The sequence below is a fragment of the Aulonocara stuartgranti genome (genome assembly GCF_965226115.1).
Source record: "Aulonocara stuartgranti genome assembly, chromosome: 23".
NCBI lineage: Eukaryota > Metazoa > Chordata > Actinopteri > Cichliformes > Cichlidae > Aulonocara > Aulonocara stuartgranti.
Window position 1 is genome coordinate 25,118,744 of NC_138958.1, and position 144,179 is coordinate 25,262,922.

The 144,179-nt window shown below is 40.8% G+C and overlaps 4 protein-coding genes across 5 annotated transcripts; 3 read left to right on the forward strand and 1 right to left on the reverse strand.

Annotated features, from left to right (window-relative positions):
* The first annotated feature begins 24,713 nt into the window (after positions 1-24,713).
* LOC309701056 (fibronectin type III domain-containing protein 4-like) lies at positions 24,714-82,917 on the forward strand. Its single transcript, XM_082525032.1, has 7 exons — positions 24,714-25,581; positions 57,488-57,603; positions 64,616-64,717; positions 75,017-75,119; positions 78,976-79,065; positions 79,274-79,440; positions 82,254-82,917. The coding sequence occupies exons 1-7, from the start codon at positions 25,497-25,499 to the stop codon at positions 82,293-82,295; spliced, it is 705 nt and encodes a 234-aa protein (XP_082381158.1). The 5' UTR covers positions 24,714-25,496; the 3' UTR covers positions 82,296-82,917.
* LOC309701057 (uncharacterized protein) lies at positions 66,226-67,594 on the forward strand. Its single transcript, XM_082525033.1, has 2 exons — positions 66,226-66,332; positions 66,830-67,594. The coding sequence occupies exon 2, from the start codon at positions 67,044-67,046 to the stop codon at positions 67,560-67,562; it is 519 nt and encodes a 172-aa protein (XP_082381159.1). The 5' UTR covers positions 66,226-66,332; positions 66,830-67,043; the 3' UTR covers positions 67,563-67,594.
* Positions 82,918-98,529: 15,612 nt separating the features above from the next.
* gpd2 (glycerol-3-phosphate dehydrogenase 2 (mitochondrial)) lies at positions 98,530-134,521 on the reverse strand. Of its 2 annotated transcripts, XM_082525021.1 has the most exons (17): positions 134,380-134,521; positions 128,902-129,008; positions 123,597-123,768; positions 122,752-122,876; positions 122,505-122,602; positions 121,943-122,106; positions 117,859-118,023; positions 115,476-115,620; positions 114,692-114,885; positions 114,179-114,313; positions 113,923-114,098; positions 109,650-109,781; positions 109,410-109,568; positions 105,315-105,427; positions 103,277-103,355; positions 103,090-103,188; positions 98,530-100,062 (listed from the first exon to the last, which is right to left on the reverse strand). In XM_082525021.1, exons 2-17 carry the CDS (start codon positions 129,001-129,003, stop codon positions 99,937-99,939), a joined length of 2,184 nt encoding a protein of 727 aa, XP_082381147.1. In that variant the 5' UTR covers positions 129,004-129,008; positions 134,380-134,521; the 3' UTR covers positions 98,530-99,936. The 2 variants fall into 2 exon arrangements, with proteins under 2 accessions (XP_082381147.1, XP_082381148.1); XM_082525022.1 differs by lacking the exons at positions 128,902-129,008; positions 134,380-134,521 and adding an exon at positions 126,627-128,883.
* Positions 134,522-134,716: 195 nt separating this feature from the next.
* LOC309701051 (nuclear receptor subfamily 4 group A member 2-like) lies at positions 134,717-141,588 on the forward strand. The gene is made up of 8 exons (XM_082525023.1): positions 134,717-135,221; positions 135,305-135,350; positions 135,501-136,324; positions 137,448-137,577; positions 137,679-137,836; positions 137,944-138,143; positions 138,258-138,436; positions 140,758-141,588. The coding sequence occupies exons 3-8, from the start codon at positions 135,506-135,508 to the stop codon at positions 141,015-141,017; spliced, it is 1,746 nt and encodes a 581-aa protein (XP_082381149.1). The 5' UTR covers positions 134,717-135,221; positions 135,305-135,350; positions 135,501-135,505; the 3' UTR covers positions 141,018-141,588.
* Positions 141,589-144,179: the final 2,591 nt, after the last annotated feature.

Below are 144,179 nucleotides of genomic sequence, written 5' to 3' on the forward strand. Positions count from 1 at the left end.
ATTACACAGCTGACACATCCATAGATGACCAGAATTTATTTTTTAATAAAGCTTTGGTGTAGCACGAGGAAGTATTCATGCCCCCCTGTAATTTTAGATTTTCACCTGTCTGTTATATTATATATTATTATTATTCTAATACTAGATTCTAGTGAGTTTTCAGATAAGTGTTCAAGGACACAATGTTGGTTTTACCATTAGCTAGATACAGATCTCAGTTTTTCTGCATCCCACATCAGATAATCTATATTAAGGTTAGCCTTTACCTTCTTTTTGAACTTTATGTAGGTTCTGTATCTACATTTATATCTTTTCTTGTTTCAGCTGAAGGCTGTTGTATATTGATGTTTTTATTGGACTTATTTCGAAATCAAACTGAGGTAAATTCCTCTGAGGCTTTAAATGTGATCCAGAGCTTTTTAAAAAAAATACACTCAGCTTCTAATCAAAACTTTTTTACTTAAATCATTCTAGATCCAGGTTAGACTCCCTGTTGCCTTCAAACCTGTCTTGATTCTTCATGGCATAGATTCATCAATGCCACGAAGATATAGATTCATCTATGGTCTGTATTAACATGACAGCATTACACAGTTCCTGCAGATTTGTCAGTTACAGATCAAAAACCACCACATCCCAGCCCTGTTAGATTTAGATCTGGTGATTGTGGAAGCCATGTGAGTACAGTGAACTCATTGTCATGTTCAAGAAACCAGTCTGATATGATCTGAGCTTTGTGACACCCTGCTGGAAGCAGCCATTAGAAGATGGTACACTGTGGTCGTAAAAGGGTGGTCAGCAACGACACTCAGGTAGGCTGTGGTACTTAAATGATGCTCAGTTGGTACTAAGGGACCAAAAGTGTGCATAGACCCATGCTGACCTACTATTTGAGCGTCACAGCAGAAATTAAGACTCATTAAACCAGGCAAAGTTTTCTTCTGCCTATTCTTCTCTAACCTCTGACATCATCATTTTCTCCCAGAGAACTGTTACTCACTGGATATATTTTGTTTTGCAGACTGTTTTGTGTAAACTCTACAGATGGCTGTGTGGGAAAATGCCAGAAGATCATCACTTTCTAAAATATTCAGACTAAATGCCATGCCACGTTCAGAGTCACTTTAATGACTTTTCTTCCCCATTGTGATGCTCATTTTGAACTTCAACTGGTTGTTAATACAGATATCTAATCAGACAGTCATATGGCAGCAACTCGTTGAACATGTATCTATAATGAGGTGGCTGGTGAGTGTAATTTTTAATTTGATGTTGTTGCTTTCATGAGCCCCTTTCCAATAACTCAAATACATAAACATCAAAGCATTTTCCCCCCTGAAGTGTTAAGTTTGTCCTGCTATTGTTACCATGTGAGATTTGATACTTCTTTTTTAACCGGTGCACTTAGTGTTGGCTTTTTGTATTTCAAGCTTCTGTTGTCAGTGCTGTTAGTGCTGCTTATCAGATTCAACAGATAAACTCCATGATGAGAAGACGCAGTAATGCAGAGAAACCAGACAGGTATCTCCAAAAGAATTTCTCAATGCTGTCTGGCTGCTTGAATCTGTAAAATGTATCACTGGTCTCCTATATTGGCTCTCTGATATGAATTGAATCATTTTAGATTGCAGCCTAATGGAAGTTCTAATAAAATCGACCAACAAGCCAAACTAGGGACCAGGTCACACTACAAAAATCACAAGGCACAGTATTTACAGTTGCAAACCCAAAAGTGAAATCAACACATAACCATCACAAATATAATTAAGACACAATATTCATTTGAACATGTGAAAATCTTAGCAGGAATTGGTAATAAGCCAGTGTTGGCCAACTTTAGACTTCTCTAATCACCCTTATTGGGTGGATTGTCAGTTGGACCATCAGCACTGTAATCCATGAAACAGATTAAGATGTTGACTCAGAATCACAAATGTCAAGCTCCTCTCAATCAATCCACCCATCCACCCATCCATCCATCCACATATCTGTCCTTTGGCTACACATTTCAGGGTTCCTTTCAGTCACACCAAAATCAAATTACTCTGATGGTTAATCAAACATTTAATTCTGATGAAGGTGGTGTATTAATGCTGGGGATCTTTTTTTCCTCTTATAAATAGTGATTAAAGTAAATATTTGTTACAGGAACAGTTGATACACCCTCTCCGCTCTTTCTTGAAATATTTTAAATCTGGCTGAGGACATAAAAACCTCTAATAATTTCCTATTTTATTGGTATTAAAACATTATTTTTCTAAGCCTGTAGTGGGAAAAAAAAGAAGTAGATATACGGTTTGGTGATAAAGATGAAGCTTTGCTTAAACATAAATGATGACAAAAATGAAGAGCAACATATAAGCCCTTTTGAACCAATTTCCTTTTTATAACGTGCTCCTATCCTCTTTTATGTTGAGAATTTATCCCCGATAGCTCAAACCGGAGCACTCCTATGTCTTGGGAACAATAAAGCACTCATAAGTGTTCAGCATGCTCTAAAAGCCTTCGCCCTCAACTCTAAAGCTCCACGCTCCTAATGGAAAATACTGTCTGACCCTTTCTGTTCATGTGGTCAATGCGGCCCATAATGGGTACACATTGCCTCCTGGCAAAAACCGATGATGAATAGACTTTTGTTTGGTGAGGAGCTTTGAGTGTGTGCGACTCCTCTAGCCTCCAATGCTGTGGTCGTACTTTACTAGTGTTCAAAAACAACACAAATGCGAGATATGTTGGGCATTTATCTGTAAGGAAGTTTAGTTTATTTGATGGCACACAGGAGGAAAAAGAAAACATATTACACATTGATGACCAGAGTCAGGAGGGAGGCTTTGTTTCCCATCTCATTGTCCTCTGAAGGGGGATGCAATGAAATATTAACCTTGATCTCCTGGAGCGATTTTAACAATGAACACAAGTTTGTATGGAAAACAGGTCTCATAAGTTTCCGAAGTTGCACATTTCTCAACACTTGAACGTGGCCTTATCTTGACTCCAAAGCTGCAGATTACTTCAAATCTCTTATCAAAGTATATCCTCTTTAGAAAAACCAAAACGCCCTTAGGAAATGCAGATGTTGTCTACCTTGAAAGAAGAAGAGAAAAGCATGAATAAAAATAGACTTCAACATCTTAGGGGCTCGTTTCTTTCTGCTTCACAGTTGTCAGGGTCTAACTCGCTTAGAAGATAAACATTAGGATAAATTCTTGCCTCTTTTTTGAAAGAGGCAAGAATTTTTAAACTGACTGTTTAAAAAATGAAACATGAAACATCAGAACAAACATGACAGTTTGGAGGTTTTATATGAAAGAGAGTACTGTCGCCTCAGTTTTTAAGGACTTTAAAAGAAGTTGCTGTAGTTTTTCTTTGGCCTTTAAATGCTACAGAATTTATTATCAACACTGAATTAAATTTCTGGAAGAAGAAATAGTCTTTTATTTATAAAACACTTTATGTAAAAATCAAGTCGGTGCAACGGAGCTTTACATACATTGACTGACCACTTCATTAAATACACCAGTATCTAATTGGTCAATCACATGGCAGCAGCTCTGTGCATTTTGGTATGTAGCCAAACCTAAGTTCAAAGTGAGCATCAGAAGGAGGCAAAAAAGTGATTTAAGAGACTTTCAGGAAATGTCAATCTTCTGGTATTTTCCCACACAACCATCTACAGAGTGTACAGTGAAGGATCTGGAAAAGAGAAAATATCAAGTTCTCCAGGAGAAAATTCTTTTTTTTTTTTATCTCAGAGGTCACAGAGTTCAGAGTTCTTCAACAGTAACTCAAATAACCACTTGTTACACCCAAGGTGTGCAGAAGAGCATCTCTGAACACACAAGATATTTAGACTTGAAGAGGAAGCAGAAGACCACATGCCACTCCTGTGAGCAACAAACTTAGGATGTTTTCACTCCTATAGTTTGTGTATTCTGGTCAAGATCAGTTGATTAGTTTGTAAACTTGTAGCATTTTTGCGTAGTTTGGTCTGTTTTTACACAGAGAAAAACCCAAGTGAACTCCAAGCAGACCAAAATGCATCCCTACAAACCATGTGACAATATTCACTCTTCTCAGTGACCAGATGTGTTTGAGGTGGGGGCAACAGCAGTAAGTACAGTAAGATGGTGTTGTATTCTGGGCTATCGGAAAACACTGATAATTTACGTTCATTTCGCAGCTAGTTGCTAGCCTATGCAGACCATTGCACCATCCTGTATTGAGAATACAAAGCATACGTGGCTATGGGAAATCTTTTAGCTCAAACTTCTAACATACACCTGGTAGCTGGTTCAGAGTGGTGTTGGGCCACATTCACATCGTAAACGAGTCACTCTGAAGTTTGTTGGGACCGGTGTTGGTCAAGTTACTTGAAAAAAGTAATCAGTAACTAATTACTGATTACTTCCACAAAAAAGTAATCCCGTTACTTTACTGATTACTTATTTTCAAAAGTAATTAATTACTTAGTTACTTAATTACTTTTTAAAAACACGATTTACAACCTGAATAGGTGATAAAGCGATAGATCTTTCAGCCCAATTCTACTTTTTCTGCATAATCCATCATACAAAATGTAATCAAATGGAAAAGTCTCTTTTTAAAACTTGTTTTATTAGTTTTGATCTTTTAACTTTATGCATCAAGCAAAAATTAAATTATATGCAACATTCTCTGACTGGAAGAAATTTGTTAAATATTTAAACCTATTTTCTGCACATTCCAGCACATAATTTTTTTTGTGTGTGTTTACACTCAGTCTTTCAAATAGATGCAAGTAAAACACAGCAGAAAATAAATAACATCAAAGACTAGCGGTCCTTTTGCTTTATTTTCACCTGTAAAGCAGGAGTAGGGTAGGCGGAGGTTTACCCTGGTGCAGGTGTGCCGCGGCGGTCAGCGGAAGAATCCGCGAGTTTCTCTGTGAATTTCCCATTACATCGTTGCGCACTCGGTGCTTGCTTGGAAGTTTAGGGGTTTTTTTTCACTGTAAAAAGAAGTTTTCTTCCCACGCACAACGGACACTAATGTTTTTGTCACTTTTTATGGAATCAAACTCAAAGTAAGGTCAGTACTTCCACGCTTTAAACGCTGCACACTCATACTCTCTCCTGCATTCGATATATGATCCATTGTTGATCTGCACACAGCTGTTGTCACAAACGTCGCACTTGCTTACGTCACTGTCATGAGACATTCTCGCAAAAAAAATCACGGTTTTAGTAACGCAGTAACGCAGCGTTCCTACGGGAAAGTAACGGTAATCTAATTACCGTTTTTACAATAGTAATCCCTTACTTTACTCGTTACTTGAAAAAGTAATCGGATTACAGTAACGCGTAACAAGTAACGCGTTACTGCCCATCTCTGGTTGGGACCATACAGAAAGCACCTCACCCAAAGGGGTCTCGGTGCAGTTATTTTGGTGCGCACGCAAGTGCGATTACTGTGTTCACGCCTGCACAAAAAAAACGCACCAATGGTAAAAAAAAAAACAAGAGCTCAATTTAATAAGACCATGCTAGATTAGGATTAGGCTAAAATTCACACAAGCTCACCAAAATTGGTCAGTTGAAGATTAGAAAAACATTGCCTGCTCTGATTTGGTGTGACCATCTTTATTCTTCAGCACAGTCTGAACTCTCTTAGGCAGCCTTCTTTTCATTTCTTTAAGTCGTCTTCAGGAATAGTTCTCCAGGCTTCTTGAAGGACATTCAAAGCTCTTCTTTGGATGTTTCTGCCTTTTGTTCTGTTCTCTGTCAAGATGATCGCACACTGCTTCAATAATGTTGAGGTCCAGACTCTGGGGAGGCAATTCGTTTAGATGTCGTTTTTATGTTTTGGCCTTACTGGGGATTTACACTTCAGCATGAAATTGGTGACGTTGTTATATTGTAACCGCAAACTACTCAGAAACTCTACGTCATAACTTGACACGCACCTCCTGAGAAATGTAACCACACGTCGGGTCGATGCAGTGCTGTCAATTCATCTTGAGTATTTTTAGGTACTTTTCCACTACAGCTGTTAAATTTAGCAGTAAGAGTAATAGCATCAACTCACGAACATCAGCAATTGCTTGGAGGGAGACATCTGGGAAGTGACCTGAGGGAAATGCACAAATAAGTGGAAAAACTTCAGGGACAAATATGTTTGCCTTTGAAAAACACTGTCCCCAATAAATAGTTGTGAACCAGGAGGGGAAAAAGTCACAGTACTTTATTTGTCTCAATCGGCTGGTACCGCATATAAAACTCTGGGGCATGTCCACATGGTAATTGCTGATAATGACATCTGCCACATACATAGGTTAGAAGTCTAAATCAGACCTTATATACTTTATTTCCATGTATGTTTGCACAGGTTTGCTTAAATTGTTGCACCTTTTTCCCATTTGCCTAGCAAAACATGAAGAAATGAAGGGTGGCCCCATGATACTGGATATAACATTTCCCTCCTTTTTTTAAAAAATTTACATCAACAACATTTTGCATCAGTATATCTGCTGACTCCGTGAAATGGCGAAACAAAAGTCCTCACGCTCATTCCAAGAAAAACAAAAGGGCACAGTTTTTCTTGATGAACACTATTTTATATTTTGCTGTGTGAACAGGTTAAAATGAGCAGCAGGCCTTATTGCTGTAGCTTTTCCTGAGACTTAAAGGAAGAAAAACATCCTTTTTTTCTCAAGCATAAGATTATACATGAAATTCCTGCTTTAATTTATCATCTGTTATAACATTTATACCTTCTCGGAAATGCTAGTATCATAACATTAAACACATTTTTGCAGAGCATCAGACTTCATCAAATACCTCAAAGTCGCTGTTTTAAGCTGCAAACCAGCCTTGATGGTGTTCAACTGATATTTGTCATTTCTTGAGGGCCGATTCATGAATCGTTTGCCTGTGCTGATAAAATTGTAGTATCTTATTAAAATCTTGCCCCGCTCAGCTTTAAAACCACCACGGCAGTTGTGTTGATTTTTGTGCTCCTTGCTTACATTTTCAGCGTGTGTCTCTCTGCTCTCCGCAGACACGCAGAGGCGTTGGAAGTGGCACAGTCTCTCTCTGAGGGTGTCTGCTCCAATCCGAGGATTACCTCGGTGGTAATACAGGACAGAACATTAGTATTGAGTCACGGCAAACACTCTATGACTGAAATCTATTTTAATCATCACAACTCATCGACACGTAGGCTCCTCCGGAACAGTCCCGATAGGATTTTAGACTCATGCCATTCGATGAGATCTGACGCGTTAAGATGCGGGGTATGTGCAGATGTGAAATCAGATGAGGATGATGATGTTGCAAGGGGCAACCATGTGCTGAACTGCAGTGATATGAGCCAGGGGATTATGGGTGTGGTAACTGCAGTGCAGGCAGTACAAGAATGCACATCTGGAGATGATTTAAAGCGAAGAGAACTCATGTTGGATAAATCAATGGACAGAAGGATCTATAGGTGGACGAACAGAGGATGCATGAGCAAATGGACGGATGACTGGTGCATTGCAGAGGCAGAGCAAACCATTTTTCTTAGCCCGTCCAAAGAGCACAGTGATAGAAATTGGACCTGACCATGCCAGAGGCTGGAGATGAGACACAACCACACACACACACACGAAGGAACATCACTGAACCTCAGAAGGACAGTTTTTGACGCTAGCAAAGTTAGAGGGCCCGTAATGCACAAACACTCCAGACAACCTCGGGGGCCTCAAGTACAGTCGACTGAAGCAGCCAGAGTGGCACGGATTAAAAAAAAAACAAAAAACTCTCCTTTAATCTGCTAGTTATTTTCTTGATTATCTGCTCTGTACTTCCCAAATAAAGTCTTCGGATTTATTGCCTTTTTTCTCCATCAAATCATTCTGTTTGTTATAAATGAACACCAGGAAAAGCAGCAAATCTTCACATTAGCAGAGCAGTTTTTCAAAGGAATGATTGAAGCAAGTAATGTTTGATGAGCAAATGATCTCAATTTACTTTTTACAAACAACTCTGTAAATCTTAAGCCCCACTGAAAGACTTTGTGTGTTTGTATGTAGATGTGTGTTTGCAGAGATTATCTAGCCGTTCATTTTCTCCCACTTAAACAGTGCCAGCAAGAATGCAAGCTGTTATCAAGGCTAAAGGAGGCCATGCAAAATATTAGGTTTTTTAGATTATTATGTATTGTATAATGGATTTTTTTTTTTTAAATTACGGTGGAACTGTAACGAAAACCACTGATTTAACCTTAGGATGCTGGATGCTGGCGTGATGTAAGATTTGGCACTGCTCCATGACTCCAGATTATTGATAAGTGTTTTCTCAGTGGGTCTTTCTAATTAAATGTGGACGTTTCTGACATACAGCAATTGTTTTCCTTTTTTGGCTGCAGTCCCTGCCGGGAAAATGTTTTCAGGATAAGAGATTAAGTGCTGATGCATCTTGTCTCCGTTCTTGTTGCTAAGCACTAGCCGAGCAGCAGCTGTAGCTCACATGCTAATCAAACCTGGCAGCTGAGAGCACTTTTGCATTTGCATTTTATGCAGATTGGGTTTGTAGGTGTTACTGTAGACCTGCCAATCGAATACTGCACACATACAGTTATTTCACCTTCATAGTGTCTCTTACCCACAGACACACACACACGCACTCACAGACAGACACACAAACACACACACACACAGTCTGGCTGCCTTCTAGCTGAAGCTGCCATTGCAACAGAACCAGTTGCTTTGACAAAGGACACAAGTTCCCCTGGGTGTCAGTAGGACTGAAGCCTTGATGCCCTGAATATACTGGAAGTGTCACTGTTAGCGTGTGGGTGCACGTCTGAGTGTCTCCATACTGTATGCAAAGGGCCTGTGTGTGTGTGTGTGTGTGTGTGTGTGTGTGTGTGTGTGTGTGTGTGTGTGTGTGTGTACTCTTCTGCATTTACCAGAGCCAGCAGAAGGTGTACTGGGAAATACCTCAAACATGTGCACAGTTTATATGAAGTATTAAATGTTTATGGGAAGTGTTTCTCAGGGATCACAAATCCATGCAAGCACATTTAGATCAGAGCACCTGGCAGATTTGAGGATTTTGATCAAAATCTATACAACCAAAGCAGCAGAAGGAAATCCTGATTTGAGGTATTAAACATAGATTAGACCAGATTAGGGGATGTTTGATAGTCGGACAGATATGAACAGTTTAGTGTCAGGCAAGATGAAGATGACTCACTTGGGTGAATTAGTTTGGCTTAATGAAGCTGGAGTGGCGCTGAAACTCTACTTCCAGTATGAAGGTCACGATAATAATGGGCTTAAACTCTTTGCACATTTTTTTGAGTTGAATGGAGCAAAAGCCTGCGAGCCAGCTCAGGCAGCTACATCACATCATACATGCTTCTCTCCTCATACAAAACACACCCTCCCATTTTGAAGTCTGTTTAAAGTGCAAAATGTCTCATTCATCTCTCCCTCTGGGATGTCATCACTGCTGCTTTGCATTGGTACCTGCTGTTTCGACCCCCAACATAAACCTGTAGTGAGTTTGGTCCACAATGCCACCATTGTTTGCTTCTGTACACCACCACAGTGGATTGTTTGAAGTGTAGACTTTTAGCCTTAATTTAAGGGGTTTGAGAAAACTATTGCATTAACTCAAACTTAAGGAGAAGGGACAGAATCGACTCAGCAAAGACTAGAGCTTTGGAACGGATAAAGACCTCCATCGTTGCCATTCATACTAAACCAAGTAAATGAGTAACAGATAAACAATTACATGAAAGAATAGTCATTAAAAATATAGCTCTTTTTAAACAAAGGGTCGACAGTTTTAAAAAAGGCATTTTCTGTGAATTAACAAAATCTTTTATAATTACAATAATTTACTACAGTGGCATTTCCTTATCATGAATAAAAACTGAAATGTTCTGTTGATGTTGCACTTCTCAGGGATTAAATGCGTAGTTAAAAAACTTTACACTGCCAGAAAAAGGAGTTTCACTGGTCCACCTGTATGTAGCCCACAATGTAAAAAGAGTTTGACATCCTTGCATTTACTCTTTAGGAATTACAGCCATAGTTATACACAGTCCACCGTAGTTACCCCAAAGTTGAGAGCCAGTTGAGATCATTAGCCTAATTATTCCATGACAAACTTGCATTTGGTAGCTGTTCTGTATTCTCAATATGAGGTCCAGAGAGATGCTGATGCAAGTGAGGGAGGCCATCATTAGGCTGAAAATCTGAAAGTAAAAGACAACAAAAACTTTATGTGTTCCCAAAGCAACAGGCTGGTTCCTTTTTAAAAAGGAGTGCGCTAGCACACCAAAAGGACTAAAAGACCATAGAAAAAAACTAAAGCAGATGATGACAGAATTATTTACACAGTTAATAAATACAACTTCACAACAGCTAACCAAGTCAAGAACACTGTGGAGCAGGCAGGGGTATCATTGTCGAGGCTTACAATAAACAGACGCCTTCTTGAATGGAAACACAGTGGAGTGCAAACCACTGGTTGCACTCAAGAACAAGAAGATCAGTTTAGATTTTGAAAGCCTGCATAGTTATAATCATTAATAAAGTAATAAATTATTTGGACATATTAAAAAATAAGATGAACTTGTAGCAGAATGATGGGAAGAAAACGTTTGGAGAAGAAGAGAAACGACTCAAGGTATGAAGAATATCATTTTTCCCAGTTTGATCCTAGGTGAAGAGACAAATCTCTTCAGGGTTGCATCAGAAACAGCATCTGGTATATAAAAATCTGCCAGATCAACCGTGCAGAGCTACCCACTGTGGCGACTGACCATGTTGTTTCTTTGAGAAAAAGGAAGGAAGGAAGGAAGGAATTTTTTTCTACATCTACACCATCTACAACAGGCAATCAACAAAAGTGCACAGTTAACCGATATTAAAGCTCAGCACAAGGGGGTGACATTAATGTTTGCATGAGGTAGCTGTAGCTGAGATCGGGCCAAATGAGCTGTCTGGTACTCATGCCTGTATGAAATTATAACTGGCTCCTCTATGTGTGGATAAAATGCTGCTATGGAGATAAAAGCCTCATTTATTTATATTTCTGACAACATAAAGTTCTGGGCAGTGTCTACCTCAGGTTTCCAGCCCCTCCATTGATTTCTTTTACTCTTGCAGATCATGTTGAAGCAGCGTAGTGAATCGAGCAGGACGGACACGCAGACAATTGCTGCCCACTAAAACTGACATTCCTCATGGCTGCAGCACCATATGCGGAGCTGCTCATTTAGTCCACGCATGACTGGCTTTCATCATTAGCAAAGGATAGAGGAAAAATAAATAAATTAGGCCTTGTAATTTCAAGCGTTTCTGTTCGCCCTCCAGTAAAGATCCAGCAGTTTTTTTTCCTCGAGTGGGCGGTTTCTGATTTGTGCTGGCTGCATAAATGTGTAAAATAGAGGAAAAAATAAGATAAGAAGGCAAATCAAGAAGCCAAAATCAAGTGAGGGCAATCTTTAAATAAGAGCATTAATTTCTCTATTAAACCCCAGCAGGGAGGCTTTGTGATGCATAATTCTTGATGTTGTTTCTAATGTGTTATTATTATTTTTATTCACATCTCTGAGGGTTTCTTTTAGGTGGCCCGGACCGCTGAGCTGTGAAGAATGGGAATGAACCCTTCAGCACAGTGCATATCTGACAGAGGGGTATCTTTAATAAGTCATTGTCATGAACTAGTTTTGCATTTAATATGTTAAAAACATACAAACAAGCGTTTACACACCATGTTTACCTTGTATTTTATGCTGAACTTTTAGCATTTGTGTGATATTTTTAAGCAAATATTGGATAGATTTTAATCCTGAATCCTCTAGATGGCATTGCCTTGGCTTCCAGTAGCACTGTGAGAAATCTTTGAGTCATCTCTGACCAGGATATGTCCTTGTGCATAAAACAAAGAGAGAGGACTGTGTTATTTCATCTGCGCAATATCGCTAAAATTAGGAACATCCTGTCTCGGAGTTATGCTAAAAAACTAGTTCATGCATTTATTACTTGTAGGCTGGATTACTGCTATTTATTATTATCAGGCTGTTTTCAAAAACACCGCAGCAATAGTATTAACTGGGACTAGAATGATACATTCACTGGACACTTCATTAGGTACACATGTTCAACTACTCATTAATGTAAACATCTACTCAGTGAGTCACATGGTAGGGACTGTGCATTTAGGTGTCAATACATCGTCAAGATGACCTGCTGAACTTGAAACTGTGCATCAGAATGGAGAAGAAAGATCATTTAAGGGACTTTAAATGTGGCATGGTTGTTTGTCTGAGTATTTCAGAAACTCCGGGGTTTACAGAGAATGATTCAAAAAACAGAAAAATTCAATGACCGGCAGTTTTCTGTTGATATCAGAGAAGAATGGTGAGACTGCTTTGAGCTGATAGGAAGGCAACAGCCACTCAGACAATAACTTGTGACAACCAAGGTATGCAGAAGAGCATCTCAACAGTAGCAGAAGACCACACTGAGCACTACTCTTGTCAGCTAAGAACAGGAAGCTAAAGCCACAGTTCACCCAACTTCATAAAAACTGGATTAATATAAGGTTGAAAAAATTTTGCCTGGTCAACATTCAGATGGTAGGGTCACCATTTAGCATAAACAGCTTGAAAGTAATCAAATCTATATCAAACTGTATGACGCTATTGTCTCAAAATCTCTGCAGAATATTTTCAGAACCTTGTTGAATCTATACCATGAAGAACTAAGGCAGTTCTGAAGGGCTTCAAACCAGTAGTAGCAAGTTGTACCTAATAAAGTGACCAGCGAGTGTATTTCTTTCATAATAGCTTCATTAAATCCCTTTAAATTGGAAGCCGTTTCCATAGAAGATGGGCTTCCATAGAAGGATTTCAAATAAAATGTTGGATTTTAGATTCAGGAGACAGACACTTTCTCTTCCCCTCAGATTAGGCTTAAAATGTCCTTTTTGATAAAGTATAAGGGCTGAACCATCCCCTTATTATTGCTTTATAGCCATCAGAATGTGCCTTCTCTCTCCCATGGTTTGTTTCTTGTCCTGCCTACCTATGCTCTCTTTTTCTTCTTTCTCTTTTCCCTCACCCTCTTCTGCCAGACATTTCTTTCTGTTAAAAGGGAGTTCTTGCTCCCCACTGTCACCAAGTGCTTGCTCATAGTGGTCATTTAATTATTGGACTTATCTCTCTAACACTGTAGTGTCTTGAGATGAATGTTATTGTGAACCGGATCTATATAAATTAAACTGAATTAAATGAAATAATGAAAAAAATACCTAAAAAGTAACATTAATGCTACCAGTCAAATTCATTTTTAAGCAAATTAATTAAACCAATTAAAAATACAAGTGCATGTTGATAAGAAAACAGTCTGCGAGTCTGCGCATTTTTTTTTAATATAATTATGCGTGCAATGTTGAAACAATGCTAATATTTCACTCTTAAATATAATAGTTGACAGCTATTGTGGATTAAATTGAAAATCCTCAAATCAGTTCAGATTCTTGACAAAATATCTGTAAAACTAAAGACCTTTCCTTCAGCCTCAGCTCACTTTCCCGTTGAATGATTTTGCTTTTTTTTTCAGTATTCTTCGGTCTTCGGCTCTTCTTTCTATTTCCTGCTTGTAAAGTCTCGACAAATCCTCTGGCTAATCCTATTGTGCGATGAGGCTTGGCCTTCATGAACCAGCCTCTCTTCACTGGATTTTTGTGCTGTGCTGAAGGAAAACATGATTTCAAGTTGGTTGACTCATAATCTTGGCACTGCCAAAGGACACATGATTAAGTGCAGGCTGCTAGCGCCCCTTGGTGGACAGAATGGGTACACTGAAACGCTGCAGGAGTAAACAGGAGCGTGCCACTGCTGTGCACCTTCATCTGGATTTAAAGCTCCCCCAAAATCTGCCATTAATGACCCATGGACATTAAAGTCAAAGGAGGGATGTACTCTCATTGCTATTATTCAGATTTAATTATCCCAGCACAAACACACAAAACCTGCCAACGTGATTGAGAGCTGCATGGAAATGTATTCAGGAAGCAAAATAATTAAATTCTTTGGTGCATCTTTAATTTTTAGGCCTGACTGAAAAGAAGCTTCAACAAAATTAGGTCAAATTTAAATATTCAAAGCCAAAAATCGGCTTAAAATGTGTCAAATAAGTTTACCCTGCATTGTGTAACAGTCAAACCAGAGGCATCTTTAATCCTTTTACTCTGCATACTCACTTAAGGGCTCTTTCCTTCTGCTTTTTTTCCCACGCAGCTGAAACATACATTTGCATTTTGCCATAAATAAGGAAGTAAAACTTAATTTTTGCTAGCGAGTCCTACCAGGAGCAGAGATGGAAAAGCAGAGCTCATCATTACGTCTTTAATAAAGCAGCTGTGTTTTTAATAGACTGTGATGATCACGGTTGTTACAGAACCTTTGTCACATCAGCCAACTCCAAAACATCCAAACCCATCATCTTTTATTCAATACAGAGTGGAGGAAGCAGGCCATCTACCAATCAGAAGGCTGCTGTTTTGATCCCCGGGTTCCTCCAGTCTGGATGTCAGAGTGTCTTCGGGTGAGATACTGAACCCCCAAACTGCCCCTGATGCATCCATCGGAGCGTGAATGTGTGTGACAGAAAGAGTGAATGTGGCTTATGGTAAAAAGTAGGGGTGCAACGATACACAAAATTCACGGTTCGGTTCGATACTTTGGTGTCACGGTTCGATATTTTTTCGATACAAAAAAATGTTCATGCCTTTTTAATTTGTCATTTATTAAAATTATAAATATATATTTTAACTCAAAAGTACAGTTTTTAAATTTAACCCTAACCCTTGTGCGTGTTTTTTATTTTGACAGCGAATGCACACCTGCGGACCACTTATGTGCAGCCCTGGTTATTTAGCTCATCATTTTGCAGCCACAGAAATTCTTTTGTCCATGAAACCATAAAGCTGCACTTTCTTTTTGCCTTATAGTCTGATTTGTCATAACTTCTCCGTTTTGTGGTAAGCTTTTCTTTGGCTGTCACTTCTTCACCCTGACCTGTCTTATTTGGCTCAGCAGAACTGAAATAAATCCTGCTGCTTTTACACACGCACTCACATAAGCTCAGCGATTCTCTGCGTGATCAACCTCTCACATGTTTAAGCTTGCTGCGGGAGATTTCACTTGTCATGTTTGCATAGTAAGCTAACGATTAATAAGACGATGTCAGAGGAATTGGTGCACAAATTATCATCACTCACAGATCAGTGCTGTCGCTCTCTATACACAGTTCGCACGATTGCAAAGTGAAAGCAAAAAAACAAGCGCAAATTCAAACGCGACTTCAATATGTCACATATTGACAGTGGCTCACCGATGCCAATGACATAATTACCCAGCTACATTTCTGAAAGAATGCAAAAGCATTGACATATATTTTTCCTACAATAGCCCGACGGGCAGGGAAGAGATAGATTTTGGTAGCCCGACTGAAAAAAATCGCTAGCTCCGGGACGTCGGGCTAGCGATATTGCAAGCCCTGTATCTTATTGAGGAATCACTCATCTTTGGAAAAGAGAGTTTATTACAGAGAAATGGCTCTTTCCAAAATAAAAGCTATACTATCCGCTTCTTGTGGGCTATATTCTCAGCAGCATAAGGAGAATCATGTGCTAACAGCTGTCTAAATGACTCGGCTAAAGTTAGTAGCATGCTTGCTTTTTTTTGTCTGCTTCCACTTGTCTTTGCACTAGGATGATGTCGGCGTAAATGTGCAGTCATATTCGTTGTGTTCCCACTAGTGCTTTCAGGTTAATCTCGTTGAAATGACCTTAACGCCACAACACGGCAAATCTCCGTTAACGAGCTACCGCCGATCGCCCCGTGCATGGGGCTAGATGGCCAACATGTTAACGAGCTAACTGCGCTAACACACTAGCTCCCACCAATGTAATTGAGCATTGCATGGCACATCCAACATACTGTTTTACTTTAGTCCATGACTCGCTTACCTTCAGGGTCATACGTCACATGAAAACCAAAATAATTCCAAACGCCAGATCTGAATGAGGTTCAATTTGCCTGTTGCAAGGAGAGCTTAACTTCTGTCTCGCTAGCTTGCCCTGCGCTCTTCCTTCTGACTATGCTGTCTGTGTTGAGCGCTCAGTGGATCTGCGCTCGACAGTGCAGCCTAGGCGGAGTAGTCGAACACAGATTCACTGAGCGCTCAACACAGACAGCATCGTCAGAAGGAAAATTGATAAAATAAATTACAAATGTTGTATTGTTCGATACATATGCGTACCGAACCGAAAGCACTGTATCGAACGGTTCAATATCGATACGAATATCGTTGCACCCCTAGTAAAAAGGTTTGTAGATGTGTCACTTTTAAAGTAGTTTGTGCAAAAACCCTCAAAGTTGAAGCTTCTGCAGCAGCAGATTTGGGTTCTCTGCATTTTTTAGTCATGGCTCTCTCCAGAACATCACAACACAGCAATTTGAAGTGGGAAATTACAATAAAATCAGAGCCTGTAACGTTTAAAACGTGCATATGGAGTATTTCACAGAACTTTCCATTATCCCCACTGCAGCAGAGAGCCAGTTCCAGTAAAACTACGAGAAGCTGTAGTAGAAGCAAACAGACAAATTCTCAGTAGGAAACATCGTCATCATTAAAAACGTCACACAAGCATATAAAGTCGCCAGCCACTTTATTGCATGCGAATCTGATTCATTATGGAAGAATTACACCCACTGGTCACTTTATTAAGTATACCCTGGTAATACTGGGCTAGGCCCCTTCAGGACTGACTCAATCATTCGCGGCACAGATTCAGCAAGGTAATGGAAACATTCCTCAGAGATTTTGATATTTTAGCATCATGTATTTTGATGCAGATGTGCCGTAAGCACATCCCAAGGCAGGATGGATCCATGCATTCATGTTGTTTACACCAAATTGTGACACTACCATCTGAATGTAGCAGAAGAAATCAAAACTCATCAGATCAGACAATGTTTTTCCAAACTTCTGTTGTCCAAGGTTGGTGAGCCTACACCTCAGTTTGGTGTTCTTAGCTCACAGGAGTGGCACCTGGTGTGGTCTTCTGCTGTTCTTGAAATGCTCTTCTGACAAGATACTGAGGCCTTCCTGACACTTTAAAGCAGTTTTGTATTCTCCTCTGACCTCTTACATCAAAAAGACATCTTCTCCCAGAGAGAGACAAAAGTGCCAGAAAATCCCAGCTGATCTGGGAATTTCTGAAATATTCAGACCAACAACCATACCACATTCAAAGTTACTTAAATCACCTTTCTTAATCATTCTGATGCTCAGGTCATCTTAATCTATGTACCTAAATACCCCGAGTTGTCTACATGGTTGATTGATTAGATATATACACCAGCTGAACAGGTGCTCCTAAGTGTCCAGTTGGAGTTATGAACAACTGAATAACTGGTACTATGTGCTTCTTTTGTGGGGTGAAATAATCCTTTGTAAAGACATTTTATCTGTGGCTCTTTTTGCTGATTGACCTCAGATATTTTCCTCTTATGTGCTCGTCTTTGTTGCTTCTGTGGGCTCTCTCTCTCTCCCTCCCTCTCTGTCTTCTCTCACCTCTTTAGATCAAAAATCTCTCCAGCAGATGATTCAGTGTTTGCAGGGGGATCCCAGGGCGTTCCCATACCAGATGGGATATTTAAACCCTGCAGCATGCTTTTGATCTTCCCCACTTTTGTCTTCCTCCCAGTGGCTCAAAATAACCACCACAGGGAGGCGTCCTGGAGGCGTTGTAAGCAGATGTCTGAATCACCTCACCTGGCTCCTGTCAACAAAGCAAAACACTGTTTGTGTGTCAGGATAATTAGTTTAAGTTACTTTAAGACATAAAACATCTATGACTAAACTTTCACTCAATCCTCGAAAACTCCCCAAAAATTAAAGTAAAGAGATTTGTAACCCCACGTCCACACAACATACCAGCTCATTAAGACATGAGGCAAAGCACATATCTGCAATATGACAAAATTGGGAGGTACACTCAAAAAATTATCACCATCTTTTCATGTCTGGCATTACTCTGCACAGCTGGAAGTTTATTTTGCCTAAATTCCAGGCAAAACAGGGTGGTTTACTTTCATATTAACTCTTTAAACATTAGATGTTTCTTATCGATGTCTCACCGCTGAGAAAGTGACATTAATGCTACCGAATGCTTCTCCATGTGGGTCGTGCAGAAAGAGGTGAAACGGAGGCAAGACAGCACTAAACAACATATGAACGGCCTCTTGCAAGTGAGCAAGCGCACGTCTTTGCTACGTAACGACTACTTCCACCTACCCATCGCCTTGCTATCTGGCTATGCTCACTGTTTGCTGTATGACAAAAGGGGCACCATGCGTCATGCTCTCTCAACTTTGGTGCCATAAACCCTTAGCCTATCGTTTATGGCACTTCGAGATTTATATTCAGCAGATGCCACCTGGTTAGTTTATCTGTGATATATTCATCGACCTTCTGAGTTTTAGCTTTGCTGTCTAAGTCATGTTCATGGTCATAGTCCTTGTTTCACTTTGTCACTGTGCTCCCTGTTAAGCTTCAGTCTCAGTGTTAGGCATTCCTCTGGTATGTACTTCCTGTTTTACTTTGATAGTCTTTTGGTCCGTGTGCTTTGTATTTAGTTTTCATCCCCAGTCTAATTATGGCTGATTAACTTCATCTGTTTTCCTCAGTTGTGTCTTGTCCTTTGCTCTCTGTTGGTCTTTCCTCCCATGTTTCCAGTTTGAGTTTGTCGGGTTCTGTTACTGGCTGCCTTTGGACTTTCTGCTCTCCCAAATAAAGCTTTGTTTTTGTTCAGTTCTGTTTATGAGTCTGCATCTGGGTCTAAATCTACACTCTTCATGACAACATCAAACTCAACACTACACTTACTTGTTGTCCCCACTGACGTGCCAACTTTGAAGCAGTTTGGATGAACTGCTGGAGACTGACTAAGAAGACACGAGCAGCAAGACTTCTTGAATTATTAGTAGGAAGAAGGGTTTATCTGCAGCTGAGTACATGAATTTCACTTTTCAAACAGGATGTGGCTCATTCCCAATACTGGTGAGCAGTCTGATTCTCATGCTGTTTCCCTGTATAATACACGTGTACTCTCCTTAGTTCACCCTTTCTGAGGTTTTTAAGACATTTGGCTCTGTTTGATCCCAGAAAAGCATGCGCTGCCTTTGATCTCGAATCAATAAATCATGTTGAAAATGTCAACCTGTGTAGTTTTGCAGTGAAGTTTCGCTCGCAGTGCTAAAAATCGAAATCTTCAGCTCAAGATAAATGACGAATGAAGGCTGTCAGAACAGACAGCTGCTGCCCTACAGCGTCTAAACAAGGACTTTATTAAAGAGGTATTTCACTGCTGGGTCCACAAGTATTTAGACCGTGACACAGGTTTCACGTCTTTGCCTCGGTTATTTTCCACAGTGGATTTGAACTGAAGCAATCAAGGTGTGGTCAAACAATCTAACAGCTTTAATATGCACACGTTTTCACACAGAGTGATGTAATTATGAATAAGAGCTTTGTTTGCATGTAAGTCTTTTCAAATTCTTGCTGACATTGTTTATATGTAAGTTCGAACTGTTTTTTTTTTTTGTTTTTTTTATTGAGTTCCAAATTTCCAGCTGTTTCCAGAGGTTTGCTTCGGATGAAGCTTTTTTCCCAAATCTGTTCAATATGATTCTAGTCTTTGGTGCATTTTGCAAGTACCTGTCCCAGCAATCGACTCCAAAGCATACTTCACCACAGTGTGAGAACACTTTATGCCTACGATTGTCTCAAAGACCATCCAGCATCATGGAGTGCCTTAATACAAGTTTTTCCTTACCATTTATAGCATTTTTATCACTCTGACCTTCAGATCAATCTATCTTTCATATCCCTTAAAGGAGAGGTCAGAGGTCATATCGGATGTGGTATTTTAAACCTTTACATGGTACTTTTTATATTTTGACAACAGAGACCACACTTATAACTTAGAAACTATGATTCTTACAAGGCTTTTTGTCGATTTTCCATCAACAAATCATTAAGCTGACCTCGAAGACCTTTGTGGATATAAGCCAAAGTTTTTGAGCTCTCATATTTACAGGCAGAATGACCAATGACTTGGTGGAGGTAATAAAGACAAAGCACCAAATTTTGAACCTTCCTGATGTGCTCTGGGAGCCTGAAGCTCATAAATATTCAGTCTATGAAGGCAAAGCTTCAGTAAATACACTAAAGTTAATGTATACAAAAGAAAATTAAAATATCAGCTGAAAATATCGATTGCTTCACTTCGAGTCCAATATGAGTCTGAACAAAGTCAAGACCATGAAAATATATCGAGCTTTATTCTGACACCATCCAACATCTGGGAAGAACCATTATTGTGATATAAAGGCTTTGGAGAGGGCTGAAAGGCATGCACTCAGTTTACTGAGTAGGTTTTACAGCTTCATAGCTGCCATAACTCAAGCTTCAACGTAGGAAGTCCATATATGTCCATATACTCAGCCCTACCTCCCATAGTTAGCTTATTTAAAGGCAGCTTTTTTTCTAGTTACAGTTTTAGGATAACATTGTTATAATGAGATGGCTTTATAGTGTATTTCTATAATCATGCAACACGGAATTACAGTATTTCTATGTAGTTACGTCATTTTTTTCAGTAAATCTTTTAAAGAAAAAACTATTGTGAATTGTACATAATGTATCTCAAGAGACTTATAATTGAAATAAAGCTCTTAATAACAAACCCCAAGTAGTGGTTAAAATATTAAAGGACAATTCTGTGGCCTGTGAAAAACCAGCATATCAATGAGAAACTATATTTGCCTCACTACAGTCGGTACTGTGAGACATAATAGTGCAGTTTCATGGGTTTTGTCTTCCTCTGTGCAAGCTTTAATATGTATTCATGTGTTGAAAAGTATTTCAAGTCATTAAATCCATACCACATTTTAGAAAATCACTAAATGGTTTGTGCTATTTTTGTTTAGTATTGCTTTATAAAAGGGTTAGGGCTGTTTGCATAGCGTGTGATTCAAACATTGTGCAGCACACTTGCACGTGTACTTTTATTTTTTCTCATATTTGTTTGTCGAAACTGCTTCTAAAGTCATGAAAATGCTGAAAACCTGGTGCAAGTTATTATTACTCCATCACATTAGTGGCTGTAAGGCAGCTGGCAATAATCAACTCATCATCACTGTTCACTCTATGCTGCATGCGCACGCAATCGCGCACTGCTGACACGGTCTCCGAGCACAGAAAATCTGTGCTACGCACAAAGAATTCCAACCTGAATTCAAATTAAAATATATACGTAACAATTCATTCTGTGCCATTTTGCAGTGTGAGTCAGTGAGTGACCGGTGACTGGCGGCTCCAGCCAAGGATTCACATTTGTATATACGCAGCTAATCAACATCATTGACAGGTTATGACACCGGTGTTTTAGGTAGCAAAGCGGAAGACACACTAATGACAACGCGTACAACCACTGGAAATGTGAGTAGGGAAGACGGAAAATTTAAGGTAAAGTTTAGGGTCTCAGTCAGATTTGTGCACATAGTGTCATTTATTTACAATTTTAATTTGTGGATACTGATCAATAAATACTGTCACTAGTTTATGAGTAGTAGAAATACAAATAATTGTGTCATTATCAGAGATGGGAATAACGGCCGTTACTTTTTTCAGTAACTAGTAATCTGAATAATTACCATTTCAATCATTACAACGCTGTTACTAACAAGAAAATGCGGTGTGGACTCTTTACTATGTTTCAACGCACAGACGCTTGAACCTATCTTCAGCTTACTGGGAGCTAGGAGGGGGAGACAATCGCACATGTGCTACTGATTAGCTGAGGAAGAATAAAGTAGTCATGGTAAACCAATCACATGACCAAATTAAGATGACATAGCAAAAAGATGTTATGTCAACCCAAGACAACCCCGATTTCCATTTTTGTCTTAAAGTGTGGACTTCAAACTATATACCAGTTTTTAAATTGTGTTGATGGGCCATGTAAAACCACAGTTGTGATTAAAATAAATATATGTGATGTTTATTCCTGAACACTATCGTTGTTTATATTTACTGCGGCAAGAAACTGTAAAAACTGCGTTTTCTAAGGAAAGCGCTCGAAAGCGTGTGAGCAAAGCCAAAAACCAAAAAAACCTCCGACCTTTCCTATTGGTGGAAAAATGTACCATGTTGACAAATCAACAAATGATATGGCAACATGGCATTTGGTTGTTTAGGAACAAGGGGACGTTGTAGGAGTGACTGCGGCAGGAGATGTGAGAGATTTGTGACGTTAAGCGTGTTTGGAGTCGAAAGGTAGTGTGTTGCGTTGTGTAATTAGTGTGTAGTGTAGTCGATAGTTTTGTGTGTGTAAATAATTTGTGTGGCATCTTATTTGATACAGACTGTAGCAAATTGGTACAGTTCAGGTTAGTTTTACTTCCAATAGTGTTAACATACTACACAGGTCATGAACAAGATTTTTTAAATTTTTCATTGTAAGTGGGATAAAGCAGTTAATTAAAAGGATTCTAAAAGAAATGTAAATACTGTAATTAGATTCTTTAATAAACCATGTAACTTAGATAAATGAGTGCAAACGTCTGCTGTTGCTCACAGTGGTCCAAGGGACCGCTCAGGGAGTTTGTGTGTTTGCTCAGACACATGAAAAATTAGAGGGAACATTGCTCATCATATAAAGAAAAATAACATTATACAACAATATTTGTTGTGTTTTATGTAAAAAAGAAGACAAACAGGCAGAGCTCACAAATTCATTTCCTGTAGAATAGTAAGAGGTTTGGTATCAGTGAGTTTCTTATACCAAAGTGCTTCTAGAAGTAAGTCTTGGCAGTAATACTTGGTAGTACAGCGTCTGTATTGGCTAATCACTTGTCATTTATGAGTCATCAGCCAGTGAGCGAGTAAAACACTCAGCTGGAGCTTCACAACTGGACTTCACTAACCAGAAGTGTTGGTCAAGTTACTTGAAAAAGTAATTAATTGCTAATTACTTCTCCAAAAACATAATCCAGTTTCTTTACTGATTACTTCTTTTCAAAAGTAATTAATTACTTTATTACTTAGTTGCTTGGGTGCTTTTTAAAAACATGATACACAACCTGAATAGGTAATAAACCATTTGAGCTGATAGGAATGCAACAGTAACTCAAATAACCACCTGTTACAATCAAGGTGTGCAGAAAAGCATCTCAACAGTAGCAGCAGACCACAGCAGATGCCACTCCTGTCAGCTAAGAACAGAAAATTGGGGCTACAATTCACACAGGCTGACCAAAGTTGGGCAACAGAAGACTATAACGACATCACCTGTTCTAATACCATCCAGATGATATGGTTAGAATTTGGCATGAACAACATGAAAACATGGATCCATCTTGCCTTGTGATGTGCAGCTGACAAATCTGCATTAAACTGTGTGATGCTACAATCTCAAAACCCCCAGGAATGTTTTCAGCACCTTGTTGAATCTATACCACAAAGAATTAAGGTGGTTCTGAAGACAAAAGAAGGTCTAACTCAGTACTAGCAAGGTGTACCTAATCAAGTGGCCAGTGAGTGTATAGCTAACCCTTTAAGACCTACCATAGAACCAAGTTCGCCAGAGCTTATATTATATTTTTACATGCTGTAGTGCCATTTTTGGGAGCATTTCAAGTTGATATACATCAATACAACCATTATAGCCCAAAATTAACTATTTCCAGCAGTGCAATTTGAGTCCTCAGCATCCCAGAAACGATAAAGAAAGTCATAAAGTCAAACATAACTTTTAAAAACACCAGTATAGGCTCGTAAGGCCCTGAAGGTAAAAAAAACTGCATTTCTGCAAAATGACATCACTTCCGGTTTCGGGCAGGTCATGGCAGACATGCGATAGTTCACGCTGATGGACGTAGGAAGTGTTATGAACAGCTGATCGGATCGGCAAAGCATGTTTCTGGAATATTATGTTTTTGTTGCTGTAAGTGCTTTTTATGCCATTTTTGCAAAGCTATATGTGGAAGGAAACCGTGACATAGATCAAGCTGATGGCATAAGATGTAAGTACAACTCCTCCATTTCATAAGCAAAAAAAATTACATGGTTGCAGTTCTACCCGGATTTAAAAATAGTTACGCAAAACAGAGCGTGCCTGCTCTGACTGGCTTTAAAGGGTTAAGAGAAAAAAATAGTCCTACAAATGATATTTCTTTTCTTATTTTTTTTTATATTTTTTTTTAAATAAGTTAACAACTATTTGAAAATTCTGACAGTCCTCAGTGGTTATGTCCATCTTTTACATACAGGCTATGGCTAAAAGGTAACAAAACGGCAGCTATAGCTCAAATAGAAAACCAGTGAGTATGAGTCACAGACCACTGGGAGGCTGTGACTGGAATTGAGCGTTAAACAGCACCCAGTTTAAAACCAGTCAGAGGCAGATGGCCTCGTGGCTGTACTTGTTGATCTCTGAAGGAATGAATTCAGATCAGTGCTGCGAGGCTTATTACATAAGCAACAGTTGGCACTTCAGAGCGCTCGTCTCTGGCAGCTTGCAGGTTATTCCGCGAACAGAAACGCACCTCTTTGTCCTCTCCCTCCCTCCCACCCACCTTCCCTCTCTCGCTCTCCTCTCCCCCCTCATCCTCATCATCCTCCATGCTCTGTGTAGTGACAGGATTTGTGTCGGTGCAGATCGGCTGTGTTTGCGGCTGACGTGAGGAGTTCCCGGCTGAAGCTCCTGCGCACACACACACGCACACACATATATTTTCTGATCCTCAGAGGTTCCCCGCAATCTGCCAGATTTTAAACCAGCCTGCTGTTCTCCGGATGAGACGGGACCACCTTTTGGGCTCCTGCGTCCTCCTGTGAGAGACATCGGGAGCCTCGGCATCAGCCCCTCCGTCCTCTTATGTATCCACACGAACCCCGAATGAGCGCAGTTTCTCCTCATAAATGACCGAGCTCCGACCTTCCACCTGCTGCGACGAAATCTCCGACATTTAACCAGAAACCGCAAGACACGGAGACTACCTGTTAGCTTCTCCCACCCCCTCCACCTTCTTCTGCTCCTCCGGGCTCCGCTCTGCGCTTTTCCGTGCCCTCGGTGAGAGAGCAGAGGCTGGGATTTAGGCTGCACACCTACTGACCTACTTCGCGCAAGTTGGGAGTCCGACCCGTGCGGTCTGGCAAAACTGTGCCCTCCACAGCAGCAGCACCAGCAGCAGCAGAAGATGACGGGTGATGTGGAAACAGTGGTGACCCCGTGGCGAGACCTTCAGTAAATAAGCAGCAGGGGGAGGTGGGGTAAAGGAGGTGAGAAGGTGAGGAAGAGAAGAAAGCGTGCAGAAGGAGCCAGAGGTGCTGGTGGTGGTGGTGGTGTGTGCGTATTTGTGCGTGGAGACAGGAGGAGGTTATGACCGTGTCTCTTCACCTGGATCTCGGGCTGATGCTGCTGCTCCTGTTGGCCTGCTGGCAGACCCCGGGGATGGTCGGAGGAAGTGAGTGTCCCGTTTTCCTTCTCTGTGTGTCATATTTAATCTAAATATAAGAAACTTTAGGAAGCAGTGACAGGATTGGCACAAACAGCTGGCATAACTCACATAATTATGACATTTTTACGGCATGATGGGACACAGGTGTTTGAACACATGTCTACCACGCTGTTTCTCTCCATTTAAGCTCATTTGAAGCAGCTTTGTCTTTTTTAATCAAGCTGCGTTCAAAACTCCATTGGAAAAACATCGAATTTTTAAAAAGCCCAATGTCCTTGTTATATCTGAGCAAGGACAAGAGCCTCGTTTTGCTTTGGCTCTAGAAATACCTCCGTCTGACTGATAAGAAGTAAGAAGTGGAATGGTGATTTAAATGCAGTGTTAAAAAAACAAAAAACCCTACATACATATATATATATATATGTGTGTGTGTGTGTGTGTGTGTGTGTGTGTGTGTGTGTGTGTGTGTGTGTGTGTGTGTGTGTAGCTCTGCCAGGACGGCCTCATTATTTTCATTCTTTTGTATGATCTGAAAGCAATCATGAAAAGGCGATACTGTTCACGTGGTGTTCTGCACAGAAAATGGACAGCTGAAAGCCCACACATCATCATTTTTAAGCTGCAAAAGTTTGCAAAGATGCCAAACACAAATAACAACCATCAGTGTAAATACCATGTGGGACAAAAGAGGGAAAACCTGGATGTTAGCCTGTAAAAACTGGCGTTATATGCAGTAATAATAAGCTGTTGGCCCTGAAAGATGATCGATATTTCGTTATCATCTACAGCTTTAAGTACGTGACAGCGGCGCGACTCTACATTGACACACTGCTTTGTGTGTCCACCTGTGTGATTTGAGGTGAGTGGAGCGTATGCTGCGCTCTGTTTACGCCTCATATTTCAACTAGACTAACAGCTGTTGTAAAAGTGTCCCAACCTTAATTGAATGCTTATCGGGGGATTAGAATTTCAAAGCAATCTCTCTCTCTCTCACTCCTCCTTTGCTCTGTTTAATTAGCTGTTGCAGGAATGCACCTAAATCACCCAGACCACTGGTCACATCCCCCCTCCTCTGCACCTTCCCATGAGGTTTAATCCAAAGTAGCCTTTGGCAAATAGCACCGAATTAACATGCTTCTTTTTGGATGAATACCAAAGAGCAGCTAATCTGCGCTTACAAGGTTCTGTATCGATTTATCCAATGAGCTGCTATGTCTTTATATCCCCCCACACGGCCTTTACCTGCTCAGCTCACGTCACAGACGTCATGTCTTTATGGGAGCTCATCAACCACGCTTCGTTTTCCTGCTCTCTGCCACCCATTAATTTTAAATGCAGATTTCCAGTCATGACAAACAGCTGCGGGAGGAAGCCTTTTTTTCCCTCCTTCACCATAAATCACAGACAGCAGCACTTCAGGAAGCGACCGGCGTCTTATTTTAAAAAGATTGATTCATGACTTTGAAGCAGCAGGTGATATTACACCTGGTTATAGCTTTGTGTAAAAATATTTGTTCTATGTTTTATGAGATTGAAAATTGTGCTTTTTCAACAAAAGGCTTTGGCTAGCACAACAATCTGTGTTCAGTGTGAGTTACATTCTTAACAATGCATTACCCGCACACGGGGGATTATAATAAATGAGTTGCTTTATCCTTTATGATTATGTATGTTCTTGTTTTATAAGTATCTTCCTTTGCATGCCTTATATACCCACAAAGTCCATAAAAAGAGGTGGATGTTAGCTTATCCCAGACTCTGAGCAGGATTATAAGCAATGTTAACTAGCTGAAGAGTCTTCAGTCAAATAAAAAAGATTTTAACACTGAAACAAATGGAATTTGTTCACTGGGCGTTAAACTAGGGACCAACCTGAATCAGAAAATTAAAATTCCAACATGTGCAAATCTAAAATCTTTGCTCAACAGGCATGATCAGTCATTTTTGATCCAATTTATGTCTTTGTTTGAAAGTAAAAATGAAAAAATGCATCCCGGGGATTAGCTCTGCCAGGACGGCCTCATATTAGCTACTTGCTGATATATGAGTATTAGCCGATAGTAAAAATCTAAAAAGCAAATGATGTTGAATAGTTTCACAAAACGCATGTTTGGGAGACCACCAGCTGCCAACTCGAGCAGTTTCGGGCATAAACATGTAATCAACCACTTTTTGGGTCAGTAAAACAATTATATCATATTAGTGTTACGACATGTAAGTAAGAACTCATAAATAACTACACATATCAAAAAAATTATTAGCTAATGTATCGGATTTTTCACCAAGTATCGGTATTACGCTCAGTATTGGTATAAGGATCAATATCAGTATTAGGTATTGGTATCTGTATCGGTCTTAACTTTTCTATGTATGTTGGGCCCTACAGAGGATTATGTGGAATGAGTTACATTACCTACAGTTAATATTTTGTTGTGGTGGTGCCGTCATGTTGTCATCCTGACCACAGATTGAAGATGGACGTAGTCACTGCTACATCTCCCGACAGTTAGTGAAGTCCTGTTATGAAGGCTTGAACTGAGCATCTGGCTCTGAAGCCACACACTGCTCAGCTAACGACTTGTGCCTGACAAGTCATTTAACATGTGACAAGTCTTCATTTGAGCATGACCATCTCTTTTTGCTTTGTATGATTCTGGTCTGAAATGCTGATTTATCAGCTGCATCTCCTGATTTCAGGAATCTGCTCCCTGGTGTTGCTGCTCTAACACAGAGAGATAAAGGTCTTATTTTAGAGACCTACCGAGTCTGCCTTAGGAGGCTGCAGGTTTCTCAGCTAGGAGACAGTGCATCGTGTGTTTTCATTTTTGCTTATTTTGTTCTTCACATGCGTATTTGTTTTGTTTTTTCACTCACTTTTAACTTTTGCTTTCAGTAGTTAGCATTAGGCACTAAAACCTGACTCGGTTAGGTTTAGGAATATTGGCAAATGATGAGTTGGGAGTGCCAGATCCTTTTGCTCGATGTCACAACCCTGTCTGTCTGGGTGCACGCTCGAAAGGACACCTCATGCATGAACCTGGATGCCTGTGGTTCTGACAAAATAACGATATGCTTGGCCATAGGGGCATATTTGCATCACTGCAATGGATGCTTGACGCCGGCCAGTACTACACAGTGATCTCCTTCTCCTACATGGTTGTATAACCATGCAGAGGAATAGCTTATGTTGATTGTGAGGTCCCAGATTTCAACAAACATTGGAGCTAATTTTCATCTTACGAATTAAGAAGATGCTTCAGCAAAATGTGTTTCTGAAAACCTCTGAGGCAAGAAATACGCATCGCTTAGCCGTCTTTTCATTTTAGCCAATTTTTTGCTTAAGTTGTCAACCTTCAAATAATATCCCACATCTAGAATGACAAACTAAAATTAGAATATGTTATCCCAAGTCTTATTTATTAAGGAAACTGAGAAAACAGTTATAGGTCAAAGAGTGTCTAGTCTAAACTAATTTGGATATTAAGAGTAAATGTGGGTGATGTGCAAGGTCAGTCTACTTACATTTTTTTCAAAAATGAAAATTTAAACACCTGCAGGTTTGTGTCCTTTGCTTAAGCCGCACATGCACACGCTCAGCTGATATTTTGAATAGTTTGGGGTGACATTTTAGTCTTTGTACCAGCAGAGAATTCAGCAGAGGCCACTTTGTCGCTTTATTTGGCATGCACTCAGTGTCTAGTTCTGATTGGCACTACTTCAATATGAGTTTGTTATTGCATCTGTACTCTACAGTGATTACAAGCTAGGATTTCTAACAGAGGAAGGAGAGTATTAGCCACACTTTTTAATATAAGGCAGTCCACTGTGACACCACCAACAGCTCTGACCTTCATTATAAACTTATATTTAAAAGGCCAGTGTGTGTGCTCTGTAAAGGAGTCGCTATATTTGAGCTTTCTTTATCGCGTGGCAAAGCTCTTGCCAGCTTACGTGGGATGTGGCTAAAGTCTAGTCAAGTAACTGGACCTCGCACGACAATATTTTTAGTCCGTATGCTGTCAAAGCCAAGAATAAATTCCCAAGATTTATTTGCAGTTGTGTTTCTCTCTGTTGCATCTCGCCGCTCCCTGATGAAAACCTCGGGAGTGAGACGAAAGCTGTCCTACACGGGTCTTCAGAAAGGAGAACAAAGCAGAAAGATGAGCATAGAGCTTGTAGGGGGATCATAAAAATGCACCAACTGCAGACACAGGAGGTATTTATTTTAAAAGGAGCAGGGTAAAGTGCTGTTTTATTCCAGCAGCGAAGCCTCTCTTTATACTCAGCTCAGCCTCACATAACTGCCTCAGCTCAGTGCTGATTGTCCTTATCTTTCCATGGCAACCTGATGATTTAAATGAAAATTCACACAGAATTACCAAAATTAGACAATGTAACACTAGAAAAATGTTGCTTGGTCTGATGAGTCTCGGTTTCTGCTGCAACAGTCAGATGGATCAAAATTTGGTATAAACAAGATTAATACAAGGCAGGATGGATCCATGCTTTCAAGATTCAGGCTGCTAGTGGTGGTGGTGTTATGGTGTGGGGGATAGTACTAAGACTCGTTGCCAACCATGTCCACCCCTTTACAGTTTACAGTTGCTAGGCCAGCAAACGTAAATTGCCATTCTCATGAAAGGATTCCTAATAGGACATGCAGGGCACACGCCCAGGGGTAAGGAGGACTCGTAGTGTCAGCCGCTAGGGTTCAATTAATCTTTCATAATCACGAAGAAACATAAATGTATGGAAAGCAATAAGCATAGCTCTGCCATGTAGATAGAGAAACAAAATGATCACAGAAACTATCACCTGGTCACATCCAGACATCCAGTGAATGACATTTACACAAATAGTAACAAAAAAGTCACTATTTGAAAATTTCCTCAAAGGTGACAATATAAAAGTTACACTAAACAAGAAAGTAATGCAAGAATATAATGGAAAGCACAAAATGTGTACAAAGAGGCACAAAAGTAATGGAAAACAACACAAATGCACAGTGTAAATAGAACATTTAAAATAACCACAAAAGCTGAGTGTCTCCGGATTCACTAAACAAATGAAAAAACAACAAAAAAATGAAGTGTCCTTGTAACAAATATATTGAAAATCAACACAAAAATGACCCTAAATTCATCATAACGAGACACAGAAAGCACAAAAAATATGGAAAAGAAAAACAAAATAATCACAAAAAACGTTAAAAAAAATGCACAAAGCAACAAAACAGACAGTTGTAAACAAAAACAAAAACAAATGAAAAATCATGCAAAATTATTACAAGAATGGAAAGCATCCTAAAAAATGAGTAGTGGCAAAGAATGACAACAAATAACAAACTGAGGCAAAAATGATGGAAAAATGACACAAAAGGACTGAAAAGATTTGCAAATGGTTCACAGAGAAGGAGAAAATTACGTTGCGGGAACACAAAATTATCACAAGCATAGCAGAGCCTCCATGGTACACGATGAAGACATCCAAAAACAACAGTCACAGAGTGACCAGAGAGAGTCACGGATGGATGAAAATTGGCACAAAATTACAAAAAATATTTTGAAAATGAACAGAAAGGAACACATACAATGTTGTGCAAAAGTTTTGAGCCAGCTGTCATTTCTTTATATTTTTGCTTCCAAGGGGCCAGACTTTCTGTCTCTGGACCAGTAGTTCTTAAAACTTTGTGGAGGTTTTCCAGCGTGTTTCTTTTGGCTACTTTTCCACTCATTTTTAACCCAGTCCAGTCCCCCAAGTATTTTGGGGGGCTTTCTTTGTTGAGCCACTTAAAATTGATGAATTATGAACACAGAAAAGCGCCATCAGATTTTGATCCACTTTGTAATACCATCTGGTAAGTATCTGATGAACAAAAGCAAGATTTTTCACCATGAGAATGCAGTAAAATAATACCTGGATAGAAAAACACACTGTCAACATTATTGAAGCAGTGTGGGATCATGTTGACAGAGAACAGAACAAAAGGCAGAAACATCCAAAGAAGAGCTTTGAATGTCCTTCAAGAAGCCTGCAGAACTATTCCTGAAGACGACTTAAAGACATGACAAGAAAGCTGCCTAAGAGAGTTCAGACTTTGCTGAAGAATAAAGATGGTCAAACCAAATATTTACTTTCAGCTCATTAAAATTGCGCAAATTCTGTTGGGGTTTTTTGCCTTATATGTTTGTACGTTTCAATACATCCTAAGTTCCTGTTTTCTGAGCAAAACATAAAGAAATGAGTGGTGAATCAAGACTTTTATGGAAATCAACACAAACAGTTGCAAAGAGACACCAAAGAAAGTTAGTGCAGCATGAAATGACCTCAAAGGTAGCCAGGGACAGAAAAAAAACACAAAGTGAAGCAACAACAAGTTTCATTCTGTCTCGCTCTTATGTAAGAGGAGTGAGGGGAACAATGTCTCATAATGCACTCATACTGTATATTTAATCAGTATGGAGAGGATGTTACTATATTAGATCGTGCACATCCACGGACATCCATCCATCTCAGAGAGTGGTAGGGAGCCATTAGTGAGATTAGGCTGTCTGAGTCAATCGTCAAACTGTTTCTTCGCTGTGATTTACAGCTGAACGTCCGACTCGAGTCACACGTCACAGAGTACTCCAGGACGAGCGGAGGTAAACAGCTGCCATCTCCGGACTTGTTTTTGTTTTCATCTTGTGGTCCTGCAGAGAAACACGAGGTCGGAGGCCGACGAAAAAATCCATGTTTAGTAGATTTGGCTTTCGTCCATTTCATAGTACAACACACAGATACAGCACCGTGTGGAGAGATCAAACCACAGTGTGGGAGGGTTGTTGTTTGTTTTTTTACTTCAAATAAGGACGGGAAGATGAGGGAAATTCTCCAGAGTAAGCACATCCAGGCCGAACTTCACATCTCTGTTAAATTATCTTTTTATTTTCCTGTTAAAATCCGGATTAGGATTACTGTCTCCAAAACTCAGCACAAGCAGAGCTGTGAGAGAAACTCCAAGACCTGAAAAAGGGGTTATTATTCTGCATTCTGAGGTCTGCTTTGGAGAAATGCAATAACGTTTTGTGGCATTTATTAATTCCACGGCTGCTTTTGAAGGAACGTGCCACAAAAACTAATTACCTTCAGCCTTTAGCAGGTCAAACATGCTGCTGCAGGCTCAGAAGGACACTGTGTGCAAAAGGAGATGCCAGACATGCTTTGACAAAAGAAGGTATCTGAAACCCTGGGATTGAGAACAGGCTGCATTTTCTTGCTGATAATTGGCAGCATCAAACATGCATTTCTTTTTTACTTTTTTGAAAATCTGTAGAGGGAAAAAAAAGTTGTGCATTTTCTCCTTTGCAACAAAAACCTATTTTAAAATGTTGACTCCAGAACCAAAGAGATTTTTTTCAACTTATTTTGCTCCATACTGCAGTTTGATATGACAAGAACAATAAAAAAACCTCCAATAAAACATAAACAAATGGCAGCAAAGCTGCGCTGCGAGGACCTGCAAGGAGGAGAGGAGGACGGCAGCAAAAAGGAAGAACCTGGATATAAGAAAGTATTTTTCAAAGAAACCTGTAAGTCACTTAAAGTCAAGTTCACTCATAAGATGTGTCATAATAACGTTACAGGCTATCCTAGGTTTTGGCCCACATCAATCTAAAAGTATATGTAACCATGAATAAGTGTTTTGGAAACTAACTGCACAACAGGCAGCACTATTAGTTATCTCAGTCTCAGAGTAGCATTTCTAATTTTGATTGAAACTGTCAGAGAGCCTCGAGCAAGCCAGGATATTAGTTTACAGAGGCTGTACCATGTCCACCAGGAGAGACTGGACAGTATAGATGTAAAACAAATATGCCAGCAGTTTATCTCAGTTAACGAGAGGAGAAGGCATGTGTTTGGCTCCTTCACATAGTGAACATTGAGTTGTGTCCATGTCTGTTGCTGTAACAGTAGTTCATGTTTAGAATAAAAAATCCCAGCTCACTGATTTGATAGTGTGCCTAAAATGTTGCATAATTTTGCTGACAGATCTTTTACTTTGTGGTAATCTTAGATGAGTAGTTTTATTGACAAAAACCACCAGATCATTCAGTTTTCCCTTAGTGCTAATGTATAAGACATGTTGGTGTACTATAACTAAAGTAATGTTGTTAAATCCTTAAAGTCATATTTTTATTGTCATGACTGTATTTGAAGCTATTTTTATTTTTGCATGATACCTGATTTGTATGGAATATGGCTGAAGTAAACTAAAGTCTAAAATACTTAGTCATTTGATTAATAGTAATTTAACATTATACACAGCAAATTCAAAAGTGTTAAATGTTTTGGTGTTAATAGTCTTCTTGCAAAAGTAGAGTTAATTTTACTCTAAGCAGAGTCACATTCTTTTAATGTAACTCTGAGGTGTAAAATGATAGTAGTTAAAATCGAGTGTTAAAAATGAGTGTTTCTCTGTCAAATCTGGAGGTGTTACAATGGAAACATTAACTCTTGACCTCTTAACTCTGAACTCCTAGAGGGGCTATGACACCAACAGAGTAAATTCACAGACTCCGCCCCCAGCACGGCTCCAATTGAAGCTGAAGTGAAGCCGTTTCAGAACATTTTGCTCTACATATTTGAGTTGTTTGCCATGCTTGGTAAGTCATTTTTTCAAAGATTGTTTCAATTATTATTATGAGCTTTTACTTCTGTGGCTCTTTGGAGTTGAGACAAAGCTGTGTGAAAGGCATTAGCCATGTTGCTCGCTGATAGCATAACATTCTGTTTTAGCTAGCTGAAAGGTATTGTTTGCGGGCAAATACCACAGCCTTGAAAAAAGCTTGCATGTGAATTTTCAGTCAAACTTTTGGTCAAATACACCTAAAACAATGTCTAGAATGTGAAATGTTGGTATAATGGTGCTGCTTGAAGCCTGAAAACGATCGCCCATAAAAAAAAAACGAGCAAACAGCAATAGCAGACGTCCTGACTGGATTCTACGTTAGCATTTAGATCCCTCCAGAGTTTTGTGCACACAGTTTAGGTAAAAATGAAAAAGGTTGAGGTTTTACATTTAGTTCAGTATTACCTGTTGCCTGTGTCCTTGTCTTTTGGGAAAATACTTTACACAAGTAATGGCTCAAAGAGGATTCCTTTCTTTTTTTTTTTTACTGTGCTGCAATTGTTTACTGGATTATTTGTGCCATTAATTAGTGTCAACTAATTTTTATTCAATCTCCGCACAGGATATGCTTGTGAAGATGGAATATGGGGGAGAGCAGAAGTGTGTTGAAGTTCCACAAAGGGATGAATGAAGGACATGCATATTGTATTGAAGAAATAAGTGATGAGAACGCTGTTATTTGCATTTACCATGTCAGACCTTTTGATAAACAAAATTCTAATGAAAGTGAGAACATGTATACTGTTACATCTTTCAGAAAATGTTTTGAAATTGTGGTCACAGTTCAGAATAAATGTTTTTCAAAAACCATTGCGTCTTTTTAGTAAATGTTTATTTCCAAAAGAAATTTCTGGAAGTTCAGAACAGTAAAATTCCCGCTTTTTAGAATGAATTAGAAGATAACTCTTACGTAGTTAAACTAAAATACTCTTTGAGAGTTAATATATAAACTCTTAACACCAAGTGTTAAATTATCAACTCCAGACAGATTTGGTGTTTAACACTAAATCAGAGTTAACGTACCAACTCTCCAAAAAGAGTTAAATTAACACTCTCTGGTGTGGACCCATATAGACACTTTAATAGTGTTGAAATCAAATCCGACAGTGTTAATTTGGACATGCTGGATTTGCTGTGTACAATTCACATATAAAACTATGAATTGTAATTTTAAATGGTTTAAAAGCATGTAGAATAGCATATATAGTTTGGTGGTTGAATCATCCGTCCCCACCAATGCCAAAACCAAATCTACGCCCTTGGGTCATATATTTCAAAAATCTAATATAAATTTTCACTGTTATGCCGATGACACCCAGCTCTACATTTCTTCTAAACCCAATTCATCCCTCCCACCTACCTCCCTCTCAAACGGTCTTATTGAGATTAGATCCTGGTTCTCCTCCAATTTTCTCAAACTTACCGTAACAGTAATAAAACTGAAGTTTTACTTGTTGGTACACCATCTATCTTAACCAAATCCCACAGTTTTTCCATTAACGTTGAAAATTCTCCTACCCTTCCCTCCCCTCAGGTTAAGATTTTGGGTGTCATACTTGATAATACTCTTTCATTCCAGTCTCACATTAATTACATAACCCGGTCTGCTTACTTCCACTTATGTAATATTAACCGACTCCGTCCCTTCCTTACTCCCCATGCTGCTGCCATCCTTGTCCATAATCTTATTACGTCCCGTATTGATTACTGCAATTCCCTCCTATTTGGTCTCCCTGAAAGGTCCCTTCATAAACTCCAACTTCTTGATGGTGAGTGAGTGACAGGAGAATGGCGGCTAAGCTGTCATCCCTGTTGGACAACGTCTCCCACCCCATGCAGCAGACTGTGACAGCACTGAGCAGCTCCTTCAGTGGGAGACTGCGGCACCCACGGTGTGGGACGGAGAGATTTCGCAGGTCTTTCCTCCCCACTGCTGTCAGACTCCACAACAAAGACTTTAACTGAACAAACACACACATCCACACATGTGCAATAACACTAAGTGCAATAATCTTTTCTGGCATCGTTGTATTTTTACTCAGTTGTATATAGCATTCGTATTCTATTTTTATCTTATTGTATATTTTTATTCTATTTTATTCTACTGTATATAGTATATTATTTTATTCTATTCTGTACAGCTGTGTACTGTATTTATTCTTATTGTATTCTAATTTTTGCGTCATAACTTTTGCACTGTCCACTTCCTGCTGTGACAAAACAAATTTCCCACGTGTGGGACTAATAAAGGTTATCTTATCTTATCTTATCTTATCTTATCTTACTTCTTAAAATTCTGCAGCTCGGGTCATAACTTGCACTCCGTTAAGAGCTCATATTACCCCAGTTCTTCAGCAGCTTCACTGGTTGCCCGTAGAACCCAGGATAAATTTTAAAATCTTACGTCTTACATACAAGTGTGTCCATAAATCTGCTTCTTCATATTGGTGTGACCTGCTCCATATCACCACTGTTTCCCGCCCTCTCAGATCATCATCTGCTATTCATCTTACTGTTCCGTCCTCACACCTTATTACTATGGGGAACAGAGCTTTCAGTCGCTCTGCTCCTCGGCTCTGGAACTCTCTTCCTCCAGCCATAAGAAATATTGACTCCCTCTCCGTATTTAAGTCACAGCTCAAAACGCATCTGTTTAAACTGGTTTATTCACTTTAGTGCTGATTTTATCTGTTGTCAACCTCTGTTTTGCAATTTTAACTTATCTTATGTATTTTATGACTACTGTTCCTTTTATTAATTTTGTTCTTTGTAAGGTGACCTTGGGTTTCTGAAAGGCACCCCAAATAAAATTTAAAAAATGCATTATGAAAATGAGCTGCAATTTTTCAAAAAAGAACCTGCTGTTCAATTGCGTCCATTGGATGGCGCAATAGCAATTGTGAGCTACTTAGTTTTGCCTGCGAAATTTAAACCTGATGTGCTTTGGCACCCTCATTGCCCCAATATGTCTCTGTCAAAAAAGAGAAAAGTGGATGCAGAGTGTTCCAAGAAAAATGGTCATACTCCTATTTATTCAAGGAAATGAATGGGAAAGCTGTATGTTTGGTGTGTTCCCAGCATGTTGCAGTGCTGAAAGAATATAACCTCTGTCGCCACTATGTGAGCCTTCATGCCGATAAATATGACAACTTTCAAGGACAGCGGAGAAGAGAGAAGGTGAATGAACTGTTGGCGGGTCTGAAGAAACAGCAGTCTGTGTTTACTCACAGCCATCAGTAACACTGCAGTGAAAGCTAGCTACCTCATTGCTAACAAAATTGCACGAGCTTTAAAACCATTTAGTGAGGGTGAATTTGTAAAAACATGTATGATGAAGGCATCGGAGATTGTGTGCCCTGAAAAGCGACAGGCCTTTGCAAATATCAGCCTGACAAGAAACACAGTTGCCAACAGGATTTCTGATCTTTCAGCGGATGGACAGCCAGTTGAAGCAAAAAACTAAAGTCATTTATTGCGTTTTCAGTTTCAATTGATGAAGGCACGGACATTACAGATGTTGCACAACTGGCAATTTTCATCCGCGGAGTTGACGACACATTGACCGTCACCGAAGAGTTCGTGGAGTTGGTGCCGATGACAGAAATAACGAATGCAGCTGATATTTTCACCGCACTCGTCGGTGTGCTGGACAGGGTCGGAGTGGACTGGTCCCGTGCTGTCAGCCTGGCTACAGATGGTGCGCCCTCAGTGATCGAGAAAAACGCGGGCGTTGTAAAAAAGTTCAGAGATAAAGTGCAATCTGCAAATGGAGGATGTGATTTTTGGACTTTTCACTGTATTTTGCACCAGGAGGCTTTGTGTTGCAAGTCACTGAAAATGGATAACGTCATGAAGGTGGTCATCCAAACTGTTAATTTCATCCGATCCAGAAGCCTCAATCACCCTCAGTTTGACAGCCTTCTCAGAGAGAAAGACCACATCATGCCAGGTCTCTCTTGGAAATGAGATTTTTAATCTTAATGAGATTTTTTTACCTGGATAAATAAAGGACTAACGTGTCTTTGATTTACAAGAAGAAATTGAACAGTTTACAGAAGAAAAGGGCAAACCAGTGTTAGAATTTCATTCCGCAGAATGGATGCAGGACATTGCATTTATGGTGGATGTTACAGAGCGCCTGAATAACTTGAACAAACAGCTGCAAGGACGCAACAAAGTTGTCACGCAGTATTATGAAAACCTACGTTCTTTCAAGTTGAAGTTGTCATTGTGGGAGACACAGCTCGCTGGTGGTGATGCAGCTCACTTCCCCTATCTGAAAAATGTGTGCACGACCCAAAGTGTGGCAGATACGAAGCGGTTCAAAGATAAAATAACGGGACTGTTAGTGTTCACCTGTTTGGTGAACTGGAGAAAGACTCACCGTGAATCCCTTTGATCTGCCCGTCAGGATCCAACTTGAAATAATAGACTTGCAGTGTGACTTGGATTTGAAGGCCAAATTTGCTGCAGCTGGCTTGAACACGTTTTTATCAGAATCTCCTGCCAGGTTACCCCAGCTTGACAGCCCTTGCTGCAAAACTGTTGTGCATGTTCTGAACCACATATCTTTGTGAGCAAGTTTTCTCTGTAATCTCTGTAATGAGCATAAATAAAACAAAACTGCACTCAAGGCTCACGCACAAGCACTTGAATCACATCTTGAAGTTAGCTGCCGCTCAGGATGTGATGATCGATATTGATGAGCTGGTGAAAGCTAAACGATGCCAGGTATCAGGAGTCAAATAAACTATGCAACCCCACTGAAAGTGTTGCATGAGACACCCTGATGTAGTTCTGTGATCTGTGATATACTTCCGTGAATCACTGAGGCACTTTGTGCTTGTGTGTTCTTTGTCCTCAGAACTTTCAAATAGCTTGAAATGTTTTGTAATTAATAGCTATGTTGTGCCTGTACTATTTTGAACATACTGTCCACAGGCTCTAGCGTTATTTTTTATGTTGATCGTATTAAAACAAAGAAAACAATCTGAAGTTGTTGTTGTTTTTAAGTTATATATACAGTGATTTTACCAGTCCGGCTCACTTGAGAATAGACTTTTCTCCATGTGGCCCCTGAACTAAAATGAGTTTGACACCTGTGCTGTAAAGAGTTAGCTTATTCCACCCACCCTTTTTACATAGCATATTCTAAGCAGTGGCACTTCTATTAATATACAGGGTGGGCCATTTATATGGATACACCGTAATAACATGGAAATGGTTGGTGATATTAAAGTCCTGTTTGTGGCACATTAGTATATGTGAGGGGGCAAACTCCTCAAGATGGGTGGTGACCATGGTGGCCATTTAAAAGTCGGCCATCTTGGATACAACTTTAGTTTTTTCAATAGGAAGAGGGCCATGTGACACATCAAACTTATTGGTAATGTCACAAGAAAAACAATGGTGTGCTTGGTTTCAACGTAACTTCATTCTTTCATGAGTTATTTACAAGTTTCTGACCACTTATAAATTGTGTTCAATGTGGTGCCCATTGTGTTGGATTGTCAATGCAACCCTCTTCTCCCACTCTTCACACACTGATAGCAACACCACAGGAGAAATGCCAGCACAGGCATCCAGTATCCGTAGTTTCAGGTGCTGCACATCTTGTATCTTCACACCATAGACAATTGCCTTCAGATGACCCCAAAGATAAAAGTCTAAGGGGGTCAGATCGGGAGACCTTGGGGGCCATTCAACTGGCCCACGATGACCAATCCACTTTCCAGGAAACTGTTCATCTAGGAATGCTCGGACCTGGCACCCATAATGTGGTGGTGCACCATCTTGCTGGAAAAACTCAGGGAACGTGCCAGCTTCAGTGCATAAAGAGGGAAACACATCATCATGTAGCAATTTCAAATATCCAGTGGCCTTGAGGTTTCCATTGATGAAGAATGGACCCACTATCGTTGTACCCCATATACCACACCAAACCATCACTTTTGTTGTTCCAACAATCTTGGATGAATCCATCCAATGTGGGTTAGTGTCAACCAATAGCGTTGGTTTTGTTTGTTAACTTCACCATTCACATAAAAGTTTGTCTCATCACTGAACAAAATCTTCTGCGTGAACTGAGGGTCCTGTTCCAATTTTTGTTTTGCCCATTCTGTAAATTCTGTGCACCGATCTGGGTCATCCTCGTTGAGATGCTGCAGTAGCTGGAGTTTGTAAGGGTGCCCTTTGTGAGTAGCTAATATCTGCCGAAGGGATGTTCAACTAATGCCACTCTCCAGTGACATGCGGCGAGTTCTACGCTGTGGGCTCTTGTTGAATGAAGCTAGGACAGCCACTGATGTTTCTTTATTAGTGACAGTTTTCTTGCGTCGACATTTTGGCAAATCCAACACTGAACCAGTTTCACAAAACTTAGCAAGCAGTTTGCTAACTGTAGCATGGGAGATGGGTGGTCTTGTAGGGTGTCTTGCATTGAAATCTGCTGCAATGACCCGGTTATGGCATTCACCAGATATCAACACAATTTCGATCCGCTCCTCACATGTTAACCTCTTCGACATGTCAAAGGCTGTGAACAAAGAGAAACTTGTAAATAACTCATGAAAGAATAAAGTTACGTTGAAACCAAGCACACCATTGTTTTTCTTGTGACATTACCAATAAGTTTGATGTGTCACATGGCCCTCTTCCTATTGAAAAAACTAAAGTTGTATCCAAGATGGCCGACTTTTAAATGGCCACCATGGTCACCACCCATCTTGAGGAGTTTGCCCCCTCACATATACTAATGTGCCACAAACAGGACTTTAATATCACCAACCATTCCCATGTTATTACGGTGTATCCATACAAATGGCCCACCCTGTAGATTATCAAAAAAACAAAAAACAAACAAAATAATAACTCCATTGACTCCAACATGGTTAGCCCTGGTTTTCCACATCCGGATGAGGTTGATTGGCTCTAAATTAATTCTCAACCTCCTTGTTCACATCTGTAATCCGCCTGCATTCTCACAGTTCATGTTTAAGCAGGTTTTGGTACATGTTGACAAAAGTATTGTAGAGGACAAAAGAGACCCTTTTAGAAATCTACCTAAAACAGGGGTGGGGAACTCCAGGCCTCAAGGGCTGGTGTCCTGCAGGTTTTAGATATCACCCTGGGTCAACACACCTGAATCAAATGATTAGTTCATTCTCAGGCCTCTGGAGAGCTTCAAGACATGTTGAGGAGGTAATTTAGCCGTTTAAATGAGCTGCGTTGGGTGAAGGACACATCTACAACCTGTATGACACCGGCCCTTGAGGCCTGGAGTTGGACACCCCTGATGTAAAGAGTGAACAGTGTACAGAATCTGAGGAATCAGATTTGAATAGACATTGTGTATTGTTTGTTATCCATTTACCGGATACCCTGGATTAATTGGAAGCCCCCCAAAATTGGCTGTTGGCTAGAGGCTAAAGAGGTGTCCACACAGGAAGTGACTGCTCATTGCGCATCACTAGTCTCTGGTTACCTATAATTACCAACCCAACCACAGATAAGCTGGAGAGGGATGGATGGTTTGTTGTATAGATGGTCGGTTGGTTGGATAGATGGATGGTTGGCTCAGTTGGATCATACCTCTTATACTTATAAATGGGAGAGTCACTTTTTCCTTGACAAGAAACTTGAAAATTCTAAATACATAATTGTGCATACATAATTGTAATTACAGCAATAGTTTATTTATTCTAAATTATCAGTAAAAATAAATAAAGCTTGACTAAGCGGGACTTAAATGTAGTTAAGCCCTTAATCAACCGCTGTTTAGCTCGTTTCCGCTTTAGGGGCGTTTTTGAATAAAAAGAGTTGAGTGCTATTGACATGTTTTTTTTTATTAAGTCAGTTTATTTGATTGCCTGTTGTGTATGTATAATCTTAGAAAACAAATGAAAATCTCAAGTTAGGATAATTTGAAACACAGACTTTAAAAGCAGCCAGATGTGTGCTGAAATATTCCAGAAGTTAAAAATGGATGGTCATAAATATGTAATCAGACAAACTCGACTCAAACATGAAGGACAAACAAGGGCATGTAGAAACTGTGTGTATGTGCTCTAACATCCACCTGATCACTGCTGTATTTCATCATTTAATTAATATCCACATACTACTTCCCCACCCCCGTTGTCCCTCCACCCTCTCTCCATTTTTTTTCCTTGCACATTGATCTTTCTCCCCCCCTCCATCCATCCATCCCACTTTGCCCTTCGTCTGTCTTTTCTCTCCAAAACCAAAGATTGAAAACCCCGCCGTCCCCATCTCTTGATATCTGCCCAGGATAATTGCTCTTTCTTCTCGCTCTCCCATCTCTTTTTCCCCCCTCCTGACTCATTCATTCTTTGCTCTGTCATATTCCTGTCGTCTTTCATCCACCTCTCTTTCATCTCTCTCTTTTCCTCTGTCTTCCTGACTCCATCCAAGCCTCCCCTCTCATCTCCTCTCTTCTCCTGTGTATAATGTAATTGCAGAAGTCTATTCAGTGTGTGAGCACTCCATTGCAGCGCTGGCAGATGAAAGCAGTTGGGATTTAGCAACCGTAGCGCGATGGGAGTTCGGGGGGATCTTGGCTGTCACTGGCAGAGACAGGGAGGGTGTGAGGAGGAGGAGGAGGATGTGCTTTCACCGCATATTTTCATTACGTGTTCATTATGTGTTTGTTTTTTTAAATGCCTAAATACTGTCTATTTAAAGTCCTCATCTGGCATCATGTCCAGATGATCCATGTGGGCAAAGGTTTGTGGACAAATGTATGTGGATAATAAGGAAATCCCTTAAAATTAACTCCAGAAGAAGCTTGACATACAAGAACTTGAGCGGCCTTCAGTGTCCTGACCTCAACCCTTCATAGAACCATTGGGATGAACTAGAAAACAAACTGAAAGCCAGACCTAACCTTGAAATATAAGAGATGAAAGCATGAAGTGTTCATAAAAGTCACCAATTGGAGACTTTACTGTCTAATGTTCAAGTTAACTTTAAGATGTTGAATGTTTACGATGAGGGTTTTCATCATTAACGTCTTGCTACACAAAATTTGATCTGGAAACAGTTATGCTCAGAAGTCTGCGATGGGTTTGAGTTCTAATTGGCCTTGAAATGACTTATAGAGTAAGGTGCCTCCATGTGAAATAAGCAGCTCCAAGTCACACTGATGGAGAATTGTTGGACTTTTCCTTTAATGACTCTGAAGCAGTCTTGGCAGGCAGGTCTGTATATATCCTGCAGAGCGCGGAGGAAGGCTGGCTTGCATAATGAGCTGTGGTTATTCATTCATGGTCACAGTCCACAGAGCCTGACAGGATGCTCTGATGGTAGGATAACTTTGTGGTGAAAAAAGCCCTGCACCTTTTTCAAGGTGGGAATCGCCAAACTGACATGGATAGCTGTGCTGCTGGATAAAGGCTGGACCCCAAGACTAAACCTACTACTGTACCCAACTTTAGACGTGAATTACTTAAATACAAAAAACAGATCGGCGATCGGGAAATCTTCCATGGGGGTCTAGTTTTAGTAGTGCGTATCCCATCCTGAACCTGTCAGTGATCTCACAAGAAACTCACAAGGATTTTTCCCTCAATTGCTTTCCTGTTTTGCTCTAGTTTCATAGAGCTCCTGTACAACCACATATATTTTTGCCCAAGTTAAAACATTTTCAGTGGATGTGTTTTTTCATCTCCTACAGCATTTTCTCATTGCCTTTGCTGCTTTAAAATGTGCATCTCATCTGAAGAATACCACAGGCTGCTGTGGCTCATTGAGAGAGAAAAAAATCTACAACTATGGTCACATATGTAACTGTAATCTTTGGATATTCACCTAAATGTTTTAGTTTTTTTATAAAGGAAGAGAAATTGAAAAACATCTGTTTTTTCAGGTCCTCAGCTGTAAAGTGCAAATGCTTTTTTCTGCACCCACAGTCTTCAGTTATCATAGAGGGAGGAATTTGTCAGAAAACGAGCACACTGGCCAACTCTAACGCCCACAGCATCAGGAAATAGACCAGAATTCAATGCAGGCACAGGACAGTTTCAGTAAAATGCTGCTTTTTCTCAACTGAAAAAAAAGACTCCCACCTACTTGTGCTTCTTGCCATGCTTTCATTCACTCCACCTACACATGATGGATGCAACGGATTTATAATCCTTCCTTGTCAGCTGTCAAAGGGCAACCAGGGAAATGTAAGAAGTCACAAATGGAAGCAGACAAGGGAGACAGAAGGAGCAGGATTCTGCCTTATCGCAGATTGATGATCGTTTTGCGTCATGCTACAGACACTTTGTGGATTTTTCCCTTTAACCACTCTGAAGCAGTCTTGGCAGGCAGGCAGGCCTGGGTGTCCTGCAGGGAGTGTGGGAAAGCTGGCTTGCATAATGAGCTGTGGTTAGATTGTTAGCCTGAGATAGAGCTTGACATTCATGGTCACAGTCCACAGAGCCAAGCCAGATGCTTTCGGTTTGGAGAGTTCTTGTCGCGCTCGGCTCCTCCGCCAGCCTGGGATTGAGTTGTGTCCTTTGTAGTTGTCTAACCACAAAATAAAGGCAGTGCTGGCATTTCTGTTTTGGTTGTCGTTCCTCCAGACAAGGTGGCACTGACATGAGGATTGCGTAATCAGGCTAGAGACCAGCGCTGTGAGGCTGTAGAGAACTAAAGTGGGTGATCGCCAGCTTTTTAATCACATCAGTCAACTGTCCCATTACTTTCTCACGCTATCGATGCAATACTTTTGTTAAGGACCTTTTTTTTTTTTTTTTTTTTTTTGCCTGTCCCGTTTGGCTCTTTTGCCATCAGAATTGTTGTCTAAAGGCAAAGAAAGATGCCCAACAGATTTACTTTACCAAATTGACCATCCCAGCCTTGCCGTAATGGTCCATTTGATTCACCTTTTATTGTTTATTTTATTTTCACTTACTGAACATGGGACAGACTTGACTGGGGGAAAGAAGGGGAGAAAGAAAGAGGGAAAGAGAAACAGCTGAGAAGAGGGACGGGGGAGAAGGGCAAAAAACAAAAACCAACAGAATGAGCAGAGAAAAAAAAATGCATATATCAATCACCTGGATCACCTGCTGAGAAAGAAAAAAGAAAACAAGCAGAAGAGAACAAGAGTAATAGAATAAACAACATCACAATGATATATGGGAATATGACAGTAAATACTAAATATTAAACATTATTGTGCAGCACATAAGATCAACAGAACACAGTGTGCTTTGAGGTAGGAGCCAAAAAGGGTGTAGTTTGGGGGGGGGGGGTCACCTGTGTGTACACCTGTGAGCATGGACGCACTTGATTTTTTGTTTTTTTTTTTTAAAAGGTTCCTTCATGTAATGATCTGCTAGAGGGTGTGGGGGGGCCACAGCCCCGTCCTCCAGGGCATGAAGCAGGTATGGAGGAGATCAAAACTCCAGACATCCAGAGGCCCCCAGAACACAAGAGACCAAGGAAGACCAACAGAGGGGCAGCCGCGCCACTGTCCCAGAAAGAGCTGAGGAGAGTCCCAGATGAGGGCTCACTCAGCAGCCGCGGAGCAGAAGCCAGGGGGAGTTGCAGTGACGCGCCCGTGAGCTCCGCCGGCAGCCAGCCGTGCCTGAGTGACCGAGCCCCAGGCCGAGAGGCCGGGGGCACCCCACCTCCGAAGTGGCCCGAGCGAGCCCCAGGCTCCAGGCCCCGATAAGCGGCCGCCAAGGAGTGAGCCGGTGTGTACCTGGACGCCCATCCCCGGACACAAAGAACCACCAACGCACCGATGTCTGAGGGAGTCTGCCACTGGCAGGGGAAGTGGTGGTGGGTGGAGATAGGCCTCCAAACCTTGGAGGGCCTAAGATGTCCCCAGAGAGGTGGCGCCTGACACCCAACCTGACATATAGACACAGACATACAGGCACACACAGATACAAACATCCCACCCTCATGCTCTCATATGCACTTACTCCACACTCAACCAATGTGGAGACAGACATAAAGAGACGCTGTACACACGATCACACTCCCCAAGCGTACTCTACGCTCTTTTGTTAAGAACCTTAAAGCTCACAATCTCCACTTGAATCGTGTTTTTATTGCTTTAGTAAAAAATAATTGTGCTGGTGTGAAGCTGCAAAATCACGAAAACTGCATCACTGTCCATCAATGGAGGACTTTGGTAGATTTACCGAACAAAATCAGGTAACAGACCAACCTGATATGGTAAAATTTAATCTATGAGAAGGCTCCATGTCCAACCTTCTACAGCTGTAACACTTGAGGTAATGCCTCCACCAGGTTTTTAAGTTATTGGCATTGATTGTTTATCACGAGGACAAGCACAAAAAGCTGGCAACAGAAGATAAGTCGGGTAATTATTACCCAGTATGGAAACCTGTTCATGAGAGAAATATCCAGTTATCTCAAATATGATGTTATTGTTTTAGCCCAGCATCACACAGAATGTGCCTAAAATGTCATTTGCAGAAAAACATAATGAATTAAATAAAGAGGATGTTTCAAAACATGACCTTTGTATGGAGAAAACTGCAGCCCTCATTAAACCCAATTTCCTTCGGGGTCAACCTTCAGAATCAATAAAGTTTTATTGAATTGAATAGAATAGTTTTGCCTCCTCTAAGCAGCAAAAATTGATGGCCTACAACAGCAGAAGCCCGCACTGGATGGCACTTCTGTCAGCTAACAACAGATAAATGAGTCTACGGGTTAGCTAGCTAGAAGAGTGGAAAAAAAAAAAAAAAAAAAAGTTGCCTGGTCTGATGAGTCTCAATTTCCTTTGCAACATTCAGACCGCCCCGTTATAACATAAACTAATTGTGGTATATCACATCTTTGGAAAGCTGAGTTCAATTTCTGTAGCCACACTCAGGCCTGATTACTGCCACACCTATTCTCAAACCAAGAAATCATGTAAATAGGATCTGTTTGACAAAGTGGAGTGGACCAAAAGATCCTCAAAAGCCAGACATCATTCCATGCTGTGGTGTGCAGGGGGAGCAGCACAGCAAAGAAGGACTCATCCAGGCTGGAAAAACTGATCAGGAAGGCTGGCTCTGTGGTCGCATGAAGCTGGACACTCTGGTGACAGTGGCAGAGAAAAGGACACTAAAAAAAAATTGCTGGACATTATGAACAATGCTGGGCATCCTCTGCACACGGCCGTAAACAACCAGAGGAGTCTGTTCAGTGACAGGTTGCTTCTCCCAAAGACAAGAACCAACAGACTTAAAACCTCCTTTGTCCCACACGCCATCAGACTGTTTAACTCCTCTCTGGAGGGGAAACAGGAGGACAAAGGAGGGGGGAACAACTAAGCTGTAGTGCCTCTTCACCTCACTGTGCAATACCTTGTGCAATACTTTTTGTAAATAGTCAACGGTGCAATAGACTTCAATACTTGAAATGTGCAAGTCCCTTGTATTCTTATTCCTATTTATCCCTTTCGCGTGTGTGTGTGTGTGTGTGTGTATATATATATAAATAATATTCTGCTCACGTTCTGTAACTCCTGTCGGTGCTGTGCTTTTGGAAACCAAATTTCCCAGAGGAACCCACCTGAGGGATTTATAAAGTTTTATCTTATCTTATCTAGGAACAAATGAGAAACAAAGTCACTGAGATCTTTTAGTCTGGAAAAGCCATTTCCAAAGCTGTGGGACTCAGTGAACCACAGTGAGAACCATTATCCACAGATGGAAAGGTGGTGAGCCTTCCCAGGAGTGGCTGGCTGACAAAAATTTCTCCAAGAGCGACTCAATAACTCATCCAAGAGGTCACAAAAGACCCCAGAACAACATCGAAAGAAATGCAGACCTCACTTTTTAATTAGTTTTTCTGCAAAAAATATTTGATGTCCAGAGTAGAGGTTTGCTCAGATTTAGTTTGAAACAGTAGCACAGAAGTCACAACATCCTGACCATGGTAGTATAATGCTACTTAAGACACCATTTCACACACCTTAATCTATAGGTTTTTTGAGTACTGCAGAAACAAATAAATGCTGGTTTGCAGAAAGTAAGAGTCATGGATTTAGTCTTTAGTTTGACTCAGTTTTGCATAAAAATGATTGAAAACCATAATTTTCTCCTCCGCCTGTCACGGTCTGGCTGGGGCAGACCGTATGTGTTGCAGAGGAGGACTCAAACGCAGACCAAAACGTGGTGTGGATTAACAAAACAAGCCGTTTATTGAGGCTAGCAACGAGGGTACAAAATAATAGGGCATCGGTGAAAACTAAACAATAACCTAAACTGGGTGAACTAATAACAAAACATAAAAAACCTTAACCATAGTGAAGTGACATGGGTACCTGGCGATGAGACATGGATGAGCAGACGACCTGACAACAGCATGCAGAAAACAAAGGGCTTAAATACATACATGAGGTGATCAGGGGAAGTGGAGACACATGGGGGAACAGCTGACTGACATAAACCTAATGACAGGACCAGGAGAGGAAAGCTAAATACAATGAACAAAGAACACATGACACTGTCAGAATAAAACAGGAAACACTAAAACTAGACATGACAACCCGAACTTCACAATGTAAGACACAGACATGAAACACATGAAGAGCAGGGGAGATTTACCATAGTTGGGAACACGAGGGGGAAATGATAAGAACTAGAAACACTTAGGCATGATAACAAATGAACTTAGGAACCCGAAGGGCTTACATAAAACTAAAACTCAAAACGCTGGGTCAACAGACCCAGGATCGTGACACCGCCATGAAATAAGAGGTTGCTGCTCTTGAGTAAAATGCAGTTTAAACTGAAGCATAACAATATGCTGCATCATTTTTCAGAAAGGAATGCAAGTTAGTGCTGTGTAATGCAAAATCGCAGCATTTTAATGTCCTTTTTTTTAGCCTTGATGTCCTAATTGGCTGCTGCGCTGATTCCTTTTCCCTCATCATCGTGTATTTGTGTCTTTTCATACTACAAACACACACCAACAGACAAGGACACACACTCTACCAGCGGGTACTCATTAATTGAGGATGAGAAAACTAAAGAGAGAAATGTGGGGTGCTATTCCTGTCCCGCAGTAAAGGAGGAGGAGCTGGAGTGGGCAGACTAGACTCATCGATGGCTTTTGAAGTAGCTTTTGAGTCCATTAGATGTTTTATCATCAGTAAGATGAAAGTAGGGATGGCTGCTCATCTGTCATTTCCTTTCATTGTTCCAGGGTTTGTCTTTGTGTCTCTCGCTTTCAAACTTTCTTTCTCTGACTTATTTAGAATTCTTCTTGTTTTTACTTTCATTTTTTTCCTGGAAGTTTTCTGACTCTAAATTTCACTTCTTCAGCTTTCTGTGTTGTTGCGTTATGTATTCTCTTTTTTCACTTTTTTGAAGCTCGTTTCATCTTGTTTTCTGTCTTTTTAACACGTTTTTCTTGTTTTTTAGTCTGAAGTATTGTGGAAAGTCTCAAGTCACCCGTCATTTCTTTGTGTTGTCCTAGGAAATTGTGGAATAGGTTCAGCAATGTATAGAAACATGTGCAAATTACATTTATATACAGTATATAAAGCAAAACCTAAGTTTGTACAATTCTATCAAGCTTGAAAGTCAATATTTGGTGTGACCACCTTTATTCTTCAGCACAGTCTGAACTCTCTTAGGCAGCTTTCTTGTCATGTCTTTAAGTCGTCTTCAGGAATAGTTCTCCAGGCTTCTTGAAGGACATTCAAAGCTCTTCTTTGGATGTTTCTGCCTTTCGTTCTATTTTCTGTCAACATAATAATGGATTGGATTTATATAGCGCTTTTCAAGGCACCCAAAGCGCTTTACAATACCACTATTCATTCACTCTCACATACACTGGTGGAGGCAAGCTACAGTTCTAGCCACAGCTGCCCTGGGGCAGACTGACAGATGCGAGGCTGCCCTATCGCGCCATCGGCCCCTCTGGCCAACATGATCCCACACTGCTTCAATAGTTGAGGTCTGGGGTCTGGGGAGGCCAATCCATGACTGATAGAGTTCAACTGTGTGTTTTTCTATCCAGGTACGACTTTACTGCATTGGCAGTGTGTTTGAGATCATTGTCATGCTAAAAAATGATGCCGGTGCCAATCAGGTGCAGTTCCAGATGGTACTTCATGGTGGATCAATATCTGATGGTACTTTTCTTTGTTTATAATTAATCAATTTTGACAAGATCTCCAACACCACTGGCTCTAATGCAGACCCAAACCATGACAGAGCCTCCACCTTACCTCCTCCATACATACTGTTAGTGATTAGTGACTCATCACTCCAACAGTTGCCACTGATTTTTCAGTCCAGTTCTTCCACTGAGACCATTTCTGATGAGGCTTTAGTGATATAGCTGAATGAGCTGAAGGTTCAGATGTGTCTCTCAGGTCTGTTTCAGGTCTTTGCTGGGTTTTTTCCTGTCTCTTAAGAGAGTGACTTTCAGAAAATATTCATCTGCTGTAGATAGTTTTTTGGGGTGTTTTTTTCTAGGCCTGACACATCTTCTTTTGTCCTTGACCTGTCAGGTTTAGACAAATGTTCAGCTAATAGCTTTTAGGGAATGATGGGAAAAATGTTACTTTGTCTGTCAAACTGTTGTCTTTGACTTTCTTCATAGATTTAACTAAATAAATGCAAACAAATTGTGGTCTCTGTAAAAGCTTAGTCCTTTAATAATCCACTTTCTGTTACTGTAACCATAAATGTTCATTTCCCCTGTTTTCCATTTCTGTTTTCTCCATTAAAAGCAAATATCCCTTTTTAAACTCCCATTTAGAGTTTACTTTCTCCCTGTCTCACTCTCAGTGAAGGTCATGATGTTTCCTGATGATTTAGTAACATTAAAATACAAAAAAGAGAAAAGAAATCACACACTTCATTTGTGAGTGCTTTAGATTTCCCATCAGTTTTAACCGGCCCCCAGAGAATCATTCACGCCTGTAAGTACAGTATGTGCGTGGGTGTGATCATACATTTACATTTCGATTAGATTAGATTAGATTAGATTAGATTAGATTAGATTAGATTAGATAGAACTTTATTAATCCCTCGGGTGGGTTCCTCTGGGAAATTCGATTTCCAAAAAAGCACAGCACCGACAGAAGTTACAGAATATTATATATACATATATATATATATACACACACACACACATATATATAAATACAGAGACAATATAAATAAAATATACGAATTTCAGCCATTTAGTTGGCATTTCAATCTGAATCAGAGTGCGGGAGGAGCGGTCGTACTAAAGAACACTGATGGAAGCAAACGATGAAGAATGCCTTTCAGTCTGGTTAGTTTTAGGAAGAAAGCTACTCAGTTTGGTTTAGGAGAAAGTTGTTTTGGGGACAAAAACATTTTTAACAACATCTTAAAAGACCTGTCTAACATAAGATTTTAAAGGAAATATTATCTCATGTTTCCAAGGTTCAGGTTAATCAGTTAGAAAGACTTTCAGTCATTTTTCTTACTTTTCTTTGATTTCTTCATCGTTCAAACTCAAAATACAAAACAAGAAATACAAAACAATACAAAACACTGTAAATATTTTCTTGCTGAGAGTTAGACGATTAGTTTGAGAGACAGGTGACAGGTAGCACTGTCATGATAATATATGAAGCTGGATCCAACAGTTTTGTAGCATAGCACAGCACACCCTCAGGGGGAAACTGTTATTCTGACTTTGTCCAAAGGTTATACAACCTGCGAGAACATCTAAATTTGGTAATTCCTTCCTGTGCCTGACTTCTTCCAAACTAAAGACTTCTGCAGTGGCCCTCCAACACCTAAAATCACACTCTGATCATCATCAAAATCTAACACAATCTTATAATTTGTTTTACAAAGCTGATAACCACTTACAGCTTTACCTAAGGTACCTTATAGGCACTATAATCCTTTCCTGCTATTGACAAGATATAAAACAAGCTCGAGATTATAAATCGGCCAGAAAAGCAGGAATAACTTGTGATATATAGAGAGCCATGACAAAGAACGTTTTTGCAGGTCTCTCTGCAGTCATGTGGAAAACTAATTACACCCCATGATTCAGTAGTTTGTAAACCACTTTTATCAGCAATAACTCAAAGTAATTGTTTTCTGCATGACTTTATCATTCTCTCACATCATTGTGAAAGACTTTTGGCCCAGTCTTCTTTACAGCATTGCTTCAGTTCATTGAGATTTGCAGGCTTTCATTTATGCACAGCTTTCTCGAGGTCCTACCAAAGCATTTCAGTCAGGTTGAGGTCTGGACTTTGACTGGTCCACTGCAGTACCTTGATGTTTCCTTTTTAATCATTCTGTTGTAGATGTGTTGATGTACTTGGAATCATTGTCTTGTTTCATGACCCAGTTTAAGCCAAGCTTTAGCTGTCTGACAGATGTCCTCACATTTGACTCTAGAATACAGAGGAGTTCATGGTGGACTCAATGATTGTAAGGTGCTAATGTGGCTGCAAAAAAAGCCCAAATCACGACCCCTCCACCACCGTGCTGACAGCTGGTATGAGGTGTTTGTGCTAATATGTTGTGTTTGGTTTTGTGCATTATGACCAAACATCTGCATTAACCCTTTCACGCATAGTGGTCATAACAGTGGACAGCTATTCTGTTATAGACAGTGTTGATGTTAATGTATGTTTGGGGGCGTTGCACCCCGGAACCTTTAGAGGTTTTTCAGGGTTTTCTCTGTCAGAATGTTATGTGAGAAACAGTTTCCTGTTTGTGTAGCGACTAGCTGTGGTTGTTTCTAAAAGTGGTCAGTAAACATCCTAAAAGTGGCACCTGAGTTTCCGAGCATTTTTATCCTGAAGTCATAACATATTCAAAGGCTGTTTTCTTGTATTTGAGTCAGTGTTGATGGTATACTTGCACATAAACTACTACATTGGACACTAATGTGTCACTCCATACCCTGCCACCCACTGGTCAGCCAGCGGACTGACTAAGTGAACATGTAAAAAACTATTTGAAAAGTACATGCTTAAAAAAATAAAGTTCAAAAATATTTTTTCATGCCTAAAGATGAATAAAAATACTTAAGAAAAAAAATCCTGATTTAGGTTGTCATAATTCATGCATGACAGGGTTAAGTTTTGATCGGCTTTCACACACCAGAGTGAAACAAGGGTTAAACAGATGAATGTTTGTTTCTGTTGACATCAAAAACTTGTCTCAGTTGTAACAAAATAGTTTCATCTTTCAACATCCACGAAGGGACTGGTTTTGGACATTAGCTTTGGTTATACACTCAACAAAAATATAAACGCAACACCTTTGTTACTGCTCCCATTCCCCATGGGATGGACGTAGAGACCTAAAATTCATTCCAGATACACAATATAACCATCCCTCCCAAACAGTGGTCACAAATCAGTCCAAATGTGTGGTAGTGGGCACATCTGCTATATTGAGATAATCCATCCCACCTCACAGGTGTGCCACATCAGGATGCTGATCTGACATCATGAGTAGTGCACAGGTGTACCTCAGACTGCCCACAACAAAAGGCCACCCTGGAATGTGCAGTTTTGTCTCACAGCAAAATGCCACAGATGCCACAAGCAATGAGGGAGCGTGCAATTAGCATGCTGACAGCAGGAATGTCAACCAGATCTGTCGCCCGTGCATTGAATGTTCATTTCTCAACCATAAGCCGTCTCCACAGGCGTTTCAGAGAATATGGCAGCACATCCAACCGGCCTCACAACCGCAGACCTCGTGTAACCACACCAGCCCAGGACCTCCACATCCAGCAGGTTCACCTCCAAGATCGTCTGAGACCAGCCACCCAGACAGCTGCTGGAACAATTGGTTTGCACAACCAAACAATTTCTGCACAAACTGTCAGAAACCGTCTCAGGGACGCTCAACTGCATGCCCGTCGTCCTCATCGGGGTCTTGACCTGACTCCAGCTCGTCGCCGTAACAGACTTGTGTGGGCAAATGCTCACATTCGATGGCGTCTGGCACGTTGGAGAGGTGTGCGCTTCACGGATGAATCATGGTTCACATTGTTCAGGGCAGATGGCAGCTGAGAATGTCCCAGTTCTTGCATGGCCAGCATACTCACCGGACATGTCACCCATTGAGCATGTTCGGGATGTGCTTGACCGGCGTATACGACAGCGTGTACCAGTTCCCATGAATATCCAACAACCTCGCACAGCCATTGAAGTGGAGTGGACCAACATTCCACAGGCCACAATTGACAATCTGATAGACTCCATGCGACGATGTGTTGCACTGCATGAGGCAAATGGTGGTCACACCAGATACTGACCGGTTCTGGGTCCCCAGACCCCCAATAGCGCAAAAAACTGCACATTCCAGGGTGGCCTTTTGTTGTGGGCAGTCTGAGGTACACCTGTGCACTACTCATGATGTCAGATCAGCATCCTGATGTGGCACACCTGTGAGGTGGGATGGATTATCTCAATATGGCAGATGTGCCCACTACCACACATTTGGACTGATTTGTGACCACTGTTTGGGAGGGATGGTTATATTGTGTATCTGGAATGAATTTTAGGTCTCTACGTCCATCCCATGGGGAATGGGAGCAGTAACAAAGGTGTTGCGTTTATATTTTTGTTGAGTGTATATAGACACAGTCTGTGCAGCTGTGCAGCTGTCAGCGTGTTTCTATGGTTGTCCTTTACAAATTATCCATCCATGTAATTTTAAACATATTTTTTAAACATAGACATTTTAAAATATCCAGTTACCTCCCAGTTAGCATATGGCCTCTTTAAAATGAAGGGACTGCAAATAATTGCTAGAATTTCTGTGAAAGATGAAATTTGGACTGGAATTGATCCATGGACCTCTCAAATCTGTTGTTTGATCCACTGGAGCAAGTCCTGACACTCAGGTGTGAACCGATCAAACAGCAATGAATACTTTTGTACTGTTGGCAGAGTACATTAAATTATTATCATAATAATGCTATTTTACAGTTAAATACAGTTTCACTTATAATTCTGCAAATGCACAGCTTCTGTTCTAGGTCATAAGCCATTTTTAAATTGTATTTCTTTATGAATAAATGGGAGAACGGTCTTTATGAAATGCCAGGGGGCTGGAGTACATTATTCATATGATTGAATCCATCCTTAATGGATTGATTTTCCTGACAGAGATAAAGACTTGAAAGCTTTTTGAACACTTCGCAGATGCAGAGATATTAAAATTTGACTTTAAACTTTTGGTTCAGTTTTACTATGGGAAAGATTTTAAATCAAAATCAGCATCAGCCTTCACTAATACCCCTGTAAGTAATTGGAAGCAAATGACAAAACATCTGGTGCAGCTGGATGTCTCTACACTGAAAAGGCTCAACATTATGACCACAGACAGGTGAAGTGAAAAACAGTTGACTTGTTAGAAGCAGGGAAATGGACAAGTGTAAGAATCTAAGCGAAGTTGAGGATGACTTAGACGAGTGAGTCAAAACATCTCCAAAACTGTAGCTCTTGTGGGGTGTTCCTGGTCTGCAGTGGTCAGTATCTATCACAAGCGATCCAAAGGAGGAACAGCGGTGAACCACCGACAGAGTCATGGGTGGCCAAAGCTCACTGATGCTTGTGGAGAACAAAGGCTGGCCCGAGTGGTCCAATCTAACAGACGAGCCACTGTAGCTTAAACTGCTGAAAACATTAATGCTGGTTCTGACAGAATACACAGAGCATCACAGTTTGTTGCGTATGTGGCGGCATAGCTGCAGATCACTCTGGATGCCCATGCAGACCCTTGCACAGTGTCAAAAGCACCAACAGTGGGCATGTGAGCATCAGACTAGACCACCGAGGAAGGTGTTCTAGTCTGATGAATCACATTTTCTTTTACATCATGTGGATTGCCAGGTGCATGTGAGTCATTTACCTGGGGAACACCTGATACCAGGATGCACTATGCACTAGGGCAGGGCAATATGGCCAGAAATATTTATCACGATATACATTTGAAAATTTGCAATAACGATATAACTGACGATATAATTGACGTGAGACAAAATACTTTACAACTCCACAACTTTATTAGTGCAAAAAAAACCCCATCAATGTATTTTCACTTAAACAAGCAGCTGTTTTTTATGTGCATTAAAGCTATATAAAAATTTAACAGTGCAAATGCAAATTACTTGCCAAAAGGCATTTCCAGTGGAAATTGGCCGACATATCCTCAGCATAACCATGTATAATATCCACAAAACTTAAAAAGAGGTTATACACACACAATACCATAATTTTATGTTGAAACACAGTATGTATTACTCCGCGAGGCTCCCGACTACGGTAGCTGTAATGCTCCGACAATCCATCAGGCGTAACAGAGAGTTCAGACTGTAGCTTAGCAAAGTCGTACTAAAACATTTTTTGACAGATTTTTGAGCGCCGTGTACCACATAAAATCGGTTTGGTAATAACAGTAATAACGACGGCCCGCTTGCATGCTCTACCAAAAAATGTGCTTTGGTGTGTATCTAACGGACAAAAGCCAAACCAGTTCCACACCACTGGAGCTGCGACGTTTTTACAAACCAATTCTGGTTCATCTGTTTCATTCAACGATCCGCTTTCGGCCTTCTCATTCTCCGTCTCTGCCATGCTTTTTCCGCCATGTGCGTATGAAAACAAAGGCACTGCGCATGCGCGTTTTACCCATATTCTATTGCGATATTTCATTTTCTTATAACATTATACTGGTATTACCGTGAACGGTATGATATGGCCCAGCCCTACTATGCACTCCACTCAAACATCTGTGGGATGTGGTGGACACACAAGTCTGGCCCCTGAAGGGCTCACTTCACATTTTACAGGACTTAAAGGATCTATTGCTAATATCTTGGTACCAGATAGCACAGCACACCTTCAGGGGTAAAGAGGAGTCCATGCCTCGATGAGTCAGGTGGACAAATGCAATTTTAGGCAGGTGGTAATAATGTTATAACTGATTGATATATATATTGAATGGACCAAAGGTTTAGGTCCTCCTTGCTTCGATTAAGGCTCTTGATCATTCTCCTTCCACTTGTTCTGTTTATCCTGATCAAATAAAGGCATAAATAAATACTTAAAAAAGGAGCCCATAAATGAATTGCAAGTAATGTTGGTGTGCCTACATATTTGTGATCATCTCAGTTTAAATGCTCTGCAGACTGCATGTGTTACCTGGCCTTCACTGACCGTCGCTAACAAACTATATAAATGTGTGTGTGTGTGTGTGTGTGTGCGTGTGTGTGTGTTAACAGCTGTGCCAGCACCCCCGGTGAATGTATCGGTGACCCAGCTGAGGGCACACTCGGCCATGGTGACCTGGAATGTCCCTCAGGGAGACACCGTCATCGGATACGCCATCTCACAGCAGGTACAATACAGCAGCCTCGTATCATCGCTGCATGCATACACTGAGCATGCACGGCCAATGGACCATGCCTTTTCTTCTTTTTAAACTGAATGTCAAATACATCCTGATGTGCCCTCTCATTCAGCTGAAGGCCGATTAATTTTGCAGGGATCCAAATTATGAATTGAATGCCCAGAAAAGCTGGACCGGTGCCATGCTCGGGGCTGGAACAGCTTTTCAAAGATAAATTATGTATTTCTCATGCTCATCTCGATCTCACGAGGGCTTACTTCTTTCTCTTTTGTCCTCCTGCTGCTGTCTTCTGGGATTTATTAAAATGCTGCGTCATTCATTAGCCGGGTAGGCAGTCAGCATTCGGCTCAAAGACACTTTGAGTCATGAGGGGTGGGAAAGTTTGGAAACCTGTCAGAGGAATTTGCTCATTAACATTTTACTTCTTAAAGAGCTCATTAATGTCAAGGATGGCTACTGGTTGACGTAGGTAATAATAAAAAACCAAATCTCTTAATTACATAAGGTGCAGCCAAAAGAAGGACTTTCCAAGCATCCAATTAGCAAGAAAAACCTGATTATCGAATTAATCGATCTTTAAATATCCCCCAGGAGGAAAGATCCTGCCGTGGATTTGAGGGGGAAAAGATCGCTCACAAGTAAGACATCCACAGCTGTGCACTGGTGTGTCAGCTCAACTGTGTGAGGTTAACAAAAGTCATATGTTCTGCCTGTGTTTGGGGTAATTTATCATAAATAATTTAGTTGCACAGCTGTTGGGCCACATGCATAACGGTGTGTTAATGCAAAAATGGGCTTTAGAGATCTTCATAAGAAGTTGCAGGTATTTAATTAATTCAGGAAAAAAAAGACTCCAACAAATAGCTGAAAGCAACAGACACATTGGTAGCACATGCTTTATTAAAGCCATGAATTCACTCATTACTGCTCTGTCTAGTATTATAGATACTGTGTTCAGCTGTACTTCATACAGCTGTCTGTTTGCCTTTCAGACAGCTGACAATAGAACAATAGTGTATTTTGTCCTCTTTCTGACCCTAACATCTGGAAGAAGAAATACAGACTGCTCTCAGCTTACAGGTGTGGTCTTCTGCTGCTGTTCAGATGCTCTTCTGCATACCTTGGTTGTAATAAGTGGTTATTTGAGTTATTGTTGCCTTCCTATCAGCTCAAAGCACACTGGTCATTTTCCTCTGACATCAAAAAGGCATTTTCCCTCAGTGAACTGATGCTCACCAAATAGTTTCTCTTCTTCAGGTCACTAGTAAACACTAGAAATGGTTGTGCAGGCAAATCACAGCAGATCAGCAGTTTCTGAAATACTTAAATCATCAACAACATTACCACATTAACATAATCTTCCACATTCTGATGCTCAGTTTGGACTTCACTAGGTCGTCTTAACCATGTCCACTTGTGTAAATACATTGAGTTTCTGCCAGCTGACTGGTTAATTAGATATTTGCATTAATGAGCGGTTAAAAAAAAAGATGATTGTTCAGAATGTATTTCTTTTTCTTCATGAATTCATCGATTCATTGCTTACATTTCATTTAATTAAACGCTGCAGTCCTTCCACGTAGCACCTTTAAAGAACACAACTGTCACCTAAAGTACAAGAAGTTTGCGTCACCGTAAGAGACGTTTCACATTAATTCTGCTGTTACATAACAACATTTTGTCTGTCTGAGATCTCTTAAAAACCTCGGCTGCTAGCTCAGCTTGGCTCATTTTAATCAGTCTTCACCACCTACAGTTTTGGCAAAAGGAGAATGAGACATTAGCTGAGCTCTGAGTGGGTGTTGTCTCCATTAGCGGAAATTATTTGGCCAGGATTCGTCTCACAGGAGAAACATCCACAGCGGTGTCGATGCCAAACAACTCTTATTCTTTCTTTTTGGTTTTTTTTCCCAAGTCACCTCACATCTGAGTCAGAATCCATCAACCTTTTGGCATTTTCAAGAAAACACAGGATCGGGATTTAAAACATCTCCTGCTTTAACCTCAGAAAGCACTTATGTAAAAAACACTTACTCAAATATTAATCGGGGAGGTGATGGTAGCAGGTGGATGCAGCGGGTATCCGTGCTGCAGGTTTTATCTACCGAGCCCGTATTTTCCATTGTTAGTCATCAAAGGTTGCCTTGGATCAGAGTGAGCTGCTACAAAAGGGCAAAAAATGCTGTTATATAAAAGGCTGCTCTGTCAATCAAGTATGTTTTCTACCATTTCTATTTTCCTTATTGCAAGAGTGGTCTCGCATCAGGCTTAAGTCTTGATTAGGATTCAAACGTGGCTGCTTTGTGGGATTATTTCATTCACAGTATTTTTCGGTGACATGCCGAGCCTTCTGTTTGTGAAGGAGAAGCAGGACGAGTGAATGTGCCCAGACAAAGAGTTGCTTCACTCATCTAAAGTTGTTCCAAATCCCACGGTGCTGGCTGCCAAGATGCACGCGTTACACAACCTCGCTCCCAAGCACACAAACACATGAAGTAACCCAGTTTAAGTTTCTGTGTCTGAGACTCCCAGCAGTCCTGGTTTCTATGACTTCAAATATCAAACACACAGGGTTAATTGATGATTAGTGCAAGGGCAATGCTTATCAAATAAAACCTGCAGAGAGTGCCTGTTTTAAACTTGTGTTGTGATGTTTGTACCAGAAGAAGATTGTCAGACTGTGACAACATCAGAGGAGAGATTTGTTTTTCTGCACCACTTTCCTTCTGAAATGCATTAGGCTGCTGCTGACTTCTTTCCTGACCTAAAAATAGCGATGCACCCAAACTTCGTGTTCACCTGCAGACTTCACGGTCACATTTTACTGAAGTAAAGGTGCCTTCTGTTCCTTTTTAAAGTGTCTGAAGCTGAACCCTGACAAATCAAACTTTAAGACTGCTGCCAAAATTAAAAGAAAGCTCAAAACCCCCTGCAAGAACAAGAAAATATTTACTTCAATTGTCAGAGAACTTCCAAGAGCACACATTAGGGTTTGTAGCAGCCAGTTGTTGATAATCAAATCCATTTGATAAACTGATCATTAGTGAGTGTGAGCACCTCTATAAAAGCAGACATTTGGGCAGTTTGCTGGTCTTCAGAAATCACAATGCCACAGTCTTTCAAGACGTAGACGTCCCAGCAAATTCACCCCAAAGTCAGACTGTGCAATGCTCAGAGAAACTGCAAAAAGAGCTACACCACACTTCATGACAGTACAATTAGAAAGAAACAGAAAAAGTATGGCTTCTTTGGAAGAGCTTCCAGGAGAAAGCCTCTTTGCTCTTAACAACCCACAAAATCCCTGGAATGAGGCTAAAGTTTGTTATTATGTTTGCTCATAATGCACAAAACCAAACGCCGCGTATCACCACAAACACCTCATACCCGCTGTCAGCATAGAGGTGGAGGCGTAATGATTTGGGCAAGTTACAGTCGTTGAGTCAATCATGAACTCCCCTGCATACCAAAGTACTCTAGAGACATCTGTTAGGCAGTTAAAGTGTGGATCAAAGTAATGACCACCTCTAAGTGCAGACCTCGACCTGATTGAAATGCTGTGGCTTGGCAAAAGAGAGCTGTGCATAAATAAATGCCCTCAAACCCTCAATGAACCGAAGCACCGCTGCATGGACAGGAGAGCAGACCCAAAGTCCTCTACGATGTGAGAGACTGATATGACATACAGAAATGTATTGTTTCAAGTTGTCGCTGATCCCAAGGTGGTTCTACAAACTACTGAATTATGCATACTTTAAAAATCCTATTTTTTCCATCCTGTAAATGGATGCAGGGATTATAAAACACTCATGAAATCAACTAAAAGCAGAGAGTCTGTCAATGTAGAACGTTTGTTTTACCTACCTTGAAAATATAAAGACTGACTCTCAGCAGGCACCTCAAACCTGCAGGCTTTACTTTCTTCTGTCATCAAACAGTATAAAACGCTCATCATCAAATGCTCTTTTGCTTGTTAGGGATTAGAAAAAATCTGTTTTCCCATGGGTATTCCTATGTGAACTACAATTAGAAAATATATATAAAGATGACCAGCTTTTTTTAAAAGCGGTTATCTATTTTGGAGCTGACCTTTGTGGCACAAAAATATAAAGGAAAAAGGGGTGGCTCAAGACTTTTGCACAGACCTTTAGATGGCTGTGACAAGTGTCCATTAGTTTTGATTTCCTGGTTTACTGTCTTACTTAAAACTGCAGAATTAAATGTGCCTATGAGATAAACTGACAAAACCTGAAAATTAGAAAGTATCTTGAGTTACGTCAGCGGCACTTTTCAAAATTAGATGGTTTTGGAGTTTTTATTCCAAAATGGTAATGCCTCCATCACAGCTGAGTCACTGGTGCTGATTAACGATCCTTTTAACCCCCGTTGATTCAGTATATACTTTTATATGACGGCCTTTTAGATCAAAGTGTCCTGGCTGACTCGCTGCCTGCAGGGCTGCCAGAGGAGCAGCAAACACCACTTTGACTCTCCACGCGAGACATCTGGAGAGCCTCGAGCGTCCTGACAGCTTTCTATTTATTGACTCTTCCTCAGCCTTCAGTGCTCCACAGGCACGTTCGCAATCTGGGAAACTTTCTCAAACTGGACTAGCTGTCGCTAGATGATGCTTACCAAGCAGTTGTTAAAAAATCTTCATTATGAGCTGTTCTGATGCCGAGCTGGTGGTTTTTTAGAATATTTGGTGTAATTGGTGTGTAATGGGCAAGTTACACACCAATGACAATAACGAAAAGCTTGAATATATTATGAGCCATTTTCTACAATCTCAAAAACAAGAATGCAGGCTGGTGCTTTTGTGTGAACACCAATTATCTCTGAGCAGCGCTCATCAGGATGTCTGCAGTTAAAAAGAAGACAGTTAAAGGTTCCTTCATACAGAGTCTCCAATCAGAGCAATTAAAGTCTCGTGCAAGTCTCGTGTTGTCGGGAAAACTTAGCCACACAAAAACATGATTTCTTTTTTTTTTGTCACGCTAAACAAGATAAATACAGAATGCAGTTTTTAAATTATAATTTTGATTATTAGGAGAAGAAAAATTTACCCAAACTTACCTGGGCCTGTGTGAAAGAGTAATTGCCCCCTTAGTGTTTCTTCTTCACTTGATTTTTTCCCCACTTGCTATGTGTTTATACACCTCTCTGCATTTAATCATTAGTTATTATTAATCTCTGTCTCTTCTCCACAACATGTTTTCGTCTTTTTTTCCCCCCCTTAACCCCAATTAGTTGTGACAAATGGCCTTCCCTCACTGAGCCTGGTTCATGCAGAGGTTTCTTCCTGTTAAAAGGGAGTTTTTTCATCCCCATTCTCGCCAAGCCTGTACGGGGACTGATTGTCGTGTTTTCTCTGTTTTCTTTGTATTATTGTAGGATGTCTACTTTACAATATAAAGCACATTGAGGCAACTGCTGTTGTGATTTAGCACCAAATAAATAAAACTGAATTGAATTTAAATTTATTAAATTAAATCTAATAACTAGCTGTGCCACACTTGGCTGCAAGAACTGCAATCAAGCGTTGCCACATGTGCAGTTTTATCAAGATCACCAATCTTAAAGGCTAAAATCAGGTCTCATTGTGTTGGCCTAGCAATTCCAGACACACAAACACAAATGCAAATTATGCTGGAAACTCTTAGCTTGTTTTCTGTGTCCGAGGGGGAATGAAGAACCAAAATGCATCTTAACTGCTGTTACCATGGTGCCACGTTAAGTGGAAGCCTTGTGTTTTCTGTTGTTGTTTGTTTTTTGCCATTTTCTTAATTTTACTGAACTACTAGTAAGTTTATTTACTCCATAAATATAGTGCAGATATCTGCCTGGCAGAGAATCCTCTGCAGACATTATTATTATTAACCATCCATTTTCTTCCTCTTATCAATTCAGGGTCCTGGGACTCCACCAGTCTTCATGTTCACATAACATGAAGGATTTGATTTGCAATTGTTACTTTGAATCCACGTGCACAGTGTATTTACATATTACCCTCTGAATCCACAGCTCATTTTAAAGATATGAACTGTAGAGTTTGGTGGGTAACCTTATGAAAATGTTCTTGCCTCGATTCTCGCAGCCCCTCATGGATGTATACTGCTTTGTGTTGTCTTTCCAGTAATTTTGTCTTCTTCTGCAGGCACCTTTTATCACTGGACTTTAAATAAACACGGTGAATGTGATCTTCTCAGTGCTAAAGCAGCTGAAAACTCAGATATTTCCCCAGGGAGGTGGTGGTGACCAAAAATGGAGCTAAAACTGATTAAATTGTGGACTTGAATTAAAGCATGGCTCTAAATTAATAATTATCTTTTTGTGTTTTACCTTCTGATTGCAAAAATGGAGATGATAATATGTCTGTGTTGTATTTACAATTTATAAATCCACCCATCCCCAAATTTTCACTAAATACAGCTGTTAAAAAGTAAACTTTATCTCCACGGGGTCACCATCTGTTTACCTGCTGATCCAGAAAGTGACATTTCTTCATTAATTCTGCAGCTCCTTATACTAACAGAGCATCTCTGCCTAAACATGTGTTTTTCTGTTTATTTTGAATGACTATTGCTGGTGTTACCTTGCCTGCAGACCTAATTTCTCCCATTGGGGCTGTATGGGTGTGAGGTGAATTTCTATGAGGCGAAGCTGCTTGTTACTGCAGGGATTCTGCTTGCATTTCAAGTATTTGCCTTTAAATGTGACATAATGATGATTTTTTTTATTGGTAAATTAGTTTAGCAAAGTTTACTTTAAAAGAAAACAGAAAAGATTCTTCTCCTTTTAAGACAACACTATCTGCCTCGAGCAAAGTACGAGGCCATTACTGCTTTTATTAGATCATAATACTTAAGCTGTCAGCCGGATACGCTGATCAGATCCCGAGATTTGATTTAAATTTGCCATAAGTGTGGCACATTAATGTCTTTGTGTGTGCAAAAGCATCCACCACATGTATTCCTCATGTGTGCACGTATCCTGTCTCCAGAGGCAGGACGGCCTGATGCAGCGCTCCATACGAGAGGTGAACACGTCCAGCCGCTGGTGTGTGCTGTGGGACCTGGACGAAGACACACACTACAGTGTCCAGGTGAGAGAAAAACACACACAGTGTGAAGTGTAATAGCTATTACCTATTTAATGATAGCTATGTAATAGCTAATAGCTAATTAGACTGATGTATGTATTAGTTGGATGGTATCTTTTTCTAAAAGGCAGGTGTGTAATGGTGTAACTAACCATTTTTATTGGCTATGTAACCCATAAACACTGCCATTACAAAAGGTCTTATGCAAATGTAGGCTTACAAAACACAAAATAGCAAAAGAAGAAGAAGTTGATAATTCAGAAGTATTTTGGAGCAGTTGTGAAACCCAGGAGGAGGAACGACATGCAGGACGCACCGTGAACAGGACTGAAGTGTTCAGCCCACAGCTGTACACAAGGAAACAAGAAAAAACTCTGGAAAACCAGGAATGATGGCTGGGAAGTTTGAGGAATGCAACAAGGCAATCTGGCAAATTTAAGGAGGTTTCTCACGTGATGTCTCACTGCCAGAAACCTCCAGCAACCACTTGCCAATCAGTTGGGGAATACACACTGCTCCCTAGCAACCAGTGTTTACCGAGAGGGGGTGGTCTGTGTCCTTAGGTCTGTGTGAGTGAGGCCTAAGCTTCCTCCATTTGCCTGTATTTTTTCCATATTTTCCTACAAATCACTCACTGTTACACAACTTGATAATGTGCAATGTGAACTGAAAATGGAGAAGTTTCAAAGAGAAGCCAGCGTTCTTCAAAAGAGGCAACTTTTGTTTTGAAGGCAAACCTTCTCCATTTCTGGTCTGTCACACTTTTCACAGTTTCACGGCGCCTGAGAGAGCAGGTGTTTGTAGGCAAGCCCATCACTACAATTCAAATTACGGCCACAGCAATCTGCTAGCAACAAAATCAATCACAGCAAAGTTTTTGCCAGGTAGATGGGGAATATACATTTTCCCTTAGTTACAGATGGTTGCTGGGGGCTCACTGGCATGTCTGCCAGCTTCCACATTCTTGATATTGGAAGCTGTTTCTTTTAGGCTGTTATGATAGGAACAGTTGAAAAATGATGGAGGAAAACGGGCATTGAATGACACTTTTGCTTTAGCCAGGTGTCCAAAAATGGTGCACAAGTTAACATCATGTGGTTAGCGGTCACGTCTACAAAACCTCAAAAATTAAGAGATTGATTACTGATTGAACACAGGTATGATGAAAAAGCAGTTGAAAACAGGCAGGACGTACGTCTGACTGAAGTGTAAGACTGGCTGAGACTTCAGAATAAAACAGGAAGTGGCTAAAGCAACAGAGAAATAGAAAAATAGAAAAAGGAAGTAGGTAGACTTGACATCAGCCAGCAGAATAAAACAGGAAACAACTAAAGAAAAACTGTCTGTATCCTCCTAACTTTGCAAATTTTAAAAAATTGACAACAATCATGGAAGCTAAGCCAAACCATTTGGGTTAAACAATAAAGTCCTGTATTCCACAAAAGTTGCTGCAAAAGAACTTTAATGTCTTCAGATTAATGCTCTTCTCTGTGCACCTTAAATGAATGAAGTTGTGTCACAAGAGTATGTGTCTGTCCAGGTCAGGACAATCTTTTAGATGCCAGACCAAAGATTTTCAACATGTTGCAAAAAGGGACTCATAGTTTTGAGCCATAAGGTAAGAAAATGTTCATCATGTTTGTACAAATAGACATGAGGTCTAAATGATATATTAACAAAGCCATACATTTAGAAATAAAACTGGACGATTTGGTCTTTGTAAGTGCTTTGAAATTGAGATTTCTTACCTCTGTGTATGGAAAAAAGAGACCTATCATCATCCTTTTCTTCTTTATTTTCATTCTATGAGTCAGCTAGAGTACATTTGCATGATTCACAGTTTAAAAAACTGTGACTGGTTGTTTATAGAGCTCCTCAGTTCATCCTCTGTCTGAAACAAGTAGTTTTACCTCCTGTTCTTTAAGACCTACACCTTGAAAGCTCATTTTAGCCTGTTTCATGGCTGGCCAAGGCTGTGAGTCTTTGCTTGGCAGTTTCCAAGGCCTCAGGTATGGACAGCTTGCTGTATTTCTTAGGCACCTTATTTGTCGCACCTTTCTGCAACTCCATTAGTTGGCTAACCTCCCTCCGTGCTACTTTGATCTTGCCCTCTAGCCTCCTTCTCCATGGAGGGTACTGCCCCTTGTCGCTGTTCAACTTGTAGCCAAGCATCTCACTGATCACTGCTGCCGTATTGTAGATCAGCTTGTTGGTGTCGGTAATCGTGGTTGTAGGTATTGCCCGTAGTGCTGCATTAACATCATCTAGCAGACCTTCTGAGGGTACAGATGCCCCAGAGACAATCCAGCACATAACAGCAGGGTGCAAGATGCTAGCAGGCAAGGCATACATGGAACGCCATAACCAAGTGGCCGGCATAGTGTACAGGAACATCTGTGCCGAGTATAACCTGGAAGTCCCGAGGTCAAAATGGGAGATGCCCCCAAGGGTGGTGGAGAATGACCGAGCTAAGATCCTGTGGGACTTCCAGATACAGACGGACAAAATGGTGGTGGCTAACCAACCGGACATAGTGGTGGTAGACAAACAGAAGAAGACGGCCGTAGTGATCGATGTAGCGGTTCCGAATGACAGCAATATCAGGAAGAAGGAACACGAGAAGCTGGAGAAATACCAAGGGCTCAGAGAAGAGCTCGAGAGGATGTGGAGGGTGAAGGTAACGGTGGTCCCCGTGGTAATCGGAGCACTAGGTGCGGTGACTCCCAAGCTAGGCGAGTGGCTCCAGCAGATCCCGGGAACAACATCGGAGATCTCTGTCCAGAAGAGCGCAGTCCTGGGAACAGCTAAGATACTGCGCAGGACCCTCAAGCTCCCAGGCCTCTGGTAGAGGACCCGAGCTTGAAGGATAAACCGCCCGCAGGGGCGTGCTGGGTGTTTTTATATATATATATATATATATATATATATATATATATATATATATATATATATATATTTAGGGGTGCATTTAGGGGTGCAACGATACACAAAATTCACGGTGTCACGGTTCGATATTTTTTGATACAAAAAAAATGTTCATGCCTTTTTAATTTGTCATTTATTGAAATTATAAATATATATTTTAACTCATAAGTACAGTTTTTAAATTTAATGTTGCTGAAACAACAAAGTACTAAAAAAAAAAATATGTCTGATTGAGGAATCACTCATCTTTGGAAAAGAGAGTTTATTACAGAGAAATGGCTCTTTCCAGAATAAAAGCTATACTATACGCTTCTTCTGGGCTATATTCTCAGCAGCATATTAAACATATCAGGTCCCCATAAGGAGAATCAATTCAATTCAATTCAATTCAATTTTATTTATATAGCGCCAAATCACAACAAAAGTCGCCTCAAGGCGCTTCATAGATACAGAGAAAAACCCAATAATCATATGACCCCCTATGAGCAAGCACTTTGGCAACAGTGGGAAGGAAAAACTCCCTTTTAACAGGAAGAAACCTCCGGCAGAACCAGGCTCAGGGAGGGGCGGCCATCTGCTGCGACCGGTTGGGGTGAGAGAAGGAAGACAGGATAAAGACATGCTGTGGAAGAGAGACAGAGGTTAATAACAGATATGATTCAATGCAGAGAGGTCTGTTAATACATAGTGAGTGAGAAAGGTGACTGGAAAGGAAAAACTCAATGCATCATGGGAATCCCCCGGCAGCCTACGTCTATTGCAGCATAACTAAGGGAGGATTCAGGGTCACCTGGTCCAGCCCTAACTATATGCTTTAGCAAAAAGGAAAGTTTTAAGCCTAAACTTGAAAGTAGAGATAGTGTCTGTCTCCCGAATCCAAACTGGAAGCTGGTTCCACAGAAGAGGGGCCTGAAAACTGAAGGCTCTCCCTCCCATTCTACTTTTAAATACTCTAGGAACAACAAGTAGGCCTGCAGAGCGAGAGCGAAGTGCTCTAATAGTACTACAAGGTCATTAAGATAAGATGGGGCCTGATTATTTAAGACCTTGTATGTGAGGAGCAGGATTTTGAATTCAATTCTGGATTTAACAGGAAGCCAATGAAGGGAAGCAAAAACAGGAGAAATATGCTCTCTCTTTCTAGTCCCTGTCAGCACTCTTGCTGCAGCATTTTGGATTAGCTGAAGGCTTTTCAGTGAGTTTTTTGGACATCCTGATAATAATGAATTACAGTAGTCCAGCCTGGAAGTAATAAATGCATGAACTAGTTTTTCAGCGTCACTCTGAGACAGGATATTTCTAATTTTAGAGATGTTGCGCAAATGGAAGAACGCAGTCTTACATATTTGTTTAATATGTGCATTGAAGGACATATCCTGGTCAAAAATGACTCCAAGGTTCCTCACAGCGTTACTGGAGGCCAAGGTAATGCCATCCAGAGTAAGAATCTGGTTAGATACCATATTTCTAGGCTTTTCAGGGCCGAGTACAATAACCTCAGTTTTATCTGAATTAAGAAGCAGAAAGTTAGCGGCCATCCAGGTCTTTATGTCTTTAAGACATTCCTGCAGTTTAACTAATTGGTGTGTGTTATCTGGCTTCATGGACAGATAGAGCTGGGTGTCATCTGCATAGCAGTGAAAATGTATGCTATGTCTTCTAATAATACTGCCTAAGGGAAGCATGTATAATGTAAACAGAATTGGTCCTAGCACTGAACCCTGTGGAACTCCATAATTAACCTCAGTGTGTGAAGAGGACACTCCATTGGAGTCTATTAGATAGATATGATACAAACCACTGCAGTGCAGTACCTGTAATACCTACAGCATGTTCTAATCGCTCTAATAGGATATTATGGTCGACAGTATCGAATGCTGCACTAAGGTCTAGCAGGACAAGCACAGAGATGAGTCCACTGTCAGAGGCCATAAGAAGATCATTTGTAACCTTCACTAAAGCTGTTTCTGTGCTGTGATGAGCTCTGAAACCTGACTGAAACTCTTCAAATAAACCATTCCTCTGCAGATGATCTGTTAGCTGTTTGACAACTACTCTTTCAAGGATTTTTGATATGAAAGGAAGGTTGGAGATTGGCCTATAATTAGCTAAGACTGCTGGGTCTAGAGATGGCTTTTTGAGTAAAGGTTTAACTACAGCTAGCTTGAAGGCCTGTGGTACATAGCCGATCATTAGAGATAGGTTGATCATATTTAAGATCGAAGAATTAATTAATGGCAGGACTTCTTTGAGCAGTTTTGTAGGAATTGGGTCTAAAAGACACGTTGATGGTTTGGAGGAAGTAATTATTGAAGTTAACTCAGAAAGATCAATTGGAGAAAAAGAGTCTAACTTAACATCAATGGTAAGAGTAGCTGTAGATAATATTACATCTGTGGGATGATTATTGGTAATTTATTCTCTAATGATAAAAATTTTATTTGTGAAGAAGTTCATGAAGTCATTACTAGTTAACGTTAAAGGGATGGTTGGCTCAAAAGAGCTCTGACTTTTTGTCAGCCTGGCTACAGTGCTGAAGAGAAACCTGGGGTTGTTCTTATTTTCTTCAATCAGTGATGAATAGTAAGATGTTCTGGCTTTGCGGAGGGCTTTCTTATAAAGCAGCAAACTATTTCTCTAGGCTAAATGATGATCCTCTAAATTTGTGACACGCCATTTCCTCTCCAGATTACGAGTTATCTGCTTTAGGGTACGTGTTTGAGAATTATACCACGGAGTCAGGTACTTCTGATTAGAGACCTTAGTTTTCACAGGAGCTACAGTATCCAGAGTCGTACGTAGTGAGGAGGTGAAATTATTAACAAGATAATCGACCTCTGTTGGGGTAGCGTTCAGATCGCTGCTCTGCTCTATGTTGGTACAGGGCATTGAAGATGATAACAGTGGGTGGATTATATTCTTAAACTTAGTTACAGCGCTTTCAGAAAGACATCTACTGTGATAGAGTCTGCTCTCCACCGCTGTGTAATCAATTATTGTAAATGTAAATGTTATCAGGAAATGATCAGACAGGAGAGGGTTTTCAGGAAACACTGTTAAATGTTCAGTTTGTATGCCATATGTTAAAACAAGCTCTAGAGTGATTAAAGTGGTGGGTGGGTTCTTTTACAGTTTGAGAGAAACCAATTGAGTCTAATAACAGATTAAATGCCATGTTGAGGCTGTCATTTTTAGCATCTACATGGATGTTAAAATCACCCACAATAATTATTTTATCTGAGCTCAGAACTAAATTAGATATAAAGTCTGAGAAATCAGACAGAAACTCTGTGTAAGGCCCAGGTGGACGATAGATGATAACAAGTAAGACTGGTTTCTGAGTTTTACAGCTGGGGTGGACGAGGCTAAGCATCAGGCTTTCAAATGAATTAAAAGTCTGTCTTGGTCTTTCATTAATTAATAGGCTGGTGTGAAAAATTGCTGCCACACCGCCCCCTCGGCCTGTGCTTCGAGATTTCTGGTAGTTAGAATGACTCGGGGGTGTTGATTCATTTAAACTAACATAATCATCCTGCTGCAACCAGGTTTCTGTAAGGCAGAGTAAATCAATTTGTTGATCAATTATTAAGTCATGTACTAACAGAGACTTGGAGGAGAGAGACCTAATATTTAATAATCCACATTTCACTGTTTTACTCTTTGGTTCAGATGTGGATACTGTATTGTTCTTTCTTTGTGATTTTTTAAGTTTAAGTTGTTTGTTGCTGGTTTTTAGTTTGTTTTTTGTCTGTTTGGGAGCTGACACAGTCTCTATGGAGATGGGTTTTTGGGGGGGTAGCAGGAGGAGAGAAGCTGCAGAGAGGCGTGTAAGACTGCAACTCTGCTTCCTGGTCCCAACTCTGGATAGTCATATTTTGGGGGTTTTAATAAATTTGTCCATATTTCTAGAAATGAGAGCTGCTCCATCCAAAGTGGGATGGATGCCGTCTCTCCTAACAAGACCAGGTTTCCTCCAGAAGGTTTGCCAATTATCTATGAAGCCCACATCGTTTCTGGGACACCACTCAGACAGCCAGCAATTTAAGGAGAACATGCGGCTAAACATGTCACTCCTGGTCTTAGGCACCTTATTTGTCGCACCTTTCTGCAACTCCGTTAGTTGGCTAACCTCCCTCCGTGCTACTTTGATCTTGCCCTCTAGCCTCCTTCTCCATGGGGGGTACTGCACCTTGTGGCTGTTCAACTTGTAGCCAAGCATCTCACTGATCACTGCTGCCGTATTGTAGATCAGCTTGTTAGTGTCGGTAATCGTGGTTGTAGGTATATATATATATACCTACTGTGTGTGCAACATATATATATATATATATAATATCTTCTTTAATATCAAATATCTTTACCTTCAAAACTCACCTATTATACTTTCTGCCAGCTCATTCTAATTGGATGGTTTCCTGGCACAGACCCGGCTTTTAAGCCCAGTTCAGAGATTTTCAACAGGATTGAGGTCGGGGCTTTAGGAAGGCCATTCCAGAAGCTCAATGCTAGCCTGCTTTATCTATTCCCAACTAGTTTTGATCTGTTTGGGATCATTGTCCTGATTTGAGGTGAATTTGAGGAATTTGGAGATAGTCATCCTTCTTCATTATTCCATCAACTTCTTGCAGTGTACCTGTCATGGTCCTGGGTCTTTTGACCCAGCGTTTTATGTTTGAGTTTATTTTGTTCATTAGGTTATCTAAGTTCATTTGGTTATTAGACTCCTTGTGTTTTCTTCCCCTGTATTTAAGCTTCCCCTCACCCTTTGTGTTTCATGCTGCGTGTCTTATGTTATCAAGTTTGTATTATCATGCCTAAGTGTTTCTAGTTCTTATTATTTCCCCCTCCATTTCCAACCATGTTAAATCTCCCCTGCTCTTCATGCGTTTCATGTCTGTGTCTTACGTTGTCAAGTTCTGGTTGTCGTGTCTAAGTCTGCATGTTTCTTGTTTTATTTTGAAAAAGGGGTCTTGTGTTCTGTGCTCATGCGGTTAGTTTTACTCTTGCCTGTGCATCATTATGTTTATCCTAGTCAGCTGTTTCCTCATGTGTCTCCACTTCCCCTAATCACCTCCTGTGTATTTAAGTCCTCTGTTTTCAGTGTGTGATTGTCAGGTCGTCTGTTGTCCACGCCATGTTTCCTATGCCATGCCATGCTTCCAAGTTTCTTGTCTAGGTTTTTCTTATTGTTTGTTTAGATTCCCCAGTTTAGGTTTGTGTTAATTTTGCTTCAGTTTGCCTTGCCCTTTGTTTGTATCTCTTCTACCAGCCATATTAAACGGCTCGCCTTTTGTTAACATTTCAAGTTCTGTTCCCTGTTCCTTGGAGTCTGCGTTTTGGGTCCTTTTCTCAATTCATACAGTCTGCCCTCGCCAGACTGTGACAGTACCAGTACCACTGGCAGCAAAACAGCCCCACAGCATGAACCTGCCACCACCATGCTTGACAGCTGGTACGGCGTTCTTAGGTAATAATAATGTTGGTCCACGATCAACATTATTTTCATGATGTAGCAACAAAGTGGTGACACATCTGAATAACTTGTAGCCTACTTATGTACATTTGTTTGAATCACTGATCTTGGAATCTGCAGTTGTTTAGAAATGGCTGCAAGACCTTCACAACCTTCCCAAATCTACAGTTCTCCTTCTTGGATCTTCACTGAGTTCCTTGGACTTTCCCATTGTTCCGAGTATTGGTCAGCCTAATGAGTGCCGTCAAACAAATCCTTTTAATACTGCAAAGAGAAACTACCAGCTGTACACAGTCATGATCACTAACGAGAAGTTAATTGGCCTTGTGAGTTAAAAGACATCATAGAACAATCAGCACCATTTAGTAAAAGATTTAAGAGTGTATGCATATTTTTGAGCCTGTTTGGATTAGAAAAAATCCAAAATAAATAGATAACTGAATTGAAACTTACCCAGTTCTTGTTTTTCAAAGTCATTAAAGATTTATCCTGTACAATCATCCCAGCCTAGAAATAGAACAGTTCCAAGAAATAATTAAAAGCCCAAAATTACCACGACATTCATGCCTATGATGAGTGGATGTAAACGTCTGACCAAAACTGTATATCTATGTATTACTCAGTGTAATGAAGCTGAAAGCTGATTATAAACTCATATTTTAAGCACAAGTCCACATAAATGTAAAATAATTTGATATTTTCACAACCTGGCAACCTTACAAATTGCTTATCCAGGGCTGAAAAACACTGCTGAACCTCTCATAAAAACATTAATTACCATTTTAATTATGTTAATTATTTCAGTATCATTTAATGCTTGGTTAGCGAATAGATGGATCATCTGCATCACATCTGAGAAACTTTCTTAGATGATGACAAAGCATTTTTTCTTAAATCAAGTGTCAGTGTTTGATCAACCTAAACAGTGACACGTCTCTGTTCTGAAAGTTTAAACTAAAACTGCAGCTCCTCTCTGAAGAGGGAGTCTCTAATGTGACTCCATTATCGTGGTGCTATTAAAATTTTTATAGCCTAACAGACTGACGCAGACTGCAGACTGTCCTTCAGCTGCAGGACTTGCTTCAATGTGCTCGTCAGCAGACAGATGTCCTGCGAAAGTGTCATTGAGCAATGCATTGCTGCCCGGTGAGGTCCAGAGGGGGCTGAATTTGACCTCTGACCTCCCTTTGGCGTGCGGGGAGGTTAAAAATTAAAGGATGAATTTCCCAATGGAGTTGAGTGTTGTTATCCAGGATGAGGGGACAGATTAGAGCTTGCAGAGGACACTTTGCAGGCATCAGACTGTAGAATTAGAGGAGAACAAACACTCTAAATTCAAGGACTTACTTCATACACTCCACAGAAAACTTGCTGCATACTGCCGTTGGCTGTGTTGTGTAGGTGGAGAGAGCATCTGTGGCACATTGAGACCTCGTGTGGATGTAATTTTATCTCTGTGATTGATTGATTTCCCTGTGTGTGCATTAAACTGAGTGCTTCCTGTTACAAAACTCCACTGCAGCCCGATTTGAATGTGAAACACCATTAACACGTGTTTATTTTTTACACAAAGCCTAATTTTATAATCTTTCCCAGTGACTGAAAATGTCCCCAAATGAGCTTATAGCTTAAATTCATATTCTCTCTGTTGCCTTTCAAGCTTTTACTCAGCGTCCTCCAATGATCATTCAGGATCACGGCCAAAAGCCAAAGCACCGCTCGCTCACTAAATATACCCTCGGCAGCCAGTTTCTTACCATCGTTGCATAATGTTGTCCTTTGTTAATGCCACTGTAAGAATGCACCCAGAGTTTGTGCTCAGCTGTCATCAGCTTGGCTCTACCTTTGCTTAAAAATATCTTAACATTCCCTCTAAATACTTTTTTCCCCCTTGTTGGATGTAGGTGCAGTCCGTTGGGCCGCACGGTGACAGCCCACCCAGCCGTGCCGTCCACTTCAGGACTCTGGAGAGGACCGACCATTATCCAGCCGGAGTCCTGGACCACCGTGAGTGCTCATAAACACACTCCAGAGGGGAGCTTCCTAAAGTAAAACACATGACGTGCCGTGTTTCAGCAGCACAGACACAAATCTGAGGTATTTTATTGTTGCATGAAGTACGCAGAAGTTTGGTGTCTCAGAAACGCTGTTTTAAGTCAAGTTTTCAAGGTGTGTATGCACATGTTAAATACTGGCAATAATAGTCTGTGGAGCTTCGAAAGAAATGTGTCTGGACTTTAAGACCGACAAAAACTGGTTCATCCCGAAGACAAAACTCCTAAAAACAAACTTAGCAACATAGTATATGCTGTACTGTGTAGCGAGGAATGTTCAGACCTCTACATTGGAGAGACCAAACAGCCACTTCACAAACGCATGGCTCCACCTCGACGGGACAAGACTCAGCGGTCCATCTCCATCTAAAGGACAAAGGTCACTCTTTTGTTCAATTTCAGTCTTCTTATCATTTAGAGTGAGGGAATTGCTCAGTAGCCAGATTTTAACTTCATTCATACAATCGGAGAAGTGTTGCAACGACAACGTGACATCCTCAGCCAGTTCAAAATAGATTTGAATGTCATCCGCATAAAAGTGAAAAGAAATATTGTATTTATCAAAGATTCGGCCCAAGGGTAACAAGTATAAAGAGAACAGCATGGGACCCAACACAGACCCCTGGGGGACACAGGGGTAACAGGGGCAATGGAGGAGGAGTAGGTACCCATGGTGACAGAAAAGGACCTTTCTGAGAGATAGGATTTAAACCAGCTAAGGGCACTGCCCGTGATGCCCACCAGATGTTTAAGCCTCATTAAAAGGACATTATGGTCCACCAAATCAAAAGCAGAGGACAAATCAAGCAAAATTAACACCACAGGGCGCCCTGAGTCAGCAATTGAGAGAAGATCATTAAAGACTCTCAGTAATGCAGTTTCCGTGCTATGGCGTGGCTTAAAGCCCGACTGAAATTTTTCCTCGATATTATTTGCATCCAAATAAGTTTGAAGTTGGGAATGAACAATCTTCTCTAGGATTTTAGACAGAAACGGGAGTTTGGAAATGGGTCTAAAGTTAGCGAGATAATTCTGATCAAGGGAGGTCTTTTTGAGTATAGGTTGCACTACAGCATGTTTAAAAGCAGCCGGAACACAACCCGATAACAATGACAGGTTAATTAATGATAGAATACAGGGCTCGATAATGTTAAACCCATCTTTAATAATACGAGATGGAAGGATGTCATGAGCAGCGTTTGAGTTGAGTGTATCTGGACCTTCAGTACTGGTGTACCCTCAAGAGTACTGTATAATCTGCAGATTCTGACAGAAATCTGTAACTATCCTTTGAAGCATCTAAAACAGCAATAAGGATAATTATTAGGCCATATGTAAATAACAAAATAACTTTATAACTTAAAGCAAAATTGGGAAACGTAAAGTCCAAAACAAATCTTTATAGTAAGGGCCATCAGTCAAACCATCTATGAACAGAGGGCGGGGCTTTACGACACCAACTGTCTGCTATCTAAAATTCAGTTTTGAGATCCCTTCCCAGACGCCTTAACGCCCACGCACATCCTGGGCCTTCTAAACTCAGGTACTCACATGATAGGGTGGGGCTAGGTTTCACAATGAGCCCACACGAAAGCCTGGCTGATTGTGAGCTACACCTATTTTCACAACTTGGCTCATGTGATTAGGTAGAGGATCATTAGGGGGTCCTTTGTCCCTCTCGGGGGGGATACTCCCACAGGGCTAAAATCTGGGACTCTCCACCATTTGACCCTAGAACTGAAGAAGCTTCTCGGTTGAGAGGTGAAACGTCTTGAAGCAACTTAAAGAAGTCCAGACGCTTTTCTTTCCAAGCTCCTTAGACTATGTTGACCTGGATGACTGAGAACCTTCACAGACACTGGCAATAATAATAAAATGATGTAGTTGTAATGTTGTACGCGTTATTCAGTATACAAAAGTCTTGAGCCACTCCTCATGTCTTTGTGTTTTACTTCAAAGGCATAGTTCTTTTGTATCTTTAGTTACTTTGTTATTAGCAACCTATCATAAAAACACACCATTTGTTTCAATTTCTTTGGTTGAATCTGTGAAAAATATCAAAGATAACACAGTTTGACAGACATAAAATAGTATTTTTGCACCAGAAAGGTGATTCACAAAGAGATATAGCTGAAAGCTTGGCATATCTCAGCATGGTGTGCACTGTGTCCTTAAAAATTTTGAGGAAACTGGACAAGTACAGCAGATGAATACTATCTAAAAGTCACGTTCTTAAGAAACGGGGGGGGGGGGAATCCAGCAAAGACCTGACACTGTCAGGTGAGGCTGTATGCAGGCAGGAGTGGTGGTAAGGAGGACCCAAAGTGCAGACTCACAGAGATGGAATGTAAACTCAAACTTAGATTTATTGTAAAATAAAAACCAAAAACTAAACTGAAAACGACAAAACCAAACAGGCTGACAGGCAGAACACACAGCATGATAAGACACTAGATCGTGACACAGACAGAGGAACACACAGGGCTTAAATACACAGAGGGCGCAATCAAGGAATGGAAGGCAGGAGGGAAACACAGCTGGGACAAATCAGGGCTAACGAAACAAGGGAAGCAAAATCAGGGACTTTCAAAGTAAAACAGGAAACATAATACAGAGACGCGGACTTGACAAGGGGATAAAGATGACAGAGGAGACAGAGCAACTATAGAACACAGATACATAAACCATAGGACAGAGAACTCTAACAAATAAACCAAAAGACTAGAAATGATAAAAAATGGCTAAGTCAAAGTTCAACAATAATGAAAACTCAAAACTCTGGGTCAACGACCCAGGTCTCCTAACAGACACAGGACACGAGAAATGCATCTGGACCTTCAGCTGATCCAGCTACTGTTCATTGAAGCCTCATTGAAATGGTCTCAGTGAAAGCGTGGCTGTCAGGAAGCAATCATTAATGGAGGGAAACAGGGAGGAAAGGCTGACATCTTGGCGATCTTTGTCATAATTGTTGAATTATGAATTTTTGATCCATCATGTAATACCATCTGGAAACCATCTGATTGGCAGCAGCTTCATTTTTCACCATGACAATGATCCTAAACACAATGCCAATGCAGTAAAATAATACCTCGATTGAAAAACACATAGTGGAACACTATCGGCCATGGATTTAGCCTCCCCAGAGCCTGGATCTCAACATTATCGAAGCAGTGTGGGATCATGCTGACAGAGAACGGAACAAAAGGCAGAAACAACCAAAGAAGAGCTTTGAATGTCCTTCAAGAAGCCTGGAGAACTATTCCTGCTGCCTAAGACTGTCCTGAAGAATAAAGATGGTCACAACTCATTAGAGTTGTACAAACTCTGTTTTTGCCTCATATATTTGCACGTTTCAGTAGATCACATTTTCCTAGAAAGATATAAAGAAAGGGTTGACTCAAGACTTTTGCATAGCACTGTAGTATAAGGGTGGAACAGTAGCAGTAAAAATAATACCTGTAAAGTAGCCATAGCAACTACAAACATCTGGGGGGAAAAATCCCATTAAGTACTGTGTTTACAAAGTGTCATAGCGTACATGTTACTCCTGTGTGCCTCAGAGCTTCACTGTGGTGGTCATTAAAAACACATCAGTGAGTCACACTGTTGCACTGACTCACATGTTGCATTATTACCATGAAAACAACAGAAAATGTGGATCAATCCGCTACTAAAAATAGTCCACATTAAACGTACTGTGAGCCTTTCAGATTTTTTTATTTTTTTTAATGGGATTTGCTGGTAGAAGATAGAACTGTAGTATATTCTGTTGAGTAGAGTTTGACCAGACTTGTCTTTGTCCTCAGATGAGCCAGCGATGGAGGGTCTGGGTATGACTCCACAACTGGAGACTGGAGAGCTGCTGATCATCACCACTGTGCTGTTGCTGTGGGCAGGTCAGCTTGCACCAACAGACACCATCCAATGGACACTCTAAGCATCTCTTCTGAATAATTTTCCTTTCTAACTCCGTTAACCGCCTTAATGTATTCAATAAAATTCATGTGTTAATTTAATATGACCTGAATCTAGTGCTTGAGACCGCAAACTCATCAAGCGAGGGATGTTTTTGACTTCTTTTCTCTTTGCTTTCCACACCGCCAGCCGTCATCGCCCTTTTCTGCCGGCAGTACGACATCATCAAAGACAACGACTCCAACGGCACCAAGGAGAAAGCCAAGCGGCCGCTGGTCCGAGCCACTTCCTCCTACTACAATGCCTCAGCTGGCAGCTCGCCCATCTACCACAACGGAGCCGTCCGCAGCAGCAGGGTGACTCATTTACTAAAACTTCCTCCTCTTCCTCCCCTCTTCGTCTTGCTGCAGAACTCCTCTATAATGCTCGCTCGCTCCTGGCTGCCAGGAGTATTTTGTTTCCTCTGTAGAGTCTTTGTAGTTGCATCAGAGATCTCCTAGCAACTAGAGCTACTGCCATCGCAGCTAAATATAAAACAGCCGGGCTGAAAACAGAGAGCAGCGCAAACGCCCATTCAGTTGTTGCTGAGCATCTCCTCAGTTAAAGCGAACAGGCAGACGATTTGTTTTTGTTTTTCCACATGCGAGCAGCTTTAATTAGACACACCAGCTACAGGTGTCCTGGTTGCAGCGCCCCCTAATGGCCACATTTCATTTATCACCCATTTCGTCATCTGCAAGATTACTGGTGCAGAGAATAACATCAGATAGAAGAACATTTCTTCACTTGTGGTGTTGAGTAGAGAAAGCGAGGCTGTACGTTCACGGCCTCATTACAAACTCTCAGAGGAAGGTTACAACAAATCATAAAACTTTGGTCATTAAGAGGAAGGAAACAGAGGACACAGATTATGTGCGTTAATAGAATAAGGAACTATCCAGCAGCCTGAATCCCGGTGCTGTGAAAAAGTAACTGCCCCCTTTATTAAATCATGTATTAAGTCAGTGACATTTATCAGTAAAAAGTCATTTCTGAGTCTTTGGGACTCCAGTGAACCACAGTGAGAGTCATTATCCACACATGCAGGAAACTTGGAACAGCGGTGAAGCTTCCCAGGAGTGACCAGCCAACCAAAATTACTCCAACAGCTTCGATGGCTCATCCAGGAGGTCACAAAAGAACCACAACAACATTGAAAGAACTGCATGACTCACTTGTGTCAGTTAAGGTCAGAGTTCATGATTCAACAATAAAACAGAGACTGGACAAAAATGGAGAAAACCACTGCTGACCAAAAAGATCACAAAAGCTTGTATCACATTTACCAAAAACATCTTGATGATCCCCAAGAAAATATTCTGTGGACTGACGAGACAAAAGCTGAACTTTGTGGAAGGTTTGAGTCCTGTTACATCTGACATAAAACTAACAGCATTTCATAAAAAGAACATCACAGCAACCGTCAAACATGGTGGTGGTAGTGTGATGGGGCTGCTTTGCTGTTTCAGGACGACTTGCTGTAACTGATAGAACCATGAATTCTGCTCTCTACCAGATAATCGTGAAGGAGAATGTCCGACCATCAGTTCAAGACCTGAAGCTCAAGAGCACTTGGGTTATGCATCAGGACAATGATCAGAGACACACCAGCAGAAATAAACAAAATGTTTTTGGAGTGAAGTCAAACTCTGGATTTAAATTAGATTGCAATGCTTTGCACTGACCTTAAACAGGTCGTTCATGCTGGAAACCCTCCAATGTGTCTGAATTAAAACAATTCTGCAAAGAAGAGTGGGACAAAATTCCTCCACAGCGATGTGAAAGACTCATTGCCAGCGGATTTTCGCGAAGCAGACGCTCTCATGACTCATTTAACTGCAAAATGATCTTGGTGCTCAGCAGCCTTGCTTTTACAAGGGGGAGTACTAGTTAAGTTGAGTCTCATGTTGCACAGAGATTCATGCTCATTTGGTGCAGACTGACTTAGATTGATTGAATGCTGGAAATCTGTGTTTCTGAATTTGCGTTTAGGATCATTTGCAAACTTTTGCCAAGTGGTCTCAGAGTGATTGCAGTCTGTTTCAAGACAGGTTGCCTCCCTCCAGGCAATCAAAAGTGTTCATGCTTTTGGTGTCGCAACTACTTGCAGCACTCGATCATGAAAAAATGCAGTGCAATCACCAGCTTTTCTAGTTTTCTAGTTCAATTTTCTGGTCGCAAAGAGGTTGACATGCTGTTTTTACTTTAATGTGACGGAGACAGTCAGTTTGGTTTGGGAAAGGTTCACAGCTTGGATTAAAATACGGCCCTTCACAAAATGAACCATGGTCAGCCAGTGCATTTAGATGCAATGCCACTGAGTCCTTTAAAAGCTTCTATGTGGCATGGTAAGTTTGAAGTGAGCGACAGCCTGTGTGACTCCAAATCATAAATGTGGAGTTTACAGATTTCTGTCCTCTGCTGCGCTCTGTTTTAAAATCTTTTCCTTTAATCCATCGCCTGTCTATATGTATCAAAGAGTGTTTGTGGAGAGAATGTCCCGGAACATTTTGGCAGGGCATCTGTCTGTCGGAAGTTAATTCACACTTCCGTTCTAATTGGCCTCTCTCGCTGCGAGAACCTGTGACTTCACTGCTCGCGATGTACGGGTCAATTGACCGCCCACCGCGCGCAGCTCGCACTGTTTATTCATACAGGACGGCTTCCAGTGGTGTCAAAGTGAGAGAAAGGCAGCGTTACTTTGAGCGTTTACGGAGCTGAAACTGCACTGGCTGGATTTAATGGTTAATTTAATTATAAAAACACCACTCTTATCTTAATTTAGTCTTTTCTTATTGGCATTTCTGCAGCTTTTAAGTGTCCTTACAGTTTATTAGCTACTTCTCGTGAGTTTAATCCTTTAAAAAAATAATTCATTTAGGGCTATGTCTACTTTCCTGGGGATATATGTGCACACACAGATTTCTGCAGAGATTTAAATACCAAAGCCTAATGATGGATTCAAAATAAAAGCATCCTACTTTAAATAGGATAGTCTTTAAATAAAAAGCTCCTGGGAGCAGTTAGTTCTCTGCTCACCCTCGCTCATTGATTGGCAAGTAAATCTCTGACATGCATGACATGCTGTGGTCTGTGATTCACGTCTCATGGTGTGCTCCTTCTCTTTCAGCTGCACAGGGCCTCCTCCTCCATCAGCATCATCAGGGTCTGAGATGCGGGTGCCGGATCGGAGCCTCTTGGACAAGCGAGGAGGATTTACAAACTCAGAGTCCAATCTATTGTAAAATATGGGCCGAGTAAGGAACCACTCCATGCAAATCAGACTGAAATGAGAGCGAGGAGCCATGCTGCGGAGACCGTGGACGGCTGCTGCTCTCTAGTGGCCAGAGACTCGGGGGGCTCAGAAACAGCTGGAAGGAAGCTGGACTCATCTGAAGTGCGGCCAAACTAATCTCCCGTTTTCTTCTCTCTGATGTCAAAGACTGAAGTGTGAATATTTGCCAGCATGTCGGCCCGACCGTGTGCCAAGTCCCACTCGCCTCAGACTCATTCATTTTCAGCAGACATTCTTTCATCTCGGGTGTTCAGCTCATCCCTTTTTCTTTTTACCCGCTGTAGAACCACACGTTTGAAATCCTGTCTGGATGGTTATTTAATGGGATTAATTCACATTACTTTCATGTTCGGTAATTTAGCATCGCAATTCAAATCTGTACATAGGCTGAAGGTGATTGTAAAGGTAATTCACAGAAGCATTTGAATGTAGGAGGTGGTAGTGGGGAATTTACATTGTAAAACAATTCATAATTAGTTTAATTAAATCATTGAAATTGTGTGATCGCCTTTTAAATTAAGTTTAAGCTTTTTGTTTTCTCAGAGTTTCTAAAAGCAGAAATGATGTGAACAACTCTCAAGATATATCACCTGAAGTTTCCAGCAGCTTCTCTTGTTGTTTCGGATTTTGTTAAAAGGTTTTATTTCTATCTGAGCCACTTAAAAGTACAGCTCTAAACCTTGTCTGTCCCTCAAAAACACCTATTTTTACAGCTTAACTTACACTCAATGGCCACTTCATTATGCATGTCTGATAAACAGCTCATTAAGCATTAAAATTTCTAATTAGCCAATCAAGTGCAAGCAACTCAGGGCATGTAGACATGGTCAAAATGACTTACTGAACATAAGCTCAAACAGAGCTGGACAGTAGAAGATTTGAAAAATGTTGCCTGGTCTGATGATTCTCAATTTCTGCTACAACGTTCAGATGGTTGAGTCAAAATTTGGTGTAACAACATGAAAGCATGGATCCATTCTGTCTTGTACTAACCGTTCAGGCTGCTGGTGGTGTCATGATGTGGGGGATATTTTCTTGGCCCCTTAGTACCAACTGAGCATAATTTAAACACCACAGCTTAGAGCATTGTTACTGACCATGTCCATCCCTTTATGACCACAGTTTACCATCTTCTGATAACACGCCATGTCACAAAGCTTAGATCATCTCAAACTAGTTTCTTGAACATGACAATGAGTTCTCTGTACTCAAATGGCCTCCACAGTCACCAGATCTCTATCCCATTGAGCACATTTGGGATGTGGTTGAACATCAAATTCTAATCATGAAAGGCCAAACCAGTGTACCCAATAAAGTGTCTGGTAAATCACAACATTAGCAACATCAACTCTAGGTAGAAAACCATTTGCAGTTGCGTTTGCCAACAGAAAACAAAATGTGAAGCAATTAGAGGTACTCTCTGAACACCAGACATCCCTGGACGTTGTCCTCTGGGCACTTTTAGAAAGACGTTTCTTTATGTCTAAATTTGTTTAAAAAAATGTAAGTTTAGTAAACATCTACAACACAACCAGCTGTTGTAGCTGTTTGTTCTCCTGCTGCAGAACTGTTCAGTTTTTAGTGAAACTCGCACACAGAAATGACCTGATCCTTGTTCCCAGTGGATCTGAATTCTTATTGGTTTGTGCAATACAGCCAACCAATGACAAGTAACCTCATAAGAGTAAGCCATATTTTGGGATGGATGATGTATTCTCAGTATACTGGTTGCAGTATATTGAGTTTAAAGCCTATAATATATCTGGATAGATGACATCTCATTGCCATTATGCACAATATGGACACTTAGTGAATTTTCTCGTGCCAAAAGCCAAACTTTCTGTCTTTGGAAAGGTCCTCTGAAAAAGCTTTTAGGCCAGGGTACATAATCAAACTGCATCAAATGTTATTATCTGCAAAGCCATTATTTTCTGTCATGGGTTCATCAAGCAGGAAATTAACATGAAATGTTGTCAGTGTGAGCCTACTGGTGCATTAGGATGATTAGCAGATCACCAGCTAATCAATAGGCACCGTTTGCAGGAGTGCAGATGTTAACATCAATAAGGTTTTGCATCAGTGCACACAAACACGTGACACTTTTGCTGCTCAAACAGAAAAATCCTTTTGATGGAGCTAAGACTGAGTTTGAGGCTTTTATCTGCCATGTTTTATAAATGGACTTAAACAAATATCAATTTTGATAACTGCTGTATGCAGATTGGACACAAGGTGGCGCCTGAACTCCATCACATACAGTTTTTTGTTCTGCAAGCTGCAGGGGTATTTGTGCATCTGCATCTCTGTCCGTGCAGGTAACACTTAAACCCCCGCGAGCCATCATTTTAGGGATTCCTACCTATAAAACCCGGAGAGCAGTCAAATGGTGGAAGTGGAAGATAAATTGGCTAGTCATTCATATGTATATTAGGCTGTTAAGTAGGAATTCTGGAGGGAGGGGAGTGGGGGTGGGGGAGTGGAGTGTTTCAGTTTGCCATCTTGGGGAGAAATCAACACACATGGGTGTATGTCCTTTGTTGCTGACATTTATTGATAAAAACAGTACAAAAAACCAACCATTTGTACACATATTTACAAATAATTCAACATTGTCAGCAATCACTCACAATCCTGGCACTGCCATGGTACCTGTAGTCTGCATTTACCACATGTGTATCTTTTGCAGTGAACACATCGCACAGTGGCCTGATTTTTCTTGCATTTGTGTTTGACCTGACACGGTTTTATAGGTAGAAAGGTAGAAGCCTGGGGATGCTAGTGGTAAAGCATCTAAGACGAGATCATAGATTTAAAATGAGCTTTTTTTTTCTTTGTTTGTTTTAATGCTATTATTGTACTGGATTGCTCTGATGCATGGAGAATCTGAGGAAGTTTTTTTCTCTAAGATTTCAGTGACTTCACTGATTATGAATCTAAAAACATCTATTTTTCAAAGCAAAAAGAATTTAGCTTAATACTATCCTCTTTTCAGAGGATTATTCATCCCATTCTTCACACGTTAGCAGATGAACAACACCATCAGAACCTGGCCTGCAGTTAACGAGAGGCAAGGTCTGCATATCATTCAGAAGTAAGCGTATATTTCTGCTTCATTTGAATAAAGGGAAATGTCACTAATTCACCTCACACAGAGCGTGATTTGCAGCTGTAAGGCTTTCCGGGTCAGAGGTCACAGGAAGGAAGGGCTTCCACCTCAGGCACGTGTCGACCTTCTGAGTTAAAAGTGAAATATGTTCCTGAAATGTTTTGTCCTCTCTTCCTAAAAACAAAAAGACAGGAGTGGAGGAATCCTCAGTGACTGCGGAGGTAAAGGGCAGGTCGCCTTCACCAACAGTCTGAAATATCACGGCTTGCCCGGGGCTCGTCATCCTCTTTGATGCTCTGAGGGAGTCTGCGACAAGTCTGTGGTAATACTGAGGCAGAGGAGCGAGGGAACAGGATCGATCAAGCGCTGCTGACTGAATCATTGACTGTGGATAAATCCTCTTCTTTAATGTTGTACTGACTCTCCCATCACATTTCCTCTTTAAAAGGGAAAAAAAAACATCCACTTTCCTGCCGGTGCCAGGGATTCATTCTCAGTTAATGAGATTTTAATCAGACATACATAACAGCACCCTCCACACTGACATTTAAAGAAGTCATTAAGGTTTGCCTTTAAAAGGTGTTCGAATGTTCTCTACAGTACGCTCGACCCACACATATCCTGACCAGATATGTATTTTTTAAATTATTTTATTCCATCCAATTAAAATTCGGTAAGATACCCTCACATGTTTCTCAAGCTGAAGTGAAATTAAAGATCAAATTAACAATCTGTCATGCCACCAGTCAGATGATCATATAAATAGGCTAAAATATTCCAGAACCAGCACACATTAGCTTGCCCAATGGATACACTGTGTAGAGACTGCACAGTATCCATTGTACACGCTTATACACTTAACTGTAATGTGCAATTTTACACATGTTTTCTTCCAATTAAAGAGTTGTGCCGCCAGATTTCTTTCGTTTACTCCAACATTTGTTTATCATGTAGAAAACACTGAGATGTGTTGTGGAAATTGCTCTTTTTCCCTCATATTAAGGGTGACCTCAAGGATTAAATGTGTTGTTAAACTTCTTTATACTGACAGAAATGGGACTTTTACTGGTCTGAGTTTGAGAGGATGAAACTCACAAACATCCAAACTCCAAGTTTCTATAAGGTCTATAAGACCAGAATCTAACAGGCATTTCTTTAACTGCTAGATTCATTTATACAATTACTTCAAATTAGTTTCTTCCAGCTCTTCAGTCTTCATGATGTGTTTTGCCTAAAACTCATTGACGCACAGAAGAATTAAAACCCACAAGCTCCAGAGCAGGGCCTTACCTGGCAAAGCCATCTCAGCAAACTGTCAGACATACTTTTGAAGAAGTCTTTGTATTTATTTATTTTGCCTTAATATTTATCAAATCTCTATATTTTTTTCACCGTCAGAGACATTTAGTAAAGAAAATAAAGCCGACCAATGTTCTACCGGTCAAAATATTTAGTCCTGAACCTCTTGAGGAAAGAGTTAAAACTTAAACGTCCAGCAACAGGAAGTGTTACTGGATTGAAACCACAACTCTCCTGGGAGTCTTATAACATTTTGACCTTGCATGCCTCCATGAAAGCCTTGCAGAACTCTAACAAAATATGTCTAAAATGACAGTGAAGCATCCAGTCTCTCAGAGAGAAAGAGCTGTTTCAGTGTTGAATCTCCCAACACATTTGGTCAGCCCACTCAAAATCATTCAGAGCCAGGGACATTCAGCTGAATGACTCACTGTGCCGAGTCCAACGTGAAAGGAGGCATTGTTGCCAGGGAGAAACACATCATGGACACAGTCTGAGGAAGGCAAAAGATTAGGAAACTCTTCATAAAGACACTGCTCAATTTTCACTTGCGTAGGAGGAATCAGAAGTAGCCAGCATCACTAAACTGCAGTGCACATTCCTCTCATTGAGATATTTGGTCATGCCAATCGGTGGCTCTTTGAAACAAAAAAGCCTTGTTTGAGAAGAAGGGATTTTTTTTTCTTTATTGATGTTAATGTTCCTCTTCTCCTTTCGGCTTCAGAATGATTGTGGAGTTGAGATTCTCGGCTGACTGGCAGGTATCCATTGAAACGCAGCTAAAAGAACTTCCCGTCTGCACGCTGCGAGGCACAAAGCCTGCCAATGACCCAGGTAAATGTCAGGACACCTTTTGTTCAATGGGAGAAGGTTCAAGAGTGGCCCCCGAAAGGTCTGAACCATTATTTCCCCCATTAAATGAAGGTTTTTCACTTTCGGACGCCCCTAAAAGTCACCAAGAGCGCCCTGGAGAATCAATCAGCGACTGCAGGTAGTCATTTTAGTGCATCCGCATTTCAAAAACAACCTCAGGTTTAACGACTTCCACTTGCAATCAGCTGTACATCAAAAAAATGTTAAATAACAATATATTAAATTAGTCAGACCTGCCCTCTCATATCAATAATTGAACTTTTCCTTCCTCACAAGTGGTCGATGTGATTAATTTCTCCAGCCATCAGTTAATTATCTCCTTTCTTACCATAATTATTAAAGCCCTGGCGGGTCATTGTGGGGCCCTCTGGTCCCGGTGCACTCTAATTAAAACTCATCAAAAGGGCATTATTTTGAAACTTGTTTGTGCAAACTGGGCGAATAGCTGATAATTCCCACTTAGAAATTTCTCATTACTGACACTGGCGCTCAAGCTCGTGGGACTGAATAGATGCTAACACTGCTATCATATGCATGATGAGGCCGGATTATGGCAAATGTGATTAAAATAAACCCAGAAAAGCCTGTCAAGCACACGCATGATGTCATAACATCTAATATCAAGCTTTAAAAGATGTGAAACATCCACTTTATATCCTCATTTAATAAATTACAGAAAGAAAATATCAGTTTACTTGCTGGAACCTACAGCAAAGACAAACTATTGTTTTGTTTTTAAGTTTTATTTACTAGAGGGAAACTAGTAAAATAAATAGAAATAAAATCAAGTAATTGAAAAAGTAAATGAGATACACTTAATGTAAAGTTTTCTATTTAAAATAGGGAATTTGTGAGTTAATGTGACAAAAAACATCCATAACCTTTCAGCATGTTTAAACTCAAGTGGTCTCGCCAGCTGAGAAACATACTACAAAGAAAAGTTTGTGGGTAAGTGAGGTAAGCTGATCCTAAAGCCTGACTTTAGAGGGTCACAAAAGTGGCCATATTTTTACCTGAAGAACTGACCTGACAAGTTTCCTTTCAAAATCGCCTGAAAGAAAATCCTGTAAATGCACTATTATGTCTGTGTGTAGGCCGTGCAGTGTAACACTGCTCATGAAGCCCTAGTGTAAAGCTATGATACAGTCACACTTGGAAAAACAGTTGCTGGGGGGTTGTAGTTTAGCTTAGCCGGAGAGCAGCGGCCTAGCTTTGAGTGTGACCTGTGGTCCATTGCTGAATGTTTTCCTGCGCACTCTCTTCCCCACTCTCCTGTCTATCTTCACTGTTCAACTATCTAATAAAGGCAAAAATGCCACAAAAAAACAAGCAAACAGCAGCTGGGGAGCACAGCTGTTGCCATCCTGTGCAATGATGCGCAACTTGAGATCTTTTTGTCTTTTAAATGATTGCTTCAAAGATGGGGACTCTGCACCTTTTTGTAAGGTTCTGAAAACGCTAGCTCATGATAGGAGACGCTGACCAATCACAGGTCATTTCAGATCACATCAGATGGGCCCAGCTGATCACACACGTTCAATACGAGACTTGCATTAAGAAGCATCCCAGAAGTGTCCACCTGGTCTGTGTCATTTAAGACGGCACTGATTCTATTTTCTGAGAAGACACATGAAGCTGTCTAAACAGCATAAAGAATAAGGCCAATTTTCAAAATAAAAGACCCCACCCAGACTACTGCTTCTAAAATGCTCCCAGTTTTATCTGGAGCCCCGCAGAAGAACAAGAACAAACATTAACGTTAACTCATTGTTCAAAGTTTAATTGTCCTTTCTATGGCAGATGGCCATCCTCCCTGAGCCTGTTTCTGAAGGAGGTTTCCTCCTGTTAAAAGGGAGTTTTTCCTCCCCGCTGTCACCAAATGCTTGCTCAAAGAGAGTTGTGTAATGTTGGGGTTTCTTTTTAATATTTTGGGTCTTTACCTTACCCTAATATACAGCACCTTGAAGTGACTGCTCTCAAAAGGATATTGACTTTAAGTAATTTAATTACATTTTATGTGTAATTATGTTACATATAAACATAAGTAGAATGCAAAATATTTAATTTAATGGAATCTATTCTGACTTGACTGGTATACAGTCAGTTTTCACCAACCATATTTTCCTTAACAATTAATCATTTGAATAAATAAACCCTTGATTTTATATATTTAAGTTGCATTAAACTCAAAATTATTACCTAATATAATAGAATAGCCTTTATTGTCATTGTACAGAGTACAACGAAATTGGAGTGCCACTCCCTTGGTGCAAGTTTCAATAATAAATATAAATGTAAAATATAAAAAGTACAAAAAAAACAATCGTAAGTACTCAAACAATAGTATGTACAATATATACAGGATAGCAGCATTAATATAATGACAGTATGAATAGCAGCATAATATAATGACAGTGACGGTATGGAATAGGTTCAATTGTTTTTGTGCTTATTTACTACGGTGATAGCTCTGGGAAAGAAGCTATCCCTGAATCTGTTTGTCCTGGTTTTATGTGACCTGTACCGTCGGCCTGACGGTAATAGTTCAAACAGTTGGTTGCTGGGGTGAGAGTGGTCCTTGATGATATTGCCAGCTCTGCTGAGGTACCGAGAGTTTGCAGTGACCTCCAGGCTGGGCAGTGATCTTCTGGGCTGTGTTGATGACCCTCTGCAGTACTTTCCTGTCTGCAGCTGAGCACCCTGCATACCATGTTGTTATGCCGTACGTTAGGATGCTCTCTATGGTGGCTCTGTAAAATGTCACCAGCAGCCTCTCCTCCAGGTTGTTCCTCCTGAGCACTCTCAGAAAGTGGAGACGCTGCTGGGCCTTTTTAACCACCGCTGTAGTATTTGCAGTCCAGGAGAGGTCATCAGATATCTGCACGCCCAGAAACCTCATGGAGTGTACCCTCTCTACACAGCTCCCGTGAATGTAAAGTGGGGCCGGGTCTGCTCTGCCCTTCCTGAAGTCCAAGATAAGTTCTTTAGTTTTCGTGGTGTTCAGTTGGAGGTTGTTAACTGAACACCACTCAGTCAGTCTGTTGACCTCATCTCTGTAGTCCGACTCATCCCCCCTTGAGATGAGTCCAACCACTGTGGTGTCATCCGCGAACTTTATGATGGTGTTTGAGAGATGGGTAGGGGAGCAGTCGGATGTGTAGAGCGTAAACAGGAGGGGACTCAAAACACATCCTTGTGGAGACCCGGTGCTGAGTGTGATGGTGCTGGACCGGTGGGGGCCGAGTCTGACAGACTGTGGTCTATTTGTCAGGAAGTCCTTGATCCAGAGGCAGATGGGGGTGGAGAGTCCCAGGTGAGACAGTTTCTGGACCAGGATCTCCGGGATGATATGATTGAATGCTGAGCTGAAGTCCAGAAAGAGCATTCTCACATAGCTTCCTCGGTGCTCCAGGTGACTCAGCGCAGTGTGGAGCGCTATGGTGATAGCGTCCTCGGTGGAACGATTTGTCCTGTAGGCAAATTGGTGGGGGTCCAGAGTGGGAGGCAGACCGGCCCTGATGTGCTGACAGACCAGTCTCTCAAAGCACTTCATCACTACAGGCGTAAGTGCAACAGGCCTGTAGTCATTTGGGCTGGCCACAGCTGTCTTCTTGGCGATGGGGATGATGGTGGAGGTTTTGAGGCAGGGCGGGACGGTGTTTGATGACAAGGAAAGGTTGAAGATTTTAGTGAAGACTCCGGTCAGTTCGTCAGCACATGCTCTGAGAACCTTTCCATGTATTCCATCAGGACCTGCCGCCTTCCTGGGATTCACTGACCTTAGAACACACCTCACTTGGTGCTCCCTAAGTGTTAGTGTGCCAGTGCTGGGGGCGGGTGGAAGTGGTGTGGCAGCTGAGGGCTTGGTCGTCTCAAAGCGGGCGAAGAAACTGTTTAGATCCTCAGCCAGTGAGGCATCAGTCCTAGATGTTGCCTGGTTATTGCTTCTGTAGTTGGTAATGTGATTGATCCCCTGCCACATTTTTCTGGGGTCGTTGTCAGCAAAGTGATCTTCAATCCTCCTCCTATAGGCAGCCTTAGCTTTCCTGATGCCTCTACTCAGGTCTGCCCTGGCCGCCCTATACGCAGCCCTGTCCCCTGACTTGAAGGCAGTGTTGCGGCTTTTTAGGAGGGATTGCACTTCGCTATTCATCCAGGGTTTTTGATTTGGAAACACCCTGACCCTTTTGTTGACGGTGACATTGTCAACACAGTTCCTGATGTACGAGAGTACAGTGTCCGTGTACTCCTGGAGGTTGTGGCTGGAGAATAAATCCCATACAGTTGTTGAGAAGCAGTCCTGCAGTTGAGAAAGGGCTCCTTCAGGCCAGGTTTTTATTGTCTTTGTCTGGGGCTTTGTTTTTCTCAGCAGGGGGGTGTAGGTGGGGGTGAGGGACATGCAGAGGTGGTCAGATCCAGCCAGGTGGGGGAGGGGTGTCGCTCTGAAAGCATGCCTGATGTTTGAATAGACATGGTCCAAAGTGTGTTCTCCTCTCGTAGCAAAGTCCACGAACTGGACAAATTTAGGAAGCACAGTCTTTAGGCACGCTTTGTTAAAGTCGCCGGCGACAATAAAAACCCCATCGGGGTGGGCAAGCTGTTGTTTGTTTATAATATTATGTTCTGGGTGTTTTTGTTTGTTTGGTTTTTTTTTATTTGCCTTTTTTTGATTTTGCTGGACAGGACCACAGCTAATTCTTATGATCTGCATGATTTACTTTTAAGCGACTGTAATTGTAGTTGTAGTGGAATTTTAAAATAATTTCTATAGTTTAAGTTTTCATTTCATTGATGATAAATGCTGACTCTTCCACTCTTTCAGTTTTTTTTCTTTGAATTTAACTTTTTTTGTCCAATATGTGTGGATTTCATATTTCTTCACAGGCTGCAGACTTTCAAACCGCATCATCCTGATGCAAAATATCAGCACAAGCATTTTTCGAAGACATTCAGTCCATTAAATGACATTCAAACACCTTTTTGCTATTTATTAATTTGGTGACTTGTTCTTTTATTTAATTTTATGACCTCATCATTTAAAAAATAATCTCAATCTATGCTATTTTAAAGTTTACTAAAAAACAAGAGGGCATAAAAAAAACCTCATCTTCTTTTGAATTAAGCAGAAGGCAGTAGTTGACACCATCCCTTGGCATCCTCCACACATTTTCAATTAGCGTGCAGGCGGACGCTACGGTGTGGCTGGCATCAGCGTCCTAACCCTCCGGAGAAAAAAGGAGCATTAGTGGTCATATGCCAACCAGATTTGTCCCATTATTCATTACAATTAATTGCTTCCCCGTACTCGCGGCCTTTCCCATGAAGACGTCTCGGCTGCAGATTGTAATATCAGCGCAGGACTTAAAGCTGTCACTCAAATCTGGCTGTGACCTTTCAGGAGAAAAGGCTGTTTTTCACCCAGTTTGCAGGAGCCGACTGCATGAAGGTTAATGCGTGTGTGCGTGTGTGCGTGTGTGTGTGTGTGTGTGTGTGTGTGTGGTCGTGTACTTCAGCCTCTGTGAGGACGTTTTGGCTTGGTCCAAGTTCACCCAATGTTTTACAGCCGCAGAGTGAAAAGTAACACTTGGGAGAAAAGCACTTCTTTTTTTAACTGAATGAACTCTTGGTTAGAAATATCCATAAGCTACGGAGATGTTACAGAAGGGGTGCGACATTTAACAACATAGGTCTGCCGTGAGGTGTTCCTAAAAGTAAAAATGTCACCATCTGGTACTTTCAGCTGCTGCTCTGGAGCTTAACATGAGAGCTTTGTTCTCAGTTGTCACTGGAATTCAGAAGTCGGTATGTTTTTGAACAAGGAGTTACAGAATGTGTACATTTTCAATAGTCTGTTGTGGAACACCCTGTTATGTGACTAAATTCTTCTGAAAACCTACCATATAAATAAAAGAATTGTGAGAGAATTGTTCTTCCATCCATGTACAATATGAAGCTATAGCCAGCTACTACTTAGCTTAGCTTATCATGAAAACTAAAAAAAAGGCAAACTGAACTGCTTCAATCCTAAAATAAAAAAGTCACTAATTAATTGCACGGCATGCATGAAAGACATGAAGACTAGAGCAAAGTAAGTTACTAAATGTGTTCACCAAAATATATCCAGCCATTTATTTTCTGCTGTTCTTCTGGGTCTTGCAAGTCGGGGATGAAATAGCCCAGACCTCTCTTCCCCGGCCACCTCCTCCAGCTCCACCAGGAGGAAACAAAGGTGTTCCCAAGGTAGGCAAAAGATATAATGTCTCCAGTGGGTCCTGGGTCTGCCCTGAGGCCTTCCCCTGGCAGGATATGAATAAAACACCTGACCTGGCCTATGCCCTAGTAGTCATCCCAACAGCTACGTTGTCAAAGGTGTATTAACCCTTACAAAATCTCCCAAAGCAAGTAGGCCTTTGTTGAGAAGCCAGATAAAGACCATCCATCCATTTTCTTCAACATATCCAGCGCTGGGTTGTGGGGACATTAGCCTAAACAGAGAAGTGCAAACCTCCAACTCCCTGGCTACCTTCTACAGGTTATTGAGGTGAACACCAAGGGTTTCCCAGGCAAGCATTTCCTGGGTCTACCCCAGGGCCTCTTCATTGTAGTGTATGCCTGGAACACTTCACGCAGAAGGCATCTGAGTCAGATGCCCAAAACACCTCAACTGACTCCTTTTGATGTGGAGCAATAGTGGCTCTACTCTTATAGATGGGATGACAGAACTCCTCATCCCATCTCTAAGGCAACAGCCTGCCACCCTTCATGGAAGCCACTTGCAAACCCAATCTCATTCTTTCAATCACTAACGTATGCTTGTGACCACAGGTGAGGGTAGGGGTGTAGATCAGTGGGTAAACTTACAGCTGGGTTTCTAGGGTTTCTACACTCAGCTGTCTCTTCACCACACCATACCAACACAATGCAGCCCCAACCCATCTCTCAGTCTCCCAAGAGTCAAATGAAGACCTATTCAGTGGGGACTCAGAGTGCTCTCAGTGGCTGAGGCCCTGATGGTCCAATCCCAAGTGGCTGTATAATATCATCTCTTGGGTGTGGAAGGAGACTGAGCTCGGAAAGTGCCCCATCTGGATACTGCATTGTCCATTTAGGGGCACTTCAACTCTCACGTGGGCGATGAAACTGTGACCTCAAAGGGTTTGACTGGGAGGAACAGCGTGCCAGGCCTGAACACAAATGGTGTTCTGTTATTGAACTCGCACTTTGTCCATAATGCACCTTCCACCTTCAAGCATAAGGGTTTCCATACATGCATGAGGCACAGCATGGTTGCAGTAGTGAGTTCGCGCCAAGAACTAAGATACTTTCATCTGTCACCTCAGCAAATAGCTCAACATCTTTTTTATTTGGCAGACTTTTACATTGGATGGATGCAACCTCCAAAGGCATTTGTCCCTCCCCCTGGGAATTTAGGTAAGTTTTGTCTATCGTTTGTCAGTCTTCTGGTGTGTAAACAAACCTTTGTCAGTTTTCCAAAACCAAAGGTGATATCTGTTCAGTTAGTACTTAGATAAAGGCAGGAAAAATGAATCTGACAAGTTTCAACTCACATTTTTTACCACTTTTTGCAGAATAACCTGAATTCTAAATAAGAATAAAACAAGGCAAACAGGTCCCTGTAAGTAAGCTCTACTGTACTCGTATCACATGGTTTCTGATATTAAATAACATCAAATTAAAAACAAAAACAAGGAAAACACTTCTGGTTTAAAATGCTCACTTTCCTCTCTCACAGGCGCTCACATCCTCGGCTGTTGTGACGCCAGCTTTGACTGATGCTCACCAGAAAGACAAAAACCACACAAAGCTCTGCAAGCAACCAGATACATTTAATTAGATAATTGCTGTTGTTTCTTTTTCCACCTGGAGACTGGATCGCTGCATTTTTACAGTGCTGGTGAAGAGAAAAGCAGTAAAGAATATGATTCTCTTTGACCCTGGATAAAGCTGTAATTTCATCCAAAGGAGACAATCAAGCATCAGGATTTAAGTCGCACTGCCCATGAGCTATTCAGGTTAGACGGGCAGCGGTGGCAGCCTGAAGGGTCCTCAGTGTCGAGGTATTGTAGTCGAACCCCCACGTGACCGCACACTGATACACTGCAATAACAGCTACAGTGTTTTAGAAGGAAAACCTGCAGCACGACTCTGTGAAGGGAATAAGAAAAAGGCCTAAGAGAAACTGAATACTTGTTGCTAGTGAGAATGAATCACACCATAAAGGCAGTAAGGAGGAACAGCCTGCACATGCTTCTTTTAGATTATAAAACCTGAGGAGAGGCTGGTAGTGAGGGAAGATGTGCTGCAATGTGGGAGGTGATGATTCAGATACTGATTAACACGAAATATTTTCATTTTTTGGGACTCTGTGAAGATTCGGGGTTCAGCATTTCACCCAAGGACACCTCGAAAATTGAAATCAAAATAATTAACCACGTTATTAATACACAACCCACAGTGTAGCTGTGGATATTGTAAACAAGTGGTAAACGCGTCCCAGGCCCAAGTATTTTTTTTTTAACTGTGTTGTTTCCATTTCAAAGTGACCTTGTTTCGGTCCCCTTAAAATGGCACAGTGTCTCACACCGTTTAAACATTGGAACATTTTTTAATGTTCTATTTTGACTAAAGTATGGGTTCCTGACGTCTGCAAATCATTGCACTCAGTCTTTATGAACATTTTACACAGCAGCCCAACTTTTGTGGAAATTTATTTGTAGTAAAATGATACTATCACCATACTTTGCTCATGATACGATGGTATTAAGATTTTTAACATTTTGTGTTTTGCAATAACATATATTGTGATTTATCACATTTTCTTTTACTTGAAATTATGTAGTTTAAGTAAAATATTGTCAATATCTGTTTAAACATGCTGGCAATCTGTCTACATTTGTAGGGTAGAAAATAATTACTTTCAAACCTTTGTCAATTTCTCCAAGTGACTGCAGTCAGTCCAAGTAAGACCTTTTGCAAAAAGGTTGACTCCTATCAGATGATCCGTGCAATCAAAAGTGCAACACCTTCAAGATCTGGGCAACCATTTAGTCACAAGTTACGATCAGTCGCAGCACGTGGAAAAATTCACAACAATCACCAACAGATTCCAGGAGGTTGCTGTCCTATTTTTACTTGTGTAACTGAGCCATCAGCTTGCTGTCAATCGGGAGGTAGCTTTGTCAAGTTTGCTCTGCTAATGTTATCTCGGGAAGGTAGTGCACTGTTATTCATGGTATTTCCAGAGTGCAATTTATTTAATAAAATATAATATTTAATATTAATATATTTAATATTGTAAAATATAACATTCAAATTTGTTATACCCCCCCACCCAAGTATAACTATTGATGACAATGATAAAGTACTAATTGCTTCTAGCAGACTTACCTTTACCTTCCTATAGAAGCAATAAGAGTGAACGTTTTTTCACAGCACTGCAGTGAAAACTGGAGGTTACAGCTCCAAGAACAGTTTTCATATGAAGGAAAACTGTTGGACTTCACTGGCCTGGTACAGGCCAAAGGCTGAAACAAAGCTGCTCTTAATCCTACAACTGTTGCTGGATCTTTAACCTCTTCAGACTTCATGTTCTCATTGGGACACCTTGGAAGTATTAAGTTGTGCCAGAATCCTCTTCTCCATTTCTGCCAAACATTCATTTTCACATCTACATGCACCAATAAGGAAAATAAACACTCAACATTTTAAAGGTTTTGTGTTGTGAAACCTTAAAAGTTCATCAAACAGCTAATAATTTTATCTTTAGCTATAAAGATTCTGACTTAAGATGCAGAAAGACAGTGCTGCGGAGTCATTTCAGCCAAACAATCCTTCAATGGGATACAGAAAATCCCCCCCCCCCAAAAAAAACAAAACAAAACAAAAAAACCCAATCAAAGTACAAATCTTTATACTAAAACATGAAGTAATCGGCTTCCATAAAGAAAATACCCTTATCCATAACTAATAATAACCCTTCAACTTCCGTCAATAAGTCTCTATTTCGAACAAACCAGGCATACAATCGACTTTTTCACGTAATAAATGTTTTATAAATGTCTTTACATTCTCAACATGTTTTCCTGTTAATGTTTAACTCATGTAGCTTTGTGAAAAAGAAGACTGAGTGTCATGTTATAGGCAGAACAAGGCACATCATACATTCATACAGTGAACTGTCTTTCAACTGCACTCAGACAAAGTCTGCACACGAAGCATGCCACACTTAAAAACATCTCATTTCCGTCAGATACATGATTAAAAAATCATCAGCTTGCATGCAGGATTACACAACAGTTTGGTGGATGTGCGTTAATACAGCGTTAATTCAGGTCTTTGCTGTCGACCTCAAGCACAGAAACAAAACAAACTTCAACCTTATAGCCAGTAAAAATAACTCATAGTTCCTTTGAAATCCTGTTTTTATAAGAGCAAAGAGCAGAATGACACGGATAAAAAAAAGAATAAATAATTATAAAAAATATACACGAGGAGATCAGAGTGACAGCGTCCTCAAACAGTTGCGCTGAAGATGGAAACCTCGTCATGTAAACCTCAGTAGTGCAATAGATGGAAAACACAGCAGATCCCAGATGAGCCTAAAAATAACTCATCTGAGAGGAAAAAAAACAAAAACCTGGCTGAAGAAATACTTTAAATATGCTGAGCGTCACCTGACTTGTGCTTTTAACAGATCAGAGAGGACACGCAGAAACTATCACTGAGGTTTTGTCTAAAGGTCCAACACTTCCTACCAGGAAGTTTCCTTGAAGAAAAATTATTTTTTTTAAAAAGGAAATTTGTTGCTAAATAAAATAAAAACGAGCGGCTCCATTTAAACACTATATTTTTTTTTCCTTTCCACTGTCACCAAGTGCTTACTCATAGGGGGTCGTTTGATTGGTGACTGGATTATTAGATGGATTATAGAGTGTTTACTGTATAAGATACCGTCCTTGTGATTTTGCGCTATTTAAAATTAAATGAAAACTAATAAATAAAACTAAATTAATTACAGCAGTGACAAACTATCACTAATTATGTCCTCAGTATCTGTCAATCTCAGTATGCTTTGAACAATAAGATACAGTTGTCATTAAAATCTGCTATAAATATTTCTGTAAGACAGAGTCAATTTGCTATCAGTCTGTTTTTCTCGTAATATATTAACTGTTAAAATAAATGAAAATCACATATTGGTTGTAGTTTAATTTTCTAATAAAGTACAGATGTTTGGTCTCCCTGTATCGATACAACATCAGCATACAAAATGCTGTGATACGACAATGTATCGATTCTTCCCGCTCTACATTTAATGGATATATATTGGATACACAAATGGATGTTGTTTGATTGTATTTGATTCATGCGGACATTTTGCCCCAGCGGAACTATAACTTTAGAAACGGACAATCAAGACCTCACCAATTAAACGTCTCTGGCAGCGCCTCGGTAGCAAAACTGGTTTAAATTGCCACTACAATTACCAAATACCCGCTTTCTTCATCTTCAGCCTCGCATATTCGCCTCTTCTGGCTGAAGTGGCACATTCAAGTTCTCTTTTCTTTTTAATTCTGCTGCCTGCATCCTGTCAACCATTTAGTCATATACGAGTAGACTGATACAGCTAACGTACGGTGACTAAACAACAGCTAGAACGGGCGTCCTGAAAAGGTGAAAGCATCTTCCTCAAGCAGCTGCTAAAACCTTTTTTCACTTAATAAAAGGGTGATTATTTTTGAGAAACGTAAATGAAGTGCTCTTTTTTTCAATACTTGGAACCAAATTGCTTTTTTTTTTTCCTTCTTTTTCTAGGAAACTTCACATTTATCTGTAAATTGTGTTGCGTGATGCAAAGCCACCTGAAGATGGTATTTACACAATAATCAGCGTCAATCAAGGAGTGCTGGACAAAGAGAACGTCAAAGTATTAAAAGTGCTGCGTAAAAAGACAGTATAAAATGTTGTGTGTGTGGTCTGAGGCACCAGATGTTAAGACTTTGGACATAACAGATGAAATAAACAGACACATCTCAGCCTCAATCATTAGATACCGTTTCACCCAAAACACACAGGAGTGCTTGATTTGTCCAAATTCATCCGGCTGCATGCTTGATTGCAATATTGTCATTCAAATAGCTCCATTTGCATCTTTTTTTGTGTGTCATCACCACCTTTAAAGGTTGGGGTTTTTTTTGGTTTTTTGTTTTGGCATCCAACTCAGACTCCGCCCCCGCTTCGGTCCACCGACACCGGTTCCCTCTGATCCAGAGTCTCCTCTGCAGTTTTCATCAGAATGGCCAGGCGGCTGTCCGACACGTGTCCCTTCTTCACGGCGCTCATCAGCTGCGGAGGGAACAGGAGAGAACAGAGTACGTGGCGTGTAGGACAACGGCGGGAAAGGTTAACCTGTCAAAGCGAGGCGGGCCGCTTTCCTCGGGCAGAAATAATTATCTGCAGAACGAGGAGGAAACCGCCTGCCTGGCAGTGAAAGGCTTTAGAGCTCACATCCCTGAGTTTGAGAGGCAGACGATGAAACCATTTTTAGTTTTCATGTGTTAAAGCTGAGCAAGGTGCGACTGTTTTAATGTGAAAATGAGGTCATGTAATCTTCTCCAACGGCAGGAAACAAGCAGCGATTTTAATGTTCTCTGACATGATTATATATTCTTCTCAATCTTAGTGTCAACAAATCGAGTGCAAAGCAATGTTTTAATAGTTAAGATGACGCGCTAAGAAAGTGCTGTCACTGTTTTTTCTTTTCTAAAAATTTAGACACGAAACACAAATATTTAAACTCCTTATATTAATTCTATTAAATTGGTTCAGGTCAAAGACGCCCTTATTTTAAGGACTTCATGTACTGCTAAGCAGCTTTATCTATGAAAACTTCATTAGGTAAACCTGTTTAACTGCTCATTAACAAAATATATAGAGTAGAATAGAATATAATGCCTTTATTGTCACTATACAGTTGTACAATGAGATACAGAGCATCTCCTACTCAGTGTAAACATGCTGGGGGGGTACAGTTCTGCAGCGCTATGTACATATGGACAGTGGATATCTAATCACCCGATCACATGGCACTAACTCTGTGCATTTAGGCATGTAAACATTGTCAAGGTGGCCTCCTGAACTTCAAACTGTGCAACAGAATTGAGAAAAAAAAGAGGATTTAAGTAACTTTAAATGTGGCATGGTTATTGGTATTTCAGAAGCTGCTGATCTGCTGGGATTTCCAACTCACGCAGTTCTAGTTTGTTTGTTTTTTATAGAGAATTGCTGTGAAAAAGAGAAAACATCCAGTGAGCAGCAGCTCTCTAGGTGAAAACACCTTGTTGAACCCTGAGGTCAGAGGAGAATGACTGGACTGCTGGGAGCTGGCAGGAAGGCAACATTAACTCAGATAAGCATTTGTTAGAACCAAAGTACGCAGAAGAGCATCTCTACAGCAGCAGAAGAACACACGGCTGCTGCTCCTGTTCCTTATCCACCACAGATAAAGTCACCTGGCTCAGCTTTAACACTTCTTGGACCTTTTTAGTTCATTTCCCACCTCCAGCCATAATTTTCGTTAACCGGAGAACTGGGTTAGGTTTTGTGTGAGGGTTAAAAGATCAATATCCTCCACACTACTTTGTGTTTGTTGTTCACATGGCGAATCAGGCGAGCAGAAACAAACGCACAGATACAGATGTCATCACAAAGGAGACAGAAGCTCTTTTCACTTTTAGCTTCTCTATTGTCCGAACATCGGCTCGCTTGCAGCAGAGATAGGTCGCTAACAAAGGTAGTCCTCTGTAATGGCTCTTCTCTGGACTCGAGTGAGAAAGTAATTTAGCGACAGACGGACGTGTGGGCTCCCCGGACACTCCTCAGGCCTCATTACACGAGTCGCTGACAGAGCCTCTCCTCTCTAATTACCTTCATTCGGCCTGACCTGCCGCTGCTTTAGACTTCACACTCTCGGCTTGCAGCAGCGGAAGTTTACTCACCTGTCAGGTGGACACAGGTCTTTCTTTTTTTCTCTCTCTCTCTCTCTTAACGACAGGATAATTTAAGTTCCAGCTCTCCTGCATGTATGAGGAGGAATATGCTGCTTTTATCAGGGTAAAAATACTGAAAATGACAGGCAAGAGAGGAGGAACTGAACCTTTGACTTTTGGTGACCTTACTATTAGAAAAACTGGATTTGTACACTTACAGGCTGAATTCATGTTAATTCCAGGCTCAATTTCCCACAAAAAAAAAACAAAAAAGAAAAAGGCTGAATCCGTGTGTGACAGATCACGCTCCTGAGGGCTTCCATTATCCAGCCTTTGCGTCCTCAGTCATGTTTGCTCTGCTGGTTTGAGAAGGGCAGGCACACTCACAGAGGTGTTGGGCATTAATGCTCCCTCTTATAAGACACACACCACACTGCATACTGTGCATGTGCGCATAAAGAAAATCATTCTTATTTGCCTTTTTTTAAAATTTGTTCTGGTATTTTTGATTTTCCTGTAAAGGTTTAAAATATAAATACAATAATATTTTAAGATTGTTTAAAGATTATTTAAATGTTCAGCTACATGCAGGAAATCATGTAGCTGAAATCTGCGATCCAAATATTTTTCAGTTTTTCCATGAATCTGCATTTTTTATTTTTGCAAATGAAAACAAATAAATTTGCATTATTACAGCCAGACACTTTTTTTATTCACTGCCTGCTAAAATCTAGAAAAAAATAATAATAATCCAGTCCACCACCGCATTTTGGATTTGTAAGCTGTAACTAAACCTTTAAGACGTGTTTCTATGTAACATCACCCGCCATTCCATTAGGTACACCTTGCTAGTACTGGGTCGAACTCGCTTTTGGCTTCATTCTTCATGGTGCAGATTCAAGAAGTTGCTGGAAACATTCCTCCGAGATTTTAGTCCTTGTTGACATAATAGCACCACACAGTTACTGCAGATTTGCAAATGAGAATCTTCCATTACACCGCATCCTAAAGCTGCTCTGCTGGACTGAAATCTGATAACTGGCTAATATAATGAAGTGACATGCTGTCCATTCGGAGTTGCTCTTCTGCATACCTTGACTGCAACCAAGGTATGCAGAAGAGCATACCTTGCATGCATTTAGGCATGAAGCACGTCTATATGCCCAAATCCTTTGAGTTGTTAAAAGGTGATTGGCTGATTGGACAGCTGTACCTAACAAAGTGGCCACTCAGAGCACGTAGCTCAAAGCTAGTTTAAGCATTTATTGTGCACAGCTGCTCCATTAACAGATCACAGATAACTGATGTCTGTCTTGTGCTTACAGATGCTAAAGAAGGCACTTAAAATTAAGCGCTGCTGATCATCTCTGTACTTAGTGCCTACCTGCAGGAATTCATCAATTTCGACTTGTCCGTTCTTGTTGAGGTCCACCTCATTAAGGATTTCATGGAGCGCGTTTTCATCAATGTGCACATTGATGCTCTGCAGGGAAGGAGAAACACAGCACTCGGGATCAATGACATGCAGCTGTGGGTAACAAATATGTGAAGACTGAGAGAAAAAAACTCACCTGTAAAACTCGCTGGACGTCAACAGTGGTGATGAATCCTTTGCTCTCTTTGTCAAACTTATGGAAACGCTTCTTGTACCTGTCAGACACACGAGCAGTAACAGCCGATTTACAGCAGCGATATTAACAGACAACAACAACAGCAGTGGATCAAATACCGTCATGTTGATGTTGCGCATACAACACCATAACCAGCATTGGCCCAGGACCAACACTGGAACCACGACCCAAAAAACCCACATGGCCTCCAGTAACCACTACTTAAATTCTAGCTTTCGTTCCCTGGTTGGTGTTTGGGAATAAACATTTTTCCCTAGCGAGCAGTGGCTGTTAGAGGCTGTTATGCTTTCCTCAAAAGCGTGTTGACCTTCTAATTACTCGCTGGTTTGGAAATGCCTTTGAGGTGCAACAGCAACAGTTAGTAAGTTGTAACTACTACCATCTGCACTGAAATAAATAAGTATTTTCCCCAAACGGGATAAAAAAAGGCCTGACTTTCCTCCTTTCACCCACCACCTCACCCACCATTTATGACCTACTTATACTTTTTTATTTATACTTGGTCATCATTACCTGTCATATATCTATGACAGGTAATCTAAGATGTTTTCATATTACTTTTAAAAATAGAGGAGTTTTGGTATCACAGCTCTACCAGATCCTTCAAAGAGTTTAAAAGGGCATTGCCTGAAACTGTTGCCAACTCTTCATCCAACCAGAGATCAGTACCAGAGACAGTATTTGGGTAACTGAGCCACAAACATGGTCCTTTATCCCTGAAAGCAGCAAGTTTTTCCAGAGCCTGAATGTCTGCTCCAGAATCTCTGAATCTGGTTCTGGGTCTATTAGCTGTGTAATAATCAGAGCCAGCAAGTCGAACAAAAAAATGTGAGGAGTTGTAGAGACAGACTGACCAAAGTTACAGTGGGGAGAAATATTCCCCTTATAGTAAAAATATGAGAGCGAACTTAAATATGATCAGGGTCATAAATTACTATAAAAATAATATTTTAAGATTATTTAAATACTTGCAGGAAATCCTGTAGTTGAAATTTGCTCTGTGCCCCACAGTAAGAACCACAGAGTCTGTGTGCCCCTCCATGGACATGTCTCCCCTGACCAATCACCAATCACCAAACCGGTCATGCTAAACGATGCTACAGACAGCACAACCTTCTCCACGGCTTTTCCAGACACTTTCACATCTGTCACGAGTTCAGGGTGAACCTGCTCTCGTCTGTGAAAAGCTCAGGGTGCCTGTGGTGGACCTGCCAATTCTGGTATTCCTTGGCAAATGCCAATCAGTCTCCACAGTGCCAGGCAGTGAGCACTGAGCCCACCAGAGGACAGCAGGCCCTCAGGTCACCCTCATGTAGTCTGTTTGTGATTGTTTGGTCAGCAACATTTAAACTAGTGACCTAATGGAAGTCATTTTGTAGCTCTCACAGTGCTCATCCTGTTCCTCCTAGCGTAAAGGAGCAGATATCGGTCCTGCTGATGGATTAAGGACCTTCTATGGCCCTGTCCAGCTCCCCTACAGTAACTGCCTGTGTGTTCCTGAGACACAACAAACCTTCTGACAATGGCACGTATTGATGTGCCATCCTGGAGGAGTTGGACTACCTGTGCAACCTCTGTAGGGTCAGGTATCGTCTCATGCTAGCAGTAGTGACACAGAGACTAGCCAAATGCAAAACTAGTAAAAAACAGAAAAAGTGAAGAGGGAAAAATGTGTCCCCTCCAGCTGCAAATCATTCCTTTGTTGGGGTTTGTCTCATTGTCACACGTCTACTGGACTTGTTGTTCATTTCATTAACACCAAAGCAACTGAAACTCATTAACAAGCCCCTCTGACACTTAAATGACCAGAACAACATCCCAGAGATTTAACTGACTGGATGGTATACTCTCATTAAAGTGTCCCTTTAATTTTTTGAGTAGTCTATAACTGATATGGAACATGATTAAGAAAGAAAAAAAAATGCATAAATCAATCAGGAAACTTAAATGAACTATCTGACGTTTTCAAAAGCACTACCTGGCTACTTCATGGTTGTCCAGGTTAATCTCAGACGTCTTGGTTATTTGCTCAGAGCGAGACCTGTAGCCCATCTCATGGTACAGGAACTTCCTCGCTGCCTCAAGTTCCTCCTGGATTTAAAGAAAAAAAAAAGTGAGCCCACACTAATCAGCAGAGTCATTTTCTCCTTAATCAGAACAAACAGATTCACACATACACCCTCTGTAACTCAGGTTATAACATTAAATGAGGCATCTAATGTCTAATGAGGTCACTACAATGTGTGTCAACGGCTAAAATGTTTCTTTTTCTCCAGCTTGCTACATGTCACTCATACAAGCTGCTGTCTCAAAATGCACAGCTCGATGTTAGTTTACCTGATTCATCAGATCTTTTAGCTCTAAACAAACCTCAAAACACTGGAAAACATCTGGTTTTCCAAAACTCAAAATAACATCTTCAAAAGTCTCTTTGTGTCTGACCACCACATCAAATCTAAAGAAAGTCTGTCGCTGTCACATGACAGTGACAGTGAGGAGAAATTATTTATTATGGCTGCACAACTTCCACCCATCCTACAAGTGAGACTCTCTAATCTGTGTTTTCTAACTCCAGGGCCCTATTTCAGGAAGCCGGTTTAGTGCAAACTCTGAGTAAGTATACCCTGAGTTAACGAAAACTCTGGTTTTTCGGTTTCACAAAGCGAGTTTAGATTAATTCTGAGTGAGTTACTATGACGACACACTCCGTGAAGCTAACCTGCCCCCTAGCAGGTTTACTTCAACTAACCCTGACTTTCTCCGCCTCTTTGTCGGAAACCTGACTGTAGGAAGTGTCAGACATGGCGTGCTCCTTCCTTGAAGAGCCAGTAGATGTTGAAGCCCAAATTCTCCGCAGAGCTCTCCACCGGGAGAGAGTGATTAGAGTGCGTTCGGACATTTTATCATTTCCTGATGATTGTCTGTGCGAACGTTACCGTTTTTCAGCACAATCTATAATTTATTTGAATAACATCCTCAGGCCTAATATTGCTCATGTGACACATCGCGGACATCCTCTCAGTCCTGTACATATTATTTGTATCGCACTTCGGTTTTTTGCAAACGGGAGCTTTCTGTATAATATTGGTTACGCTGAGCACGTTTCCAAGGCTACCGTCTGTCGGGCAGTCAGGAATGTTACAGTTGCACTGAAACGTCTCCTGCACTCGTCTGTGGTGTTCCCCGGTCACAGACCCACAAGATTTATCAAAGAGGGATGCCACAAAATTGCAGGTATCAGGATGAACAAAACTTAATTCATGATGTGGTGATATTTGAACTACTACTTAAATTTTACATTTATTCTCACGGTTCCCAGGCGTGATTGGCTGTATAGATGGCACTCACATTCCAATCATTGCTCCTTCAGTAAATGAAGGAGACTATGTGAACAGGAAGTCTTTCCACAGCATTAATGCACAGGTACATAGTTCCCTGTAGCATTTCAAACTAACAAATTATTTCATTATAGTAATGGATGCTAATTTGTGTTCTCTGCACTGTGAAGATCATATGTGATGCTGCCAACATTATCACAAATGTGGAAGCCAACTGCTCAGCCTCTGTGAGTGGTGGTGGTGGAGGACCTCCACCTGTTTTTCGGGCCTCCGCTTTTTTTCTGTTGGCTATAACGGGCCACATTTGAGCATACAGAGTAAGCAAATATGTACTTGTAATGTGCTCAGATAATTTCAATAAGTGCTTACAGAGGGGAAATTAATGTAGCCTCTAACTGCAATTGATTTACATCGGACAAACAGACCAAGCACTATGGCTCATAATACAATTACACCTTACCTGTTTGGACTATATTTTTATATTTCATTTTTACTTGCTGCCAGGAACGTTTGGGGCCTGTTGGGTTGCACCTGCGCACACGTCACATCACAAAATAAAATGTATAAAATAAAAAATGAAATATAATAAATAACGTGTTAAATGGGTGGAAATCCCTCGATCAATGTTTAAATTAACACTCACGCATTGACTCTGTCGGCTATTTTTTGCCATGCATGCTCCCTTTCTTTTGCAGCTGAGGCTGTGTTACTTTTTTTCTGCAAAATTTGCATGTTATCGGCATATGCTGCCATCAGAATTTCGGCCTCAAGCGCTGTAAAATACATTGACCGCGCCTTCTTTCCCTCCGTCTCCATGGTGACTCGCTTAATCTGTGCTCCACTAATCAGGGCTTTATGTATCCTCGTGCGCGCGCTTAATTTGGGGTTAAAGCAACTCCGCGTTGACTGAACTAATTGTTATCAGCCTTTCTGAAACCGAATATTCCGAGTTGGACAGTTCGGGGTTACTCAACCCTGAGTATCGTTTTTCACTCTGAGTTTTCTAAACCGGCTTCCTGAAATAGGGCCCTGGACTACGCTGATTAAAATCTCTCAATCACAGACAAAGAATTACCAATAACAAATTTTGGGGTGATGTTACAGGTTTTTTTTTTTTTGGGAAAACTGATCATTGGAGCTGCAGTACTGTGAAAAAGTATCTTCCACCTTCTTGATCAATCAAATCAAACAAATTTAATACTAGAAGTTAGTAAGTCTGAGTAAATACAAACTGCAGCTTTTACATTTATTCCATGAAAAACTGTAATTAAAAAAAGGGATCATCAAGATGTTTTTGGTAAATGTGAGACGAGCATTTGTGATCTTTTTGGTCAGCAGTGGTTTTCTCCTTGAACTCTCCCATGGACGCCGTTTTTGCCCAGTCTCTTTCTTATTGTTGAATCATGAACTCTGACCTTAACTGAGACAAGTGAGTTAGATGTTCTTTTGCGGCCTCTTGGATGAGTCATCGAAGCTCTTGGAGTAATTTTGGTTGGCTGGTCACTCCTGGGAAGCTTCACCACTGTTCCAAGTTTCCTTCAATTGTGGATAATGTCTCTCACTGTGGTTCACTGAAGTTCCTGAGCCTCAGAAATGGCTTTGTAACCTTTTCCAGACTGATAGATGTCACTGACTTTGTTTCTCAGCTGCTCCTTTAGATCGTGATGTGCTGTGTTGGTGTTTGAGATCTTTTAGCTTCACTTTGTCACACATTTTCTATTTAAGTGATTTCTTGATTCAACACGTCTGGCAGTAATCAGGCCTTAGTGTAGCTGAAGAAACTGAAGTCAGGGTCCCAAAAAATGTGGTTAATACAGTTAATTCATGATGTACTTCTTCACACAGGCCCAGGTGAGTTTGGATAGGGTTTCTCCCTTAATAAATGAAATCTTCATTTAAAAACTGCATTTTTGTATTTACTCTGGTTATCTTTGCCTAACATTAAATTTTGTTTGATGATCTGAAACATTTCAGTGTGACAAATATGCAAAAAAACACAAACAAACAAAAAACCATGAAGAAAGCAGACACTTTTTCACAACAATGTAACTGAAAGCTTTTACACAAGGAAAACCAGAAACCAGATTGTTTGGTGCATGATTAACCGACTTGTTTATGAGCTATTCTCCCACTACTTCTGCTGGTTAACAATAAAGGCCTAAAATAGCTCAACTTTCATGCATGCACAGAGCCTCCTCTATGAAAGAGCAAAGGGTGTGGACATTTCCATTGTACTCTGATCAAAAACGAATCCCTGCCCCGACTTGAGAAACCCACCAGGGATTAAAGCTTTATGCAGAAGCCAGGGGAATAAAACAAGTGTAATCCCATCAGTGCACATCCTTTTAACCTGCAGACATGCACCTCAGGATGCTGGTGACAGTTTTAGAAATAGAGTTAGGTTATGTTTTAACCATAAGCACACTTTCAGTAGTAGATGTGGGCCTTATATTTCCTTTTATTTATGTCTGTGAAGACATTCTCATCCAAGAAGCTTCTCGGATGAGAGGTGAAACGTCTTCAAGCAACTTAAAGAAGTCCAGACGCTTTTCTTTGCAAGCTCCTTTGACTACGATGACCTGGAGGACTGAGAACCTTCACAGACATATTGCCGTGCATATTTTTTTAATAAGCCTCTCTATGTGGACAACAGAGATTCTGTAAATCTAACCATACCAAACGGTGACCTGGTGAATGTTAAAGGGTTAAAAACATCAAGTGTTATAAAGCCGTACCGTCCTCTTCTCCTGACTCCAGTCCAGTTCTTTGCCCATGATCTGGACGATACGTGGGAGCGCCTCATCAGCCGCCTGCACATTCAGGAAGCCCAGGCGAGTTCGCCGGGCGATGACATCGATGGCGGTGCAGGCGTACTCCTTAATCGCATATAGCACCTGAAAAAGACGAGAAGCTCTCAGACACTCTTCAGACACACAGCTGGAACTTTAACCGTTTACACAACAGTCCCACTTTACCTCGCTCTCGATGTACGGGAATTCAGACACCAATCTTTTCCCGACGATCGGCCATCTCTGCCCGGTGACCTGAGCCATTTTGGCAACGTCGAATGCCCTTCCCCCATACGTGGAGGCCAGGTGTTGAGCGACCTGTGCCAGAGAAAGATATAAATACTTACTTAAATACATAGATTTTATATTAATTTATGTTAATAATAATGCTAATCAGAGGTTTTCTGCCCTGAAAACATGTTTAGGAATTTATACCAAAGCAAAATCACCAGGACTGTGATAAAACACCATTACTCAAATACTCAAACAATTATCAAAGGTCATAAATTACAGGGACATGCATAAACAGTAAGGTGAAACTAAAGCAAAAAGACTGCCTGAATTTGTGTAGTCAACCCACAAACACACAATTTAAACTGTGTTAATAACAGTATTAAATTATTGGATAATCAGAAGCACTTATTAGAAGTTTATTGACTGTTTAGTTACATCGAAACATGTGACCCACCTGTTATTCACTGATAAAACTTTTATTAAAATGAATACATTATTCACTCATTAGGAACTTTTTTTTTGTTTTGTTTTGTTTTTTTCTTACATCTGCTAGAACAAAGTCTCATCATGGTCTATAATTTGATTTTCCTAAATATATCATTTACACTAAACTGCTTTTTATATCTAAACGTTTTTACCATCCTTGTCATAGGAGCTTTTATATAAAGTCATTAGCTGATCTGAGAAATACATAAGCAGCATCAGTAGAAATATTACAAGTCATTTCCTACATGAGGAAAAAAAGACCGACACCTCTTATACTGACTGATTAACTCATTCACTGCCAGCCATTGGCTGCAATTGACGGCTATAGACGTCAATGGCAGTGAATGAGTTAATACATTTGTAAACAGAGTTTGACAGTATATCATACTTTCACATGGCTACTCCCGCTGTTTCCCTCCACTGTTAATGGCATATTGCTATAACGGTTAAATAATAGGGGGGGGGGGGCTGTGCTAAAATATTTCTATAGAGAAAGATGTTGAACATCCTACTCCAACTTAAGAATTACAGGTGTGACGCCAGCTTATTTGGGTTTTTCCAAATAAGCTGAATTCAGTGTGTGTATAATAAGTGTGTGAATGTATAATTCCTGTTATCCCTCCTACAACATGTAAGTCCATTATTCTGAAAATCTATTTGCTCTTGGTTAGTTTTTCCCAGCTGCCAGTGAAATAATGAGCAATAATGGCACAAGTCTGAATAAGTAAATAGATACATTTAAAAATAAATGTACAAAATGAATGTTTGAATGTAGACAGAGAAATAAATCCAAGTTAAAATACAGAAATAATTAGATAGCTACATAAATTCATGTGGAGAAATAATATACAAATGCAAAAACAGAACAATTAATTAATTAATATCTACTACCTAAATAACTTTCAAATAATGACCGAGTATAAATGAAGATAAATGTAAAAATAAATAAATCATTAAGTAAATGTTGAAGTATATATGATGCAAAATAGAGAATTAATTAGATTAATGTAAAACTATGGAAATTGATTTGCAGAACTAAAAACATAATATAAAAACTGAGTGAATACACTAAATAAATACATTATATAGATTAAATACATTAAATTTATCTATAAATTAATGTTGTAAACTAAAACTAAACTAAATAACTGTAGTAAAACTGAGCATAAATACATAAATACATGAATTGTGAAATACAAAAAAATATAGAAAATGTAGAATAAAAATTAAAAATATCAAATGTAGAAAAACAGCTGTAGCCTTAATTAAAATTTGAATAGTATGTATAGAAATTATTTTTCAATTCCCTCCCCGAATAAATGTTTGTATTTACTTAATTTATTGATTAATTTATTTAGAATTATTTAGTTTTCTGTCCTCTTTAACAGCATGTTTTTAAAAAAGGTCAGAAAATAACTGTTAGATTAACTGTTAAATTGTCTGTTGTGTTTAACCAACAGCCCAAAAAACATAGTTTTAATACAAAATTAGAAAAACACCCTGATATTAACAGACTCAGCACTGTCCATCAATCAAATATTCCACTTTTAAACTGAAGACTGATTTTAACAGACGTTACACACAATTAAAGAGTTAAACAATAAAAAGCTTCTGCTTTTAAACGCATGTTTAAGTCCTTTCACTACAGTTTAAATTATGTAAACTTGCAGCTGCTGGTATTCAGATGATCGATTTCACCTCTTCTGAGTTAAACGACAAACGATAACGCCGCTTTGTCAATGAGGTGTCACATGTTTACAGAACACAACAGGTTATTTGCTATTCAGATCGTTGGCCTGCTGATCGTGTGAAAGGGCAAACGCTGTCCAAATACCAACAGTGACCTTTTAGGAATATTTCAGAGAACAACCAGAACAACCAGAGCTGAGGCCCCTAATGAGGAGTACGTTTACTGCAGGCACTCAGCGCAGGACTCCTTTTTCCTTATGAAACTATGTTCTACTGCGCTTAATGAAAACGAGCAGGCTAATTATCAGAAAGACGCTGCAAAGCTGATGTGAGTCGATGTGCCTTTCCTTAATGCCACTGGTAAATTGGACAGCACACAGTGCGTTCTAACGCGTGTCCAGTCTTTTGTGTAGTGGAAATGTCAGCTTTGTTACAGCAGCAGCTTTAATGTCAGCATCTGGTGGAGAAGACACCGAATGTGTCTGCGAGAGCTGCGGTTACAGCTCGGTTTGTACACGGCTGTGTCAGCCAGTGTGTACAGTAGCTACGCACTCCCAAACTTTTCTTAATGAAGCAGTAATCTCATTGATTGGTCTGAAAACAAACCTGGAAGATGTGGCTTTAAATATAAACCGTCATTTATCTCAGTGGCAGAGAGATCCAGACTTTCACATTAAAGTCAGACACTTATTTGTACACTCACCAGCCACTTCATTAGGTATACTTTTTTAACTGCTCATTAACACAAACATCCAGTCTGCCAATTACATGGAGGCAACTGAGTGTATTTAGGAATCTGGACATTATCAAGATGATGAGCTACGTTCAAAAAGCATCAGAAAGAGGAAGAAGACGGTGATTTAAGCAACTTTAAACAATGCAGGGTTGATGGACTGTGTATTTCAGAAGCTGCTGATATGCTGGGAGTTTCCCCACACGACCATCTCTAGAGTTCTAGAACAATCTGAAAAAGAGAAAATAGTCTGTGAGCTTCACTAATCTGGGTGAAAACGATGCTAGAGGTCAGAGGAGAATGCTCAGCCCGCTTCGAGCTGATAGGAAGACAACAGTAACACAAATAACCACTTGTTACAACCAAGCTATGCAGAGGAGTGTGGTCTTCTGCTGCTGATGCTGATGCGTCTCATCAGCAGCAGAACGGGTGACACGTCTGTCAACTACAAACAGGAAACTGAGGCTACAGTACACATGAGCTCACTAATTAGACAATCGAAGGCGGGAAAAAGGAACTGGTGAATGTTTCCCTGACCTCTAGTTCTTCCTCTTCTACCAGTACAGCTTCACAAGTTTGACTTTGCCATTTTACCAAACTTTTCAGATAAAAGTCTTTCAGCCTTTTAAATGAAAGCTGTTAATATGAAAACATCAGAGAGTGTTGCATTTTGACAACAATCAGAAGTAGAGCTTCATCGATGAACCAGCTATAATTGTAAAGGACAAAAGACACCTATATATCAATTTAACATTTTCAAGGTTTAGACTGATGCTCAAATGCAAGCTAAGATAAGATAAGATGGTCTATATTAGTCCCACTGTTGGGTAATTCACAATAAACAGATGTAGCATAAGAAGAGATTTGAAGATGTGGTGGTAAATTATGGGGCTTATTTATCAGTTTTTTGCAGCTTGGATCATAAGTTTTCTAAAAGAAGAAACAAAACTGCACATAAAGCATAAAATCATAAGAAACTCAACTCTCCGGTCCACAACGACACACTTCTTTGGCAAGTCTGATAAAATGTACAAGAGAAGGAAACTTTAAATAAAGGCCTAGTATGCTTTGGGGTTAATGTAAGAAAAGGCCACTGTTTGAGAAATTAAGGCTAACATGTATAAAGTATCAAACCTGCCGAGTAGGACTGCTTTAGGCTGCTGGAAGCGACTCGGTAACAGAAGGAAAGCAGAAGCAGAGGAAATGAAAGGAAAAGAGCCATCGATCAGCAGCTGTGCTTAAAAACCTGCTGAGCTTTAATAGTAAACAGTACAGTATTAGGCTTTAATGACCAGCTGCAGTAACGTAACATCTGACCTCTTTCTCCAGGCCGTAGTCCTGCACCAGGCGGATGTAAAGGGTCGGCGTCCACCCCTTGGCTCCCTCCAGCATCAGACCAACAGTCTTGCAGGAGTCAGCTGAGAGGCGGTGGGCCTTAATTGTTGCGTCCAGGGTCTCTTCAGCCATAGATCTGTAGGTGGTCCATTTCCCACCTGAACACCAAAGCTGTGTTTTAAAATCCATCACAGGTACCTCTCATTGAAGATAATCAAACAGATGAAGGCCAGCTCACCAGCGATTGTGACCAGTCCGCTGTCACTGATGCTGACGATGTGGTTCCTGCAGATGGACTGGGTGTCTTTGGAGCTGGGGTCCGTCACTAGGGGACGTATGCCGCTCCACGCTGCCAACACGTCTCCTCGACGCACTGCAGACACAAAAATGTCACACCATGTCATGTTTATTAAAGAAGGAGCCAAAGAGGAGAATATAGAGCTAACAACTCTATATTCAACTGTGGGCCAAGAATGAATCCCTGAGGGACTCCAAGCACAGCAAGATTTGATTTAAGACCCTTAAGAGCAATCTTTCTGACTAGAAACTCGCTGCTCTACCCAAAAAGATGAGATTACGATTACCTACCTTTCCCCAATGCATCACTGAATGCCCAAACCTGTGAGTCAGTAATTAAAAAAAACCTTTAAAACTGCAGATTCAGTCACCATATAAGCATGCGGCTCCATGTGAAGCAGGTAAAAAATAAAAAGCAGGCTACTCAAAAGTTCATCACAAAGCGCTCCTGTACCTTCTACATCAGGGCTGAGATAATTGCGGACCTCCCTCAGGATGAAGTTGATGTCGTCCTCCCCTGGGATTGGGTGGGCTGTCACACTAGTGGGGGTGTCGGTTGTTCCGGCGATGGTCATGTTCTCCCACGGCAGGAAGAAGATGACACGACCATCGCTGGTGGCTGGATCGAGGAGACCCATGTTGTCAGGACTGTGCCAAGGAGAAGGGAAAAAAGGAGGATTTCTTATTATTAAATATACCACTCGTAATAGAAGTAGCAGGAGTCTGTGCGGTTTATTGAAATAAAAAAGGAGAGTGGCGCAAAAAAATTGAGGAAAACAGGAGGAAAAGAAGGAATGGTGGCACTAAAAATGAGGAGATGAGGGCCAACCTGAGCAGGAGACAAATGAACACAGATATGGAAGAGGTAGAGGAGGCACGGGAGTATGTGGGTGGGGGGTAGATAGCAGCAGGAGGAAGATGAGAATAAGTGAGCAGGAGGAAGAAAATTAGGTGGTTGGCATTTCTGTTCAAAGGGCTCGCGCTCCCTCGGGTTTCACTCAATAAGCTTAGCTGAACTTTAAAACCTCCGACTTCAACAAAACCACTCTGCCACTCGGCTGTATCTTAACCGGAGAAGATTGTCCTATGTATGTAGGCGGAGGTCAGATAATAGTTTGGCTAGCTTAGTATTTACACACAGGAATGAGAAAACACAGGAACTACTATACATGTTAATGGAAGAGAAAAAGAAAACAACAGGAACAGCTTTGGTTGTTTTTGGCATTATTATGTCAGACCTGTAGTATCCGGGGATGACGATGTGAACTCCAGCACTGGGCTGGCAGATGTTCGAGGCCTCCTGGTTGTCCATCTTCCTCAGAGCGTCTGTGAACGGTCCGGTGGCGTTGATCACACACTTGGCCCTCACGTCAAATTCCTGCCCTGTGAAGACGAGCGAGACGTTGACAGATTCGATTAAGAGAGACATCAAATACAAAAAATAAGCAAACAATAATGTGGGAGGAACCGTTCACTGGCTTCTTAATGCAAACAGCAGCTTCTTATCACAATTAAATTGAGTTTTTCCTTTTTTATTTCACACCACTGCAGCACCGTCCTGCCTGTGTATATATTATTTGCTATACACATTCATTTCTACTTACATTTACAACAATGCATTTACCCAAAAAAAATCCTTTTAGAAGCCTTCATGGTCATTAAGAACAATACATAACTCAAATAAAAGGAAGCTGTAGATATAGCTGCAGAAAACATCAGAGGCAGAAACAAGAAAAACAGCAACAAGATAATGGGAATTTCCTTTATCAGCTTTGAAGTATTACTAATAACTTATTCATTAATAATCTAATGTAAGGCTTGTAGTTTATAATATAACTGTTATTAATGACCTGAAGCGCTACAGCTGGACACGATGAGACTTTTTTATTTATATTTTAACTTCTCTGTGGACTGCAGTGCACAAATATTTGGCTCTAATTGTTGCACTTTTCTCCTTTGTTTGAGCGCCTCTTAATACAAGCGTCACTGACCCTTTGACACACATTTACAGAAGTGTTTTTTTCCTACGTCTGAGTGCTTTGAACCTAACATTCACATGCTCACACTCTGATGGATGCGCAGGGGGAAGACATGACCTGCTCTACCTCCTGAGCCGACGCCACACGCAAATAAAGCAAAAGCCAATTAGACGTGGAATTCAGTTTTTGCAATCATGCGAATGCTTGGCTTCAACTTGTCTGCCATTTTGAACATGTGACACTGTAGTTCTAGATGTTCAGGCAAGGTGGCAAGGTGATACTACTTGCAAATATGTCTTGATGCATGCTCAGCCAACCAGGTAAGTAAATTCTGAAAGACTGAGCCTGAGGACAGTCAAGGAGGCCATTTACGTGAAAAGGTAAAGAACATCTATGAATGGAGGAGGAGCCTTAAGGGTACATCTTTTGCCATCTAACAATGCTGTGATTGCAGCCACTCCCACTGTGAATGGCACTCATGGCCATTGATCTATGGACTTTAATCAGTGGTTGTTGATCAATGGTCATGATAATTTGCATATTAATGATCAAGGAATTGACCTCATAGCCCATTCGTTCATTCAGTGGGCTGGTTTAAGTCATTATGCAAATGTACTGTTTATAAGATTGGAAACCTGCAGTCAGCTGAGACTGAAGAGGTCACTTGGATGAGTGACAAAACGTTTCTCCCACTGAAAACGCCACGTCCAGATGAACAGAATCAACCTTTTAAGAGGTACTTGCAAAGACGTATACAATGTCTTGGACACCAGGAAACTATTGTTAGGAGGACATCGACTTATCTGCAAGCATTTGCCAACTACTCTCCTAGTGGAAGTGATGGAGATCTTTTGCTTTCAAAGTAAAAGTTGCACCTTTTGAAAGGTGTTGGCTGTGTAGATCCAAATTTTACTTTAAAGGAAACTGTTTGTTTCTGGCTGCCGTTTAATGAGTAGATGGCAAGTGTTTGCACCAACTGCCAGAAACCTCCAGGAACTACTCACCAACTGGTTGTTAGTGCACATTTTTAATGTTCACTATGGTGGATAACTATTGATCAATGTGCGCATGATGTCACACAAGAAACCTGAAAGGTGATGAATGGGTGGGAGAAAAAAAAAAGCAATCCACAGTGAAGGTGAAATTGGGGGTTTCTGATTTTCCCGCTCCCACCATAGGGGGCGTATTTGAGCTCAATATGACATGTTTTTCCAAAAAGCGAGAAGAGTGAACTTAAGTTATTAACCCTGGCTCTATGGTGTTAATGAGAAGTTAAAAGAAAGAGATTAAATGGACATGCCGTTGTTATGGTTACATGGTGGTCTTCAGGTATATAGCAGGTATAGAGCTGACCCTTTCCATCCTCACTTCCAGGGATTTTTCATAAATATATTTAATCCTAATGTTTAAAAAGCTTTTTTAATGTCAGTCTCCATGTAGACTGATGCAACAGTTTGAAGCGGCACAACACAGCTTGGCCTTTTTAAATGATTATTTCATCTTCTCTTTTTATGGTGTTGGAGGAAGTCTAAACCTTCAGGGTCAGGATGATCTTTCTAACCTGTGCTTTAGGAGCTCAGAGACACTTTCGGATGGAAAAAATTAAACTTTAGAGCGCCATCTCGCCGCCCGCATCCCTCACCTGTGATGACGTCCCTGCAGCGGGCACCGCACACCTTCTCTCTGCCGCTCTGTGGGTCCTTTTTCTTCAGCAGGTGAATCACCTCGGTGTAGTTTGCGATGGCGGCGCCGTAGCGGGCGGCACTGAGGGCGATGGCCAGGTTCATACGGGCATCATTGTGCTGACCTGAAGCAGGACAGAAAAGAAGGACATGAACAAGATGGAAGGAAGAGGTAATTTGTGCCTTTTTATTGGCATTTAGCTGGATTTCTCACATGGATAGGAGAATTTGTACCTAGGGGAAGCATTTGAGGAATGCATATATATATAATACAGCAGCCAGCCAGCTCGGCGTAAGTGGATTAGGCCCAACATTTGGTGTGTGTCTGTGACAATAAAGGAGTGTCTGCTGTTGCTGGTGGCAGCGGCAGTAACCAAGGAAGTGGGAGAAATAGCTGCTGCTGCTCACCCGCTCCGACCGGTGACGCCGCCGCCGCTGCTGCTCTGCGGTCTACACCGCCGGGAGAGAAGGTCATATTTCGAAATGTCACGGGCGTGATTGTTCCAGACGGCATAATTGGAGAAAAGACGACCCACCCCTCCCCCTCCTCCCCATCACCCTGGCCCCCAGCCCCCACCCCTTCAGAGCAGATGATGGGAGGATGGTGAGGAGGTGAAAATCAAACATATGCTGCTCTGCACCAGGAAAACGCTCTTCCATTTTCTCAGTCTGCAGGCAGGAACCTCCGATCACTTAAGAGTAAAAGTATTTTAAATGGATAAATAAAACTTCAGGTAAGCGCTCCTTACTGTGCTGAAGAAATAAACGGATATTAATGGATATCGTATTTTATTTCATAGTAAAAATATGATAAAGACAAACATCAGCAACCTGTAAGTGGTGTCATTTCTCCAATTAAAAAAAAACAAAAAAAAAACAAAAACAGCCTGTTGTGAGTGAACACAACGAGCCCATACTCAGCGAAGCCAGCAGTAGAAAACACATCACCCGCAGATACGACGTTGTTATTTTCGGCGGCGGAACGGAAAGGACGCCAGAGGCACAAGGCTCCTCACACTCAGCTGGACGCTCAGCATATGTTTGGTTCTCCTTCGTGGTGAAAAGGCAAACACGCAACCTTTAGCGCCGCGGGGGTAGAGGGGGCATCCTACCAGTCTGTCAACACATTTTGTTCGGCACCAGTGGAGATGTGAAGGCCTCGGGCAGAGCTGCATCCGAGGCCTGCATTCTCTAATCTGCTGTTTGGCTTAATGATACCATCCCTACATGTTTCCTGAAGTATATTTCAGATTTGCACTATTTGTGTTTAAATGTGAATAAAAGAGAAAGTTGGTCGTAAACTTTACCTGATTTAAATTCTTAGCATAAAGTATGTTTTTATGTAAAGAATAAATTGTTTTTTGCTTCTTTGTCTGTACTCGTACAGGTTTTGAACAGCACAGCTAAAAATATGTCTATGAACTGAAGAAAGACAGATTGTATTTTAAAGGCGTTTAATTTTTACTACTGCTGTGTTTAGTAGTTTATTCACACTGGCATCAATCTCATAGTAATTTGGGGCTTTTAAGGATTTCATTGAACTGTTTAAAACAAGAACTGGAAGTACAAGCTTGATGTTATTTAGGATTTCTTCTAATCAACACAAGGTCAAAAATAAACACGCAGTTCAAATACATCCACCCAACTGTGTCCGAGTTTCAACAATCTAGCTGTTGGTTCCCGGTGAAGTTGAAGAAATTCCTTCTTTATTATTCCAACCAATTTGTGCAGTGTACCAGTACCACTGGCAGCAAAACAGCCCCAGAGCATGATGTTACCACCACCATGCTTGACAGCTGGTATGTTGTTCTTAGGTTTGAAAGCCTCATCTTTACTCCTCCAAACCTACATCTTGTCGTTGTGGTGAAATGGCTCAATATTTGCTTTGTCTGACCATAAAACTTTTTGGCTTGTCCATGTGGGCTGCTGCAGATTTCAGTTGGGCTTGAAGGTGTTGATTTTGGAGCAGGGGCTTCTTTCTTGGTTAGCACCCTCTCAGTTCATGGTGATATAAAACTCACTTCCAAGAGTTTTCATTCAACAGTTTTTCATGGCAGGCTTGAGCCTTGGTGGTTTCTGGGTTATTCTTTAACATCCTAACCGATTTCCTGTCATCTGAGGGTGGCAGTTTGGGTCTTCTTACAGGACTCGGCAAAGTGGTGACAAATCTGAATAGTTTGTACTCATGTAAAAATGTTTGAACTGATGAGCCTGGAATCTGCGTTTGTTTAGAAATGACTTCAAGAGACTTTCACAGGTGGTGTAAATCTACATTTGTCCTTCTTAGATCTTCACTGAGTTCTTTAGACTTTCACTTTGTTCTCAGCACTGGTCAATAAGTGCTGTCAAAACTCTTCTGCACCACTTATTAAAATATTTAAATGAGTTGTTCAATGTGCACCCAAATCGTGTTTTTTAAAGCCATTAAAATGTGTGCTGTACAATCATTCCACCCTGATAATGGAACAGTTCAAATAAATAAATAAAAGCCTAACGTTTTCCACAACATTCATGTCAATTATGAGTGGATACAAACTTCTGATCACAACTAACCGAGCAAAACTAAAACTAAAACTAAAAGTTTTGAAAGTGCTGCAGTTTTTTAGATTTGTGGGCATGAAACTCTTTTTGCCAAAATATTACCGCTGGGCTCACATACCATTTGTGATTTCATGCTCACTCGGTGGCAAATAGACATGTACTAGCTAGCTATCATTTAACGTACTACTCTTGGTAACAGCTAAGATATCAACTGTTAACTAAAGCTTGACGCTGGTAAAAGTTTCAGAAATGCTAAACATTGAAAAGTCAGCGACACCAAACTGAACTTAAAGCAACAGAACATGTTAGAAACCGAGAGGCTACGACTAAATCTACAGGTTAGGGTCACTGATGGCTCTATGAGATGACTCCCAAAGCTCTCACTCAACTTCTCCTCCTTCCAGGCCAAAAAAATTCAAAAATAAAATCTATAATCTATAGTCTCACTTTTTGCCATTGCTATTAGTCCTCTCTTATTCTTTCTACAAGCTACCAGCCAATTTCTTCCTACTCACATGAATACAAAGAGTACATGAACGGTCAGTGTTGAATGTGTTAACAGGTGTATTTTCGGAACCTTTGTCTGAATAATTTTGTAAAATACAGAAGATTTATCAGGTCGGGTCAGAGTTAAGTTGCACATGATTATGTGAGTGTAGGTTCTCAGTCATTGTGGTCATGGTAGTCTTAAGAGTTGGTGACTGGACATCTTTGGGTGTTTTGAAGATCTTTTACTTTAGAGCTAAAGAAACCTCTTGGAAAAAAATGAAAGCAATCCTGTCGCCTTCTTTTCAAGCTCTTAAGACTACTAAATGAGTACTTCAAATAGCCTTTCAGCGGCTCCTAGTGTAGACAGCCATCAACAGATTCAATTCACAGAAAACTTAAACATGTTGTTCTGCAGCTACTGCAAGCTTTTTGTAGGTTTTGTTTCAGCAAATATACAACCAGAAAGAAAGAAATACTATATTTAGTTATATACATCACACCTGTGTTTTTGCATTTGACAATTTAATATGAGCTATTTAGACGCCTACGAGGGTTAGATATCCTGTTTTTCATAAGCAGAAAAGGTCAGTCCAAATAACATATTTTTTCATTCCCTCCTATCTGTTTAGTCATCTCGTGAATGCTCATGTTGATGTTTCAACACCCCAGAAGTCAATGGGTGCTTCTGAAAAAGATTTTAAGACCTGTCATCACGTTTGCTGCTGTCAGGCGTTTAAATAGCGGTTACAGAGCTGCTCTATAAAACCTCATGTTCACGCAAATTTCCATCAAGCCATCGCTATTGTAAATCTTTGCTGCAGGAGAGGAAGACGGCGGGGAAAGGGCAAGACTGACTCAGCTGTCTTTTCATGTTTACACAAAATAAAAGAGATGAGTAACAAATAAGCAAACAAAGCATGCTGTTTGGATAACTGAAAACACACTGCAGCGCAGATGAAACAAACAGCTCTGCTGGCGTAAAAAACCCCAACAATAACGGAGCCGTGAGCTCACCGTCGTAGTACACGATGGCCCCCACCAACTTGTCCTTCTTCAGCATGGGGAAGAGCTCCAAGGCCTTCGTCTTGCTGAGGACGTAGCTGCTCTTCAGGCACTGGATCCCCGCCACCAAGTCGTACATCTTGATCCCTGCCCAGTAGTAAGGCAACTGCCACCATCTGTGAGGCAAACACAGTGATTTAAGTTCTGTCTACTTAAATATTTGGATACAAAATCTTGTTTTTTGGTCAATTTTACGTCACCACAAAGATGCAAAAATCGATTTTTCCTTCAGACAGGTATTAAACAAATTATAAGCTGGTTAAACAAGGCAGGTTTTGTCCTTACCCCAGTCATCATCAAAACGTGGCTACATTTACTCAAAACTTAGGTTTGCTCAACAAATAGCTACAAAGAACAAAAAGAGTAATAGATGTTGAACCGACAGGCATTTATACACCCCTACTGTAGTCTCACAGAGCAGCTGCTACCCAGGGAAGATGACACAGACCCACTGAAGATGAATCCCCCTCATAAACGCCCATATTTAACCAAAAAACCTTGTTCTAAATCTTACTTGTAAACAGGAAGCATGATGGGTAACGGCGCAGACAGGTGAGGTGCAATCTCCAGCAGGTTGGCTCGCTCATGGAGGGCCTCTTTCACCATCATGTACTGTTATAAAAAAATATATATATATATTTTCCTACTGATGTGCTCTGTTAGTGAGACTGAAATGACAATAAAAGTCTGTTTATCTAATCCAAAAAGATGATGGTGAGAGAGGAGCATCTCAATAAGCCGAAGGTGCAGCACAGAGTAACCTGCTCGTAGTCCAGCTTCATGATGGCCTTCTGCAGATAGCGGACTCCACCGTGGATGAGCTTGGTGCTTCGGCTGCTTGTTCCAGAAGAGAAGTCGCTTCTCTCAACGAGAGCAGTCTTAAGGTCTGGGGAAAATGACACAGCGCCTTAATGATAACGGTATTAAGAAGAGCCTTGTTTCCTTCTTACACTAAAACTTAAACTTATATAAGACCTAAACCTTACAGACGATTAGCTTATATGTCACCCGAAAACTTCAAGGCAAAAAACAAATAAACAGACGGCTCTTCGCTCTGATGAATCCGGTTATTATCAATACAAGTGAAAAATGTTGTTCTGACCTATTAACTTCAAAGTCTGATCTGCGATAAATGAGCTTCATCAGCTCGCAGTGAATCTATAAACCTGTAGGAGTGACGGCTTTTAAATAAGTAAGGGCCACGTCATAAACGTCTGCCACACAGTAATGACTAAACATAAACATGGATTTAATTGCAGCCAACTTTTACAAGCCCAGTACTCTGTACATAATAAGACCTGAAATGAACTTAAAAGTACCAGGTACTGCCACCTAAAGGAAAACCCTAAAGTAAGTAAAGTAAATACTCGTGGATTTAGATGTTGAAAGCAGTGCTTCTATGGATGTGTGTGTAAATCGGTGAATAGGACATAAGCGATATGAGAACCAGTCCATTTTGCACAGTTGCAGAATCTAGAAGAACCTCTTAAAAAACTGAAGCATAGAGTACAGGACCATCATAAACCTTCGACCATGATTCAGTGAGAACACTTCCAAAGCCTAGTGAAACCTGAAAGCAGAGACACCCTGCTGATGGCGGGCTTACTGCGTGTGACAGCGTCTAAGGCACATCCTGCCCCCGTGGCCCCTCCTCCGACAACCAGAACGTCGAACTCCTCTGTGTTTGTCAGCGCTGCGAGCTGCGCCTGCCGAGAGGGGAGCTCATCGATGAAGGGAACCTTCAGCTCTGCTTCTGCCGCCACTTGGGCTAACCGAGCCTGGATGTGACAGACACGCACATGGATCAGCACGAACACAAAGAGCACGAGGCTTTAAAGAGACACGGGCCCTTCGTAATGAATGCGAATCAGCTAGCTTTTCTATGTTAGACGTTAAATTAAAAGAAAACGTAGCAACACTTTCCTTGAGGTGCGTTTGAAACATTATAAGCACACTGCGAGGACATGATGCTTGCACCATAATCACCTCAGAGTGGCATGGGACATAATGCATAATGACTTGCAATCATTTCAATACATTATGCATTTGGATTGACTGTGTAATGAGATTACTGTAAGACATGTTTACAGTATAATAAGCAATGTGGCGGATGGAATATAATGCATGTATGGGAAAACAGTTATGACTTGATGGATGATCATTGCTCTTAATTGGCTAAAAGGAGTTTCTACAACATGCTGAACCTGAAAACCTGCAGATTCTGGTGAACAAACCGGCTGTTTATTATTTTAATGTTGCACAACCCAAGTGACTATACCACATATAGAAAAGTAATTATGTAATTGCAGCACAAATAAGGCTATTTTATGTGAGTATATCCAATATTATACTGCTCCTTTGAGTACTTTATAGTTAGTAAATAAGCAGTTGATAAAATAGGGATAAAAACCTACTGCTCGCCTTTTCTTGAGCTAAATTGTAGCAACACTGCATCTGTACCTGAAAGCTTTTTGACATAGCCAGTTACATTCTTCAGCAATGAAACTGCATGGTAAATGTCACGAAAATATGTGGCAACTTCTGCCACGTAACAACAATTATGACTCAATCAGTCGGGTAAACACCGCAGGGCTTGAATGTGCAACATTTTTTGTTTACTAAACACCTGCACAGGTCGCCTGGTGGGATGCAACCCGTCTCCAAACAGTGACAGTCCAACTTGGACTGGAATCGCTCTTAGATTGGCAAAGATTTACAAATAACTGCTGTCTAATTTATAAATGCAGAGAGATTGCTGCTGCGGTGCCATCAGTCTGAGTCGCAAAACTCTCTTACAATATCATCACTTTCCAATATTGTACTCGACTTAACTGGCTGCCAGCTGGTTATGTTCCTATATAAAAGTAAGGTTGCCGAGCACCTATGGCTTTTTGCGGTTAAACTGCAGTCCTGCAGGAACATCTGTTTCAAATCTATGAGGTTCTGACTGAACTCTGAATGAAAGTAGTTATTATGAATTTCTGTCCATGCAGAAAGCAAAAGATTTACATTGTTTCACTGATTCCCTACACTTGGTTGTTGTATTATTGAAAACAGATTCTATACATGTGCCACTTTAACCCCATTCAGTCAAAAACTGATAGCAGACCGACTCCACCTTATTGCTGTTTTATCGCCATCTTCATGCACCGGTCGATTCCACTGTGGTCTCTGTCTCTGAAGCACCCAGTACAAAGGCAATGAGATCGCAAGTTCATTGCACACACAGTCGTGCTCTGGCCTAAGCAGTTTAACATGGTTGCGTATTTCCCCAGTCGAGTGCTTATGTCACTTTTCCCCAACTTTAAAAAAGTTGATGTTCTCAATCAAAAACCTGCAGAACGTGGCGTTTCACGTAGATGTAGGCCATCTTACTTTCCACCTCACTTGTTTCCAACTTCCTGCTGCTAGCCTGGGCTGCTCTCGGAAGGTCCTGCAGCCCAGGCTAGCAGCAGGTGGGTGACTGCAGGCTTAGACACAGTTAACTGAGGCACATTAACAATTTTTACTACATCACCCTGACGCTTCACTTACGAGAAAAGTCTCTTATTACTTCTCCCATCATCCTTTTAATCACTGATGTTAATTATTTTATGTTGTTGGCTAGCTGTTAATAAATAAGTAATAAGTAGGTAAATAACGACAAGCTGGTGGTGTGGTGCTGGTAACAAAATGTTGCTCATCACCTACAGATATCTTCTTGCAGGGGCTCAGGTTGGTAAAGACTGAAAGAAGTTATTAGGGGACTGTAAAAATGGTCGAGTTACCAAAGTGACTACAGATGGCATTTTTAACAAATCAAATTTTGAGCTCTCCGGCTCAAATCTGAAAATTGTTCTTATGAAGCTACTTTTGGCAGAAAGTGGAATCACAACGTGCTTATGATGTCCCACGACAAGTGAAGTGTTGCTAATACAAAAAAAAAAAAAACAGAACAGAACACATTCCTGGTGCGATTAGTTGCAAATCAAAGAGTGTGGAGGGTTACCACCTGCTGCAGCATGCTGCTCAGCTTTACAAAAATAAAAAATTAATAAAATTAATTCACACTGCAGGCTTTTAACATCGCTTTTGCCCACTGTCTGATTAGCAAAATAATGAATTTAAAGAAGAAATAATCACATCTACAATAAAAAAGAAAACAGCTCTGACACAAGGATGCAGGATTTCTCTTCTAATGAAATATTTATTAATTTTCTTTTTTTTGTTTAGCAGTTCGAGCTAAATGATTGCATCAAGCTGCTTTGAAGCCACCGCGGCATTTGACTTGCAAATACCAGCAGGCGTTTTTGTAATTTAAGCCTGCAGCCGCAAACAAGACCATGATATAATCATTGTCTATTTCTGATGATGCACATAGACAAACACCACCGCAGAATTAAGCGACGGTGTGTGCTCCCAACCCCCCACCTTCCCCAACGTAATCAAGTTAAGTCAAAGAGTGGCGCAGCCAGGCCCACGCTAATAGCCAATCGGCCGCTGTCTTGAAAACTTCTCCAAGCCATGTGCCCTTGCTAAAGGAGACAAGACGGACATTCATCTCATCAGCACTGCAATTACTGGGATTAGAGGCATGCATGATTACAAACTATTGTGAAAAATAATTATATTTCATCAGGGTCGACTTCTTGCTTACCAATCCACGCTTGGTTGAGAGGACGGCGACAGGCAAGAGAAGACATTATCGCACCGGGACACAAAGCAGAGTTCACATTAGGTTGTGCAGTCAAATAAAGCCTGGTATGTAGTTGTGTGGCATGCCTATAATAAGCCTAAAACACGTCATAAAGTCAGTGGGAACAGCTGTTTAGGTTTTTTTTGAAGAAGACAAGCTTGAGACTGGAGGCTTGAATGTAAAGACATCATCTATTCTTATCTTTCCGGCTGTTCTCAAAGATCCTAAATCATCATTTACTGTATGAAGAGTTTTGATGTCGCCTGTGGATAAACACAAGATTCGCAAAGCATCAAATGGATGAAAAAAATAAATAAAAACAACAATAATGCACTTTTTTTTATTGCTCAAAGTTAAATGAAGGAATTGATACCCTGACACGTCTGTTTTTGGCTACATTGGACAACATTAGTAGAGATACAGGCATGAAGTATGGGCTCATTATTAGGACACAGAGACCTACAGTTCCACCAAATGTACAATCCAGGGACCAGGGCTTCTCAAAGTTTTCATGAATGAGCACAAATGAGGGCAACAGAGGATTAAAAAACTTTACTGTTTGTAATCTCTCTGCTTAGAGGATGATGCTTGTATTTCTGAGTGACGCCTGGAGCCTACTTGTCCAAGAAGATGCTTCCTTGCTGTTGTTCAGAACTACAGTTCCTCTAACGGCCACTTGAGGCTGGCTACAAAAGTGGGTCAATCCTCACATACTTCACTGAACAAGTAAGGCTAGTCGGAGCAAACATATTACATGTTAGATTTTAACCCTTTGTGGATCGTTTCATCCTTCCTTTTGGCTAATGGACGCTTTTTTGTAAGGTTGCTGCTGTGCTTTGGATCATTATCCTATTACATGACATAATTTGGCCAACATTTAGCTGTTGGACAGATGTCTCACATTTGACTGTAGAATACTTTGGTATACAGAGGAGTTCATGGTCGGTCAGCTTAATGACTGCAAGATACTCTGAGGCTGCAAAACAAGCCCAAATCATGACCCCTCCACCACTGTGCTGACAGCTGGTATGAGGTCTTTTTGTTGATATGGCACATTTATGAAGTCCTGTGATTTGTTGAGATGTAACTTTGCAAGCCTAAGCTGCACAGCCAAGTTCTTTTTTTTTTTAGAGATAAGAGGCTTTTCCTGTTCAACTCTCCAAACAGGCCACACTTGTTCAGTCTTTTTTCTCATTTTACTGTCACGAACATTTCTTCGTTTTTTTGCACTTTCTCCAAGTATTGCATGATCTGACCTTGGGCTTAATTTGCTGGGAGGTCTGTTAGTAGGAATATTGTGGCATTGAGTTAACACACGGAAGAATTTATGCACCTTCAGAGGTGCTCACATTTGCAGATGAGAAAATAAAGTGAATTTGCTTAGCAGCACCTGGCTGTTGCTTAACTTCTTGATTTCTATGGAACCAGTGGCAGTGAACTTTCTTTCTTCTTCAACACTACATGTATGATTCATGACCGTGATAAAAACTGTGAATGAATTAAATGTACAGCGGAGGATTCTTGCGAATTACCAGGGACCGCCACTGGCCTGCAGGCCACACTTTGAGAACCGTGGCTTTGGCCTAACTTTCAGTCTTTATGCTAAGTTTGTTGGTTGTTAAAAGTAGCTTCATATTCAGAGAAGTGACATGACAGTGGTATCAATTTTCTTATTTAACTCTTGGAAAGAGCATAATAATGAGAGGGGGGGTCAATATTCCCATTATAGCAAAAAATAAAAAATGCTAGTGACAGGCACTTGACTTTTATGTTGAAAAGCCAAATGCTAAAATGGCCACACCTCCATGGCGAGTGGGTAGGCAGTGAACCAGTGGAGGAAGCAGAATGTGAGGGTGATTACTTCCATTTTACAGCCTAACAACACTGTAAAACCTGATGCTGCTGTGGCCGATTATACTATTTGTAATCACCGTTTCTGTGCAGCTCAAGGTCCAATCACGACCTCCTGCACAGCAGCAAGTGAAGCATCAAATACAAAGACTGAAAACACACCTAATAGACCTCAAACACATTCCAACATCTAGACAGGACATGCCCTGAATGGCACTCCCTTCCTAAAAAACAGATGTCTGCCTCTTCTTTTTCTTTTGTTAAGGAGAAGGAGCTCTCACAAACTATAAACTATTCCATGCAAAGTGAAAGAACATCTGCGTGGATGTCCTAGCCAAAAACAAAACTGAAAGCAAACATTTGTTGGAGCGAGTTTTCTTCTTACCTGTGTCTTTCTGTACTCGATCAGCTGTGACAGGCCAAACGCCGTGGCAACCGCCCCACCGCCTACAAGGGCCGTCCGTTTCAGAGCCCTCCTGAACGCCATCGGCCCTGCAGTGAAGGTACAGGGCAGGACAGAGACAGAGAGAGAGTAGAGACACCTGGGTTAGCAGGCTTTTGACATGCCAGGCATGCCAGTCTGTGAGGTAGTATGCAGATAAAGGGAAGGTGGGAGGGTCCAAAAGCTGCAAGTCAGGATGAAAGAGACAAGTTTATTCGCCATGTGACATTTAAAGTATCGGAAAAAACAACTGGCAAAATTATCAATAAGGAAAATACTGTTAGCTAAACCTCCTGAATGGAAAAATTATTATGTGTATCCAGCAGAGCAGGATTAAATGGTAAATGTAATTGTATAGTGCTTTACTTGGTCCCTAAGGTCATTCACACACTGGTGATGGCAAGCTACATTGTAGCCACAGCCATCCTGGGGCGAGGCTGCCGGACACTGGTGCCACCGGGCCCTCTGACCACCCGTAGGCAACGGGTGAAGTGTCTTGCCCAAGGACACAACGACCAAGACTGTCGGAGCCAGGGCTCGAACCAGCAACCTTGCGATTACAGGACAAACTGCCAACTCTTGAGCCACGATCGCCCGTCAACACATTCAGCACACTTTCATAAGTAACTGCTGCCCAGCAGGGCATTCAAACTGTGGAGGAAAACCAGGAGAGCTGCAAAAACTTCAAGTTTCAGGCGCTCTTCTGAGTCCTGTTAAACATGCAAACACAGACCTGATCCTAGGAAGTCGCTTACGTTGATTTTATCTTTGATGACAGCTGTCATGGCTTTTGTGTTTCTATGCTAGTTTAGTGGCTCCTTTTGTTTTTGAAAATGTGTTTTTGCTATTTTCCCTCATCATTTATTTTATCCTCTGTCAACAGTCTCTCTTTATATTCCACTTCATCTTCTTGGTATTGTAATATTTAGTCACCATTTTTTGTGATGTCTTTCTGTTTCCTTAGTTGGGTTCCTGTGGTTGTCTGGCCCTCCCCTTTTTGGAATGTCATTCTGTTTCTATCGTGTTTCTATGTTTGCTTATTTGCATCAAGTCTGCATGTCTTGTTAGCCATTTCCTGTTTTATTTTGATAGTCTTGTGTACCTCGTATTGAGTTTTACCTTCCCTATTTTACCTGATGTAAGTTGTGTTCCCTGGTGTTTCCCATCTCCCTAGTTACCTGTTGCAGATTTATTTTCAGAGTCTCTCTCTGTTTTTTGTCGCGTCCTCCCCCACATGGAAGTGTGTTTTCACTGTCCAGCACTCTCTGACTTTTCCTCCAAGTAAGTTCCCTGTTAAGCATATTTTTGGCCTTTTGTTTTTAATGGACTGCTAGCAATAAAGCTGTGATTTTATCAAGTCCTGTCTCCTGAGTCTTGCATTGGGATCAACTTCTTGCTTTCCACACTGCTGAACCGTGGCAATAGCAGCTAAAACCTGTTTAACTTCAAACAAAGCTAAAGATTATAAGGTGAGATGTGACATGTAGGGTAAACGGACTGTTCTCTCTGTTGAGGTCAGGAAAGCGATTCCGCTCCCTGAAGACCAACACAGAGAGACTGAGGAGGAGCTTCTTCCCGCAGGCGATACGGTCTCTCAATCACACCACCACACAGTCCTGACCCACACATATGGTTCTTACACACACTGGACTTTCTGGACATTGTTTTCACTTCATCACTTAAATCACTTTAAGCATATTTGCACTGCACAAGACATAATGTGGATTGCACAACACTGGTCACTATATTCTTCATTTCCAGTTAATACTTGTACAGTATTTTTTTTTTCTTTAGGTCACGAGCAGTTGTCTAAGCATTTCACTGCATATCGTACTGTGTATGACTGTGTACGTGACAAATAAAAATTTGAATTTGAATTTGAAAAACATGTTCAATTCGATGTGGATCCTAATGCAACGGCTTATTTCTACAACAATATCAGCATTTTTCCTGACCACTCAAAAATTTTTTGGCATCCCACTAAAGGAAAACCACCAAATTTATATATTAAGTTTAAATAACGAAGAAAAAAACACATATTTTTGGAATTTCTAGCTCAGATGAGAGAAGGCATAAAAACTTCAGAAGAAAAAGATCAGAAGACTTACATTAAATGGCCTTGGGGCAGGCCTCTTCATTAGCCTTACATCATAGCGGTTGCCTGGTGAGCTAAATAGGTGATCACTGTTATTTCTAACAAGTATGGATTTTAGTTACTCATATTTATAATATATTTATATGTATATGTGGAACAAAAAGGCTCACTCTCAACCAAGAAAACCCCTGAATGTGAATCCAAATTCCATGTCTACTGGAACATATCAGTAAATCATTTAGATGTCCACAAACCTTTGGCCACTAAGTGTAATTCTACCTGTGTAAAAAGGGACTATAGAAGGAACAGTTTCATCATTAATCTACCCATCGATTACTGCCTAACATTACACGATCATCGGGTGTATAAAATGGTAGCAAATAGTAAGTGCTGATGTTTAACAAAGAAAAAAGCAGCAAATCTCAGCAAAGAAGAAGCAGAACTTTTTAGCATCAAATGCATAACATGCCAAAAAAACATAATTTCTTCAGCTCTCTGACAAAGGAAGTATAAAGTCTAACCAGGTTACATGCAGTAAATAACTATAATTAAAACTCATCTGGTCAGGTTTTACAGGTTACATCAGAGAAAATAATACTTGAAGAAAATGCAACTAAAATTGATCCCCAATGAATATGATGATGTTGACTCTTTAATATTCTGATAATGAGTCTGTGCCGTAACGAGCACGACGTGACACACATTGCTCTGCACGCCGGCCCACGAATTTCAATTCCCATCAGGTGAGCCCCAGTAAAGTATTTGCATTCCTACTGTAACGTACGCCGAAAAACAAGTTTCCAGGGAGCGCAGTGCACCGCAGCAGATTCTAATGCATTTTAATAAAGCAGATGGCCCAAAGGTCAACAAGCAGTTTGCTGTAATTAATGACCTATTACATGTAGCATACCACTGTGGCAGCCAGACATTAGCCACACAAACGCTGTCTTTTATTATTTTTACTGCCAACTTTTGACCAAATTCTAAACTTTACCTCTCAAAACAACAACTACAAATTAATAACAGTATCAACTTTTTTCACACCTATAAGTCAGGCTGAAGTTTGCCTTCTTCTGAATTTTGTTTGGGTGAATTAAAACATGTTCAAAAGACATCAAAATCAAACAAACAGTCATTTTGCTTGAAGTGTCCAGTCCCAGTCTGCATTTTATCTTCTAGTTATTACACCACGATGTACCAAATAGGCATGGACTCTACAGGGCTTCAAGCAGTCTTTGAAAAAAGATTTTAGTCGAAGTAAAGCTTCTGAACCTTCACGTCAAAATGAGCCAGCTGATGCGGTGTGGTATCTAAACAGCGCCTCCCTTTGAAAGTTTCCAAGCAAGCCTGGATGGAAAGAAGCCAAGGGACACACCCAGAGAGAGTACATCAGTAAATGTCATCTTAGTTGTTGACTGGGTTTAACTATTAATGGCGATCGTGGCTCAAGAGTTGGGAGTTCGCCTTGTAATCGGAAGGTTGCCGGTTCGAGCTCCAGCTTGGTCTCGGTCGTTGTGTCCTTGAGCAAGACACTTCACCTGTTGCCTACTGGTCAGACACCAGTGGTGCCAGTGTCCGGCAGCCTCGCCTCTGTCAGTACGCCCCAGGGTGGCTGTGGCTACAATGTAGCTTGCCATCACAAGTGTGTGAATGGGTGGATGACTGGATGTGTAAAGCGCTTTGGGGTCCTTAGGGACTAGTAAAGCGCTATACAAATACAGGCCATTTACCATTTATTAGCAATTACCCAACAGCCAGATATCAATTAACAAAGCACAATTTCGCTATGTTAACTTTAACTAGGCTAAATTACGCAATCTGTGTGAAAACCTGCATTAAGACTAGGTGAGTCTGACAAATTTAGCTCAGTGTGCAATTTATTGCCTCCAAAAGTCCAGCAGGGGGCGACTTTCCTACTTTCAAAAACAAATCTGACAGCCCTGATACGTCTTCCTTGACCAATGGCCTCAGTAAGCACTATTCTAATATGTTTATGGTCCCAATCACAAGTTTAAATCATTACTTAAAAGAACATGATGCTAATTTTGAAGATTAAGGTCCCATTTGTGGTCCACATAATGTGGACACCAACAAAGTGACGATGAAAATAATTAGCCTGACGTTTCACAATGAGACCAGTCGCTCCATCGTTCCACTTTTTTTCTTTTTCCAAAAAGAAAAAAATCTTTTCCAAAAGTGTACAAATGTCATGCTATGTTTGTGCTGGCTACGTGTTCAAAGATTAAACACTAGTTTGTTTCTCACAGACAGGAATAAATTATACCAATTAACTAAAAACCCTCAAAGACAAGGTATTGCACCAGCTGTGTGGGGCAATCTGGAATATTTAAACATGAGCACTAGCCCAGACTTTCACAATCGGTGCCTCCTTTAGTGCTGTGATGTCAAACTCAAAAAATCTATTACATAGCTATTTACTTTGGTGTAGCATGAATGGCCATGTGGGAGGTGTTTATCAGTTAAGATAAAGCTAAAACCTTTGAAATATAGTTAAAAGGCCAAAATGTACACCCTCATTCCTGCTTTTTGAAGTTGACCGGTTGGAGTCCAGGCCGATTCTGGCCCCCGGACCTCAGGTTTGACACCCCTGATTTTGTGAGTGAAGCAACTAGGACTCTTAAACTCTATGTTATTAACATGGCACACCATATTCATGCCACTACTGGTGTCTTCGTGTCACGGGGGAAAGTCACCAGCTTTCACTTAGAGCAGCCTGCAGGCTCATTATGAATCCGGAAGAGGAGGAGGGGGTGATTTTTATGAAGAAACACGTGAAATTTGTGGCTTTTTCTTTTAATTCAAAATGTCCTACTTGGGAGTGTTTGCTTTTAACAGCAGGTGGTGATATACCGATGCAGGTACGCCGGGCCACACAAGAGGAAGTCGGTTTGATCTTTAACTGTTGTCCTGCCGTGGATCAAAATGTAAGCGATCAGTGTCGGTGTGGTCTCTGAGGGGGGAGATTACTGTTGACCTTCGCCTTTACGTTGTAAAAAAGAAGAAGAAGAAAAAAAGGCTACATACACTTCAAAGGGTGTGTGAAATATTTAGCCGTTCACGCGGGCTTAAATAGCCTAAAAAGACACGTAAATATGGCCCGTGTTTAGCTCCACGAACACGATAAAACTGAAGGGTAGTCTCTCAGCCCTATAGCGGCTAGCGAAGAAAAATTCGCAGATGTTCTGTTTTTTTTTTTCCTTTATTGGGGTCGGGAAAGAAAAGAAAAACACGGGTTAGACAATCATTTAGAGCGGCTTTAAAATGTCCGAAAATCACCGGGTGACACAACAAACATTCCCACTTACAGGACTTGGTGCTTCGTGGCTGGATAAAAGTCGCTCGGGGCGATGCAGGGCGGCGACTGGGGGCATCGGTAGCTATCCAAACCGTAGCTTGAGTGAGCGCTTGACAGCTACAACCAGGAAGCCCGGCGGGCACGTCGAGCGATGTCGGGGAGAGCCAATCGGAGGGCGGAGCTCGGCTGAGAGCGTCCAATTGGGTTCGAGCGGAGGCGGTGCCACGTAAATTGATGTAAGGCAAAGGCAGGATTGCGCAACTCCGCTCTTTTCTTCATCCTCCCTGGGGATAATAACAACGAGCCAGCTGTCGTTTCCTCTGTTATTTAGGACAGAAGGCGTGCACATATAAGTAAACCAAGCACCCTGCAGATTAAAGCATGTGTAGTAGTATTCTTGTGTTTTTAAAAACTACATAAAAAGTGTAATTTTATATACTTTTACACACGTTTACAACTAGATAAGTCCAATCTGAATCCCCCACTGCAGCCGTACATCTATTAAAACTACATTAAACTTAATTATAAACATAATTTCCAAATTCACTGAGCCGCTTTCTAACCACACACACACACACACACACACACACATACTCACACACACACTCTCTCACACCACCCCTCTGTGGCCAGTGCGTGCGTAATGGGGCTTGGAGCGCGTAAGCACGTAAACAAAAGCACATTGTCGGTGCCACTGGCAGCCAGTCTGCAAAGCCAAAGAGTGGCTGAAGTGAACAGTCATTTCCATCGCTCCGTCCATACAGCCAGAGAGCTTCAGAAGATCCACGAGCAGCAACACAGTAGGGATGGGATTACTCACCAGCGTCCTCCCGCACTGGATCCACATCTAAGGTAGTGGAAATGTTACTCTTTTGAGTTTAAATGGGGGGACTGGGCTCGCTAACAAATTATCTGTTGTTTCTGTTTCGTGCCAGGAGACGTTTGGGGCACAATAGGAGGTTGTGGAAAATCAATTGTAAGGTGAGTTTGCTTGTTTCACCTTAAAAAAATATTATAATTAAATATATCAACAAAAAAGCATTGACGGTGAATTCCAGCGACATTGCCTCACTAGAGCATCACTTTATCGCACTTTTAAACACGTTTCATCATCTGCGTGTGTTGTTGCAGTGATCATGCCGTGCGTCCAGACCCAGTGCGGCTCGTCGCCTCAAGGAGCCAGCCCAGCCTCCCAGAGCTCCGGCGGAGAGCGCAGCTGCGACTTCCTCACTCCGGAGTTTGTCAAGTTCAGCATGGATCTTACTAACAGTGAAGTGTCGGCTGGAGCCTCGGGCCCCACCTTCGGCCCCCTGGCGGACTCTTACGGCTCTGGGTACGACGTAAAGCCCCCGTGTCTGTTTCAGATGCAGGTCCAGGGGGAGCTGCCGTGCGTCAAGGTGGAGGATGCGCACGGGTGCCCGCGCTATCAACCGAATCAGCACCCAGCGCACCAGTCAGACGAGCTCCTTTCTTCCCCGAGCCCCGTTTATTACTACCGCTCCCCCTCCCCGCACTCCTCCCTCACGCCCAACTTCCAGCTTCCGTCGGGACACATTTGGGAGGACTCCGGCTCCCTGTACAGCTTTCGGCAGGACTATTTGGCGACGCACAGGAAAAACGCGCTGTCCAGGTTTTCCCTGCTGTCCCTAAAACACGCGCAACACGACGGCCAGAGTTTGTCCACGTGCCAGGTGAAGTTTGACGGAGCTCTGGCGCACCAGCAGCTGGAAACACCCACCGTTTTGGGCTCCACCGGCCTGGGCAAACAGAGCGGTGTTGGATTTGCTCACCCACTCCATCTCGCGCACGGCCACCACTTTATGGAATACCAAACTTCTTCTGCGCCCGGCCGAGGACCGCTGAGCTCAGAGGGGGTGTGCGCGGTATGCGGGGATAACGCAGCCTGCCAGCACTACGGAGTGCGCACCTGCGAGGGCTGCAAGGGGTTCTTCAAGGTTTGTTTTCAGTGAAGGCTTAATACAAATCTGCAGTTTTAAAGGAAACTCTGAAGATCTGAAAGTTGTTTTTTATGGATATTTACTCCCTTTTTTAGCACAAAAGTCTTCCAACATTTCTGTGAAAAATATGATGAAAAAATAACTACACACCCACGGGAATTATATCCCATAATGCAACTCTAATTCCAAGTAATTGGCTATAATATAAAGCTTCCCCCGGGGAGCTCTGACCGGCCTTCTAAATTGGACAATAGACTCCAGAGGCACGTTTTGTTCTCTTGGTCTCTTGACACGCGCGTTAAACGTCGCGAATGTCCTGTATGAAAATGGTCACCAACGTGCCGTGAATCAAAACCTTCTCCTTCGTCTTTCACTGGGAGATTCCCCGGGGCCAGTCTCCAAATTATGAATGACCACGACCCTCTATTTACCCAGACCTGCCTGTCCGACTGCTCAGTGCCTCAGATGGCCCACAGCAGCAAGAGTGCTGCCACTAATTTTGAAGGAACAATTTAACCCCTTGTTAGGTTACTTTTACCTTTCTTATCTTTCTAAAATGGCTCAAAAGTATTTTTTTTAACAATGAGCCCTCTGAGATGTATTGTCATGACAGTATGTTTATAAAAAAAAGTCCGCTATTACTATTGTTATGTCTCTTCTTGTTGTTTCTTTCATAGGGACCGTTTTTTTTTTTGTTCCTTTTTCTCATATTAGATCTTTTAAAAGATCCATATGGCTCCATATTTCAGACTAATCCACCAGCACACGTTTCTAGAGACCAAAATTTTGCTTTAATTTGAAAATTTTACAAGAAAATTTCCAAAAATCTCTTACTAGAAAAAGAAAAGGTACTGTGTAAAGTTTTAGTGAACAGCAGCAAGTGGTAGATGTGTTTAGAGCACTGAAAGTTGTTTCAAGTTTTTAAGAAACACACCAACAAGTCAGATTTTTATTAACCAAAGAGTCCTTTAACCATCAGGTGTGTTTGCTGGATCAGGAAGAAGACTGATGTAAATTCGACCACACCTCAGCCCGAGAGCCATGAACCTATTAAAGTGCAGGATTGTATTTTTCAAAAGGTATATAGAGTAATATGCAGATTCTTCTTCTCTCTGTGCAGCGCACAGTGCAAAAAAATGCCAAGTATGTGTGCTTGGCTGCCAAAAGCTGCCCTGTGGACAAACGCAGAAGGAACCGATGCCAATATTGCCGTTTCCAGAAGTGCCTCGCAGTGGGAATGGTCAAAGAAGGTAAACTGATAGAGCCAAAAAGCTTCTTAAACCATTATTCTTGGTGCCGTTTAGGAGGTCAGAGCTGAAAAGTGTCGCCCTCTTCATCTTTTCCTCTGCAGTGGTGAGGACAGACAGCCTGAAAGGTCGAAGAGGTCGCTTGCCGTCCAAACCCAGAGCTCTTCCAGATGCCTCCTCACCTGGCAGCGCCCTCCTGAGCGCCCTCATCAGGGCGCATGTGGAGTCCAATCCTCCACCTTCTCGCCTGGACTACTCCAAAGTAAGTAGAACTGACACTGTTGATATACGACTAAGACATAGTAGAGTTATAATCATTGGTATCCTCCTTCCTTCCAATCTGATCCGACCGGTGACCTTTAAATGCAGTTTAAAGAGAATCCAGGAAGTCCCCCAGGAGACGATGCTCAGCATGTCCGCCAGTTTTATGACCTCCTGACCAGATCGATAGAGGTTATTCGGGGTTGGGCGCAGAAGATCCCGGGTTTCACCTCTCTACCTAAACATGACCAAGACCTTCTCTTCTACTCTGCCTTCCTGGAACTTTTTGTTTTACGGTTGTCGTACAGGTAAATAACCTTTTACACATTTTATATAGAATTTATTTGCCTATTTACTTATTTATTTATTCACCTCTGCCCTCCAGCTTCACACGTTAACCACAGGCTGTTGTAACATTTCAGATCCAACCCAGAAGAAGGGAAACTGATCTTCTGTGACGGGTCAGTGTGGCACCGGCTCCAGTGTCTGCGGGGCTTTGGTGAATGGATTGACAGCATTGTTGAATTTTCTGCCAATCTGCAGAGGATGAACTTGGACGTCTCCACCTTCTCCTGTATATGCACCCTCGCCCTGGTCACCGGTGAGACGTCCAAGAACATTTTCCGCTTCATGCGATTTACAAAGCTTAAAGACATAACCGATAAATGCTACATTCAAGTGACCCTGGATTATCTATTTTGATAATATTCAACATGGGAATGTTACCATTTATAATATTTTTTGTCATTAACACAGCTCCAGTTTAAAAAAAGAAAAATCAAAATAAAGATAAAAGAACAATATTGTATAATCAGTCACATTATTAAATCATGCCAGGATGTGAAGCTTTAATTTACTGAGGATAAACTTTCCTGAATGTGAACTACATGTTTAAGGGATGACAAGTAAGCTGGACTGATTGTTATTGATTTAGTTTCTCTAAATCTAGAGAAAATCTAGCGAAACTTGGCAAAAGGTGTGCAATTTTACATAATTTGTGACGCCATGTTCAAATTCAAATTCAAATTCAAATTTTATTTGTCACGTACACAGTCATACACAGTACGATATGTAGTGAAATGCTTGGACAACTGCTCGTGACCTAAAGAGAACAAAAAAGGAAAAGGCTATGAATAAGATAGGAAATAAATATGAAAAATTAAAAAGGGTAAATTTAACTAGGAAGGAATAAAATATAAATTAAGGTTAAAAATGAAATAACTGTACAACACAAATTAGAATGAAGGGTAATTTAACTGGGAGAATAAGATAAAATATATAAATTAAAGTTGAAAATAAAATAACTGTACAACAAAATACACAATATAGAACTATATAAGAATGTATGAAGAAATATAAATAAATATATACACAATAACAGCAGCGTGATTTAAGTAATGAAGTGAAAACAATGTCCAGAATGTCCAGTGTGTGTAAGAACTATATGTGTGGGTCAGTACTGTGTGGTGGTGTGATTGAGAGACCGTATCGCCTGCGGGAAGAAGCTCCTCCTCAGTCTCTCTGTGTTGGTCTTCAGGGAGCAGAATCGCTTTCCTGACCTCAACAGAGAGAACAGTCTGTTGTTGGGATGGCTGAGGTCCTTCACGATCTTGTAGAATAATAAGTGCAATAATTAGTGTAACTGGTTTAAATAGTTATCTAAAAGTTCCAAGTAATTAGCCCAGATTAAAGGGTAATGGCTGGAAATAGTGAAAAAAACAACAAACAACAACAAAACAATAGTTTGTTTGACAACTTGTTGATAAAAGTTATGGATAAATTGTTAGTCATTTAATTATGGTTGAAATAGTTAGCAAATTATAATAACTAACTTTCTAGTTAAAATAGATAAATATCTTAAAAATGATTTAAAAGTAATGGATACGTTTCTATTAGCTAAATATGACTGCGAAAAAGTAAAGACAACAGCTAAAGTTAGCTAAAAGCAAAGACGTAATATTATATAGAATCTTTTAAAATAACAAAAATGGTAAAAACAAAAACTTTTGGGGAATAATTAGTTTAAGGTAATTTAATAGTGTAATTTGTTTTTTTAAAAAGTGGTTGAAATAAAGAAAACAGAATTGATAAAAGTAAATTGTTTAAATAGATTTGTTAGCAACAACCAGAGGCTCAAAAAATGTTTAATTAAATTTATTGGATAAATGTTTGCTATAATTAGCTAAACTTATCAGCTAATTAACATTACAGACAGTAATGATTGGAAAAGCACTGACACTACTACCTAAACAAAAATCTCTTTAGTCTACAATTTATATGATAATGGTTGAAATGTGGTTCATATAATTAATAAAAAAAAAAAAAGTTAATATGGGATAAATAGTTTTTAAAATGTTATTAATAAAATTAATAGTTAGCATAATTAGCTAAACTGACTACTAAAAGGTTAGCTAAAAGTAATTGGGTAGAAAAACTAGTTAAAGCTAATTTGAAATAGTAAAAGAAAACTAGTTGAAATAGCTAAAAGTTTGAGACAAATGAGTTTGTTAGCTAAGTTGAGGCCCGATAAGTAGGCTTTAAAATTGAATAAATTATTAATATAATTAGTCAAACCTATTTGCTAACCAACAGTAACAGATAGCATGGCAAAATCTTAGCTAAACATAATGACTGGAAAAGTATTGAAAATTATACCCAAGCAAAACAATCTTAAATATGCGATTTATAAGATGAATTGAATGGTTGAAATTTGGTTGATAAAACTGAATTTTTAAAAGTTCACATTCTTTGTTATTTTAGAACAAAAGCCTTGAGATGAATGTAGCTACCAAAAGTCTGATTTACAAGTAGTAATTTTACTTAATGAAATTATTGTAGCACCAGTTAAAAGGTAATAAAAGAATTCAATATATCCTGGTTAACTTTGTAAAGTTAGTTCATTTTTTATTTAATTCTCTACAGAGCGGCATGGACTGAAGGAGCCAAAGAAAGTTGAGGAGCTACAGAGCAGCGTGGTCAGGTGCTTGAAGGACGGTGGGACAAGCGCGGATGGAGGCTCGAGCTGTTGGTCCAATCATTTGTCCAGACTTTTGGAAAAGCTGCCGGAACTTCGCACTCTGTGCATCCAGGGCCTGCAGAGGATTTTCTACCTGAAGCTGGAGGATCTGGTGCCGCCACCAGCCATCATAGATAAGTTATTCCTCGACACGTTGCCATTTTAGAGACAAGAAAGGAGACACACAGGGAAACGGTTTTCTGTGGTTTTCTCGCCGAGGACACTGTAAGACCCCTTTTGCTTTGTTCCCGATAATAATTGCTGACTATCTGGATGTTGTGCGCAAAAAAATAAGAAACAAAAACATTTTTAAAAAGTTATACCGAACCAGAAGATCACATTGGGATGAGAACAAGTGAAATGAGAAGTGGAAGCAATTTAATCCAAGAATTGTGACCACTTAATTTCTAAATATAACTTCACTGAAGCATGCTGATGACTTTGAAAAAAAGGATTAATTTCATTGCAAGACTGAAATAAGCTTTTCCTACCATTATTACTCTGTACAGCGTGATTTAATGAGCCCGTCAGGCCAAGATTATGGACTGCAAGTGACTCAGACGACTTTATTTTACGCTTTCTCCTGCTACTCATTGTGTACAAAGGCATTTTGATACGAGACAAGGCGTCCCATCATGTTTATTAGTGATTAATAATATTCATTAACCTCTGTTGTCTTCTCAGAGTAAGATGTCATTGTCCACACTTTCATAAATAAAAGACTAAATGAAGTTACACTGGCTGGACTGCCGGGCCTTCTATCATTTATTTGAAACTATGGTTGGACATTTGATTTTTAATCGCAGGAAATGCAGAGTCCCTTTAAAAATGTTATACTGAATTTAATAACAATTCTAATTACAATATATAACATTTAATTCAACTTTCTAACACCTACTGTTGTAAAAACGCATTCTTAAAGAGATTCAATTATTTTATTTTGCTGTTAAATTTTAATTATGTTTTCAAACTTATATGTAAGTTTGCATTTTTTAAATGTACTTATTGCATAGACCAAATTTATGTCACATTGTTTTTATGCAAAGGTCATTCTTTCTGTACGTGTTGGTTCGTATTAATGCAATTTTTTTTTTTGCTTATTATTTTTTATGCATGCAAAAATGCCATAAAGTACTCACCCATACGAACACATTATGGGTAGCTGGCTGCATTTGTGTGAAATGCTGCAACACAGTTTATTGAAAATTTGCACGATTCATGCAGGAAACAGTAAATATGGATGCTAACGCCTGCCAGTAAGATGAAAAGAAGTAAAAGTAATATGAGCAGTGTTTCTCCTCTTTAGTTAATTTGCCAGTTTTTTCTGATAAGTAATGAGAAAAGCAAACTTTGGAGATCCATTAAAAAATAAGCTATAAGAAACCGTATGTGTGCCTGTATATGAATGTAAAGGTCACACTGGCACTGTTTTTTCAAAGTTGGCAGAGTTTACACAGAATTTTCCAAGGCATGACTGCGTGTGTGTGTGTGCGTGTTTGTGTGTGTGTGCGCGTGTGCGTGTGTGTGTGTGTGTGTGTGTGTGTGTGTGTGTGTGTGTGTGTGTTTTCTGGCCGTCGGCTGCCTGACATTTCTGCAGCCCTTTGGTTAGATGTGGCATTAAAGAAGTCAGTTTCTGCTGCCGTTGGCAAAGATAAAGGCCCAGGATTCAGCATCTACACCAAGAAAGGCCAAACAGAGCAAATAAATGGAGGCGCCGGTGCTGAATATATCCTACGACCTCATGTTGCTCCTGTCCATATGATTAAAATCTCTTCTAAAACATCACATTTTAAAAGACTTCAGTGAAAAGCCAAATCCTTTAAACAGCAGCCTAAACATTTTTAGTCATACATATGTAAATATTTCAAGTTATTCCAGCTGATTTGTACTCTGCAGCTGGTGACATGTGTTCTCTTCTATCTGGCTGAAAACATTGATTTCATGACTTGAAAAAAAGGTCTTATAGGATGATGTTCCCAAGGAGGTTTTAATAGGCCTGCAGGTCGATATCTGGGGCCGTTCGGGTGCCCCGGCGTGGCGAGCTGAGATAGAGATAAATCGATAACGGTATCTGAGAAACATCCAATTTATTCTGATGATGATGGTGACTGACAGGTGCAGAAAGCGAGTGCAATACAATAACTGATATTTAACAGCCAAACAGTGCTAGTTCCTATAGCACCTTTATAAATATGGACATTGAATTAAGGTCACAGACAGGAATGTTTTACAAAAATTAGCCTATAGGAAATCTGTTGATCCACAAAGTCATGCTAGAGCATTATCGCATACACAGTATATGTCAGTGCCAAGTCCCTGCAGTACTGTAATACACTGCATAACCAAAAGTATTTAGACACCCCCATCTGGAGCTTTAAGGAAACTTGTGCAGCTGTTACCACTGGATCCCAGCCTCAAAGAAGATGTTGGCTTGAGTTTGAAATCATTTGCTATTCATATTGCTAATAACCAAAGAGCAAAACTACAGAGTGCAAGAAAAAGGAATTAAAAGTTCTTTCATGCACGGTCTACACAAAGATCAAGCAGCAGACAGTGTACCCAGGCTGTAGCTCATTGCAAAAAAGCACTTTTAATGTCCCATAACTGATATCAGGTGTAAGAACAACATGTAAAAGCACCTTTCATGTTGCATTTATGGATATTTAGCTCATAAAGGCCTCAAAGACTCCAAAATTCACTGTGTGTCAGTTAAATTAAATACGAAATATGGAGTACAAAAATAGGAACAAATGTTGAAGTAACCGGTACCCAATGATTTACTAATATAACATCTCCTAGTTGGTTCTTCTTTAATTCATCACTATCACTACAATAGTCCTGGAGTGATTAAGAGAAGCAATGTGAACAATGGATCAACTACTTCACATTTTTATGTGATGTGTTAGCTTTGATGTACCCTCACTTTTAGCTAATGTTGTAGTCCTGTGTTGGTGCGCTGACATGAGCAGCTAAAGGAGAGGATGCTGCAGGAAATTCATCGATAATTCACAGATGCAGCTTGCAGATTCTATCCGCCAGGATTCTCTTCCCCCCCTTAATTTCCCCAACTGTCCTAACAATCGCTTCTCAAACCTGTCATTCTGCAGCTTCTCAAAAGGCACCAGCAACTGCACCAGCTCTCTGTCACTGGAAATAGGTTTTGTTAGTTTAGGGAAGATGGGTTCAAGCAAACTCCCACACAGAAGGCTGGGCAGGAATTTTGAATGAAATGTACAAACTGAATTCCCCCAAAAGGTTGGTACGCTGTGTGATGCAGTGATTAAAAAAACGTATAAACTCATATTTTATTTGCAGTAGAACAAAGAAA

Bases quoted from the DNA above. Each gene is read 5' to 3' on its own strand.
- LOC309701056 (XM_082525032.1), top strand. From the start codon at position 25,497: ATGACCGTGTCTCTTCACCTGGATCTCGGGCTGATGCTGCTGCTCCTG. The intron at 64,718-75,016 runs GTGAGAGAAAAA...TGTTGGATGTAG, and splicing joins ACACACACTACAGTGTCCAG to GTGCAGTCCGTTGGGCCGCA. The intron at 75,120-78,975 runs GTGAGTGCTCAT...CTTTGTCCTCAG, and splicing joins AGCCGGAGTCCTGGACCACC to ATGAGCCAGCGATGGAGGGT.
- LOC309701057 (XM_082525033.1), top strand. From the start codon at position 67,044: ATGCTAGCAGGCAAGGCATACATGGAACGCCATAACCAAGTGGCCGGC.
- gpd2 (XM_082525021.1), bottom strand. From the start codon at position 129,003: ATGGCGTTCAGGAGGGCTCTGAAACGGACGGCCCTTGTAGGCGGTGGG. The intron at 123,769-128,901 runs GTAAGAAGAAAA...TGTCACATCCAG, and splicing joins TCGAGTACAGAAAGACACAG to GCTCGGTTAGCCCAAGTGGC. The intron at 122,107-122,504 runs GTAAGATTTAGA...TTTGCCTCACAG, and splicing joins ATCATGCTTCCTGTTTACAA to ATGGTGGCAGTTGCCTTACT.
- LOC309701051 (XM_082525023.1), top strand. From the start codon at position 135,506: ATGCCGTGCGTCCAGACCCAGTGCGGCTCGTCGCCTCAAGGAGCCAGC. The intron at 137,578-137,678 runs GTAAACTGATAG...TTTCCTCTGCAG, and splicing joins AGTGGGAATGGTCAAAGAAG to TGGTGAGGACAGACAGCCTG. The intron at 138,437-140,757 runs GTGAGACGTCCA...AATTCTCTACAG, and splicing joins CACCCTCGCCCTGGTCACCG to AGCGGCATGGACTGAAGGAG.